Source organism: Nuphar pumila, chromosome 14, assembly GCF_984573655.1.
Source record: "Nuphar pumila chromosome 14, dmNupPumi1.hap1.1, whole genome shotgun sequence".
Taxonomy (NCBI): domain Eukaryota; kingdom Viridiplantae; phylum Streptophyta; class Magnoliopsida; order Nymphaeales; family Nymphaeaceae; genus Nuphar; species Nuphar pumila.
In genome coordinates, this window is record NC_143262.1 from 88,394,491 (window position 1) to 88,538,669 (window position 144,179).

Consider the following 144,179-nt stretch of genomic DNA (forward strand, 5'->3'; position numbering starts at 1 on the left):
GTAGTTACTAAACCTTGTTTCACTACGCAATGTATATGCAATAATTGAATCAATTGCAACTGTAGAAGCACATATAAAGTTTTTTTACTGCCTTAGAACACATATGAGCATGATTGAATCATATATAAAGTTTTTTTACTGTCTTAAAACACATATGAGCATGATAAAATCACATATAAAGTTTTTTTACTGCCTTAGAACACATATGAGCATGATAGAATCACATATAAAGTTTTTTTACTGCCTTAGAACACATATGAGCATGATAGAATCACATATAAAGTTTTTTGACTCCCTTAGAACATATATGAGCATGATAGAATCACATATAAAGTTTTTTTATTGCCTTAGAACACATATGAGCATGATAGAATCACATATAAAGTTTTTTTACTTCTTTAGAACATATATGAGCATGATAGAATCACATATAAAGTTTTTTTGCTGCCTTAGAACACATGTGAGCATGATAGAATCACATATAAAGTATTTTTACTGCCTTAGAACACATATGAGCATGATAGAATCACATATAAAGTTTTTTTACTGCCTTAGAACACATATGAGCACGATAGAATCACATATAAAGTTTTTTTACTGCCTTAGAACACATATGAGCATGATAGAATTAATATGCAAGTTTTTGACTGTTTTATAACACATATGAGCATTTTGTTTATATTTTGTTTATAAATATTAACAGTTTGGTTCTCTTGTAGGATGCTGGAGATGATCATCGTAGAGGAGCTGATAGAGGTATGGAGGGAGGGGTAGATTGAGAAAATGAAAAGGATGATGCCTCGAATCTTGACGACGATTAGTTTCATGTATTTAATTTGTTTGGCGTACTTGTAATCAATTATAACTTGGCAAAGACTGTATTTTATTGTTTAACTTAGAACCTATGTTAATTTTGTCTCATCTGTATATGTATTTTATTTTTTATAAGCAGGTTATATGAATTGTATTACGAGAAATTTTTCTCGAGTTTCATAATTCAAAACAAAATTATTTTTTTTTAAATTAGCGACGGATTATTTTCGTCGCCAATTTCAATCAAACGATGGTTTGCGACGAACTTTAAACCGTCACTAACGTGCCGACCAAAAGTTAGTGACGGATTATATCCGGATATAATATGTCGCCAGTCTGTTGCTAATTAGCGGCGGACTGACGACAAATAAATTCCATCACAATTTAGCGACTAAGATTATGTGACAGAAGCTATCCATTGTGAATATGTCGCTAAACACGTTAGCAACAAAATTTGCGATGGATTAGCGACGAATAGCGTCCGTCGCTAATACGCATTTTTTTAATGAAAGTAAGTGCAGAACAAGGAATCTTTATGCATTTCACTATTAAGAAGAAGAAAGCCAACAAGATTAAACAGAAACAATGCAATTCAATAACCTTTTTGAAACAAAAATGTAAAGCATTTTTGAACTTATAGACTCTCTAGAAAACAACCCCAACCAAATCCTATGACCTTTATGAAACAGAAATGTAAACCCTAGAACCTTTATGAAACACCAAAATATAGAGGCACCTAAAACCAAATCATAGAGGAAAAACAAGAATAGATTCACCTAATATTCACTTTTTAACATAGATAAAATAAATTTCACCATGTATCCCTATGAAACAGAAAAAAAAGAGGAAGCATGGTACCCTCTGCTAAAAATCAGAAACAAGGGATGGGGATACGGCGAGTGACCAGCTTACGCCATTGATCTGAGTGATGAAAGGATAAAGGAGTGCAATGGTGGCTCGCAGCAGTATGTGGGGATAGGGGCAGCAAGGGGCTTCTAGCGTCCTCAAAAGCAGGGTGGGGCAAGATGGATTCCTGCGTCAATTAGCTCCATGGGACAACGAGAGGGTTTCTAACGCATCGATCATCTTCACTTCCACAGCAGAGAGAGAGAGAAAAGAACGAGAGAGAGAGGGGCTTTTGGCATCTTTGCGCGTCTCCACCTCCACAACAGACAAAGAGAGAGACTAGACGAGATGAGAGAGGGGCTTTCGGCATCTTTGCGCATCTCCACCTTCACAACAGCGAGAGAGAGAGAGGCTTTTTGGGGTCCTGTATGACTTCCTTTTTATTATTATTGTTTTTATTTTGCATTCAAAAACCAAACTTGATGCCGATAACAGAAAAAGGGAGTGAGGCATGGCCTTTATCTGCAATGGTAGCTCCGACGGCTGCGATTTTCTCATGAGCAGAAGGCTCATGTTCATCATGACCTGATCTGCTTCCGATCTTCAATGTATGGACAATTTAATTACTATTGAAATATACACAAAGATCGGTAAATTTGAAGTACTAAATTAATTGCATTAGCTGCAACTATCAGTTAATTTAAAAAAAATGTAAACAAAGAACATGTACATACAAACCCATGTGAACTTAGATGAAGACAAAATAAGACTTTTTTAGACCCATTGAATCACATAATTTTCTTTTTTTCTTTTTGCTGTCAGTGATGCATTGGTTAATGTTACCAGATGAAAAAAAATATCATTTGACAAATGACCTGATCTGAACCCCCTACCCAGGGTCGTGCCCATATTTCTGTGATATACAACAACAACAACAACAACAACTACGCCTTCATCCCAAAACAATTGGGGTCAGCGATATGAACCAAACAAGAAATTCATTTTGGGTCTTCCACATGAATCCTTTTCCTCCAATCATTTCTATCCAATGCCATGTCCTCGGTGAGGTTCAAAGCATTCATATCCTTTCCTATCATCTCCATCCAAGTCTTCCTAGGCCTACCCCGACCTCTTTTAACTAATATATTTTTCCATTTCTCCAACCTTCTAACTGGAGCATCATTAGGCCTTCGCCAAATATGTCCAAACCACCGTAAACGATTCTCTCGCATCTTATTTTCAATGGGTGCAACACCTACCTTCTTACGTATCTCCTCGTTCCGAATCTTATCTTTTATTGTATTTCCACACATCCATCTAAGCATCCGCATCTCAGCTACACTCATTTTTTGAATATGATGTCTCTTGGCAGCCCAACATTCCGTACCGTATAGTAAAGCAGGTCTAATAGTCGTCCTATAAAACTTTCCCTTCAACCGCAATGGCATTTTACGATCGCACAACACTCCAGTTGCACTTTTCTATTTCATCCACCCAACCTTTATCCTATGATTTACATCTCCATCAATTTCTCCATACTTTTGAATGATGGATCCCAAATATTTGAAATAATCATTCACCGGTATTTCTTGCTCACCAAGCTTCACTACACTCCCATCACTACTTCGTTGCTTAATAAACCGACATTCTATGTATTCAGTCTTACTCTTACTCAACTTAAAACCTCTTGCTTTCAATGTCTGTCTCCATAATTTTAACTTAGCATTAACCCCAGCTCTAGACTCATCAATCAAAACAATATCATCAGCAAACAACATACACCGCGGCACATTTTCTTGAATTGATCTCGTAAGCTCATCCATCACTATAGCAAATAGGAAAGAGCTTAAAGCATATCCTTGATGTAACCCAACCGTTATAGAAAAATTGGTTGTCACCCCTCCACAAGTGCGGACATTGGTTACTACTCCTTCATACATATCTTTAATCATACTAATGTACTTGAGAGAAACACCTTTCTTCATCATTGTTCACCAGAGAACGTCCCTAGGTACTCTATCACATGCCTTCTCCAAATCAATAAAAACCATAAGCAAATCTTTGTTCCTCTCTCTATTTCTCTCAATAAGTTGTCTAAGAAGATGTATAGCTTCCATAGTTGATCTTTCAGGCATAAAACCAAATTGATTCTCCGATATCATGACAACCTTCCTCAACCTAGACTCAATCACCCTCTCCCAAAGTTTCATAGTATTTCTGTGATATAGGTTCTCAATATTTTTCTAACAAAAAAGATACTATTTATTAGCAAAATCCAATCTCTAATACATCGAGGAGATACATGCCCAACATCAATGAACTACTTAAAGGGAGATATTCAAGTTTCAAAATCTCTTCCCTTTCCCTCCATGCACGTACAGGTTCATTAATCAGACGGGTGATGGAGAGGGAGATCTAACCACCCCACAGGCCAACTCTAATGACTTGGCGACAGTCTCAGTGGTGTTCAACACAAAGGGCAATACATCTAAGCATTCTTGTGGAAGATGAACGACGGCCTTAAGGGCCTCACAGGCCGAGTCACTTGGGGTCTTTCCCTTCTCTACAAAGTCTGAATACTCTGAGCCATATTTGCTTAAGGTCGACAGGCACGCAAATATTTGGTCTGCTTCATCGGCCGCAGGAGCACTTGCATCAAAGGAAAAGGGCCCTGGAGCCCACGGACCCGAAGCCCAGGGACCTGAAGCCTGTGCCTGCAGCGGGCTCACCAATGCACCCAGCACCAACACCAACAAAAACAACATCTGAGCGCTCTTCATATTGATATATATGATGATATATTGCTTCTGAGATGTGCTTCTTGATCGCTCCTTCAAACCACGACTGCCATCTCATAGGCTTTTTACATATTTATAGTTGGGTTTGTTGATGAAACTGCCTTGCGATGCCATTCAACATTCAATTCATTTTCCAAGTTAAATAACAACAATTAATAAAAAATTATATGGCTGGTTTGGACATGAAACGACTGCATTGAGTGCCCAGTTTTAAATGGCAAAGCCATGAGCCAGAATTCAGTGTCCCCAAGTTTAAATGGTAAAATATTGAATGACCAATTTATCAGTTTTTAGTGCTGGTAGTATTCAACACAAACCTATATCCTAAAAGCTAAGGGTATAATTGCATGGCAAAATCAATGAAAATTGGTGGAAATTAGAAAACATAACTTTTCTTGCACCCCAATAAAATCAATGAAAATGGCTACTAATTCATATTGGTAATGATTTTTCTTTCGTACCAACGTAACCACCATATATAGTGTGCGTGTGTGTGTGTGCGCGTGCACACACACACACACACACAATCATGGATTTATCCGTGAGGATGGAGCACAATCCATTTTCACCGTTTTCTTGTTAGTATTGTTTTAATTATGATCACGCTGATGTGTTCTAATGATCTAACTAGTAGGGAGGGACTTTTGTATCTTTGGATTCTGTCTTTCAATAAAAAGAATCTTTGGATTCTGACAGGTAAGTAGGTTTTTTTAGGGTTTCAAAAATCTTCTTTAAAAAAATGTTTGAAAAAACAATAACCTCTAACTTTTCAAATTTAAAATGTTTAAAATTGTGTTTTTCGTCCCAAAAAACATCAATAAAAGGCCTGTTCCTAGCAAAATGAACAAGCCAAGCATATCTGTCTAGTTGAATTGCTGGAAAAGAATGTCTAACACCAGCACACTCAGGCAAGCACACCTAAGCCGTGCATAGTTACTCTCTCTCTCTCTCTCTCTCTCTCTCTCTCTTTATATATATATATATATATATATATGTGTGTGTGTGTGTGTGCTGTACCACCATAACTTTACAGTGGTATGCACTTGATTTACATAGATCTAAGCTCCAAACGTGAAATCTAACCTTTGGATGCATTTAGCATGTCCTATTTACCATTTTCATGTGTTAAAGTAGAGTCAAATAAAATATTTTATACTATTTCTAAACAGCCCTTATTTTGAAGAATTGTGAGCAGTTGATTTTCATCATCTCAAAAATAAATCTGATGGTGTATTAGCCATGATAAAACCTTTTAACATATTAAATAAACCATACTAAACACATCGGTACAGTTAGATTTACCACTTGGCAGCTAGATCGATAAGGAAGCAAATCAGGTCATGCTGAACATGAGCCTTCGGCTCATGCGAAAATCACAGCCGTCGGAGCCACCATTGCAGATGAATGCTATGTCTCCCTCCCTTTTTCTTTTAATGGCGTCAAGTTTGGTTTTTGAATGCAAAATAAAAATAATAAAAAAAGAAAGTCGTACGGGATCACAAAAAGCGTCTCTCTCTCTCTCTCTCGGGAGGGTGGTGTATGTTCGCCCCCGATAATTCACTGAATCCCATGTCTGTGTTCGGGGGTCTGAATGAGCACCACGTATACAAGCACATGGGGCTCGTATTCCCGTGTATGTTGACATCACTTAGCATTGGAGTCTGGTGTGGTTGCAAAGACTTAAGTACCCTTTCTTGCTATTCTTCTCATAAAGCAATGGTTTGAGAAAGTGACAAAAATGCCCTTCATTCAAAAAAGAAAAAACAAACAGTTCAAAAAAAGGACAAACATGTCCTCCATCCAGAAAGTCAAGGATGATGTTGACTCTTCAAAGTCTACCCAGTGAAACGAACCTTAATCGTTTCACCGATGGTAATCCGGCGAAACGATGGTGAGCCGACGATCCGATGGTGAGCCGACGATCCGATGGTGAGCCGATGATCCGATGGTGAGCCGATGATCCGATGGTCATCCGACGAAACAAACCTGAGCCATCAAAAATGTATGTTTGAACTTTTCATCATCATCTTCTTCTTCCTTCTCTGTAAAACACTGTAAAACCCTCTCTCTCTCTAGAAAAGAAATCAAGAGAGGTAAAGAGTTCCCCCTGGCGAAGGCCATGAACATCAACCCTCTCACTCTCTCTCTCTCTTCTCTCTCTACTTCTGTGCACATCCAACAGACGATCCTACATTGCTCCATCAAACACCGACTGACCTGCACATTGACTGTAGCATTGTTCAACTTGATGAGTTGTGGAGCCTGATTCATAGTTTTTGCCCTTACAGGAGGGGGTTCGGGGGCGATTTGTAGTATTTTCGGGTCTTCAACGAGCCCCACAACGATTTATAGTGTTATCCGGCTTTTCAACAACGATTTGTAGTGTCTTCTGCAAATCACTATAGCGATTTATAGTATTTTTTGGTCACCAACGAGCCCCACAGTGATTTATAGTGTTGTTGGATCTCACTATAGTGATTTGTAGTGTCTTCCGCAAATCACTATAGCGATTTGTAGTGTCTTCCGCAAATCACTATAGCGATTTGTAGTATTATCGCAAATCACTATAGTGATTTGTAGTGTCTTCCGCAAATCACTATAGCGATTTGCAGTGTCTTCCACAAATCACTATAGCGATTTGTAGTGTCTTCCGCAAATCACTATAGCGATTCGTAGTGTCATCCGCAAATCACTATAGCGATTTGTAGTGTCTTCTGCAAATCGCTGCAAATCACTATAGCGATTTGTAGTGTTATTCAGTAAGCAAATCGCTGTAAATCGTTACCTGAATTAGGACCAACTTGTCAGGGCCATATCTCCCTAACCGAAGGTCATATTCCAAATACGTAAAAAGTGGTGTCTTTGTTATTGAGTCTAGTTTATTTCTGTAAATTTTCAGCGATTTCTATTGTCATTTTATTCCCCATTTTAACTAAAAACCAGACTCTTATTATTCTGTGCTATTTGAGTTGCACAACACCATTCTCGCTTGACATACACATCTTGATTCTGGCATGCTCCTTGTTGGATTTTCCATTGATTTCTTCCAACCTTGCTTGGAACAAAAATATGTCTTTCTTACCACGATACCCTGTGCATTTTTTTACCACGACACCCGGGACCCATGCTGGGGGGAGCCCCCGGACCCCCCTCCTGTAAGGGCAAAAACTCTAAATCAGGCTCCACAATGAATCAAGTTGAACGATGCTACCCATGCTCGGAGGAGCCCCCAAACCCTCCTTCTATAAGGGCAAAAACTCTAAATCAAGTTCCATAACGAATCAAGTTGAACAATGCTATCCACGCTGGGAGGAGCCCCCAAACCCTCCTCCTATAAGGACAAAAACTCTGAATCAGACTCCACAACTCATCAAGTTGAATGATGCTACCCACGCTGGGAGGAGCCCTCAGACCCCCCTTCTGTAAGGGTAAAAACTCTGAATCAGACTCCACAACTCTTCAAGTTGAATGATGCTACCCACGCTGGGAGGAGCCCTCAGACCCCCCTTCTGTAAGGGTAAAAACTCTGAATTAGACTCGACAACTCTTCAAATTGAATGATGCTACCCACGCTGGGAGGAGTCCTCAGACCCCCCTTTCTGTAAGGGTAAAAACTCTGAATCAGACTCCACAACTCTTCAAGTTGAATGATGCTACCCACATTGGGAGGAGCCCCCAGACCCCTCTCCTATAAGGGTAAAAACTCTGAATCATGATCCATAACTCATTTAGTTGAATGATGCTACCAACGCTGGGAGAAGCCCCCAAACCCTCCTCCTGTAAGGGTAAAAACTCTGAATCAGGCTCCACAACAGTCAATGTGCAGGTCAGTCGGTGTTTGATGGAGCAATGTAGGATCTTCTGATGGATGTACACAGAAGCAGAAAGAGAAGGGAGAGAGAGAGTGAGAGGGTTGATGTTCATGGCCTCCTCCAGGGGAGATTTCTTTCTCGGATAATCCTACAGTGCAGAGACTGGGTCTTAAATAATCATCTTCGGGGCACTTAAGTTTTTACAACCACTCCTTTTCAAGAATCGTCATTTTTTTTTGCACCAATGGAGGAGAGGGTACTTAAGTCTTTGCAATCGCATCAAACTCCAACGCTAATTAATGCTGACAAACATGGGGATACGAGACACACATGCTTACATACGTGGTGCTCTTTGGGACCCCCGAACATGAGATGTAGCTAACTCCCCTGTTCGTGGGGGGGGGGGGGAACATATAACCTGCTTCGCTCTCTCTCGCCGTTGTGGAGGTGGAGATGTCGAAAGCCTCTATCTCGTCTCGTCTAGTCTCTCTCTCTTGCTGTTGTGAAGGTGGAGACGCTGAAATCCCCTCTTTCATCTCTCTCTCTCTCTCGTTAGCATGGAGGTGGAGATGCACAGAGACGTTGGAAGCCCTCTCTCTCTCTCTCTCTCTCTCTCTCTCTCTCTCTCTCTCTCTCTCTCTCTCTCTCTCTCTCTCTCTCTCTACTGTGGAGGTGAAGATGATCAATGCGTCAGAAGCCCGCTCGTTGTCCCATGGAGCTAATTGACACCAGAATCCATCTTGCTCTACCCTACTTCTGTGCTTGCCAGAAGCCCCTTGCTGCCTCTACCTCCACGTGCAGCTGCGAGCCAGAATTGTGCTCATTTATCCTTTCATCACTGTTGAGGAGCGGATTGACGGTGTAAGCCGGTCACTCGCCCTATCCCTATCCAGTGTTTCTGATTTCTAGCAGAGGATACCCTCCTTTTTTTCTGTTTCATAGGGATACATGGTGAAATTTATTTTATCTCTGTATAAAAGTGAATATTAGGTTAATCTAATATTCTTTTTCCTCTATGATTTGGTTTTAAGTCCTTACAATATAAATCACAGCACTTGCATCATTGTTTCTTGCTTTAGATTAGAAAAATCATATGATAACTATACTCAACTGGCTCTATATATAAGTCTAAATTTTCCAATTTCTCACTCGATATTTTTACTCTAAATTCACGAGTTACAAGTTACGACCAACCTACTCCACTGGCACTATAAGGCTGAATTTTCAAATTTATAATTGATGAGGTGCAACTAGCAACACCCCTTTTTTTGGCGATATTTTGAAAATATCACCCGTATTTTCTCAATTTGGTCAAGACTCGAGAATGTTCGTACTTGGCTGAATCAATATAGACTATTTATCATAATTTTGGGAAGGTTCTCACACTAAGACTGAAACAGGTTATCAATAAGCTGATTGATGATTCCTAAAGGGCGTTCATTCCAGGCCGCCAAATCCAAGAGGGATCCATCTTGGTCGGATAATTGGTATATAGTTTCTCTTGTTCAAATGCCCAGTTGTTCAAGCTAAAGGTGGACTTTGCAAAGGTGCTTGATTCAGTGTCTCACCACTTATTATATGATACTCTTCATCAAATAGTCTTGGGAAGGAGATGGATTTCATGGATCAAGAAACTTGGTGTAGGATTTTAAAGATCAAGGATTGCGCAGTGAGGGAGAAGAACCACAGATACAGAGGAGAGAAGTATGGGAGAGTGAGGCATCAAGAGGGATCAGTGCTTAGATTTTGTGTATTCTGTGATAAGGTGTTGGGCTCTTAAAGCCTCCTTTGGTGTAGTCATTCTCAACCCAACCTAATTGTTCCCTTGGATTCTCAAACATGTTGAGAATTCAATGATATGCGGGTCCACCACTTTAGTTGTGACTCACATTTCAAGGGCCCACTTCAGTTAGTCATTGCATTTTCTTGTGAGATCCAATGGTTGACTATGAATCAAATATATGAATTCATACTTTAGATCCAATACTTAAATCCAACATACGTACAAATTATGAGTTTCATTTATAAGACCCTATGACCACACTCGATCTAATACCATGATCCAACATTTCTCACTTGGCCATATGAGGGCGAACACTCACGATATATCATAAATAGTGCATCATGTGTTTCATATAATATTTTGTGACAAAAAACATGCACCAAATAAACCTGAACAATTTCTTGGGTTATATCAATATCTAAGTATGGTGTTTTTCTCATATGTTATGGGTTATTTTTACATAATTATGTAAACTTTTTTATCATTCATTTTCAAGTAAGAGGTTTTCATATTCTCACATAGCTATGTACATTTTACTTCATTTTCAAGTAAAGTATGATGTTTCTCACATATCCATATAGTCTTTTCATTATCGTATGAATCATGATTCTTTTCACACATAGTATGAATTTAGCCATGAAATCATCTTTTTATGCACTTATTTCACATAACCATATGAGTTTTTCATCGTGTCATTTAAATTGTAACCTTATTGTACAATATAATATTTTAACAAATACATCATATTATGGGTTTAACTTTCATAGTTAGTCGTGGGGTTCTTATGGCTCTTCTATGACCATACCATCGGATATAATCATGTCCACATGCATACTAGTAGAGTAGTATAGATTTTCACCAAACTATAAATCTATGATAAAATATTATTTGTTAAAAATAATAAATACTCTCACTTTTCAAAACTTTTACCATAGTTAATATTCTCACTATCCATATGCATCATCATCACATGCAACATGCTTTAACTATCATCAGGTGTTCCATCATCTAATTTGGATATATATATATATATATATATATATATATATATATATATATATATATATATTCATATCTAAATAATCATAAGTATTACTAAAAATATAAATAACATCATGTTGCATGTTATGCATAAGTTTCTAACGCATGAAAAATATTTCTTCATGCATTCATACAATAAACTATAAGAAGCATGACTTGTGATGATTATTTATCATCATATGCAAATAAAAATCTATATGCATGTATAAATAATAATTCAACTCAAACTTTTTCAATGTATTAAAATTAAACAATATGTGCATTAAGACATATCAAACTAGAAGCAATATGCATTAAAAGTAAAGCATAAAGCCTCGTATCCATATTTAATTTGGACATGCATCAGATCCATGTTCAATAAGAGTTATCTCAGTATCATATATACCAAACATGATAAACCCATTCATTTTTAGATATAATAATAATAAGCACTCAAACCAGAATCATGTCAACATATAAATTTAGATCTATTAATATATCCAAACAAAACAACTATATCCAAATCTATTTGATTTAATGAGTTTATATCTAAAACTGATTTGAGATGTAATCATCAAGTCCAACATGATTCATAGAAAAAAATAGATTTCATGCACGTTTAAATAACTCATGCAAAATCATGCATCACAAGATATTTGAATATTATCCAAATCTATATCCATATGTTCTAAATTCAAATGAATATACACCATGCATCTAATATTATACTTTGGATATATTTGGGTCAAATCAGAACCCATAAAGAATATATTATTAGGTCTAAATATTTGACTTGATACTATCTCGATTCGTCATAAACTCTTGATCAAATATAGACTTCAGGGTTGCACATATGACCTTGGGCCTAATCCCGCAGTTTGAGTCCACGTGTGAGCACTATTTGAATTCATCAATCAGGCTGACATGACCAAATATTAAACCCATTTAATAGGTTAATACATGATCAGTTTGCCATGATGACCGGATGAGTTTTTTATTTTTTTTTATTGTCATTTAACTTGGCACTGAATGCTAGGTCATTGCTTTGCCATTTAAGTTGGGTGTTTGCCATCACAAGGCACTATGGCAGTTTCATTTCCAAACAATCAAGAAGCACATTTTCCGGATCTTGCAGAGAAAATGTCAACTTGTATCACGAACTTATTTGAACACATGACTGAGTATTCAGACTTTGTAGGGAAAGAAAAGACCCCAAGTGAGTCAGCCTGTAAGGCCCTTAGGTCCCTCGTTGATCTCCCATGAGAATGCTTAGATGGGTTGCCCCATTTCCTCTATGCTGCCAAGTCACTGGAGTCGGCCAGTGGGGTGGTTAGATCCCCATCCCCATCACCTATCTGATCAGTGAATCTGTACGTGGAGGGACAGGGGAGACTCTCTCTCTCTCTCTCTCTCTCTCTCTGTGTGTGTGTGTGTGTGTGTGACAGATCGGATCTTGCTGAATAAATGGTGCCTTTTTTTGAAAAACATGTTAACCTGTCACAAAGATATGAGAACGACCCAAGTCGCAACGTGGGTTCAATTCAGTTCTTTTAATTTCTTTGTTATTGCTATAAATATTCCTTGTAGAGAGGAAAGAAGGAGCCAGATGAATGATTATTGACAGTTTTAGTTAATTTTCTTTCAATTTTTTGTTTTTTTATTTTCCATAATTGCTTAATTTTGTGGTTGTAGTAGGATATCGAATTTTGCAGGGTTCGGGAGTGATTTCCTACATGGTTTGGTTTTGATCATCAATTTAATGTAACTGCAGTCAATGAGATCAGAATGGCAGAAAGATCTTATATACACTAGCATCAGCAATGTTGAAAGTGAAAACTGAACCTTTTTAATGTGAGCCAATGTTGAAACTTGAAAGTGAAACTGAACCTTTTAATGTGAGCCAATGTTGAGGAACCGACAGAGTGAATGAAAGTATCAGCCTGCAGAACAGGCTGAGAGTAGGGGAAAAAAATGCCATATTTACTGTAACTTATGTCACATGGATACTGCTGTGTATACGGGGATACGGCCATCTTTATGAACTTTTTAATATAACTAACATATAAGAGGATACAGAACATGAGTCAAGATGGAGTACCTACCTGTGTGACATTTACTGTAACCATTTTGAATTTAGAAACAGCAACACAATATGTAAACATTATTGGTAGTATGTCTTTTCTCACTTTTCATTAAAAGAATATATTGCAAGAAAATCCAGTGGAATCAGTATATATATATATATATATATATATAGAGAGAGAGAGAGAGAGAGAGAGAGAGAACTACAAACAAAGAAAATGATAAAAGAAAATAAAAAGGCAAAAAGTAAGCAGAAAAAATTAAAACAAAATAAAAAGCTATTCTCCATTTTGCAACAAAAATCGCAGAACAGGTCTGGCACAACAAATCCCTTAGGAGGTCTTGCTAACAGTTGAAGTAAGCTCTTCAGATGCTGTATCAACCTGGAGTTGAGAAGTTCCTCCTGAAGTGTTTTCTTCAACTATTGCAGTTGGAGCACTCTGAGGTTCTGTTGGTATTGATGCCTCAACAATTTGTGGTTGTTTAAATTTGTTGACATAGTAACTCAGAGATGGTCCTGAGTAACCGGTGGTTTGAATATCAGGGGTGCTCTTCCCAACCTGTAAAAGTATTGACGAAGCTGCAGCCACGGAGATTAGGGCCAGTCCTGCCACAATGGCGGCTGTGTTCTCTGATCCATCAGCTGAACTTCCTGGACTTCCTGAGCTGACCACACTCTCAGCAATATAGACTGTAGGCTGTATCAAAATAAACACTAAAATATTTTACAAAAGCTATAAATACACATCGTCATGTATCTAGTAGCAGCTATCTCTACCATATATGAACCATATGAAATTCGATCCAAACCATTGGATTTGAAAAATATGGTCTAAAACTGCATTGACATAGCCATCTGCATTTTTTAATGACATCTTCACATAACAGAACTAGGATAGGAAGCAGGCCAGCCAGCAAACACTGGATCTTTCTGCTGAATATGACAAAGGATAACAGTCCTAGCCATATTATTGAAGCAATTAACAAGTAACAATATAGTAGTCAAGAAGTATGATTATTTTCCTTGCTCAAACTTGGCAGTTGTTAGATCTAGAAACTAAAATTTGCATACCTTGAATTAAAGCCCTCAAACCAAGTAGGCCTGGAACAGATCAAGCACAAAAGTGTAAACATGTTACACTGCAACTTTCACAACCTAGTGCATTGAAACTAGATGGCCTAGATGCATTGACTAAACCAATAGAGAAGCTATACTGCTATTTCCTCAGTTTAATTCAACTAAGACAACATGATCTCTTTTTTGCACTGGATCTATTCAAATTATGCAAGAGGCAAGCTTTTGTGCTTATGCATATGTTTGTGTGTTCATGGAGAAAACATGAAATGGCTTCCATCAAGCTGGCAAGGACATCATCTACTGGCCAATTTAAGGGGTCCCTTCTTCCGAAATTGCACCATTTGCAACCTCAACAACGTAATCCATAACTTAAGGCAGTGTTTTAACTCTAGATAATTTGCTATGAAATAGTTGTTGTGGATTATATATTATAAATTCATAACAAATGCTAACACTGCTCTGATGTAGTTCTTGCAAAAATTTTACTATGAATTTATACGTCTCTGGGAGATGGTGGATGGGGGCATTGCAGTTCTACATGTTTCAAAAAAAAAATTTGATATAGAACAAGCTTTTTTTTCAGTCTTACCAACCTCAACAGAGTAGATGTTTGTCTGCCCGGCAGTATCCTTCTCAACATAGCCAGTCCAACCTCTCTTGCGAAGTGGTGGATATGTCCCTACGACCATGGTCTTCTCGCTGGCTACCCATTCCATGCTCACCTTGCCGACCTACAGTTCATAATCAGTCTTTCATGGAATCAATTGATAAGAAATCAGCTGATCAGTTAGAGCATATAAAGCACGCATGAAGAACGGGATAAGAACAGCAAATGCAAAACCGAAGATGAAAAGTTAGTTGCTCATCCAAAAATAAATAAAAAATAAAAAAGATGAAAAGTTAGATTATGTCACTAAGCTACTGTAATTGTTTAAATGGATTCTCAACTCATAAATTAGCATCCCTATTTTCTTGCACTTGATCAGTTAGAGCATATAAAGCATGCCTGAAGAAAATAATATGTACTATAATTACAAAAATAAAGATGAAAAGTTTGGTTGTCACTAAGATAGTAATTGCTTAAAGGGGTTCTCAACTGATCACTTAGCACCCTTTCTTCTTGCACTTAAGAACAGATTCCCCTCGTTATTTGGAAAACCCAAAACAGGTGTGCTAGTATTCTACAACAGAAACACAACCATATACTACTGATTTAAGAGTGTGGTTATTACGCCAATGAATTGTGTTAGGTAGACCTACTCTTGTTTTCATTAGCAGCCAATTATTATAGACAGGACTAGATGGCTTAGGCTGTATTCAAGATGCCTGAGTTCTAGCTTTGTTCCAAGAATCTCGAGTTCAGGCATTGACCATGTGACAGATGGCTATAAAATCAAAACCCGTTTCTGATTTGATTTGAAGATTGCATCCAAACTTAATCTTTTGATGTTAAGTACATGCAACTGCCAAATGAGCAGCAAGTAAACTAATGCTCAACACAGAACCAATTACACAATATTGATGGCCGTTAAGTTGAAACAATGTTTATGTGAATCCAACATGACCAATACCGTATATTTCAAACTAAAATTTTGGTATTCTTAATTAAGGTTATGCAGAAGCACAACAGAGCGCAACTTGTACTTTTTAGAAATTTCACAATAACTTCAACAATCCAAAAAAAAAAACACAATAAGAACATTTCCAGATTTCCTTAAGCACTGCATAACTGTAACCAATATTTGCTATCAGAATATAAACATTTGACAGCAAGGACAAGGTGTCATAAAGAACATGATGAGAAGACAACCAAACAGGGGGAATAAAAAAAAGGAAAATCTAAGTATAACGGCATACCTTGACCACAATTAAAAAAAAGGATAATTAAGACGACTTAAATTTACAAGTTGTATATAGAAAAACTACCAATGAGTACTTATGGAAGCAATGATTATAATCTAACATAATAATTTACTCAAATATAGAAAATGATGTCTAGATTACCACCAAAAGAAGTACTTACTGCAGTCTACAGTCAACCATCATAATCTAACATGGGATTTTGTTAAACTATACAGAAAAAATGAGTAACCACAAATGCCAAAATCCTTAAAATTCTTTAAGTAAACAGCTAACAGGGAAAAATGAAAAGGAAAAAATCAAATATTAGGCTCAGAGACACAAAAACTGATAAACAATATGATCAAAATAAGTAAAACCAGGAAAATACAGATTACCAAGATAAATATAAGATAAAAGGACACCTATAAACCAAATGGGACATACAAAAGAGTGAACGTGAACATAGAACAAGAGAAACCCATCAAGGTATCTAAATCAGAATCTCTGTCTTACCTCTTTCTCTGGTGCACATTCTTCTGTATTGCAATCAGGTTCTTGGTCAGAGGTAGCCTTCACAGAACAGTAAAAGCCGTTGCCCCTCAGTTTTTGGGCTCTCCTGAGGATTCCATAGGAGGGTAGGGATGAGATGCTTGCAGAAACCATGGATTGTGAACAAGAAGCCATGGAAACCATGAAAAATTAGAAGCCAGAAGAAAAGAAGAACAAATTCCTTGTGCGGCGTGGTTGGTTCATATACAAACAGAGGCAATAAGTGAGAGGAGAGGAGGAGAGAAGCCACGAGTGGCAGTCTTCTTTGAGAATGATGTGGGAACGATCGATGGTCGTGGACGGATTTGAATGGATCCTGTGTCTTCCACGTGTACGCTGCAGAGTTGTGTTTGAAGATTGTATGGTGATTGGTGGGCGTTGATCTCATAAACTCTTTCAGTAATTATAAATATGTTCGCTTGTCAACGTAGGGGCATTTGGTCTAGTGGTATGATTCTCGCTTAGGGTGCGAGAGGTCCCGAGTTCAATTCTCGGAATGCCCCTAATTTTATCGTTACCCTTTTTAACCAACTTTATCACCCATTTATCTCCACTTTAATTTGAAAATCAACAAACTTAAATGCCAAAATAGCTCTTTTAGTTTCCAAGTTACTCTTTTACAGTATGGCTCCAATTTAACATTGTAGTAGAAGGATTTTTAAAACTTTGAAAATAAATACTTTCATATCCAGATATCTTATGCTCAGCCAAGTTAAAGGTTTGGTATCTGAATTGTTCAAAGGCTCATGAATTCTAAGCTATAAATCTGGATATGGATCCAATTTTAAGTTAGATCCGAATAAGGGGACAATACAGGCCTAAACATGGTTTGTTCAAATCCAGTCCAAATATTAAGCAATGAGTCTTAATCCAAACCCAGATTCGAACATAGATCTGATGAAATATTTGATGAGCTACAGTAAACAGGATATTACATTATAAACATAAATGGATCCGGTCTGATCTGAATATAAACGTAGAACCCTCAGAAAATTGTTCTGAATCCAATAAAGAAGTTTTAACTGTTGAGCCCAAATCCAAATCCAATCTGCATACACATGCAGATCTTATTTTGAGACCTGTGCCTAAGAACAAGAATGTACCCAATCCAAATCGAGGTCCAACTGAATCTGATCCTTCTGCACACTTTGATCGATGAAGCAGAGCTGAATTTTTTATCCGGATTTTATATGGGTAATAGTGGATTCTATAAAAAAAATAGTATTACATATAAGACACGTTTCATATTGCTGCACCAATCTGGCAAAAAATCGATTTCAGTATGATGCCATATTTGTAAAAGATCCGATAAGTCCTACCCAATAAAATTAATGTTTTGTTTTTTTGAGAGGTCTGTAATTAATGTTTCAAATCCTATTTTAAAATCCATATTCAAGAACAAATTGTTAGCCCAACAGGGGTTGGCGTAGTGGGGTGGGAGCCTTGCTGCTAGATGAGCAATCATTGTTTGATTCTCATAGGTGTCACCCCTTTGCGCAAGCTAACGTGTAGCTAAGGCCCCGGGGGCAATGGTCCTAACCTCAGAGTTTTACGCTGCTGGCACGTCGATCATAGGTAGGGGTGGCAAAATCTGACCCGACCTGCCAACCCGCTTCTTAGCCGGGTTAGGGTTTGGCTTAAACGGGTTCGTGTCATAAACGGGTCGCGTTCGTGTTAGGGGCATGCCAACCCGTTAGGCGGGAGCAGGGGCGTAGCTAGGATTCATGTGAGGGGGGGGGGGCAAACAGGGGTGTAGAAAAATAAAATTATTTGTGTGATAGTCGGGGGTTCGGGGGCAGCGCCCCGGAAAAAAAAAATTTTGAGATAAAATAAAAAATGGCTACAATTATTAATAAAAATCTATTTCATATGGACAAATCAAACTATTTGCTGCAGTAAGGATTGGGCTAGGAGTGGGCTGGGCTAAAAAATGGATAAAAATCTATTTCATATGGAATCAGGGCAGGGCTAGGACTGGGCTTTAAACAAAAAAAAAATTAACTGTTTGGGGAGGCAGGACTGGGCTACAACCCAGTCCTGCCCCCCCTAGCTACCCCCTGGGCGGGAGGGTCAACCCATTTACACGAACCCGTCAACCCGCAACCCGTTTATATATATATATATATATATATAACCCTAACTCTATATATATTAACTTATCTAACCACCAACCCGCCAACCGGAAATCGTCTATGTTATCGGGTTGACCCATTTAATAAACGGGTCACCGTGTCGTGTAATCGTGTCGTGTCGACCGGGCCCTTTTATTAAACGGGTTAACAGTGTTGTGCCGCGTTACCCATTTAATAAATGGGTCGTGTTCGTGTTTGCCACATCCGACCCGTTTAATAAACATGTCGTGTTCATGTTGAGGTATTCTGACCCACCGACCCGACCCGATTGCCACCCCTAATTATAGGTATGGCAGGCTGAGCCAGTGCGGCCAGGTCTTCGGGTGAAGTTTCTTCAGGTTATAAATTAAAAAAAAAACAAATTATTAGATTCGGATAAGGGGTACGACAAAACCCGATCCATTTGCACCATACTGGTGGGCTGGTAGCCATAGCATAGACTTTGGTAATGGGGAAATCAACTGATTGTGTTTGCACTAGGGCATGTTTGTAACACCTTGTGATTCTTAGATTTTCTCAAGATCTTTGTGATTGCACTACTTTCTCAAGTTTACTGAAACATTAAGAAAAAAAGTGCACATTGTGATTGTGATTGACCTTGTGAGTTGTGACCAACAAACACGGGTTTTACTTTCTCAGTTGTGATTATTCATCCCCGCCTGTGACCAAAGCAAACGTGCCCTAAATATCTAGAAATAACCCATGGTTTATCCGGATATCGTAAGCTAATTCTAAAACAAACTTGCTAATTAATTGGCTTGTGGTTACACCTTTTGCTTTATCATGTATACTAGGAAGATTGAAGTAGATTAGCCAATATATAATTTTCGAGATGCTCCAGTTTGGCAAGATTTAGTTTGGCGGGTTTCCTACTTTAATCCAAAAAAAAGTTTGTGATATTTATAATACTAGAATTTATTACAATTTAAACCCCATTTAATGGGGATTCAAATGGCTCGGATTTTAGGTGACGGATCTGGCCGGATGTTCTCAAAATGGATTCGTCACGTAGTTTAGAAAGAAAGAATCAAATAATTAAGTACCAAATGTCTTTCAAAGACGGGCATTTGGTCTAGTGGTATGATTCTCGCTTTGGGTGCGAGAGGTCCCGAGTTCGATTTTCGGAATGCCCCCGCCAATGTGTGTTCACTTTCTTTTTTAAACTTTTTGTATTATTAATTTGTTTATTATTTTAAGCTCCTTGCCCGTAAGGGCGTCCGACTGATCATAATACCATGGTGGATCCTGATCAGTATTCAACATTAGCCGATACTTGGAGGCCTTTGGATGCAAACCCAGAAATTCTGGTTTTACGTTTGATCAGATTTTTCAATTGCTAGTTTTCCAGGGAAAATCTTCTTGTCCGCGGATTTATTCAGGAATATCCGTTCAGCTAATTAATGTGGGTATTTTCGTCTAAAGAGTAGGATCCATTGCAAAATTCAGATCTCGACATTAATGGAGGAGAAGCTATGGGAACGACAAAACCTATGATTGCGGAGGATTCGATTGAAAATGAATCATAATTCATTGGATGGGATGGTGGAACGCAACGAGATCCTGCTCTTTGTCTCTCCCTCTTCGCAGAAGGTGGAGAGATGAATCAATCTTATCACCACCACTCAACAATAAAAAAAGAAAAGAAAAAAATAAATAAGGAGATAATGAAAACCGCATACAATAAACCTAAAACTTGAGCACAAATCAAACTTGACTATCCAATCAAAACCCTAATCCCCAATCTCAAAACAAGTCACACCAGATACAATTGTGGTGGAAAATAACCGCAAAGGGATGCAAATAGTGCAAGGTGATGCAATTGCATAGAGAGAGGGACGATGAGGGCACACGGTTGGACAAGGAGGGAGATTGAGTTTTAGGATAAATAATTTGAAAAAAAAAAAAGAGAATTGTAAAAATTACACTAAAAAGAGTTGTCCTAATTCTGTTTATCTCCACTCACTAACCAAACATTGTGGATTTTCTTCTTTCCAATATCTTGTTTATCCAGATAAAGAGATCTATCCAAAACCTATTTGTTAGAAATTCTTTCTACCTCTAACATTAGCTAAGAAAGATACTGCAAATTCTAAGTGAATACTTGCATGGGAAAAGAGGTGGTTCTATTAGAAACTTTGGGACTAACAGGAATATGAATAATTTTATAATGAAAGATTTTCCTGTGGAACAGGCAAGTAAATGTTTCCTGTGGAACTTTTCCCCATCCATCTTTAGGGCCAATTGTGACCATGGGAAAGCTGCAAACACGAGATAAATATGAAAAACATAGCTGCAGCGTAGACGGCACCTCAGATAGTCATGCGCTCATGAACATGCACATTTGAACACAAATGCAGATGCAAATTTCTATAGAAACAAATATCACCTCAAGAATTTGAAGAATCTGCTGATCATTGGGTCAATGCAAAATTTTCCTATTTCTTAATATCATTAGCCGGTTTTGTTGGTTCATTCTTTACAATGCTCAGGTGCTTATTCTCCATACATTATCATAAAATTTTCTTTTTGATGACGAAGTTCTCCACTGAACAGAATTTCTCATAAGTGACAATCAGGCTTTCGTATGTAATCATTGGATTCCAATGATGCAGCCAGTGCTTGGCAATGGGCATCCAGAGAGAGAGAGTTTGGACACAATGGCAACTGAAGCTAAGTTCATATACCAATGACTACGATATTATAAGACAAAATGTTCACATAGTTCAGGACTACAAAGAGATGTAGGCATCAGCAATGTTGGTTCCCCATTTTTCTCTTTTTAATCACATAGCACGAGCATTGTATTTATTTGATTCTTGAACTGCCAGGCAGTCCACTCACATGTTACAGTACACCAATTGAGCACGTTACAGCGTGGGGACGAATATAATTAGACAAGATTCTATGAAACACCAGGCTGAATGCAGCTACCATAAAAAATGCAACGTCTGTGACTTCTATCAAGGTCAATGATACTCAACTTGACATTCTCGTTTTTGAATAAAAGGTACACCATCTTCCCTCCAAACAATACGCTCTTCACACAAAGCTGTAACTACCTCACATATAGTTTATGTTCCTGCATTGATACAACGAGTTTTAGTAAAAGTAGCAAGTGCAATAATTAATGGTCATGACTCATGACCACAATAATTTTGGTGAATAAATAAGGATTAAGAGCCAAAAAATAAAATAGGTACACACTAAATCACAATTGCATTTTCAAATGTATAATAGTATGAGAATCACTGTTAATAGATAAAAAGACCAAAAGATCTGAGTTAAGTAATGCTTGACTGAGCCAAACCCATACATTTGAGTGGTTTAACAACTCGGTTCTGCAAAACAAAATGTTTGCAAAACCATGAAAATGACTATTTTACAGTAGAACAGATTTTGTTCTCATAAAATTGGAGATACATGAAAATGGTGCATGAGCACTTCTTGATCAATCATTAAGAGATGGATGAAAGTACAAGACACTTAAGGCATATATTTGTCCTACCAGTTTCTGGCAGCACTGACTCGATCTGCAAAAACAGGGAAGGCAGAAGAAAAATATATTGACTGCAGGGTATCTCCTTTGATGGTGGTTGCATGAATGCACTTAAAACCAAAGCTGTATTGTTAGATTTCACTAGGATCTGTCACACGTGAAAAGAGAGATGAAAGAGAAAGGAGAAGTTGTGACTGTCACGATTTCAAATAATGAAACCGTGACTTAAAATGTGTATATATATTCTTTGTTTACAGTATGGATCAGGTCTGATATATCATCCAGACCCGAAATACAAAATAACAAATACAAGTAAAGAATACACAGACAGACAAATAGACTTTTTCACCCCCCCACCCCCCCCCTCAAGTTGATCATGGTTTTGAACCATGAACAACTTGCCTTTAAGTGTCCAAAAACGATCCTTGGTCAAGCTTTTTGTGAATATGTTTGCAACTTGTCTTTCAGTGTTAACAAATTCGGGTTCGATCTCCTTTTCTTCAACTTTTTGTCTCACAAAATATTGATCTATCTCAATATGCTTGGCACGACTGTGATGAATCAGATTGAATGACATGTTGAGAGCACTTTGATTGTCGCACAGCAAGATAGACCGAGATATCACTTCTCCTACTTCAGTTAGCAAATATCGGACCCATGTGACTTCAGCAGTAGCGGCAGCCATGGATTTGTACTCGGCCTCAGTACTTGATCTAGCAATGGTCTTTTGTTTTCTACTGCTCTAGGATACTAAGTTTCTTCCAATGAAGATGCAATATCCCAATGTAGACCTTTGTTTATCGGGATCCCCTGCCCAATCTGTATCACAATATACAGTAATCTTGCGCAAGTCCTTGCCAGATGATTTTTTAGAGTATATCAATTCATCCCCAATTGTGCCTTTCAGATATCTGAGTATCCTTTTAACAACCTCCATATGCCCAGTACGTGGTTCATGCATGAACTAGGACACCTAATTGACTGGATAAACAATATCAGGTTGAGTGAATGTGAGATATTGTAACATCCCTAGTAGGCTGCGGTATTTGGCAGGATCCCCACACAAGTCTCCATCATGGGCAGTCAATTTTTGGTAAAGAATACTTGGAGTCCCTAGAGGTTTACAATCCTTCATACCTGCTTTGGTTAGAACATCCATCGTATACTTGTGTTGGGTGAGAGTCAACCCATCAACTCGGTAATCAACTTCAACTCCAAGAAAATAACGCAAGGCTCCAAGGTCTTTCATTTTGAATCTCTAACTCAGTAGTTTCTTTACTTCTTTGATATGATCCTTAGAGTTTCCTGTGATAACAATGTCATCAACATAAATTAACAATAAGGTGATCACATTTTGCCCTCTAAAGATGAACAATAAGTGATCTATAGGGAGTGAGCAAAGTCATGCTTCTAAATCTCAAGAGAGAAGCTGTCAAACCAAGAGCGAAATGTTTGCTTTAGATCATAGATAGCCTTTTTTAGTCTGCATACATTTGTCTTACAATCTTCCTTATAATATCCAGGTGGTTGTTCCATGTAAACTTCCTCCTTCAAATCTCCATGGAAAAATGCATTCTTAACATCAAGCTGACTTAGTGTCCATCCATGTTCAACAACTAAGGAAATAATGATTTGAATGGTTCTCATTCTCACCACTAAACTAAAAGTCTCATCATAGTCTTGTCTTGCTTCTTGTGTAAAATCCTTTGCTACGAGTCTTGCCTTGTATCGTTTAATGGTCCCATCTGGTTTATATTTTATTTTGTAGACCCATTTTCATCCTACCACATTTCTGTTAGGCGGTTTGAGAACAATTTCCCAGGTTTCACATTCATGCAAGGCTCGCATTTCATCATTCATGGCTTCTACCCATTTCTTAGAAGTGGTTGCCTGGTAGTACATAATAGGTTCATCTTCCTTGTTGAGAGCAGTAAAAAATAGTTGAAAATCCATGGAGAAATTGTTGTAGCTAACCCACCTATCAATAGGATGTCGCATGCGACTGGACCTCCTGACGTTAAGGATATGTGAAGAGGTAGGTGCAGCCTCTTGAGCCCGATTTAAGAGTCCTGGAGCAACCATTCTCTGTCTGGTGCAGGAAATGCCCTTATACCTTCCCAATTCCAATGGTGGTGTTGCTTCACAGCTCTTTGATTCCGATGTACCAACGATCTTGGGACTCACTTCTTCGTGTTGCACACAGTTCGAATGACATTCTTCATTCGAACTATCAAAGAGCTCTGAATTCAACCAAGGATAATAAACTTCAACTGAGGTAGAGGACACGTCACCTGTGTCAATTTTGTGATCAAAGTTCAGCTCATCAAAAAGAACATTTCTCAATATTTTGATGTGTCTGCTAATGGGATCATAACATATGTATCCTTTGTAGTCATCCGCAAATCCCACAAATCTATACTTTTGAACCTTATCCTGAAACTTGTTTTTCAATGACTGGTCAATATGCACATAACAAACACATCCAAAAACACGTAAGTCATGATAATCTGGATGAATTCCAAAAAAGCAGTGATAAGGAGATTTGTTTTCTAAAACAACCATGGGTAGTCTATTTATCACATGTACAGCAGAATAAAAAGCTTATGCCCACAGATTGATGAGAAGCTAATTGTCATGAAGCATACTCATCGCACTTTCAACAATATGCCTATGTTTGCGCTCAACAATCTCATTCTCTTATGGCATGTATAGGCATGACACTCTTTTTCCTATCCCATTATTTTGAAAAAAAGAAATAAAGTCACTGGATGTGAACTTCCCTCCTCCATCACATTGGAAAAATTGAATGGACTCAAAGAATTGATTTTTTACTAAAGAGAGGAAGTTCTGAAACAAAAGGAAAACTTCAGCCTTATTTTTTATGAAGTATATATACAGGTGTATCGAGAGTAACTGTCAACAAAAATTAGATAGTACTTGCTTCCAGATCCAGAGATGACTGGAGCAGGCCCCCATACATCAGAACATATTATCTCAAAAGGCTTTGAAGCTCTCTTATTAATAGAATGGAAAGATAACACATGACTCTTGCATAAAAGACAACTCGAACACTTTTGACTTCTCTCTTCCACATTGAGACTTTCTTTTGGAATGAGATTATTAGAAACAAGTTTCTCAACAAAATGACTCCCACAATGTCCTAAACGATTGTTCCATAGAGAAAGCTTATTACATTCAGAAATACTAAGAACATTTTCAGAAAGACATAACTCTAATGGCGACTTCAAATTCGAGTGAGCAGGACATGCCGAATGACATGGATCTTCTTGAAAGACATACATATTGCCTTGTTTCTTTCCTTCAATGAATATTTCTCTCGTGCAAAGGTCCTTGACCTGCACAGAGAAGGGAGTAAATTCGATTGAAGCATGATTATCATCAACAAGTTTAGAAACATAGACAATATTTTTCTTGATCTTGGGAGCATGAAGGACATTGAAGAGTTCAAGAGTAGAATGTGACATGGGGATGATAGACTTTCCAATGTGAGTAATAGGGTGGGAAGATCCATCTCCAGTGACAATCTTACTTTTTCCAAAATAAGGAATAGGTTTGAAAAGTTTACCTGCATCACCTGTCACGTGAGTTGTTGCCCAAGAGTCAACAAACCAAGTTCCTTGTTCATTTTGCTTTAGATTCAATCCCGACAAGGCAGATATTAACAACTCTTTAATCTCTCCACTGTCTTTGGTGTTGCTGGACTGCTTTTTGGATGTTGCCTGATAGGACTTTCCTTTATTTTCAGGATTATGCCAACAATTTACCTTGATATGCCCCCTTTTGTTGCAAAAGGAGCATGTGAGATTGAGTCTTGATCCCTGAGTAACGGTGGGTGTAGGAAGTAATCCACGTCCCTCGTGTCCATTTTGCCCTTGTCCTCCTCGCCCTCAACCATAAGTCATTTCTGTAGCAAAAACCTCTTGGGTATTCGTATGAGTGTGATTATCCTCAACAAAGCCTTTCAGGGTCATTTCATACTGAATTACTTTAGCCCGAAGCTCATTAAAGGTGGAAATAGCAGGCAAACACAGTAATGAAGTAACAATCATGTTATATTCTGATCCCAATCCACTTAAGGTTTGTTACACTATATCACTGTCGCTCACAGCACATCCTATAACCGCAAGTTGATATGTGATGGTCTTTATCTTGTTTAGATATTCCATGATAGTCATGGAGTCTTTTCTCAGTGGCTGAAATTCTCTCTTGAGAAAATGCATTCTTGCTTGAGAAACTTGTGACTATGTCTGAACGAGTCTCTCCCAAAGTTGCATGGTTGTGCAATTGTCAGGAATTGCAATAAGTACCTCTTGAGAGAGTGTAGAGGTACTGTACACGACCACTGACTGATCTTTCTTTTCCCAGTTGAGGTATTCTGCATTTTTGACATACACAATTGAGATTACCCCTTTATCATCCTTCTTTTCTCGCGCAACGAATTTCAGTGGAGCTGAAGCAGTTCTATCCAGATGACCTAAGAGACCTTGACTCCTTATAAAAGGAATGATCTGTCTTTTCCAAATAAAAAAGTTTGAGGTAGTCAATTTTTCAGAAACAAGTTGATTAAGAAAACTCAAAGAGAGACCAGAGTGGGAAGAATCGGAGGAGTCCATAGCTTAAAAGTTAACAAGGTATTCATGAGATGCACAGTCCACTGCTTGAGAAACTTGATGGTCGTCCCTTCTTGCTTTTTTTCTTTTATGGCTGTGATAGATGCAGGGAAGAGAGCAGAACAGCTCACGCTGAACAGACTTTAATAAATCGCAGATGGAAACTATGTTGGTTTAAGAACAAAGAGTTTTGTGAATATGGAGTTTGACAACAGGTGTATTTCATGCACAACGATTTGCAAGCACAACGATTTTCAGGCACAATGATTTATAGGCACAATGATTGCAAGTACAACGATTTATAGGCACAACGATTTGAAGGCACAACGATTTGTAGGCACAATGATTTGTGGACACAATGATTTGTAGGCATAACGATTTGTAGACACAACGATTTGTAGGCCCAACGATTTGCATGATTCAACAATAAAGAAATATGGTATTTCAGATCGGATACTAATGGATGATCAGATATGATTGTTTCGGACAAGGTTTGGTAGAAATATAAATTGCGAGACAAAGAGTATTCACCATCAGATATGAGTATTTCAGATCTGACAGAATGAGAAAGTGTGAGACAGAGAATATGCACTATCAAGAAAATTTGGGATCTGACGCAAGAATTGAATATTTTAGATCTGACGCATGTACACAATCAGATCTGAATATTCAAGACAAACCGTGAAACGAGAATAGAAAGAAGAATTGGGAGAAAAAAGAAATGGAGCCTTTCAGGTCTAACGCAGATTCGCGTCAAATATGAATACTCAAGCATGAAAAATAGTAGAGAAGGAGTAAATGAAAGAAATAAGAAGAAGATGAAAGTAAAGTGTGGAAGAAGAAAACCTCTTGATTGGATGCAGGTCGATCTCTCAGATCAGACCTTATAGAAGCAGCTTCGAAGCCCCAGATGGATTTCTGCCTTGATACCATGTTAGATTTCACTAGGATCTGTCACACGTGAAAAGAAAGATGAAAGAGAAAAGAGGAGTTGCGGCTGTCACGATTTTCAATAATGAAATCATGACCTAAAACATGTATATATATTCTTTGTTTATAGTATGGATCAGGTCTGATATATTATCTAGACTCGAAATACAAAATAACAAATACAAGTAAAGAATACACAGACAAATAGACTTTTTCAAGATTAACTGCGACAAATGCAGCACTCTAGTGCCCATTTCTTTGGCACACTAGTTCTCCAACCCCCAACCTCCCACCCCACCGTTTCTTTTTTCATCATTTTTCTAGACAAAAAAGTACTCGCTGGAAAACCATGCTCTGATTACAAGCTGCATGCATAAAGCTCATTAATGTCTTCCTGTGTACCATCTATATATTAATCTGGTCCAAAACACCATCACCATCTCCTTGAAAGTATAGCTCCAGTCCCACGGTACCAAAAACTAAAAGTATTGAACACTGAATAAAAACAAAGGTATGTTATATGTAAACCACGAAGAAATTTCCAATACCTCATGGAGAACCCTAGCTGCCAACTCCTCTGCAGTATCAGTCATCAACACTGGTACAACCCTCTGAGCAAGGATGTGTCTTGTATCATAGTGCTCATCCACAAAATGGATTGTTGGACTAGAATACCTGCATTGACTCCAAGATATTCAGTTGAATAACTAAATGTAGGAAATAGAAGAGCATATATGGAAATAAAATCTTATAACAATCAACTTTGAGCCTATAATCATAAAGATGAAGGTTTGATATTCATGAAATTGTTTATTGATACTCTAAAGTTGAAATCTAGATCACAGCTTACATCAAATGAACTAACCTGTAAAATGTTCATATCTCAATAATGATTTGCAGCACAATAGCCGAAGCAACCTTATTTCATGATTCTAGAGGTTGCCATGTATAATTTTGCTAAAACAAAATTGTGACTGAAATATTACAAAATTATATAGATCATTGTTCCATCACTTGTTTGAAACATATGCAGAAACATAAACCAGAAACAGGTAGAGCTGGTGAGGGAGCTGAAATTACCGTTCAGAGGGTGTTCAAGCTCGACTCGTTCTTGTGGTGAACAGAGACAAGCTCAGGCTGGCTCGTTTACTAAAAAAATACATTTTTCAAAGTTAAAAATCATAGAATTTAGACTCTAAACCTAAGCTCAAACTGATTCATTTACAAAATAAATACACTGTTTCAAAACTGTAAGCTATAGGACTTGAACTCTATACTTATTGCTTGCAAGCCAAATACTTCATCTATCTGTGCTCTATGATATAAAATGCATGTAAAAGATGTTTATTACTACTTAACAAGCTTATAAGAGCCAATCCGAACACCCATTGTTCATGTTTGGCTTGCCATGCCACAAGTTCGAACAAGCTCTTTACAAGCTGAGCCATGATCGGATAGCTCATTTCCCATCCCTATAAACAGGTCTTAAACAAATTCTAAATCCAAAACAATCCAAAGATCAAGCTGCTATATGCAGATGCTCTGTACATCGAGAAAGCGAAGTTGAGTGACAACATTTCTGCTTTTTTAGCACATATTTTGTATCAGCAGACTAACATATAATGCCAAAGAATTTTTTTCACAAATAACGATATCTACCTATCACCTAAACAATAAAAGGGTATTAATTAAGGTTGCTACATAGTGTGTGTTGGATCATCATTCGGATCACACAGTTTCACAATCAACATCATGATATAAAACAACATATAAATCATGATTAACAATAGATCAAAACAAGAACAGGGAGCAAGCATGGCATTTTCTGCATCAGACCAATATCCAGACATGTGCAAATGAACAAACAGATGCAAAGAGCATAAAGAAAACAACGAAAACATGTTTAGATTATGTAACAAGCTAAGGCGTACGAAAGTACTCCCCTTAGAGAAGATTCGCCCCCACATACAGTGCAAATCAGGGTCTGACGTCCTTCCCCCAGGATACAATAGCCACGACGAACCGAACGGTGCACTCCGGCGGATCGTCCTTCGAAAACAACCTTCATGAACCAAATGTTGCAGAACACTCCTTTCGGGATAACTCAGGAAAGAGAGAGAGAAAGAGCAACAACGGAGATGGGAAATCGCAGAGCTCTTCTCCAGAAATGTGTCTGTCTCAGCCTTTTCATAATCCCAACCCTTACCATGCTTTTATAATCCACGAACGGTTATGAAACGTGGAAGGACCCGTTACGGATTCTGAGGAGACGTGATCCGTTAACGGACTTCGAAAGATTGAGATCCGTTACAGAATCCGAAGAGCCATAACGGGCACAGAATCCAAATATCCAAAGAAACTTTGGGTAAAAAGGTACTTTGTCTTGATTGGATATGGCCCTAAAGGGCCAATTACCCGAACCCGAACCCGAACCCGAACCCAAACCCAAACTCGAGCCCGACCCGGCTCGGCACGACACGACATGGCACGGCGGGCGGGCGGGCGCGCTCGCGCACGTGTGTGTGATGGTCATCCCACTCTCTTGTTCTCAAGAACAAGTGTATGAGTTTACATGTGGCTTATAAAGCCCACAACAAACTCATGCACAAACAATATGGGACTATTCCACCTCATCAAGACCACATTTTCCAAAACAACCTAGTTTCTTCTTTGAATTTCCTCTCCCTTCCTTCTTACACCTAACATTCCCCCACAAATTCAAAGAATGAAATGGGAGGAAACCAAGGTGCAAAATGAGACAATCTGCAATAGAACATATCATGCTTTCAACAATGGTACATTCCGATTTGAACCACTACCTTAGTTGACTAACTTTACCCCCACAAGAACGAAGTGAACTGAAGTCTTGAACTTGAACCTTTGGTGTAGGAGTGTTCATTAGCAACAACATGATAAAGGTTCTGATTGTAATCTTTAGGGGCGGCGCGTTAAAGGCCATGCGCCCGAATCTTGTTTCATGAGTGACTTCAGGAATAACCCAATTCCTTAAACTGCGGCCACACAGTCACACTCACATAGATGAGCTTCTTCAAAGATGCACTGCTAACATCTCGCCTAGAAGGCTTTGAACCCATTCAGAGTTTTAACTCTTCCTTAACTTGCAGCTACAACACCTTTTTAGAGTAAACAAGGGAATAAACACAGATACAAGGTATCATATTTAATAAGGTGCTATACAGTTCACCCTACAACTTGTTATTACCACATTGAACCTACTTTGTGGGATCTCCACTCAGATAGGTTGGGTTGCTACTACAGATGAACTACTGATGGGTTTCAGTCCCATCCCCTCTCTGGATTTCAGAACTAAAGACTTATTTAGTCCTTTCGTTAATGGATCAGTTGTGTTCTCTTTGGATCCCACATAGTCCACAACAGCCACTAACTGAGACACCAGTTCCCTTACAGATTTTATTCTGACTTGGATGTGTCTTTTCTACTTTTGGTTATATTTTGTGCTTTTAATCTTTGCAATAGTGGCCATATTGTCACAATGCATAGATATCGCAGGAATTGGCTTGCACATTAAAGGAAGTTCCTCAAGAAGTCCCTTTAACCATTCAGCTTCTAATCCTGTGACATCTAAAGTACAGAGTTCAGCCTCAAAATTAGACCGAGACAAGATGGTCTGCTTTACTGATCTTCAGGCGACTGCGCCGCCACCCAAGGTAAATACATACCCTGTCACGCCATAACTTCCAGAGTTCATGGCAATCCAGCTCGCATCACTATATCCCTCAAGAACTGCAGGGAATCTCTTGTAATGCAAACTCAAAGAAATGGTTCATTTCAGGTACCTAAGTACTCTGTCCAATGCCTTCCAATGAGTGCGATTTGAACAACTTGTGTATCTACTTAATTTTGTCACGAAGAATGAAATATCCGGTCTCGTGCAATTTATAAGATACATCAAACTTCCAATAATCTAGGAATACCTCAATTGAGACACAGGAACACCAGTCGTATTCTTATGAAGAGGGATAGAAGGGTCATATGGAGTTGCTACAGATCTCCCTTGGTTATAGCCAAATTTCACAAGTACTTTCTCAACAAAGTGAGACCGAGAAATTGATATTCCCTCAGCTGAACGAGTCAGCTTTAAGCCTAAGATCACATTTGCAACACCCATATCCTTCATATCAAACTTACTACTAAGAAACGACTTTGTCTCATTCACAATTCCCTTATTGGAATCAAACAATAGAATGCCATCTACATACAGGCATAAAATAATACAACCATCACTTTTAACTTTGCAATAAACACACTTATCAGATTCATTGACAACAAAGCCAAATGATAAAATAATATTATCAAACTTCTCATGCCATTGTTTAGAGGCTTGTTTTAGTACATATAATGACTTAACAAGTCTACAAACTTTATCTTCATTACCAGAAGTCACATAACCCTCAAATTGATCCATATAGATTTCTTCTTCAAGATCGTCATGCAAGAAAGCAGTCTTCACGTCCATTTGATGGACCAAGAGATCATAAATGGAAGTCAGTGCAATAAGCACCCTAATAGTGGTCATCCGGGTAACCGGAGAATAGGTATCAAAATAGTCTATTCCTTCCTTTTGTTTGAACCCCTTGGCAACCAGTCTCGCCTTGTACTTGTCAATGGATCCATCCGGTTTCAACTTCTTCTTAAAGATCCATTTGCACCCAATTGTGGAACTACCACGAGGGAGGTCAACCAGTTCCCAAGTACCATTAGAGACAATGGAGTCCATTTCACTCTTTATGGCGTCTTTCCAATGCATTGCTTCAGGTGAGGCCATTGCATCTCGGAAAGTGGGAGGATCATCCTCGATAAAGTAAGTGATAAAATCACTTCCCAAATCCTTGGTAATCCGTGGTCTCTTGCTCCTTCTAGGTTCAACCACTTTCTCAGACTCAATGGGTCTAGGATGAGAACAAGATGGTTCTACCCCCACATCTGTCATCCTTTCCACATGTTCGGGAATGAAACCAGAAGTTGAAGGTATATCTAAAGAAGAAATATTCTGAGGTACACCAACTTTCATGGGAAATACATCTTAAAAAAATGTAGCTTCTCGAAGCTCAATAGAGTTAATATCTACGCCAGATATCTCAAACTTGATTACTAAGAACTTGTAGGCATAACTGTTCTCTACATAACCCAAAAAGATAACATCTACTGTTTTAGGACCCAGCTTCTTCCTATTGTGCTCTGAGACAAGTACCTTAGCAAGGCACCCCCACACTTTAAGGTATTTCAAGCTAGCTTTCCTATTTCTCCAGAGTTCAAAATGACTACTATCCTTATGCTTCTGAGGAACTCTATTCAGAATATGATAAGCCGTATTTAGAGCATCCCCCCACATATAGGTAGGTAATCCAGAACTCCCAAGTAGAGTATTTATTATGTCAGTTAGGGTTCTATTCTTTCTTTCTCCAATCCCATTGGATTGAGGAGAATATGGAGCAGTAAACTCATGAACTATTTCAACAGACTTGCAATATTCATCGAGTTTATTAGAGGTATATTCTCCCCCTCTATCAGACCTCAAGCTTTTAATTTTCTACCAGATTGTGTTTATGCTTCATTCTTAAAAATAAGAAACTTATCAAAAGCTTCATCTTTTGATTTTAGCAAATACACATAACAATATTTAGTGCCATCATCTATAAAAGTGATAAAATACTTTTTATGATTTCTGGTTAATACTCCATTAAACTCACAGATATCTGTATGCACCAGATCCAATATTTCAGAATCTCTAACAATCGTATGGAATGGTTTCCTACATTGTTTTGCTTGCACACAAATTTCACATTTTTTAGTTTTATCAATGGAATGCTCAGGAATCATTTTCAAGTTCATCATGCGTTTCACAGAATTGAAATTCACATGACCTAATCTATTATGCCACAAATCAGATGATTCTATGTTATATGCAACATTAGATAATGAATCAAAAGAAACATCATTTTCTAATTTATCACTGCAAACATGTTCAACCCGAAGTTTAAACAAATCATCATCTAAATACCCCTTGCCAATAAAAGTTCCAGAATGTAAAACAATAACTTTATTACATTTAAAGTTAAATTCATAACCCTCTCTAACAAGACATGAACCACTTAGAATGTTTCTTCTAACTACAGGCACATGATGCACTCTGTGTAAAGATAGAACTCGTCCTAAAGGAAACTTCAGATCCACGCGTCCAATCCCTAACACCTTTGCAGTCGTTGAATTGCCCATAGTCACGAATCTGCCTTCAGCAGCCTGGTATGAGACAAAGACAGACTTATCAGCACAAACGTGCACATTAGCCCTAGTGTCAACCAGCCACTTAGTTGGCTTATAGACGTGATAGATTTATGGGTTAACAGAAACATACCCAATCCTGGTCCCAACGACCTCTGTCACCATGTTGACTTGAGGCATTCCGTCTGTGGTCCCATGAGCTTTGGCCTTCTTGGAAGGACATTCCTTAGCCCAGTGCTCAACCTGCTCACAGTTCCACCACGGTTTGTTCTTTGCCTTTTTTTAGATTTTGGCCTTAAGTTTAAACTACTTTTTCATTGCAGATTTCGATTTTTGTCCATTGCCCTTAAAAGATCCGGTCATCATGTTCACCTTAGGCGGTTCAGTTGGCATTACGATCTGTTTCTGGCTCCTATGCTCCTCTTCAATAGCAATGACTACCATAAGATCATCTAAGGAAATCTTCCCTCTACGATGCTTGAGACATATCAAAGTCTACCCAAGACTTAGGAAATTTCTCCACGATGGTCATAACCTGAAATTTCTCAAGAAGTTTCATTTCAGCCTCAGCCAAACTATGGAGCAATAGCAGAAACTCGTGTGCTTGCTCAGTGACCGACTTGCATTCTACCATCTGATATTTCAGAAACTTGGCAACAGAGTACTTTTCAAGACCTTAGTCTTCAGTATTGTACTACTTGTCAAGCTGATCCCATAGACCCTTAGCAGTTGTAGACGAAGAACAATACACATCGAACAATGTGTTGGACAGAGCCAACAGTATGTAGCCACGACATATACTGTCCTTTTCTTTCCATTGGACTGCCGCAGTGACTGCAGCAGGGTCAGGGTCAGTATCAGAAACCAAAGGGCAGTCGATTTCTAGAACCGACAACAACCCTATCATAGTGAACCAGATCTTCATGCGTTGCTGCCAACGCTTGAAGTTCTGACCGGCAAACTTTTCTGGCATACCAGACATGTCTACTTTTGGTACAAACGCAGAAGAAGACGACATGCTTAGAATCTTCTCTAAGACTGTTGGATCATCATTCGGATCACACAGTTTCGCAATCAACATCATGATATAAAACAACATATAAATAATGATTAACAGTAGATTGAAACAAGAACAGAGAGCAAGCATGGCATTTTCCGCGTCAGACCAATATCCAGACATGTGCAAATAAACAAACAGATGCAAAGAATATAAAGAAAACAACAAAAACATGTTTAGATTATTTAACAGGCTAAGGCGTACGAAAGTACTCCCCTTAGAGTAGATTCGCCTCCACATACAATGCAAATCAAGGTTCGGCGTTCTTCCCCCAGGATACAATAGCCACGACGAACCGAACGGTGCACTTCGGCGGATCGTCCTTCGAAAACAACCTCCACAAACCAAATGTTGCAGAACACCCCTTTCGGGATAACTCAGGAAAGAGAGAGAGAGAGAGAGCAACAACGAAGATGGGAAATCGCAGAGCGCTTCTCCAGAAATGCGTCTGTCTCAACCTCTTCGTAACCCCAACCCTTAGCATGCTTTTATAACCCACGAACGGTTATGAAATGTGAAAGGACCCGTTACGGATTCTGAGGAGACGTGATCCGTTAACGGACTTCGAAAGATCGAGATCCGTTACAGAATTCGAAGAGTCATAACGGGCATGGAATACGAGGAGTCGTGACCCGTTATCCTTTTCCATAACCCATTACAGAATCCAAATATCCAAAGAAACTTTGGGTAAAAAGGTACTTTGTCTTGATTGGATATGGCCCTAAAGGGCCAATTACCTGAACCTGAACCGGTCCGGCTCGGCATGACATGACACGACACGGCACGGCGGGCGCGCGCGCGCGCGTGTGTGTGTGGTGGTCATCCCACTCTCTTGTTCTCAAGAACAAGTGTATGAGTTTACATGTGGCTTATAAAGCCCACAACAAACTCATGCACAAACAATATGGGACTATTCCACCTCATCAAGACCACCTTTTCCAAAACAATCTAGTTTCTTCTTTGAATTTTCTCTCCCTTCCTTTTTACACCTAACATTCCCCCACAAATTCAAAGAATGAAATGGGAGGAAACCAAGGTGCAAAATCAGACAATCTGCAACAGAACATATCATGCTTTCAGCAATGGTACATTCCGGTTTGAACCACTACCTTAGTTGACTAACTTTACCCCCACAAGAACGAAGTGAACTGAAGTCTTGAACTTGAACCTTTGGTGTAGGAGTGTTCATTAGCAACAACATGATAAAGGTTCTGATTGTAATCTTTAGGGTCGGCGCGTTAAAGGCCATGCGCCCGAATCTTGTTTCATGAGTGATTTCAGGAATAACCCAATTCCTTAAATTGCGGCCACACAGTCACACTCACATAGGTGAGCTTCTCCAAAGATGCACTGCTAACATCTCGCCTAGAAGGCTTTGAATCCATTCAGAGTTTTAACTCTTCATTAACTTGCAGCTACAACACCTTTTCAGAGTAAACAAGGGAACACGCCCGAGCCCGGCCCGGCACGACACGGCACGGCGGGCGCGCGCGCGCGCGCACGTGTGTATGGTGGTCATCCTACTCTCTTGTTCTCAAGAACAAGTGTATGAGTTTACATGTGGCTTATAAAGCCCACAACAAACTCATGCACAAACAATATGGGACTATTCCACCTCATCAAGACCACCTTTTCCAAAACAACCTAGTTTCTTCTTTGAATTTCCTCTCTCTTCCTTCTTACACCTACCAGTGTGCACCATAAACAGGTTTCCAAGGAAAGCCAGATAGGACCAAAAGTAGGAAATCAGGGTGGATACACCAAGAGAGTTCAACCTTCCAAATCACTTTGTTTAATGATAAGCACAAAACCATTTTAAAACAGTATTTTGGCTATGAATAATAAGAATTTATGATACGAGAAATCTTCTTGTCAGGCTGGAGAAATGTAAAACTAGATTTAGCTATGATATGTACAGTCTTCATTGTCCTTTTGGAATGTATTGTTTTGTGAGAAAAATGAAAAAAAACACAAATGATAAAGATCACTATAACTTGTGATTTAAATTTGAATATTCAAACCTTCAGTAACTATGAAAAGTAGGAACTGATGATCAAGATGGGTACAACACCATAAACAGCCTCACATTATGGACATAGATTGAGAGATTGGAGAAGCATAGCTGCAACAATTTAAGACCCGGATACATAGACACACGAATGTGCCTGGACACACATGCACATATATGCATGCACAAAAGCAAATCATGTTTTCCACCAAATGAGAAAGGCTACAAATGCTAAAAGTTCAAATCTTATATTCAATAACATGCTTGGGGAGGGTCAGCATTAAACCTCAACCATAATCCAGATGTATTTGCTAAGCAAATTGAAACAGTAGAACCAATTTTTGACGCATGATCTGGATGTTGAATATTAAATCCTGACTTGAACAAGCAGTTCATAAATATTGGATGATATTTCTGGCATTTCAAGAAGTGGAGGACTATTTGGAGAGTTTGGTTATTTACAGTGTGGTGGTTCATATGGATGGCCAGAAATGATGCTACTTTTCGGGATGCCTCGTTCAACCTTAACTGTTTGACTCATAGGGTCTTCGCTGATGTGTATGCTATCTTATGCATATATCTCAAAGACCTATCTCTGCCTCCAACCGATCTTCATCTAGATGTGGTCCTTGATGAGTTTTCTGTTTTGTGTTCAGGTTTTTCTGTTTTTGTGTAAATGGTGTTTTCATGTTTTGCTGTTGTGTTTGTGATTGTGGGACTCAACGTTTTGTTTAGTCACTTTTAAGTAATGTTGATAGCTTTTCAGCTCTCTCTCTCTCTCTCTCAAAAGTGAGAGAGTCCAAAGAGAGTCAACCACGAAGCAGAGAGACTTGGGGAGGGATAGGGGGTGGTGGTTAATGGATCGGGCGTGGGCCGAGTACATTGGATCCGAATTTGGTCCTGGACACTGAAAAAAAAGTTTGAAACGGTGAGATTTTCAAAATTCTTATATTTTTCTCGAATTTTTATCGGTAAATATAATCAAATAATGTGTTGAAAAATCTCAAAAGGGTTTAAAAAATAAATAATAAATAAACTAATTGCGTGCAAAAAATGTATATAAAGTCTGCCTTCGATTTCAACAATCATATCCAGAGACTAGTAAGTATCAACTATCAACCTAGAAAAACTAAACACATGGTGAGATCAAAATGAAAAAGGATGTACCACCGAGGTGGTATCCCATGAGTTACGCAGGGTCCTGTACCAAGCTGAAGGCCCAGGTTCGAATCCCTCTGCCACGTGGGGCTTAAGAAACATCTGGTAGGGTCCGGACTAACCCCAGCTTGCCTATAAAAAAAATTGAGAAAGGATGCTCTTTCAGAATTAAGAGCAAGCCAACGTCCAGCATAGGCCCTATGAGTGAGGGTCTAAGCCTTGGAGTTTTAAAGTTTCTAGGCGACGTAGGTATTGCAAGCTCAGCCAGTACGACGAGCAGGTCTTCGAGTTCATACCAGTTTATTTCAGTATTAAATAAAGAAATAATATATATAAATAATCATATTATTCTTGTAAAATGGCAAGCTTTCCAAAATGCCTACTAATATGCTGAAATCCCCCGGATGTTCGAAAGTTTCATTCCTGGTCTTTTTTTTTAATATTTTTGTTCCTCGCAAATATAACACCAAACAGGCTCCGCGTGGTTGGTAGGAGCTGTCAGTGCATGTCTCCTTGGGGTGGGACGTTGCATGTTCAAATCCCAGTGGTACGTTGCATAATAACTGATAGGGGTCTGACTAACTTCAGCTTACCTTTCACAAAAATATATAGCACCAAAATTCTAATTGACATTATTTATCAATTTAACTAAATAATAACGTTATTTCGCCATTGATATCGTCATTAACATTATCCTCCTCCTCATCATCCTCATCATAATAATAGCTTACCTTTCGCAAAAATATATACATAGCACCAAAATTCGAATTGACAGTATTCAACAATTTAACCAAATAATAACGTTATTTTTCCATTGATATAAAGAGAGAATAACCAGTATGTGCGAAATGATAAGTGCTAAATGAGTTTTTTAGGTTTTTTTTTTTGTTTTGTTTTTAAATGTTGACCATACAAATGTGATCTGTGTACTTGATTTTATAGGGATCAGCTCTTGAAGTGTTGGGTTCAGATAAATGGGTACATTTTTACAAGGTTCGAAAAATCAAAGGTTCAAATTTTTTGTAAATTTTTTAAGCTCTAAATATCATTTTTTCGTCAAAAATACATGATTCAAGTGTTGATTCCTCGTAAATTGACCATGCCCAACACATTTATGGGGTCAAAATTGCAAAAAAAAATATTGAAAGTTCAGAAAAAACCATTAGCACATATCAATTTTGCACCTACCCATTTCTCTCTCTATATATTAAGTGTAATATATAAAAAAAACGAATGCATAAAACATTTATATAAAAGAAGGATACATAGAAAATATGTACATAAATTATAATATATAAAACATATATAGTTTTAAGTGTAATATATAAAACTAATATATTTCATGTATAAATAACATAGAATGTTTTTACACAAGCCAACTTGTATTACCTGACCATGACAGACCTGAACTTTTTCAAAAAAGCGTTTGGTTTTTAGTGGCGCACTAAAAATGACAGAAAAGGTCTCATATCCTTTCATGACACTTTTAGTGCGCCAGTAAAGATTAAAAATGTGTTTTTTACATTTTTTGCACCTTCATTGTCCATCGCAGTACCAATGCGGTTTAGCGCAGACTCATCACTCAGCAAATTAAATATCCTTAAATTAAATATTTTTACATTGCCACTGTGGGGCTCACACGTATGACCAGTGTGGTGGTCATGAAGGCGTTGAGATGAAAAATGCAGGTCATGGCGTTTGAATTTTTTTACTGGCGCTTTTAGTGCGCCATTAAAGGTAAAAAAATGCCACTTTTATGTTTTTTTGGGTGTTGATCGAGACGATTTGGACGGAGCCCATTGTGTTTGAACTTTGGAAAGAGCTCAAGTGGGGCCTATCTACTAGTCAAGTCTGGCCGGGCCTGACTTTGATGGACCTTAGGATGAAAATAGCAGCTGATGTAGGGTTGCAAACAGACCGGATCCAGTATGTGACTTTTATGATTTTTTGTTGTTCCAATCTGATTTGGATTTGACTTTCCTATGTATTTAACTGATCCAAATCCGATCCGTTTGCATCTCTAGCCTGATCCTCGGCCATCTCTGACAGGGTACTCCAAAGCCCGTCAGCTACCCGGCCCAATGTCCATCTTGTTGCTTATTTGATTCGGATCGGATCAATCATGATTCCACCCGTATCCGATCCATTTGCAAAGTGCAGAAATGGGCCCACCATTTATTCTACTGGATGAGTCCAACCCTTGCAGTTTGCATGGGGACAGATCAGGTGATTTGACAAAACACAATTTTTTTCTGGGTTTGAAACCACACCGTCCATCGCTTCATTCATCGTGCAAGCGGTGGGGCCCACAAAGTGCTGATTGTCATCGTCTCTCAATGGTAATTGAAATGATGGACGGTAGAGATTTAAAAATACAAAAATGTGTGTTTGTCAAATAATCACCTGATCTTTCCTCACTCTATAATCTCCGATTTTCTTTGCGTTATAATATAAAATGTCAGAGAGGCGTCTTCTTTTGCTTCTCTGTGCTACGATCAACGATGGCGCTCTTCTCCCGCACCCGCGCGCTCGTGAGCAGGCTCTCCGGCCGTCCGATCGCCGGCCGGAGGTTTGTGTCCGGCGATGCTGCGAAGGGGGCCGGCGGGATCGATCCGAGCGGATACCATTTGAACGACGGCCCTTCCTTCATGCGCGGTACGGTCTTCTGGGAGCCCGGGAAGCCGCTCACCATCGAGGAGTTTCGAATGCCTCGCCCCAAAGCGGGAGAGGTTCTCATCAAAACGAAAGGTAGTGGGTAGCGTCCGTTCTTGCTTTCCTTGACGCTTTACAGCGTTTTAGAGAATACCCATTTTGACAATTCTTTGTAGATTTTTCGAATGGTGGCCGATTTGTTAATAGTGGTTTATGTTTCGAGTTTTGTTTCCTTAATTTTTCCTTTTCCATATTTTTGGTTGTTTTAATTCGGAAGGGAGTGCGAAATGGTGAACATTTTTGCTTCTGTTGTTGTTGTTGTTGTTGTTGCATTTCAGAGGATGCGCATATGACGTTTCTTTAAAAAAATGATTTTTTCAAATGGTACTGGTAATGGTATATCGTATTTTCTCTTTTCCTTTTTTATTACATTCTTTTTATATATATATATTTATTTATATATTAAATTTTCTCTTTGGTTTGCACATCATGATCATCAAATTTGAAGTTAGTTTTCGTTAGCTTAAGAATTTGAGAAGATGGGTTCCTTGATTATATGTTCAATTTGGTCTCTACTTTGTGGTTGATTGTTGAATTATCCATGTTATGAGTGAGTGGACGAATAACAAACAACTTTTTAAGATGCGTGTGTGCGTCGTGTATGTTTGTGTAGATTGTCTGTGTGAGCCCATTGCGATACGTTTGTGTAGTGTAAGCCTATCGCCGTAACGAACCACTGTACGTTATCAAGGTGCAATCGTGGTTTGAGTAGATCTGATATCTAATCCAGAACTGATCTTTGTATCATGCTTAGCACGGTTTATTTACTTCTTTTTGTATTCTAAAATTGATCCCCATATAATGCTTTGAGCTACTTTTAAGTTATGCTTACCTTTATGAAATAAGTCATTGGCCTTTTACCATCCTGAAACATGAATCTTATTACTGGCAATTATTAAGGCCTTTCGGGGTAGTGAATAAGTTACGCTAAATGCGTCATAAAGGTCTGATCTAGCCTTTGCTGGTTTGATCTATCCTAACAGAAGAGTTCACACCAATATGGTATTGTGGTTTAGAGCCATAGTGCAGTCGCAGGTGCTGGTTTCTCGTGATCTTATGTTTCCAATTTCCACCATGTTCTGTTTATATTTATCAAATAATTTCATATGAATTGAGTTCTTTTCCATTACCATGTAATATCTTGCAAATTGACCCAATAATTCTGCCGCATGCTTATTCTACTCATTGGTAGAAGGTAGGGGTGGCCATCGGGCTGGGTGCCCAATGGGTTGCCCTGTACCCAGCCCATTTGAGGTTGGGCCTGGCCCAGCCCAATTGCTTAATTAGGTCCAAAATGGGCCATGCCATGTGAAAAATGCACAGTGCTTGATAGGCCTGGCCCATTAACTATGTTGGGCCTAAAGGGCCCGGCCCGAGCCCGCGCCTGATTATAAGTTTATAACTGGGCTGGTCCAGCTTGATGGCCACCGCTAGTAGGTGTGTCCATGACATGCTAGACTTTGCTGTATTATATTTCTTTCAGCCATGTCAATATGCACCACTGACATTACTCTTTCTTCTTTTCAAATGTTAGATGCCATTGCCTGTTCATGCTGCACGTGAATTCCAAAAACTGTAAAATGCGTTTGGACAACTCATGTAGGTATTCCTCAGAACTAAAAATGATATCTAATTTCAAGTTTGTGTTTGCAGCTTGTGGAGTGTGCCACTCTGATCTGCATGTGATCAAGGGTGAACTTCCTTTTGTGACGCCTTGTGTTGTGGGCCATGAAATAACTGGAGAAATTGTTGAGCATGGAGTACATACAGATGCTGGTATAATAAAAAGGTAAATGGTGTACTTGATATTTTATCGGAGAAACATGGTTTAAGTTGCAGCTCATTTGCAGCAGTAGTAACCAGGAAATGGTTTGTTTTGCAGATTTCCTGTTGGTGCTCATGTGGTTGGAGCATTCATAATGCCTTGTGGTAGTTGTCACTTTTGTGTGAAGGTAGCATCACAGGCCTTGCGTTCTCATAGTATCAGGTGTTCATTTTGTTTTAGTAGTAATTGTACTGTTTGAATATTACCAGGGTCAAGAGGATATATGTGAGACATTCTTTACTTACAACCGATCCAGAGGGACACTATATGATGGTGAAACTCGGCTGTTTCTCCGCAGCAATGGTATCCTTTTTTTCATCTTTTTTTTTTCATGTTGATGGGCAAAGTAAACCATAATTTCTTAACATCTTGGTCATATTTTGAATCCCAAGTGTGACAATTCATCACAAATACCTGTTTTCCAGAGTCTGTTACTGTGTTACATGTATCTGGCTCTCCTACGACAGTTTAACTACATGCATGAAAATACAGCATGGACAGGCTGTAGATAAATAGGTTCCATTTATTCTGGGTTATATGGCTTTTCACTATGCTTCATGTCCAGTATTAAGATGAATATACAGCAAATTCTCTATTTTTTAATCTGACCCTGTAGATGTGATCTAGATGGTTCATCTTGTGGGAATCAGCATTTGGATCGCCAGATTCTGGTGTGTGAGCAGGTTTTTCTGGTGATCCAAAAATTTATGGTGCATAACTATGTCACATGGGTGCGGGGTGTTAGAACATCAGTTTCCTCCTGGGCTGATCTGCAAAAGAGGGAAAGGTGAGAAGAAAAAGGTAGAAAGAAGATGAGACGCTGAGTTGATTTTATTGCACACAGGCTGACAATATTTTTCAATCTGTTATCGTGGCCTGGTTTAATGTATTTAAGCATTAGATATTAGGTTACAACTTAACAAGTTACAATATTACATGCGTGCCCCAGTAAACACGTCAATAGGATTTCCCAGTTTGGGTCTGGGTCAGACCCAAACTGGATCCAGGCCCAAACTGCCAAACTGGGTCCAACATACGACACTTAATACTCTCCCTCAAGTTGTGCATGGTCTTGAACCATGGACAACTTGTTCTTCCAGGAACCAAAATCTGTTTTTCGTCAAACCCTTTGTAAACAAATCCGCCACTTGGTCTTTTGTAGGAATGAAATGAGGTTCAATCTCTTTGTCTTCAACCTTCTGTCGAATGAAATGCTGATCTATCTCAATGTGCTTTGTCTTACTGTGGAAAATAGGATTAAAGGATATGTTAATGGCACTTTGATTGTCACACAATAAAATAGACTTGGAAATCTGTTCTTCCAATTCATTCAACAAATGCCTCGTCCAAGTAGCTTCAGCAGTTGCAGCAGCCATTAATCGATATTCAGCCTCAGTACTTGATCTAGCTACTGCTTTTTGTTTTCTACTGCTCCAAGATACTAGGTTCTCCCCGAGAAAGATGCAATATCCGGAAACCGACCTCCTTTCATCCGGATCTCCTGCACAGTCTGCATCACTGTAGACCATGACATCATGCATGCTTCCTTTTTTTCAACTTTTTTGATACACCAACCCATCTCCAATAGTACCTTTTAAGTATCTCAACACCCTTTTGACTGCATCCATATGCCCTGTTCGTGGCTCATGCATGAACTGCGACACTTGATTGACAGAATAAACAATGTCAGGGCGAGTAAAGGTAAGATATTAAAGCATGCCAACTACACTTCGATATCTTGTAGGATCCGGGTACAAATCTTCATCCTGTGAACTGAGCTTTTGATGTAAGACACTCGGTGTAGACAAAGGCTTGCAGTCTTGCGTACCAAATTTCTTCAATAAATCTAATGTGTATTTATGTTGTGTCAAGGTCAGGTAACCATCGTTCCTGTCTACCTCGACCCCCAAGGAAATAACGCAAATCTCCCAAATCTTTCATCTTAAACCTTTGACTTAATAGTCCTTTTATTTCTTCAATGTGATTCATGGAATTCCCTGTAACTATAATATCATCAACGTATATCAACAACAAGGTGGTTATGCCTTTATCCTTGAAGATGAATAAGGAATGGTCTAAGAGAGATTTAGAGAACCCATGCCTCTGTATTTCTAAGGAGAAACTCTCAAACCACGAGTGTGAGGCCTGCTTCAAACCATATATGGCTCTTTTTAGTTTGCATACATATGTGCTCGGGTCTCCCTCAGTATATCCTGGAGGTTGTTCCATATAAACTTCTTCCTTCAAGTCTCCATGAAGAAACGCATTTTTGACATCTAACTGACTCAATGTCCATCCATGTTTGACGGCTAAAGACAATATAATTCTTATTGTCCCCATTTTGACCACGGGACTGAAAGTCTCATCATAGTTCTGGCCATATTCCTGTGTAAACCCCTTTGCAACAAGTCTTGCTTTATATCGTTCTATAGTGTCATCGGGTCTGTATTTGATTTTATAAACCCACTTGGAATCAACAACATTTCTGTTAGGAGGTCTGGCAACAATTTCCCATGTCTGACATTCATGAAGCGCTTTCACTTCTTCATTCATGGCCTCAATCCATTTGTTTGATTTCACAGCATGATGAAACCCTATAGGTTCATCATGCTTATCAACCTGAGACAGAAAAAGTTGAAGATCCATAGAAAAATTATTGTAGCTGACCCATCTATCAATAGGATGTCTATTCGAACTCCTCAGGTTTCCAACAGGCATATAAGTATCTGATCCAATCTGAGGAGCAGGGGGAGTACCTTTTTCTCTTCGCACATACACATACCCTTTAAATTTGTCAATAGGATGCGATTGTGGGTCTGCCCCTTCTTCAGTGTATGAAGCTCCACCGACCTGATCCCCAGATTGAGGTAAGCATGCTTGGCCTGAGTCAATATTATTTTGGTCAGCCAAGTTTGTTTCTTGAGTACACTGAGGTGAGCAATCACCATAATTATCTGCAAATAATTCTGCATTCATCCACGGATGATAAACTTCTTCTCTGGGAATCCTTTGACTAGTATTAAATGATACATCTTCAAGATTATTCTCGTCAAACACAACATTCTTGGAAATCTTAATACGCTTAGTCATGGGCTCATAGCACTGATAACCTTTATAATCATCAGCATATCCCACAAATCTACACTTGGAAGCCTTTGGTTGGAATTTGTTCCTGAGAGAATCATCAATATGAACATAACAAATGCATCCAAACACCCGAGAGCATTATAATCGGGTTGAATGCCGAAAAGAGAACAGAATGGTGAACTATTTTGCAAAATTGTCATAGGCAGATGATTTATAATATAGACAGTTGAATGGAATGCTTCTGTCCACAAACTAATGGGAAGATTACTATCGTGCATCATGCTCATGGCCGTTTCAACAATATGCCTGTGCTTTCTCTCAGCGACCCCATTTTGTTGTGGCGTGTGTGGACAAGACACTCTACGCTTTATTCCATTACTTTGGAGAAAATCAGTAAAATCCTTCGATGTATACTCACCACCTCCATCACAATGAAAATGCAAAATATTGGTAGAGAAATGGTTTCGAACAAAGGCATGAAAGTTGCGAAATATGGAAAAGGTTTCAGACTTATGCTTCATAAAGAATATCCAAGTATAACGAGAGTAGCTGTCAATAAAGATGAGATAATATCTGTTGTCAGAAGAAGAGCATACGGGCGCAGGACCCCAAACATCTGAATAAACAATTTCAAAGGATCTTGAAGCTCTTTTATTTATAGAATCAAAAGGAAGTACATGTCTCTTACGCATCTGACAACTGGGACACTTTTTATTACTGATCTCAAGGGTTAAGCTTGATTTAGGAATTAATTTGCTTGATACAATTTTCTCAAGAAAAGAATAACTGCAATGACCAAGACGATCATGCCAAAGACTTGCCTTATTACATTTGGAAAGACTAAAAACAGACTCAGGACCTGACTTAGATAACTCAGACTAAAAAGACTTAGACTTCAATAAGGGCTTAAAGACGGGACTGATACGCGCAAATGGATCTTCCTTGAAGATGTACATATTTCCTTTTCGCTCCCCTTCAGCGAATGTCTCCCTCGTTTGAAGATCCTTGACATACACTGAAGAGGGAGTGAATTCAACATAAGAATGTGTATCATCAACAAGTTTAGACATAGAGATGATGTTCTTTTTTATGTTAGGAGCATGAACAACATTTGACAAATTAAGAGATGATCTTGACAAAGGAATGATTGCATTACCAATGTGAGAAATGTGATGGTGAGATCCATCTCCAGTAACAATACTATTTTTACCAAAGTAAGAAACCTAGTTCGAGAGCTTACCAACATCGCCTGTAACATGGGTCGCTGCTCCTAAATCAACATACCATGATCCTTGATCATTCTGTTTCAAGTGTAACCCAGACAGTGCGGCCAGCAAAAGTTGTTTCACCTCCCCATCAGACTTTGTAACATTATCTTCCTTCTTGCTTTCAGTGTTTTGCAATTTGCCTTTATTTTGAGGATTAAACCAATAATTTGCCTTAATATGTCCCTTTTTATTGCACAGGTAACATGTCGGGACAACTCTTTGAGTTTGGTTCTTCGCATTAGAGTTGAACGACATATTGGGTGTGGGAAGCAAACCTGGACCTGCAAATCTGCCACGACCTCTTCCTCCTCTGAAGCCATTTCCTCCACGTCCATGACCAAAAGAGAACCCAGTGGCTAAGACATCTTGGGAGTCAGATTGAGCACTAGAATCTTCAGCGATGCCTTTCAATGACATTTCGTATTGTAGAAGTTTTGCTCGGAGGTCTTCAAATGTGGGAAGCATGGGCAAGCACAATAATGATGTCACCAATACATGATAATCTGGGCCTAAACCATTCAATGTCTGTTGCACTTTATCCTTGTCCGGCACTTCACATCCAATAATGGCTAATTGATCTGCAATGGTCTTCATCTTATTCAAGTAATCCATGATAGATAGACCACCTTTCTTAAGAAGCTGAAATTCTCGCTTGAGGAATAAAACTCTTGCCTCAGATATCTGAGAGTATGTCTGTGTCAACTTGTTCCACAATTCCATTGTTGTGCAGTCGTCGGGGATAGCAACTAGTACTTCCTGATACAAGGTAGAGGTGATGTAGGCAATTAATACCTGATCTTTTCTCATCCAAGAGACATAATCCGGGTTGCGAACAAGGTGAGTAGATGCAGCCTCATGAGCGTCTGTTTCCTCATTTGCAATGAACTCTGGTGGGACTGAAATTGATCCATCTAGATGACCAAAGAGATCTTGGCTCCTGATAAAAGGAACTATTTGCCTCTTCCAAGTCAGGAAATTGGAGTTATTTAATTTTTCAGAAACAAGTTGACTAAGGAAGTTTGATGACAAACCAGACTGGGATGGAAAAGAATCCATGGTTACGAGACACGAGAATATAAAATGGAAAGCACTCTAAGAAAAAAGCAATCAAATGATTACTTAAAACTCAAGATAATGTAACTGTTTAAAATCAGTCCAGAAGAGAACTCGCTATAACAGAACTCGGATCTGTTTTTTTTATCAGATCACGAGAATACTCAAATTATCAACTCAATATTTATGAATCAAGCCAAAGCACAACTAATCAACGTTGTGCATATTCAAGGTATCGGATCACGTGAACAAGGGCCATATCACGTTGATTAACTGAGTTTTCAGATTAATCAACTATGAATATTCAGATAAAGGAATGGGAAAACAGATCCAACAGAAAAAGAAGAAAAGAAAGCACGAGCAACGATTCAAGAGATATTGATTAATCGTATTTTCAGATTAATCAGCAATAAAGGAATGAGAAAACAAATTTTAGAGAAGTAAGAAAGAAGAAATCGTGTTTTCAGATGAAGGAAGAAAGAGGAAATCACGAGTTTCAAGATAGGGTTTCAGATGAAAAACACGACAGTGCTTTCAAGAAAAAAAATGGATGAGAAGAAGAGATCGTGGTTTGAGAGAGAATACGATAACCCAGATTGGGAAGAGGGAAAGTTTCCTGCCTGAAATCAGATGATCTCTAAGGTCATACCTTTTGGAATCAACACCGAGCCCTAGGTCCAACCACGCTCTGATACCATGTTAGAACATCAGTTTCCTCCTGGGCTGATCTGCAAAAGAGGGAAAGGTGAGAAGAAAAAGGTAGAAAGAAGATGAGACGCTGAGTCGATTTTACTGCACACAGGTTGACGATATTTTTCAATCTGTTATCGTGGCCTGGTTTAATGTATTTAAGCATTAGATATTAGGTTACAACTTAACAAGTTACAATATTACATGTGTGCCCCAGTAAACACGTCAATAGGATTTCCCAGTTTGGGTCTGGGTCAGACCCAAACTGGATCCAGGCCCAAACTGCCAACCTGGGTCCAGCATACGACACTTAATACGGGGGTGCGGCACTTTAAAAAAACTTGGGTGCGGGGGTGCGGCAAAAATATAAAAAGTTATATATATATATATATAATTTTTAAGTTTTAACAATTAACAACAGTAACACTAATGAAATAAAAAACAATTATCATAATATCATCAAATCAATTCATCATCATGCATGCAATAAATACATTTCGGCTGCCACTCAGGCCGGCTGCAAGAGACAGAGAGATTGAGAGTGAGAGAAGAGATAGGGATTTGCAAGTTTCACCAAAACCCAGTACTTCAAAGAACAAACCAACGCATGGAAAACCACCTGCAAACCAACAAGATGATTCTTCTGTTGAAAATTCAGGCGAATCTCAAGGTGAAAGAAGCCCTGTTAGGGTCCAAAAGAAGCCTCTTTCCAGTCCAGATAGTAATACAGCTAAACCACCTACTGATACTATGAATTCTGTGAAGATACGGAGACCTTCATCTGTAACATCAGGCAAGTCACAAGGCGCAACCGACGATCCTTCAGAAGCCAATCTAGATAACCCTCACCTGGGACATTTCCTGCTTAAGATGGCAAGGGAATTGATCTCGTCTGGTGACAACCCTCAAAAGGCTTTGGAACTTGCTACAAGGGCTGCAAAATCATTTGAGAAATGTGCAAATGGGAAACCGAGTTTGGATCTGGTTATGAGTTGGTATGTTCTAGCTGCAATCCATTGTAGTTTGGGACAATATGTTAAGGCTATCCCTATTCTTGTGCATTCAATCGAGATCTCAGTCCTGGAAGAAGGCCAAGATCATGCCCTTGATGTTTTTTCTGGGTATATGCAATTGGGGGACACTTTCGCAATGCTAGGTCAACTTGAACAGTCCATTGAGTGCTACACTATGGGTTTTGAGATTCAGAAATGTGTTCTGGGAGGAACCGATCCAAGAGTTGGAGAAACTTGCAGGTACTTGGCTAAAGCCCATATGCAGACTTTGCAATTTGATGAAGCCACAAACTTTGCCAGCAAGCTCTTGACCTCCATAAAGAACGTGGAGTGTCTGCTTCTCTTGAAGAAGCTGCCGACAGGAGGCTCATGGGTCTTATCTGTGATGCAAGGGGAGATTATGAAGCAGCTCTTGAGCATCTGGTCTTGGCCAGCATGGCCATGGTATCTAATGGCCAGGAAAATGAGGTGGCCTCTGTAGATTGCAGCATTGGGGACATCTATTTTTCAATATCTTGGTATGATGAGGCAGTTTTTGCATATCAAAAAGCCATTATTGTTTTCAAATCCACAAAAGGTGAGAACCATCCAGCAGCTGCTTCAGTGTTTGTCCGTCTTGCTAATTGGTATAATAGGACGGGAAGACTCAGAGAATCAAAATCATATTGCGAGAATGCTCTTCGCATCTATAGCAAGCCTATTCCTGGAAGCCCAATGGAAGAAATTGCTAGTGGATTCACTGAGGTGTCGGCTGCCACTTAGGCCGACTGCGAGAGACAAAGAGATTGAGAGTGAGAGAAGAAATAGAGATAGAGACAGAGACAGAGGGATAAGAGAAATGGAGAGATAGAGAGAACGAGTGAGAGTAAGTGAGAGATGGAGAGAGTGAGAGAAGAGAGAGCGATAGTGAGAGAGAAAGAGAGTGAGAGACACGGAAAGACAGAGCGAGTGAGAGAGAGTACCTGAGGAGGAGAGGTCGTCGCCGGCTTCGGCTTCAAGAGGAGAGGAAGGGAGAATTAGGGCAAAATTTTTTTGCCCTAATCCTCCTCTACGCAGTCCATTTCATCGGGCGTATTTTTTTTAAGGTCTAAAAAATGGACAAAAATGACCCTGAGTGCATTGACCGCACCCAGGGTCGGGTTGACCACACCGGGTTCCTCACCCGCGTCGCGTCAACGCGGGTGCAGCACCTGGTTGGCCGAATCCCTGTGACTTAGGTGCATAAATGCTTCAGAATTTATTGATCAGAAAAACATATTTTTCCATAAAAAAAAATAATCCAAGGGTCGGTTGCTAATAAAGAAATTGATGTTCATCAAATATCAGGAAGCATTGATAAGACCCAGAAAACTTTCATATACTTGATTCTGCATGCCTTACTCTTCTAGGTAACAACTACTGAGGGATGAAGATGGATTTCAACCATTGGAACCTAACCCTTCTATGTGATTATGCAGGCCATATAAATGTTTTAGGCAATTTCTATGAAATTGTTGACCTGGCTGCTGCTACAAGCTCTTGCTTACTGTATTTTAATGCCACAATTTTGTATTAAAGATGTTAGCTGGATATAATTCTAATCTTGCATTTGTTCCAATAGATGATGTGATGTTTTGATGTTTCTAATAGAATGTGTAAATTCTCTCTGCCATGCAACACATTTTTTGTTTCTTGTCTACACTTCCTGTCAGAAAACGATGAGGGAGGAGAGAGAGGCTCTGATGGCTGCAGAGGAAAACCCCAATAGGGCCTGCGATTCTTGCATTTCATTAAGTATACACATGTACATAAATTCGGGTACGAAAATACCCATTACATAAAATATTAAAATTACAACATGCCATTAATGAGCATGTGTTTAAATAAAATAAAACGTATTGGGTAGTCGTGAGTGACGACATCTTTTCACCCTCCCTCAAGTTGTACATGGTTTTGAACCATGAACAACTTGCCCTTTAACATAAAAAATTTATCCTTGATAAGTCATTTTGTAAACAAGTCAGCAACTTGATCAGCAGTTTGAACGTATTCTGGTTCAATTTTCTTTTCTTCGACCTTCTGTCTTACAAAATGTTGATCAATTTCAATATGCTTAGCACGACTGTGGTAGATAAGATTGAATGACATGTTGATAGCACTTTGATTGTCACACAAGAGAACGCTTTTAGAAATCGATTCTCCTACTTCTGTAAGCAGGTGTTTGATCCATGTTACTTCGGCTGTAGCAGCTGCCATTGATCTATATTCAGCTTCTGTGCTTGACCTGACTATGGCCTTTTGTTTCTTACTACTCCAGGAGACAAGATTTAAGCCAATGAAAACAAAGTATCCTGAGACTGACCTACGCTCATCTGGATTTCCTGCCCAATCTGCATATGTGTAAGTAAGAAGTTCATGCATGTGATGGCCATGAATACTCTTTTTGTACAGAGGACCATCTCCAATAGTTCCCTTCAAATATCGAAGAATGCGTTTAACAGCTTCTATATGCTCAATATGTGGTTCATGCATGAACTGAGATACCTGATTGACGGAATAGACAATGTCAGGTCGAGTGAAGGTGAGATACTGAAGCATTCCTACTATCCGGCGATATCGTGTAGGGTCTGTTAGAAAGTGAGTTGGAATACATTGGGTTCAATAATGAACCCATACATATGCACGTGAAGTGCAAATATACCCATTAAAGGGAAACAACACAAGCACATAATGTGCTAACCCATAAAACCCATAAAAAGGGAAAAATATGACATAAAGTCATAAGTTGCATATCATTGAAGAAACAATGGACAAGGGGTAAAAACCCCATTACAAATGGAGCATAAGCTCCCTCAAGAAGTAAGAAATACAAAGGGGGAGACCCCTATTTATAACACAAAAAAGGAGCCACCTAGGGGGCTCCCAAAGGAGTCGTTGGGAGTCCCCAACGGTCACATTTGTGACCGTTGGGGGCTCCCCAACGACTCTTTGGGGAGCCACCCAAGGTTGCGCAAACCACGAAAAAGGAAAAAATAAAAAATAAATTTAAAAGGAAAACTACAAACATATTCCCAATAGAATATGCGTAAAATAGTGAAATGTCTAAACTACCCCTATGCCTATAAATAGAAAAATATATATTTTATATATATAATTAGGATAATACATATGCATATATACCATATATGAATATGTATTATGCTTTATATATATAAAATATATATATATATATATATATATATATATTACAAATGTTGAATGATACATTTTAACACCCCCCCTCAAGCTTTGCGTGGGGGAACAAAAAGATTGAAGACGGCAAGAAGGAGAATCTCAAAGCTTCAAGAGCCTTCAGTACGAATGTCATTGTAAATGTCTTCCTCCAATGTCTTTATCGATGAGCACCTTCTATCCAAGGTACTTCTTTTCCTCTTATCTTCAGGATCCTGAGAAAAAACAACAAAAGAACAAGTAAACAATATCTTTGTACTTTACTCAAAAAAGAACATTCCTAACAAGGTGCAAAAATTTATGCATAATAAGATGGTTACTTTAGCATGAACCGAAGAAATTTAGAAAACCAAAAGTTTCTAAATCATACATCATGTTAAAACAAAATGAGCGGAAGCAAAAAATATGTAAAAGTAAATTGCAAGAATGCATAATGCATTCATAAGGTCCACCATTGGACAAATATAACCCCATAATGGGGAATAACAAAATGGTCCACTAAGGGACACCACAATAAGCCTACGAAGATGCATGATATACATAAACATTATTGAATGAGGGCCCAAAAAAGCCATAAAGAGCAAATTAATGATCATGCTTCAAACATGTAATGAAGTGCCAAACAAGAGAAACAAAGTCTCCAAGCATACTTTAGGCAAAATAAACCCAAGAGTTCACAAGGTTTTAAAATCATTTATGAAAGACATACTTAATACACATTTTGCATATAAGGATGGCAAAAAACAATAAGCACTTAATATATAGATTAAATGCTAAGAAATCAACTTGATATGCATATCAAAAATATGATTTGCTTGAAAAACACAAGTCATGAATGAAATTTTGCAAATTTCAACAATAGTTTATCCATTACAAACATCTTCCTCATTAGTCCTCCAAAACCCATAAATCAAGTGTATAAGCTACTAGATCAAGAATATAAAGCCATTAAAGGCCAAAGACACACACAAATGTGTGTAAAAGAACCTCTTGTCTACATATAATAATACTTGAAATAAGTGCATCTACGACAAGAGCAAGAGAATACATGCCAACATGGACTAAAAAGTATCTCTTGTCTACGTAAAAATACACTTAAAACCAAGTATGTTCAGCTACTAGAACAAGAGTAATAAGTCAACCATGGGCTAAAACACAATGCATATCTTGTCTACATAAGATGGCACTTGAAATGAGTGAAATAAGCCAACCATGGGCATACATCTAAGCGACTAGAACAAGGACACAAACGCCAACATAGGCTAAAAATCACACACTATGGTGTGAATCAACGTGCCTTGTCTACATATAAAAACACTCAAGTCAAATGTGTTCAGCTACTAGACCAAGAGAGCAAAAAGCCAACAAAGGGCTAAAAACACACGAAGATGTAATAAAATTCTTGTCTACATATGATGACACTTAGATAATGGGCATAAAAGGAAAAGACTTTTGAGGCAATAAACTTGTAATGAAAATAAACCTCGAATGAAACAATATTCCTTTTTAAAAAAGAATACTCATAATAACATTTTGGAATAGATGCAAGTAAAACGTATCTTCAACAAGATACTACAACCGATAAAATAATATTCTTTAGAACAAATGTGTGAACATACACACCAAGAACACTTGTGAAAAAACACAAGAACACATGTGCACAACGAGCACAACATACGGAATCACAAATGTGCAAATGCACTAATAAGATTCATAAACAAATAAAAGGTTGGGCTATAATCCCAAAACATCTTGATTTTAAAAGTACCTTAAAACATTTAAGGTTTCAAATACCATATGTCCATCACATTTACATAGAAGCATCCATAATATCAATGGCACAAGAGAAAAAATGAGTGACACACTCATAATTAGAGATCAAATAACAAATCATTTTAGAGTCCCAAGGTGCCCATAACTCACCTTAACAACCATCTATAATATGGAAGGTGGACAATCTAAAAATGATACAACACAAGGTGCCCATAACTCACCTCGACAAACATCTCTAATATAACAATACTAAGGCCAAATAAATGATGCATTAAATAACATGTGATGGACAAACATAAATGCCACAAAAGGGCAATAAACACATAAGGAATCATTTTCCAAATAAAATTTTTTTACAAAGAGGACCGATTAACAAATTGAATCAAAGGTCCAATATAATCCATCAAAACAATTTTGCATAACCACGAATTATGCTTAATCTTCAAAAGAAGTCTTGTACATCAAAAAAGGCTTACTATGCAACATAACATGAAATATTAAGCAACATCATGTGTATGAACCGATTTGGAACAAACAAGCCTTAACTATGAAAGACATAAGGTGCAATTAAACGGTGAAGTTGGTGAAGTTCAAAAATAACAAACTTAGGCCAATATAGGCATTCATAAAGATGGTGAATTTCGAAAAACTTATGAAATCTACTATTTCAACTTAAAAATGATAAACAATCATGAAATCTTCATAAAAGAGTATATACTCACAAGAAGATTATAAGGACCGAAAGGCTCCTTAAGGAGAGTTTGAACAAACAAACATATATAACTCCCAAAGAAGGAGAAAACTCCATTAAAGTGGAAGAAATCCCAACAAAATAGATTCATTAACAAAACCTTATGATAAATAAGATTGTACTATGGCTTAAATAAAAAGTAAACATTTATTGAGGAAAAATTTAACACTCTTAAGTTTTATCGAAAAACATGACTTAATAGATTATTACCTATTCCTAATGAAATAAGTACACAATAAACATTAGTGAAGACCATAACTTTTGTAATGAAATATGCGGAAAAGCAAAAGAGTGCATTAAGCACTTACAACATTCACTAATGAACAAACAAAAGGGCAAACACCAAAACCCACAAGAGACAATCACAACATAAAAATATAAATGTTTCTTATTGAAAAGAGAGAGAACTCTCTAAATGTTGAAAACATCCTTAAGAGCGTAAAGATGGAAAGAAAATCACCATATTCCATAAGACCATTTTAAAACTTAATTCAACCGGTATTAAAAAAAAACTTTCTTAATTAAATGTTGCTCATATAAAACGGACACATAATATGGAATTTTTCATATATGCCAAACATTTTTCAAAAAACTATATTTCACAAGCATTTTAATCTTAACATACCTTTCTTTAAAGACTAAATATTCATATAAAGGTATTTTCATAAACAAGGTTAGGTTTAAAATGTAAATTCAAAGTTCCAACGGTCATAAATTTTTACCGACCCATTAAAGCAAGTTTTGAGCAATCATATATCTAATTTTTCGCCAAACAAGTTATCATTTAAAGTTTTTCAAAGAAAAACATACGAAAACGATTCAATGGAGTAGCAAGAAACTCAAAAAAGACATAATGACAAAAATCACACATAAAGAAAAGAACATATTCCATTCTTCATACAATACTCAAAGAAATAGAATGCATACCGAATAACTATAAGAAAGACAATATAGAGAAATGAATACTTCACCATTTTTCTTTAACAAATTCTTGAATACCACGCTTCCCGATGCACCAAAGAGCAACTCGATCTCAACCTTGCTCTGATACCATGTTAGAAAGTGAGTTGGAATACATTGGGTTCAATAATGAACCCATACATATGCACGTGAAGTGCAAATATACCCATTAAAGGGAAACAACACAAGCACATAATGTGCTAACCCATAAAACCCATAAAAAGGGAAAAATATGACATAAAGTCATAAGTTGCATATCATTGAAGAAACAATGGACAAGGGGTAAAAACCCCATTACAAATGGAGCATAAGCTCCCTCAAGAAGTAAGAAATACAAAGGGGGAGACCCTTATTTATAACACAAAAAAGGAGCCACCTAGGGGGCTCCCAAAGGAGTCGTTGGGAGCCCCCAACGGTCACATTTGTGACCGTTGGGGGCTCCCCAACGACTCTTTGGGGAGCCACCCAAGGTTGCGCAAACCACAAAAAAGGAAAAAATAAAAAATAAATTTAAAAGGAAAATTACAAACATATTCCCAATAGAATATGCGTAAAATAGTGAAATGTCTAAACTACCCCTATGCCTATAAATAGAAAAATATATATTTTATATATATAATTAGGATAATACATATGCATATATACCATATATGAATATGTATTATGCTTTATATATATAAAATATATATATATATTACAAATGTTGAATGATACATTTTAACAGGGTCCTCATACAAATCTCCATCTTGGGAACTGAGTTTCTGATGAAGTACACTGGGTGTGCTTAGAGGCTTGCAATCGGTCATACCTGCCTTGCTAAGAACATCAACGGTATACTTATGTTGAGTAAGTGTCATGCCTTCAGGAGTCCTTTCAACTTCTACTCCAAGAAAGTATCACAACTTACCAAGATCCTTCATCTTGAATCTATAGTTCAGAAGTTGTTTAACCTGTTCAATATATTCGTTAGAGTTACCTGTAATGATAATGTCATCAACATATATCAATAACAGGGTAACTATATCTTTGCATTTGAATATGAAAAGAGACTGGTCAAGAAGAGACCGACTAAAGCCATATTTTTTCACTTCAAGTAAAAAACTATCAAACCAAGATCGAGATGCCTGCTTCAAACCATATATAGCTCTTTTTAACCTGCACACATATTCTTTAGAGTTCCCTTCTGCATACCCAGTGGGCTGCTCCATGTATACTTCCTCCTTTAGAGTTCTATGTAGAAACGCATTTTTCACATCTAGTTAGCTGAGAGTCCACTGATGCTAAACAACCAATAATAGTATGATGCGGATAGTGCCCATTTTCATGACTGGACTGAAGGTCTCATCATAGTCTTGTCCTTGCTTTTGTGTGAAGCCTTTGGCAACCAGCCTAGCTTTGTATCGCTCGATAGTGTCATCTGGCTTATACTTTATCTTATACACACACTTTGACCCAACCACATTTCGATTGTGTGGTCTGGGAACAATATCTCAAGTGCCACATTCATGAAGAGCATCCATTTCATTTCATTAATAAAAGAGCTTCAAGACCTTTTGAAATTATATGTTCTGATGTTTGGGGTCTGGCTCCAGTTCCTTCAACGTCTGGTACTAGATATTATCTCATTTTTGTTGACAGAAAATTTTGCAGAATACGTTGGCTTAGATGGCTTAGAGATTCAAGAAAAAGAAGAGTAAGAAAAATACCTTGGAACCGCAGACCTTGGAGAGGATCACTGCTCTGATACCATGTCAGAAAACGATGAGGGGGGAGAGAGAGGCTCTGATGGCTGCAGAGGAAAACCCCAATAGGGCCTGCGATTCTTGTATTTCATTAAGTATACACATGTACAGAAATTAGGGCACAAAAATACCCATTACATAAAATATTAAAATTACAACATGCCATTAATGAGCATGTGTTTAAATAAAATAAAATGTATTCAGTCTGGACCAGTCGTGAATGACGACGTCTTTTCACTTCCAACAGTTTGTTTACCATAAGCTCTGCATATCTAGTTTCTTATGCTGCCATTTTGGTTCTGTTTCTTCCTGTGATCACTTTGGTGAAGTTTTATTGTATTATGCAGGAAAACCAGTGTACATGTACAGTATGGGTGGACTTGCAGAATACTGTGTAGTTCCTGCTAATGCATTAGCAGTTCTCCCAGATTCATTGCCATATACAGAATCAGCCATTCTAGGATGTGCTGTCTTTACAGCCTATGGCGCTATGCGACATGCAGCTGATATGCGTGCAGGGGATGCTGTTGCTATCATTGGTATTGGTGGAGTTGGAACAAGGTGAAGAACATTTAATTTTAACTGCTGTTAGCTGAGACTTGGGGGCATGATACATGTTATAGGCCTCTTATTTTGGTAACTGCTGTGTTATCACCTGTCTGAACATGGAATTGCATGACCAGTCTCACAACCATAATTCCTGATACACCAGGTTCATAGTATTCATCCGTTGAAACTTGAAACCACCAAACTTGAGATGCCTAAGATACATGTTTCTGTTTTGAACTCATGATCAAGATGTTACAGATTGTGAGCCTTAAATGATCCAAATTAGATACTTCTTTTTCCCTTTCATAGCCAAGAGAACCAGTTCCTTGATCCATTCTTTGGATGAACTCTTCTAGTTGATGATGGACATTGCAGATAAGGGCATTAATGCTACCATCACAGGAATTTCGTGGATGCAGCATCTATTAGCAGGTCTTGGATTGGAAATTTTTTTGTCCATTCTATACTGCAACAACCAAGAGGCTAACCTCCAGTTCCGCAAAACCCATTTGATGTGGATGCATTGAACTTGTTGAAGCCTACTTAAGGTTACTGATATTTTTACAAGAAGCTTCTAAACAAATGTCATGAGTAGCTTAAAAGCAAGCTATCCTCAAGTGTATCCATGCACAACTTTGGGTGGTGCAGGATAACTTCTATGTTGTACATAAGTTGACCTTGATTGGTAAAATTTTCTAGCCATGGTGGCATAGGTGGAATGGCAAATGGTGCTTTTTATTCTATTAAAACTGTGTCATGTGGATACGGCTGCAGATATGGGGATATGGCCATTTTTTGTAATGATTCCAATATAACTAAGCATACAAGGGGATACATAATGGGAGGCAAAATGGAGTATCCATGTAACATTAAATTAAAAAGGAAGACGGAGCTGACAAGTTGTATGGCACTGCAATTTGCGGAATAAATAATTATGGATGAGGCTATGAACAGTTCTTGTTGTAGATTACTGCAGTTTTAAGTCACCTGAATATTGGTGGTAACGGCAATGGGTAGCTCCTACGAGGAGTACATTTTGCTTCCATAATTTGGGGAACAATGTTGTAGCCAATAGGACTCATAAAGCCAACCCATGTAATTCGAACAAGACAATGATGATGATGAATTTGGGGAACAATCTTAAATGATACTATACTATTAGGCGATGTGTAGCATGTCCGAGTTAAATCATGCCATAATTGTTGGAATGATAGATAGGGGGATGTTAACCTGTAACCCTCTATACTTGGCTTTAGAAGAAACAAAGAGAAGTCTTTGCATATACATTTTGGTTTTGGTTAATATCATATGATGCTGCACTAATTTATACCTGCAACCAGTCCCTGTATTTCAAAGTCCTTGTGTGAAATACTGCTTAAAATTTTCCATCATATTTCACAGAAGCAAAATGAATTTCTTCTGAGAAAGATGTTTCAATTTATTTGTTTGTATGATTTGACTTGATTGTTGTCTCAGTTGTTTGCAGATTGCAAGGGCCTTTGGGGCTATTGAGATTATTGCCGTTGATGTTCAGGATGATAAACTGCAAAATGCAAAGAAGCTTGGGGCAACTCACACTGTTAATGCAGTGAAGGAAAATGTTGCTGAAAAGATAAAGGTATTCCGCTAGACTCTCAATAATGTTTACAAGAAATAATAATTATTTTACTTTGATATCTACATAAGGCCAATGGTTCTGGGCTCATTAATTATATGGTTATTGAGACATAAAATTCTAGTGGTTCAGTTATACCAATTTATCAGCATTAGGAATAGGTGTTGCAATAACTGGTCAATAAAATGCTGCTGTTCTAATTTGGGAGTTATGTTGGATAAGATGAATGTTTTGAGACCAATATACACCATGTTCTATGACTTAAAGCACACTGACGACTGTCTTTAGTGTTTGAAATTGATAACCACGGTTCTCATAGCTATGCAAAGAAGTCATGTATGTAATTCAATGTTCAAAAGTGAACTCCATGCAACATGGACCAAGAAAAAATCTATGGCACCCATTGCCGCCACCACCATGATAACAGATACTGATTAAGACAGTATGGTTAGACCAGCCCTTCTGTATGCCACACCACTCTGCACAGCTGCCTTGATGCTCTTGCTACTCTGCGGGTAGGCCCTTCCAACTAAATTTGAAGTGGAAAATGGACTCCAATCTCTGAAACCAGGTAAGTTGAAAGTTTAGCAGCAAATAATTTGTGAAGAACAGATGACAACAAGGGACAGTTTCACAGGAAATAGAAGTTCCTTTCTGTGTCTATAACATACAGGTACAGGTGCAAATGCATCTCTCTCTACTCTACTGTAATGTACTTTAGCCAAAACTCATAAAACCAAATCTGACCCATCGATGCATTCACCATGCTTCATTTATCAGGGGTAGCATTTTGGATCGAACAGTTTAATATGAAAATGTGATTTTTTCAGTGCATTGAACTGTGAGTTTTTTGAATTTCCTAAAAGGCCTCCATGAATAACATGATTAGATGGTCCAAAAAACCTTTTTTTTTATGATGAGGAATCTGTCCGGGAACAGGGATCGCTTATGGGGCCCCCTTTTCCCAGACCGTAAACCCTGGGTGAGTGCCTAGTGTAATGAAGTATGCGAAAATATAGAGAATGCTTGATGCATTCACAATGTCCTACAATGGACAAATAAAAGAGAGAGAAATAAGAGAAAGGTCCACTATGGGACAATACAAATAAGCCTTAAAGAAGGCAACAATAAAAATAACAAATGCCCTTACTGAAGAGGAGCTCAAAAGCTTTAAGAATACAAGGGGAGAGACCCATATTTATACACAAGGCAAAAAGGAAAAGCCATTGGGGGCTCCCCATAGAGTCGTTGGGAGCCCCCAATGGTCATAAATATGACTGTTGTGGGTCCCAACGATCTTATGTGGAACCCCCCAATGTGAAACAAAAAAAGTTTTTAAGAAAAAGAAAAACAAAAAGAAAAAATGAAAAACAAAAAAGGATATTTAAACAAATAGTTGTTTCTATAAACAACTATGTGAAATAACGAAAATACTCTTATCGGGTATTTCACACACACACACACACACACATATATATATATACACACACACCCTCAAACTTTACGGGGAGATGACCGAAAGTTTGCTAGGTAGGAAAATAAAACGGGGAGCAAGAAGAGTTTTAGTGAAGAAGTCTGTCAGTTGATATTCTGATGTGACATATGGCAAGTTAACTGTTCCTCTCAGATACTCATCACGAACATAGTGACAGTCCATCTTAATGTGTTTGGTACGTTCATGGAAGGTGTGATTGCTGGTAATATAAATTGCAATTTTGTTGTTGCAACACAGCTTCGAAGGTCTAGAGATGTTTACACCCATATTATTGAGAAGACTTCGTATCCATACGAGTTTTATTGTGGTAGTTGTCATAGCCCTGTATTCAGCTTCAATAGAGGACGACGAGACCTTTTGTTGCTTCTTACATCTCCAGGCAATTAAGGAATTGCTTAAGAAGACACAAAAAGTAATTGAGATTCTATCATTAGGGTTACCTCCCCAATCAGCATCAATATAAGCAAGTAAATTTAATGAAGATGATGAAGATATAAATAGCCCTTTAGTGATGATATTTTTGATGTATCTGACGATTCGTAAAATAACACTCATATGCACGGTTGTAGGAGCATGCTGAAACTGGTTAACAGAGTGAACAACATGCGCAATATCTGGTCTGGTAATAGACAGATACATGAGAGAACGAATGAGCTGCCTGTAGGGTGTGAGATCTTCTAAGAGAACCCCATCCTCCAGTCTTAATTTAGCATTGATCATTTTAGGAGTCTCCACCTTCTTGTCATCTGAAATCCCAGATTTAGTACATATATTTGTAGCAAGTTTTATTTGATAAAGTATATATCCCCATAGAGAATATGCAAATTCAATTCCTAAGAAGTATCTTAAGAATCCTAAGTCAGACATATCAAAGTTACTTTTTAACATATGTTTAATATTGCAAATACCAACTTGATCATTTCTTGTAATAATCATATCATTAACATAAAGTAAAAGAACAACAATACTAGATCCTGCATTTTTTACAAAGAGAGCAGTGTTAGTATAGCATGAGCGAAAACCCAAATTAAGCATGACATTACTGAATCTATCATACCAAGCTTTGGGAGTTTGCTTAAGACCATATAATGCTTTTAAAAGTTTAAGAGTTTGACCATGTCCAATATTAAACCACGACGGGGGATCCATATAAACATCTTTGTTTAGTTTTCTATTAAGAAAAATATTTTTAACATCTAATTGATATATAGGTCATTTATTAGTTGATGCTACTGCTATTAAGGTTCTAACACTAGTCATTCTTGCTAAAGGGGTAAAGGTTTTCTCATAATTAATACCATATTCTTGTGAATATCCTTTAGCAACTAGTTTTGTTTTGTATCGTTCTAAAGATCCATAACTCTTAGTCTTAACTTTAAAAACCCACTGGCATCCAATAGGTTTTTTGTCTAGAGAAATTGTAACTATTTCCCAAGTGTTAGCCTTTTTTAGAGCATCTAGTTTAATTTTCATGGCTTCAATCCAAGGAGGTATATTTTTTGCTTGATGATAATGTGCAGGCTCATGATATGAATGCAAAGTTATTAGATAAGCCCTATACTTCGGTGTAAGCGATTCATATGACACAAACCTATTTGGTAGAATGGATTCTCTAGAAGATCGTCTAAGGGAGGTTTCTTCTATAGATTCATTATTTTGAGAATATTTTTCTAGAGCACTAATAGGTTTATCATGTTCACACTGGGTATAAACATGGAGATTTTTATCAATGATGCCATCACTACTTGGTGATGTTTCAATATTAGATACTTCATGATGTTTATCATCTATAATTTCAAAATGATTCTAAAAATCATAATACATATCTTCCACTGGGGAAAGATCATTAAAGAACATATAGTCAATTTCATCTTTCTTATCAAGTTTTTCAAAACCATTTTCATCTTCTAAGAAGGTCACATCTTTTGAAACATAAAGTTTATTATTTTTGTAATCAAAACATCTATATCCTTTTTTATTTTCACCATATCCGAGAAAAACACATTCAATCACCTTTATAGACAAATTATCTCTTTTATGCAAGAGGACAAAGCACTTGCAACAAAAAATACGAAGGCGATTAAAATCAGGTGTAAATTTAAAAAGTTTTTCATAAGGAGAGATATTTTTCAAATTCGATGATGGCATACAATTTAATAAATATGTGGAAGCTAAAATAACTTTGGCCAAAAAATTATTAGGAATATTTTTGGAAATAAGCAAAGTTCTAGCGGTTTTTATGATATGTCTATGTTTTTTTTCGTTAGTCTGTTTTGTTGAGGAGCTCTAGGACATGATCTTTGATGACAAATTCTATTTTGCTTTAAGTAATCTTGAAAATCATTGAATAGGTATTCTCCACCTGAATCGGATCTAAGAATGAATATGCTACTTTGAAATTTGTTTTGAACTTTCATGCAAAATTCTTTAAAAAAAGAAAAAACTTTCGATTTAAGATTAAGGAAATAAATCCACACATGTCTAGTAAAGTAATCAATGAATATTACGTAATATGAATAACCACCTTTAGATATAACCGGAGATGGACCCCAACATCTGAGTGCACCAATTCAAAAGGTCTTGTTGAGATAAAAGTTCTAGTTGAAAATGGAATAGATTTCATTTTTCCCAAAATACAATCTTTGCAATTTATATTTTTTTCTTTATAAAATTTGTTTTCAAAAGAAAAAATATACATTTTAGAGTAACTTGGATGTACAAGTCTTTTATGACAAGTTTCAATACTTTTATCTTGAGCATAAGTACAAAAAAAGTTTGTAGGAAGAGTCAAATGATCCATACAGTAGAGGTCTCCCTTCTTATGGTTTTGCCCAATCCGCTTCTCGGACTGGAGATCTTGCACAAAGCAACCCTCAGATAAGAAGGATATTTCACATCCATGGTCGGCAATTTCGGAGACCGAAAAAAAAATTAGGTTTAATTTTGGAACTACTCTTACTTTTGGAATAAAAAAGTTTTGAGAATTTTTATAATCTAGTGTTCTTGTACTTTTTATTTTTAAAAAGGTTCCATCGGCCGTAGAGACATGAGACATTTTTGAATTGGTGCATACATTGGTTAAAGCATTTTCATGAGGGGTCATATGAAAAGATGCTCTAGAATCAAGAATCCAAGAATACGTACCGGGTGGTGATGTAGAGGCAATGGCGACACCCGATGTAGAGGAGGTAGACTTGAGTATTTGTTGAATAGCCATGGATATTTGTCCAAGTGTTTCTTTGAGATCCCCGCTCTTGCCTTCATCTTCCTTTTTAGTGATTGATTCTTCAACGAAAGTCACCTTAGGCTTGAAAGTTCCACTTAATTTTGAGCAAGCGGGTTTAATATGACCCGGCTCATAGCAATAATGACACACAATCATCTTTCTACCTCCATTATAGTTTTTTTGTTTTACAAAATGTGACGGTTTGTATGTTTTAACATTGTTGCCGAGTTTAGACACGACAAGAACTTCATCTACACTTTTACTCATGCTAAGCCTTGTTTCTTGAGTAATTTCGGCAATGACATCTTCCAAAAGAGAAAGAGTGGATATATGAATAAGGATCTTATTTGTTCAAATTCGGGTCTAAGCCTAAATAAAAATTGACACAATCTTTCTTGTTCCATTTGTTTTTTGTCGTTCAACATCCTTCGTAGCCACCCACTTAGGCTCCAAAAGAGCCAATTTATCCCATAAAAGATTTAGAGCACTATAATAGTCTTGAATGCTCAAATCCCTTTGCTTAGTGGTTCTTACTTTTTCTTGCAAGAAGTAGGCTCTTGCAAGGTCTTTTTAGTTTTACATGCCCTTCATAAAAAACCTAGTCTCATTGGCTCTACTAAATTTAGAATATTTGCAGATACCTTGAGCTCTATATTATTCATGAACCATGCAAGAATCTTTGCATGATTGCTCTCCCAATCCTTCACCTTTCTTTAGTTTTCTTCAATGGCCTTGAGGCGAGCATCTCCCTCAAGAGCCTTCTCTTGACTTCCTTCCATCTTGATGAGCTTTAATTGAGGTTCCGAAATAGAACCCATTACATAACCCCAAAGTTTTTTTCCTTTGAAGTTATTCTTCATTACGGATGCCCACATCGTGTAGTTCTTTCCATTTAGCTTGAACGATAGGTTGATCTTTGATTCTATTGTGGATGAGATATAAATGGAAGATGAAAGAGAGATGTCAGGACTTTAGCTTTAAGAATCGTATGAATACCATGTCATGAAGTATGCGAAAATATAGAGAATGCTTAATGCATTCACAATGTCCTACAATGGACAAATACAGGAAAGAGAAATAAGAGAGAGAGAGGTCCACTATAGGACAATACAAACAAGCCTTAAAGAAGGCAACAATAAAAATAACAAATGCTCTTATTGAAGAGGAGCTCAAAAGCTTTAAGAATACAAGGGGAGAGACCCATATTTATACACAAGGAAAAGGCAAAAAGGAGAAGCCATTGGGAGCTCCCCATAGAGACCGTTGGGGGTCCCAACGATCTTATGTGGGACCCCCCAATGTGAAACAAAAAAAAAGGTTTTTAAGAAAAAGAAAAATAGAAGATGAAAAACAAAAAAGGATATTTAAAGTTTTAAACAAATAGTTGTTTCTATAAACAACTATGTGAAATGACAAAAATACTTCTATCGGGTATTTCACATATATATATATATATATATATATGTGTGTGTGTGTGTGTGTGTACATATATTTTAACACCTAACCCGCAAAGGGCACCCACCAGGCAAGCTGCTGTTATGATCAAAATACATTTTTTTACTAAATAAACCGTGTAAATCATATCTATAGGTGTTGATCCACAAAAAAGATCAAGAAAGTATTGAAATAATTTTTAGACGTTCATACATGTGGATTGTCTTGCAACCTTAAACCATCTTTCTGCAAAGTGCTTTTTGTGGTTTTATTAGCTGCATGCTTTTTTGTCGAGAGTAGATCAGGTGATCTGCCGAATCACTTTAAGAAAAGTGATTTGGCATCCTCACCATCCACAAACTGCATAAAGACCGTGGGGTCATCGTGGAATGAAGCAATGGACGGTGAAGATGTCAAATCACTTTCTTAAAGTGATTTGACAGATCATCTGATCTGCTCTCTTTTGTCTTACAGTTTTTCCTTCTACTGATCTTGGGCATATTTCTGGTGCCCAACTTTTTTCAGGAAATAACTGGAGGGATGGGTGTGGATATTGCTGTTGAAGCATTGGGAAAACCGGTGACATTCAATCAAACTGTGCAAAGTGTAAGGGATGGGGGAAAAGCTGTAATGATCGGACTTGCTGCAGCTGGATCAATTGGGGAGGTAGATATAAATCGCCTTGTGCGTCGACAGGTAAGAGCTAATCTCTATAAGCTTATGGAGCAATGTGTTTACTGATACGCGAGGGCTTACGCTTCCATGCAATGGGGTTTATGAATTACTTTGGAACGCGTGCTCATGCATACACATGCATGTGTCTGCCTGTGCATGCGTAAGTGCTTGTGTGTGTGCTGAGTTTGAAACTAACTGCTGCTTTTTGAAGCAGATCAAGATTGTTGGTTCATATGGTGCCAAGGCAAGACAAGATCTTCCAAAGCTGGTTAAACTTGCTGAAACTGGGATTTTCAATCTAGAAGCTGCAGTCTCAAAGAAGTGCAAATTTGAGGAAGCTGCAGCTGCGTATGATGACCTCAGCAGTGGAAAGATCATAGGCAGGGCTGTTGTTGAGATAATGTAGTTCCACGAATGCTATTTAGTTTAGGTTTTTATTATCTGAAATAAGGTATTTTTGATCGTCTTGGAAAAGGAACTCTTCTTGAATCCTTCTTTACTAGCCAAAAATTATCTTCCTTCAGCTGCCCCAATTGTTTGCAACTACTTGGATTTAAACAGAAAAACAAGGTTAACTCTATATCACAGAGATACAGGTATGAACGACTCGCCAGTTTGATTTTTTTTTTTTTTTTGAAAATAGGACATGAGGACATAAACTTTTTAAAATGTTTGAATCAATAAAGGACTATCTTTTGATTTTTAATATTTAAAAATGCATTTTTGGTTAAAATGTTATTTTAAAATGTTAAAATGTATTAGAAAAAATTAACATAACATTGGTACGTGTCTGTGTCTGTGTCGGCATGTCTGGTTATGTCACTGTTGCAGCGCTGCCAAAATGTTGTTTCCCTGTGACCATGCTAATCAACTTGGCTGTGATGAAGCTATGGTTATGAACCAAGGTCCTATTATTCTCACTGACTGACTGACAAACTTTTTTTTTTGGGGGTTTACCACCCGAAGAAACCATGTCTGGGCTTGAAGGCCTGTCGCCCAGGCTCATCCTGCCATACCTACGGTCGTTGACCTATAGGCGTAAAACTTTGAGGCTATGACCCTCACCCCCAGGGCTTATGTTGGACATTGGCTTGTGCAAGAAAAAGTGACGCTTGCAGTGATCAAACCTTAACCGGCTGTCTAACAGCCTAGACCCCACCCCACTATGCCGAACCCCCTCGGGATGGCTGACCTACAAACTTGCCTAAGCTTTGGGCTAAATGAGATTTGGGTCTGAAAAGAACTTGTATGGTTCCTTTTGAACATGAGTCTGCTGCTCCCTGTCAATAGATGTTATGGTTATAACGAGAGATTGAGGCCCCACATTTTCATCGGGGCTTGCCCAAAGGGCTTTCTCGCTGGCCTCTGTGAAACAAACGACCCATTTGTTGCTCGAGAAAATACCTGATTTTCATGAGAAACACTCCCCGTAGGAAAATGGTCATCCCATGCTGCACAGCTATGGACCCCATGTTTTCCCGTGGGGAGAAGCCTTTTCCTATGAATAGGCTTCTCCAAAGGGAAGGGTGGGGAAGCCCTTTCATGGAAAAAGGCATGCAGCATGCCTCCATGTGGTGTTTTTCCTCAAAGGTTGTGCTCTTTCCCACAACATACGGGGCCTTAATAGAGATTAGCCGTCAAGCTAGTACTACCAAAAACCTATCATCCATCATAATAGCTCTCTTTGGAAAATGTCGCTTGAGGTTGTGTTCCATAAAATTGGAGGACCCACATTAGTCCATGGCAGGTTTAGAGAGAGAGAGAGAGTTCCTTAGTAAAAAGTGCTCATAATGGACCTGCTGAGAGCATAACAGTACAGTTGGTGCATCTCCCTTGTAATTTATGGGAAGGGGGCCAACCTGTCACGGGCTTATCCCGTGTGGCACCTGGTAGTTCCAACCAGGTCAACCTTTCGAGTTGAGAAAGCAACACAAACACCTCGCACAAGGGTGCACAATCGTAACAGAGCGCGCACAAACTTAAAGAGAGCAACCGAGAGAGCAGCAGAGAGAGATAGAGAGAAAGTAACTCATTCATAAGTTGCAAGATTACAAAAATAGAGTAAGAGGGGGGGAGGGACTCGTAACAATTGTTGTTCACGGGGGATCTTAGGCCAAAGGCCATTTATGTATACTACGAAGGATCAAAGAGGTATTTAAATCAAGAAACAAAGGTATCAACATGGCGGTCTGTAACACTCTCCCCCGCCTAAACTGGCATCGTCCTCGATGTAATCTGTTGTTGGTAGTCTTCAATGGCTTGCTGAAATTGACAAATATTTCTTGGAGTCTCCCAACTGGCTTCACTCTCTGGCAATCCTTTCCATTTCACAAGATATTTCTTCACTTCTCCTAGATAATTGTTGGCGTGATCTATGATGAAGTCAATTTCCCTAAAGGTCGATGTTGAGGTTGTTGTTGGGGGTCGCTGAGGAATGGGAGCCCGCTGAAGTAGACTACGACTGAAATCCTCTTTATCTTCGTTGAAGGGCTTTAGATTACACACATGAAAGACAGGGTGGACCTAAAAACTATTAGGAAGGTCTAGCTTATATGCTAACTTGCCAATCCTCTGGATGACAGAAAAGGGTCCATCATATTTTTGAATGAGCCATCGATGATGTCCCCAAAAGATAGTCGTTCTTTCGGGGTATAGTTTGACCAGTACTTTATTTTCGACTTGGAACTCGACATGCAGACGATCTTGATCTGCCCATTTATTCATTTGTTTCGCTGCTTTCTATAGAAATGCTTTTGCTAATTCTGGCTGATCATGTCAGTTCTTGACAAAGTTATACGCAAAGGGCGCTTTTCCTTGACCTTGGGCAGCGATAGAGTATGGTGTCTAAGGCTGTTGTCTTGTCACAATCTCGAATGGACCGTGTCCCGATGATTCACTCTTTTGAATATTATAACAGAATTGAGCGAAATCCAATAAATTCATCCAGTTTTTCTTATTTGCACTTACAAAGTGCCTCAAATATTCTTCCAGCATCCCATTAATACGTTCAATCTGGCCGTCTGTCTGTGGGTGAAAACTGGTAGAAAAGTGTAATTCTGATCCCAGTAACCAAATGACTTCTTTCCAAAATTTACCTGTGAACCTCGCTGATAATACTCTCCAGGATGCCCCAATATTTTACGACATGCTTCACAAAGAGTCAAGTTGTATCTTCTGTCGAACAATTGTTAGGACCAGGTACAAAGGTCGCATATTTTGAGAATCTATCAACTACAATGAAGATGATATTGTTCCCCTCAACTTTTGGCAGACTGACGACAAAATCCATAGAAATGCTCTCCCAAGGTCGGCTTGGGACGGGAAGAGGCTCTAATAGACCTGCAGTCTTCTGATTAATGGCCTTATCCTGTTGACAAATCAAACAGGTACGTGCGTAACCATCTGTATCGTTACGCATTTGAGGCCAGTAATAAACTCGCTCCATCAATGCCAATGTCTTTTCTTGCCCCAGATGTCCTGCCCAGGGAGAGTCGTGACACTCCTTCAATATCTTCCGATGCAAGGATCCCCATTGGGGTACATATACTCGATTCTCAGTTGTTATCAGCAATCCTTCTTGTTCCCCAAATCATCTTGTCTTTCCTTCTTTTACCAGAGAGAAAATGTGTTGTGCCATGGGGTCTTCTCTTAAGCTCTCTCATTCTGTCGAGAAGGTCGCTTCGAGGTTTAGTACTCCCACTTTTATCTTCAATCAAAGCCGCAAATCTGGCCTTCCTGCTCAATGCATCCGCTATTACATTGGACCTTCCCGGCTTGTACTCTAGAATCATATCAAATTCAGCTAAGAACTCTTGCCATCGAGCTTGTTTAGGACTAAGCTTTTTTTGTGTTTGAAAATAGCTCGTGGCAACATTGTCAGTGTAGACAACAAATGTCGACCCCAATAAGTAATGCCTCCACATGCGTAAGCAATGCACAATGGCAGTCATTTCTCTTTCGTGGATTGTGTATCGTCGTTCAACACTATTTAGCTTCCGACTCTCGAAGGAGATAGGATGACCCTCTTGCATCAATACACCTCCAATAGAAAAGTCTAACACATATGCATATACTTTATACGGTTTCTTGGTTCGACAGTTGTAAGACCGGTTCTTTGGCCATGGCATTCTTAAGAGTCTCGAATGCCTTTTGGCATTCCTTTTGCCAATCTCAACTTTTGTCCTTCCTCAACAACTCTGTTAGAGGCACCATAATGGTTGAATATCCCTCAATAAACTGACGGTAGTAATTTGCTAGGCCCAAAAAGGACCGTAGCTCAGAAACCTTAGTTGGGATTTTCCAATCCTGAATAACTCTTACATTCTGACTATCCATCCTTAGACAACCCTTTCCAACCACATGACCCAAAAAATTGATTTCTTTATGGCCGAACATACACTTCTCTCTTTTTATGTACAACTCATTGTCCTTTAAAATTTGCACAGATGTTGCATATGTTCCTCCATGTTTCAATTATAAACAACAATATCATCCAAATACACGACCACAAAACAATCAAGATATGGATAGAATATCTGGTTCATCAAAGTAGAGAAAGTTGCAGAGACATTCGTTAAACCAAAGTGCATCACTAAAAATTCGAAAGCACGATATCGAGTAACGCATGTCGTCTTGGCCTCGTTTCCTTCCACCACTCTAACCTGCCAATATCCTGATCGCAGATCTAATTTTGAGAAAACTTGAACTTCCCTTAACTGGTCAAACAAATCAGCAAATAGGGGCAAGGGATACTTATTCTTGACAGTCAGTTTATTGAGTACCCTATAATCCACACACAACCTCTTGGACCCATCATGTTTGGTCTGAAAGAGCACGAGAGCTCCGAAAGGAGCCTTTGATGGTCGGATAATACCAGCAGCCAACATATCATTCAACTGTCTTCTAAGCTCTAACAGTTCGGGCGAGGCCATTTGGTATGGTACCATTACGGGAGGTATGCACCCGGTACCAACTCTATCTGATGGTCTACTTCCCTTCGCGGTGGCAATTTTCTTGGCAACACCTGAGACAAAATTTCTTGGAACTCTTTTAATATTGCAACAATAGGAGACAATATATCTTCGGGGGGGGGGGGGGATTCTCCTTTGTTTCTTCTCGCACAGCTAATAGAAATGTTCGATCACCTCGTTAGAGGCCCCGTTTTATCTACAATGCAGAGACCATGTGGATGTTTGATGTCGAGGCAGGGATCATGCAAGGAGACTCTTCACTCATGAAGCTGACAACATCCAAGTGGGGCATGGGCACAACCTTACTCGCCCGTAGGAACTTCATCCTCAAGATCACTTTGAAATCGTCCAATAAAGCAATAGAGAAATCATTTCTATCAGTCCATTGTCCAGCCCCAACTTGTACGTTTTGGGCTACTCCGAAGATGGGTTACGCCTCTAAGTTCACGGTCTTCATACGACTAGCTTTTTTATCCCATTGCAAACTCAATCTCCGAGCTTCCTCTTGGGCCATGAAGTTATGCATGGCCCCCGTATCAACCATCGCATTAGTAGTCCTCCTATTGATAGTCACCGTCAAGTACATTAGTTCCTTCTTAACCACGGGCACTGCAGAGGTGGACCCCTCTAGTGCATTTACCCTTTGTAAGGCTCCCATTTTGACTTCCTCTTCCGCGGGGCTCTCTTCAATCTTGATGGCATTAGCTACTCTTCGTCCCACATTTCCTTGATTTTGGTTGGGGCAATCCCTCGCAAAGTGATTTCCACTACAATACCAACACCGAAGGTTCAGATGTACCGGTCTGTTTCCCAAAAGTCCCTCATATCGTGCTTGGGGCTGATTTCTCTAGTCTCAGGGGGGTGGTCGATACTGATTTTCTCCTTGGCCTCCTGCAGCATTCCCTCGATCCTCCTTGTGGGGAGGCCTTGCTTGAGGTCCCCCTCGATTAGGGAACTTGACTATTTGCTCAGTTATCGTCATCGCGCTTGCAAGGTCCGTCAGTTTCATCTGAGTCAATTCTTGTTGAGCCCAAACTTTAGGCCTCTTTTGAAGAAGTAAATGTGATCCAATTCTGACATGTCCTCTATATCGAGCATCATTGCTGAAAATGCCGACACATATTTCTGAATGTTTCCTGTATGTCTTAGGGTCATCAACTTGTCATAGGCAAGTTCTTCATCATTGTGTGGAAGAAAATATCCCCTCATTTCTTTTTTGAAGCCATCCCACGATTCAATCATAACTCCTCCACGTTCCATGCTCAATACTGCGTTCTCCACCATATGGCGGCCACCTCAACAAAGTATCTAGTTGTCGTACGTATTCGATCAACATCAATGTCAATCTTCGCTTGATCAAAGAATTGTTTCACATCCCATAGCCAATTTTCGACGATCCTGGCATCTCTTTTCCCTTTATATTTCGACGGTTCAACTGGTTTCAACTTAGGGCGTTCACGATGAACCATCATCGCATTTCTCGCATATGGGTTGTTTCCAAGATTTTCGGCATTGGCCATACCACCAATCATGTTTTTCAATAGCCTTTCTAAGACTCCATATTTTTCCCGAAGTTCTTTCATTTCAACTTCTTGCGTACCCAACTGATGTGATAACTCTTGGACCGTAGCCCATAGTTCATCGGTATCTGTCCTCGCATCACCATCTAACTTTCCGAAGTCATCTTGTGCACTTTCAATAGTAGTGGCACAGGCAAGAACGTCAACTATCAAATTCGTCATTCTTTTCTCGACTTTCGTCACCCGTCTCTCTATAGGACCGACCATTTCTTCAAAGCGAGACATTTCTGTTGACTTCACGATAGATTTCTCCTTTTCTGCCTTTTTCCCTTTATGAACTTTTTCAAGGAGTTCTCCCAACTCCGAATCCATTATCGAACTCAACTCACGAAGGTTTCAGCAAATACCTCTATTTTCTTCCCCCAGTTCTCGAGTAGGCTCTGGTACCAGTTGTCACGGGCTTATCTGAAAGTTACGTGTGGCACCTGGTAGTTTCAACCAGATCAACCTTTCGAGTCGAGAAAGCAACACAAACACCTCGCACAAGGGTGCACAATCGCAACAGACCGTGCACAATCTTAAAGAGAGCAATCGAGAGAGCAACAACGAGAGATAGAGAGAAAGTAACTCATATTCATAAGTTGTAAGATTACAAAAAAGAGAGTAAGAGGGGGAGGGGGAGGAACCCGTAACAATTGTTGTTCACGGATGATCTTAGGCCAAAGAGGTATTTACATCAAGAAACAAAGGTATCAACAGTTGGTGCATCTCCCTTGTAATTTATGGGAAGGGGGCCAACCAATGTACTACTAAATACCCAAAAAGTATTTTGCATTTATTATAAGTATTTACAAGTTGGAGGACTAAGTGCCCTCCTAAAATGCCCCCAAAGGGGTTTGGGTTAGTGGGATGACTGATAAGGCCTAGGCTGTTATGCGACGGTCTAAGTTCAAATCTCATGGGCATCACTCTTTGTGAAAGCCGTAGCATGATGACTTTTTAGGGATAAGGGGTAAGCCCACAAAGTTTTACGCTGTTCTAATAGATGGAGCCAATGCAGCTAAGCCTCTGATCCTGAGGGCGATTTTTCCATATAAATATACAAAAGGTGCCCTGTTAAATAAGTTCAGATCTACTTTTAAGTATACACATAGATAGGTTTTTGCTTATTTTACAACCTATTGTTGTAAATCCCTTGTTGGTGGGTTTGGACTTTGGACTGCATTCTGGGTAGAGTTGAAAATGGGTTGGATAAGTGTTGGATCAAGGTAGACCCCAAATTGAACCTTAAGTAACAAATCTGAGTTTGGATCTAGAACCAATGTAATAAAGTCAAATCTGTGTTTTGAATTTGCATTGCAATATTGAAGACTGTGAAAAATAAATGGTTGGAAACAAGAGTTTTGCATGTACAGCAGATCTGACTAGGTCCGGATTCAAGCGCAGATTCATCGAAAGTTCAGTTGTACAAGTCTGAATCCAATCCTAGCATTTGGATCTTATTTTAAGATCCATGTTCAATAATGATAATGTATTGGACGCAGATATCTTTCAATCAGAGATTTGACTTGATCCGATCCACTTGCACCTGGGGTTTGATGGGACCAGACATGGTTAGATCTTATAAACCCTTTGGTTAATGGGCTCAAGTCCTGATGCCTAACCGAATTGGGTAGGTCCTGAATTTCCGGGCCCTTAAGGAGCCCATGTTTTCCATGAGAAAACGCATTCCCAGAGGGTCCCACAAAAAAAGGGCAGAGCCCACATGAGGGGTGGACAACAGGTAACCAGTCCGACGGGCTTTTGGGCACATATGAGCCAGGCTTGGGCTGCAGGTTGTAGGCCTGACCTGATAATAGTTGGGCCCAGACCGACCCACGACTAATAGGGCCACCCAAATATAAATTGAATGGACACCGCCCATCATGAACCGGGTAACCCGAGCCCGGTCTGGCCCTGTAATAATCAGACTAAGCTTATATAGAGCCAGGATTCATTTCAGATCTATCGCCCTTACTGGGCATTATTCGGGCCAACCCGATGTCCAGTCCTAGCCATACAGTCGCCATTGTAAACCACGGTTTTTTTAGGCTGCAATTGTTTCTTGCCCATGTGATTTTTTTTAGGGGTCGTTTGTTTCATTCCCACCAATAAGAAAAAGATTCTGTGGGAAAAAGACATCCCATGTGTGAAAAAAATGCATATGTAAATCCCTTCATAAGGGAAGGGGTGGTGTGTATGGATTTACATAGTAAACGCATTGTCAACGTGAAATGAAACCATGATGACTGTGGGCTCTACAGAAGAATGGAGTTGTCATGTTTGTTTCACCTGCATACTAAAAGGAAGGGTTTCATATGTAAACCCCCATTTTTATGTGTGAATTGGGTGAAACAAACAACCCCTTATGCAATAATGGTTGTTTTCTGCGGAAACAAACGGGCACCAAAAAGTTCTGCCATCACGGCTTTCCCATGAAAATTTATTACTCGCACTAACCCACACTTTGTTTCATGGGAAAGGCCACAATTTTCTAAAAAGTTCTGACATCACGGCTTTCCCATGAAATTTTTTCACATGGCGAGAGGTATGAAGTGGGAACATAAAATGAGGAAGGTGGGAAATGCTGAGGCCGAGTTTGGCACTTTTCCATGAAAATCACCTAAAACCAAATGAGCAATAAGCAACCGCCTCATAAATCTTAACCGAGGGATCTCTGGTGCCATTCTTTGCTAGAAAGTGGCTGTTAAATGTTAAGTAAAATTTCTAAAGATGGTAGCCCACAAGAGCTCAGCTCATCTGTTAGGATTGACTTGTGAATGTCACCAAGCTGAGGGGATGTCATAAGTTCGAAACCCAAGTTGACCAGTCACCCTAGCAAAAAACAAATCGCATTTTTTTTTAAAGGAGTTAAAAATTCAATGGCCCAGAATGTGCCAAACTTCATAACCTAAAAAAATCGCATTTTTATGTAAGAAAAGCACGATCCAAAGGTCAAGAGATCAAGATCAAGAATGATTACTGTTTTATTGTTAGCTATTTATCCTAATTGTTTATAGGCTTGAACATAAACAGGTTCAGATCTAGTTGGATCCAGATTTGGTTCTAAAGTTAGCTGTAAAATCACAAAAATCAAATCTGAGCTATTTAACCACTTGGATCTGAAACAATTTACTATATCTGATGCAAACCTAGGGCTGTCAATGGGTCGGATTTGTCTCAGGTACCCAAGTCAAACAGGCGTGAAACAGGTTATCTGGGTACGAACATGAAGATACCGACTTAACCTGGCTGACCGCTGACCTGAATTCGACCCGAGTAACATGTGGGTCGTTGGGTTGGGTTTGGGCTATGATATTTTTGCGGGATATCTGTCCTGACTCACTGACTCAAACTGACCGCACATTTTTTTATGTATTTATGTTTGTTCTGATTCTAAATACCCTTTAAATTATGCTGGGTTTGGGATACCATTTTCTTGACCTGGCATAACCTGAACATAAATCTGAGCCCGAGTGCTTAGGGCCGGGTGTCAACGGGTCGGCCTTAGTTCGGACTCAGGTGGAATCAGACTCAGACCTGATTTGAGATGCTGGTACTGGGTCAAGATTTGGGTTCAATCAGACCTACCATAAGAAAAACTTTCAGATCTTAGTTGAAACTCCTGTTGGGCTGGATCTGATACGAAAGTTCACAAACCATACCAGACTCCATGTATTAATCAGATCTTTTGGATCTGATCCGAACTTTATTACAACCTTCTTATTTATCACCAAATCGACCCTATAAGGTTTGGTATGGGTCGAGTCTCGATCAATCCCGACCCATTGACACCCCTACTTGGGGTGCATCCATCACCGCTCCAACACTCTATGGAGCAGGGGTGTTGACACCCCTTAAAAGACAAAAAAAAAAGGAGGGGGGGGGGGGGGGGTGTTAGCAGAAATTTAGGGTTAGGCTTTGCTAAATCCGGTTTTTTTATATGTTTTAGATTTTAGGGGTTTTGTATTTGAATTCTTATTTTTGTAATTTATTAAGTGAATAATGCTAAAACGAATTTTGTTTTTCTGATATACTTTAGACTTTAAAGTTTTTATATTTTAATCTCTATTTTTGCAATTTATCGAGTGAATGACTATAAATCCTATTTTCTTGGATATGCTTTAGATTTTAAAGATTTTTTATTTTGATCCCTATTTTTGCATTTTATTGAGTGAATGATGCTAAATCCGATTTTTTTTATATATAGTTTAGATTTTTGAGGTTTTTTATTTTTTAATATACTTTAGATTTTCAAATTGTATGCTAAATCCATTTTTTTTAATGCTTAGAATATGAATTTACTTTTTCTTATAAAAAAAAACACAAATTTTAAACATTTGTGTTCAAGTTATCCAAGATGATTAATCAAACATGGGACACATGGACAGTAGTGTTCTAACGTGTTTGATGCAAATACTAGACAAAGACACCATGAAACAGCCCTAGACAGCGTCATAACTGAACAGAACATAATGTCCTTATCCAGCATTGTCCATGAATCAAACACCACCTTACTGTTTGGGTGGGTTCATGTGCATTACCCAGCATGTGGACTGCCAGTGTTGTTGCTAATCGGCTTGCCTAAATTGGCTTATTTTTGAAAAATGGTCAAAAATAGTTTTTTTATATATTTCAATATTTTATTTACACATGTTAGCTGTTGATTAAAAGTTGTCCGAGTCAGTTTGATTCAGCTCAGAATCTATATCAGCCAATTCACCTGAATCATTTAGAAAAACGATTCATGGTCTCTTATGATTCACTGGAAGACTTGGAAGGAGGCAGTGAGAGATTTGAAAAAAGTTATGTTCGTTCTTTTTCTTTTGTTTGGGATTCTTCTGAGTTGAAACATGGAAAAGACTGATTATTGAGAAGATAATTATATTGCAAAAGATTAGGGGTGGAACGATTAAGAGGCCTTTCGGAGCCTGTCTTTTTTGTGTTGTGCCAACGGATCTCAGCTTTTTCTTGGGGGGTTCTTTCTATCTTTTCCTTCATAGACATGTAAATCTAATTTCAATGCCATTAGATGTTTGTCTTTCAAATAAAGGGGTTTTTTGATATTTAGTTTGAATATTTCTGTGGTGTAAATATTTATATATTTAAAATTGTTAAAGCGATGTTCTTGGCAGAATTTTCAATGTTTTTGTTTAATTTTGTAGTGAGGTTTAATAAAATTAACTAGATAGTACCGGATCGAGAATGGAGCATGTGCAGTGCGAAGCTCTACTGAGTAGTGAAAAATGCATCAAATGGAAGGTCTGTATAAGCTTTGATAAGTTTAGTTTCCTTCTTCTGCTTGTTATATTTGTTTTTGGGGAATTTAGATCATCAAAACCGTGAAATGCAAGCTGCTCACTTTGCGTTGTAAGTTGGTCCATAGACAAGAATATATATTTTGAGATGGATGGCTCCAAGATGCTTTACTATTCATTTATCAGTTTAATTTTTTTTTTCTATTTGGAAATTGCCGAAAAGGATGTGTATTTTGGAATGCATAAGTATAATATTATTTTAAATTTTTATTCTTTGGTTTTTATTTTTCGGATTTCAAAATGTCATATCTAATTTAAGTATTTTATACTTTCGATACGAGAATGAAGTTGTTAGTTTATGACATTCTTTTCTTGGGAGCAGGTTACGAGGAGTGTGAGGAGATATTTGTGATGTCATTTGGTACTATCGTTTGGCTCTATGTCACATAGGTGCGGGTGTGGATGCGACAATGGTATATATATATATATATATATATATATATATATATATATATATATATATATATATAGTTTTTAACAGTTTTAAATTAACACTACGTATATGTGTGTGCATTTATGTATTTATATATATAATATAGATAAAATTGTTTCACATCAAAATGGTCCTTCAAAGTGTTTATATATATATATATATATAGTTTTTAACAGTTTTAAATTAACACTACGTATATGTGTGTGCATTTATGTATATAGATAAAATTGTTTCAGATCAAAATGGTCCTTCAAAGTGTTTTCCTGATCACCTCAATCCTTCAGTTGGCATACAAAAGCTCCTCTACAACACCATCGACAATCGACCTCAGTATCAAGGGATACAACAACAAAAGAGGTCAACCTTTTTTTATTTTAGATTCAAAAGAAAAGGTTGCCAGATTCCGGTGACCTCTGCTTCCGTTAATATTTCTCAGACGAACATAGACCCAGTACAGGGTCTGTTGGTCCCCAATTGCAGACGTCTTCCACAAAGGAGAGGTTTTTCTTTTTGGGTCACCAATAATCGGTGAACCCTTTTTTTTGTGGTTTTCTTCCACATCTTAGAGGGTTGCCAGTATCAGGCAGACTTAAATAAAAAAAACAAAGGAAAACATGGCATAATATATATATATATATATATATATATATATATATATATATATATATATATATATATATATATATGATGAGTTTTTTTAGAAATCATATTTTTTTTCAGCTACCCATCTGGCATAGTGAACCAGATGGTTTATAATAGAAAGAGGAATCGAACCGGATAAGGAAGATATTTCTTTCTTATAAATAAATAATAATAGTAAAGATAAATAAAAGAAAGGGGAGGAGTGGAAGAAATCACTGAGTGGAAGATTTTTTTATATTTGCCCGGCGATCCCTCCGGCTAAGTGATTAAACCAGATGGTTTATTGCACAAAGGAGTACACAGTTTTTTAACAAACAATTTTTTTTTACATCGATCGATCTCCATCTGAGAATTCGATCATCATCTCGTCCCCTTCAGTAAAGGGGAGTATCACAATATACCAAAATAAGAAGGGGCGAAAGAATTACCTTTTATTTTATTTTTTCTTATCGAAAAAGCAGGCATTTAGAGACGTTGACCTCTATTTTTTTCAGACGTCGGCCTTTGCACAAGTATCTCTGCATATTTTTTGATCTCGGTGACCACCCCAGTGAAACATTGCATAACTGGTGGTTGTCTGCCTAGCCCCAACAAGATCAAACCGCAAATCTGGAAAAAGAGAGAAAAACAAAACAAAAATCGTAGGAAGAAAACAAAAAGGAAAATCAACAAGGGGTTAATCATCGCATTTTTTTTCGGCGACCAAATCAGATCTAGCATGCTTGTTTCCTCCCAAAACTTCCAATGAACATCGGCATTTCTTTTGCCGATTGAGGAAAAAAAAAACATAGAAAACACAGGAGAACACAGCCGAACACAGGTATATCACCGATCGCCTGCTATTTTTTTTTTTTGGTGAACATAGGCAGAGCATAATCCGGCTCTGCATCTAATTTTTTTTTTTTTTGCAAAAGCAGGCAAAAAAACACATGCAGAGAATACACGCGAACACAAGCAGAGAACCTACAGAGCGCCAACCACATCTAACTTTTTTTCCATGAACAAAAAAAGAACAAATCGACATTTTTTTTGCCGACTTAGAAACAAAAAAAAAAGGAGAAAAACTGATGGAAGCTTTGTTCAGAAGCTTTCAATTTTCTTGAGAACAAGGTATTTATACCTGTTTACAGATAAAAATACTATTTTAACTCTATTCTTTATTGGAAATTTCAGTCATGTGCCCAGACAGGTGAATTTACTTGTTGCTCATGATCTTTTCAAAAATTTATAGTTATATCCCATACTATTTATTTACTGATTTACCCCTGCTTTTAATTTGATTACCTGTTCTCTTTGAGTATTATAAAATTATTGTAGTTCCCTTAATATTTGTTGAAACTTACTTTTGTATCCCTCAATTTTAGTGGCAGTCCCTGTTTATTCTGGTAATTCTAGAAAAGGACCTGCATCTGGAATTTATTTTGAAATAGGGTCAGTTTTATGTTTTTTTACAGAAAACCCCCTATTTCCTTTAAAATTCAGTTTACATGCTGAAATTACAAAAGAGATTACCACATTTATTCTGAAATTAAGTATTTTATTGACATATTAGCTTTGACACTTATTGTCTTATAGTTTTAAATTGTGAAAGTCATATTTCATGTATTTTTTGGCTAATGTTTTTTAGATTATTTACTTGTTGAATGTGAATCTACTCTTATTATATCTTACCATTTTAAAATAATCAAAAACAAAAAAATGACAAGTAGGGTGTGTGCCACCGAATTAGCCAAAATCGACAAACTTAATGGCACAAACTTTCACATTTGGAAGATGAGTATTCCTCTTATTATAACATTAGAGGGCATCAATAATGCCCTCACTACTAAAATAAGAGATCTTGGTACTACAGCCTCTAACGAGGACAAAGCGTCCTATACAAAATACAAAATGGACAATATGGTGGCAAAAACCATCATGTTAACTTATATGGATGATGATCTTATTAAGGTATTTGAAGATTACTCTATAGCTAAGTCCATGTTTGAAGCTATTTCTAGAAAATATGACATCACTTCTGAAACCCACATTCAACTTCTGTTAGAACAATACAATACATATCGTATGCAAGAAAATGATAATGTTGTTGATCATGTCTACAAAATGCTAGTTATGACCAATGATCTGATAATTGTTGGGAATGTGATTCCTGACCAGATGCAGATATCTACCATTATGCATAGTCTACCATCCTCCGAAAAAATGATAAAAACAACTCTTAGGTTAAATTCTAAAAACATGATCTTGGAGGAACTTCCTACTCAATTGAAAATTGAGTAGCAATACATGCAACAAGAACGGAAAAGTGAATTACACTTCACTAAAGATGGTCCCTCTTGAAGCTATAGATCTTCTAGACGCTCACAATTTAAGAAAAAATACTTTAAAGGCAATGGAAAATTTGATAAAAAAAAGATATCAAACATTCCACAAGCCGCAGGCAGCCACCTCACAAGTGAAGTGCTTCAAGTATGAAAAAACTGAATACTTCAAGAAAGATTGCAGAAGTTGATCAAATAACAACAATGGCAGAAACAACAAAAATAACCAGCAAAAGGAGAGGCAAGATATAATTTGTGTAATATTAGAATGCTCGTATGCAGACCATGCTCTTTCTGTTTGGTGGGTGGACTCTGAGGCAATACGACATATAACAATGACTAATGAGGGAATGATAAACATGGTCGAGTACCAGCCTGGTGAACATCGGGTATACATGGCCAACAACACTTACTCGAATGTTATGGTTATTGTAACCTATAGGATTGAAACTTACATAAATAATGTATTATTGCCCAATGTTCTATTTGTATCATCCATGAGGCAAATTTTAGTTTTTGTCCCGACGCTAGTTGCCAAAGGTTTTGAGGTTAGATTTTACTTAAGAAAAGTCACCATGGGAAAACATTGACGAGTTCTATTTGATGATATTTTTGACAAAAATCATGGGTTGTTTAAAATCAATGATTTTGATATAAATAAAGACTCATCACTTTTTGCTTATATTGATAGTGTCTTTTATGTGGATGTAAATGTCTGGCATCAAAGACTTAGACACATTAACTTAAAAAAGATGAAGAAACTTATTGATTTAAAATTAATCCTTGAATTTAATGAGTCTTTCATTTCATATATGTGAACCTTGTATCTATGAACAAATAACAAGAAAATCATTTCCACAAAATGTTACTAAATTATCAGAATTATTAGAAATTATACACACTGACATTTGTGGTTTTTTCAAGACTCTAACTCATAAAGGAATGCAATATTTTATATCATTTATTAATGACTTTTCTATATACATTTACATATATCTTATAACTTATAAATATGAAGCATTAGATAAATTTAAGAAATATTGTCAAGAAGTTGAAAACCAACTTGGTAGGAAGATTAAAGTTTTACGGTTTGATTGGAGAGGAGAACATACTTCAAATGAATTCTCTAAATATTGCAAAGCCAATGAGATCAGACCACAAACTATTACTCCAGGCATACCTCAACAAAATGGAGTGGCTGAAAGATTTAATAGGACTCTTCTTGATATGGTTAAATGTATGTTATCTAATGCTTCATTACCCAAAGTATTTTGGGGAGATGCTATACATAGAGTAACGTATGTTCTAAATAAAGTTCCATGTAAAGCTATTGTTTCTGCACCTTATGAATTATTGATAGTAAGAAAACCTAATTTAAGTCACCTTTGCAGATGGGGTTTTATAGCTCATATAAAGGTTATAGAGCGGTCGAGAGATAAACTTGATACCAGATCTATAAGTTATATATTTATTAGATATCCCAAAGGATCTAAAGGCTATAGATTTTACCATCTAGATAAGGGTTTAATCGAAAGTAGAGACATAATCTTTTTGAAAGATCAAAATATAGAACAAGTTATTCAATAAATAAATAGAAACGATGCGCTTGGTCTGCATTATGATTCTGATGATATGCAAGGACCTATAAGTAACAACAAATCTCATGAAATCTTTCTTTTTACATCATCTCAATAGTCTCAGGTTGGGCAAAAAAGGTCTAGAGCTCCTGTCTTACTTAGATAACTATTATGTCTATCTATCAGAGGAACTTTGTTATGCTTTAAACATGGATGACATAGTAGATAACCTGTCATATGATGAAACAATAAACTCCCGTGAGTCAACAGACTGGGTAAAAGTCATGAATGAAGAAATTGAGCCTATTGAGAAAAACCAAGTCTGAGAATTGATCGAGTTACCTGAAAAAAGAAAAGTTATTAAATATAAATGGATATTAAAGAAGAAATTAAAGTTCGATGGTAGCATTGACAAATTCAAAGCAGGATTAATTGCTAAGAGTTTTTTTTCAAAAAGAATAATTAGATTATGTTGACACATATTCACCTGTTGCAAAATTTGCCTTGATAGGAATAATTCTTGCAATTGTAGCTCACTACGACTTAGATCTATATCAAATGGATGCTAAAACTATTTTTCTTAATAGAGCTGATTGAAATAATATTTATGAAACAACCTGAATGATACATAATTAAAGGCAAAGAAGATAAAGTATATAGGTTGAAAAAAGCTTTAACGAAATCAAATAATTACCACGTCAGTGGTACTTAAAGTTTTATAAGGCTATCACATCTTTAGGCTGTGTGGCGAATAAATTTGACTATTGTGTTTATATCTGAAAAAGTAAAAGTAAATTTGTTATTCTCTCACTATATGTAGATGACATTGTTTTGATTGAAAACGACAATGATATGCCTATCAAAACTAAGTCATGATTAAATTCTCAGCTCAAAATAAAAGATATGAGAAAAACATCCTATGTTATTAGAATTAAAATCACTCGAGATAAAAACTCTAGACTTTTAAGCCTGAGCTAAGAATGATATTTAAATCAGATACTCAAAAAATTTAAAATGAGTGATTGTAAGTTAGTTAGAACACCTGTGGTAAAAGGTATCAAGTTGAATAAGAATGATAGTCCAGATAATGAACATGAAAGGCTAAATGTCTCTTATATAAAAAGTATTGGAAGCTTAATGTATATTATGCTATGCATAAGGCGTGATATCAGTTTTATTGTTGGCCTCGTTAGACGCTACCAAAGTCATCTTGGTTGGCCACACTGGTAAGTAGTAAAAAAAATATTTTGATATTTAAAAGAGATTATAAACTTAAAACTATGTTTACAAGTTGATTCCTTAGAATTAACATGATATTCTGATGTTAACTTTGTTGGTAGCAGAGATAATAATAAATCAACCTCTGGATATGTTTTCCTTATTGGAGAAGCAATTTCTTGATTTTGTAAGAAATAAAGTTGCGTAGCACAGTATACTCAGAAAGCCAAATATATTGCATGCAATGCCGTTGTAACATTTATCATTTAGATAAGTCAATTAATTAATAATTTGAAGCAAAAAATAACCACCAAACCAGTCTAGATTTATTGTGACAATCAGGTTGCCATCTCTCTTATGAAGAGTGAAGCTGATAATTCAAAAAGTAAATATATAATGATAAAGTATCATTATATTCATAATATGATTGGAATGAATGAAATCAAAGTCAAATATTTACCTACATCTGATATGATTGTTGATCCTTTAATAAAGAATATATCAAAAACATCTTCTTGAAACATATATCCTATATAAGATTAAGATATGTTTAACAAAAACATATGTCTGGATGAGAAATTAAAAATATAACTCATTCTACAAATATTGATACAAGAGAAATATTTCAATTATAAAGGCTAAATCATGCATCTTGATTTGTTTTCACGTGGCCAACTAGGAGATGTTGATTTGATAAAAATCTTCGTAGCCATGTTTCATGAAGGGTCTCACTTGTTGAAGAGAGAAGTGATCTCATTAACGGGTGAAACCACCCAAGTTGAGGGCCTTATCCAGAATGAAGCTCTTCATTCTAAATAAACCCTAGGTAAAACAACATAATAACCTTGTGTTGGGATAACAAATACCCAAGGGGAGTAAACCTCACATCAGATAACTCTCTCTCTCTTTTGCTATAAATAAGGTCATAAACACCATCCTTATATCTCGATCATTCAATCGATTCCTCAATCTCAATCCTTCATAAAATTTCACTAGTACTCTCCTTGGCCCACCAGGGATGGTTTCTCATTGGCTTTGGCTTTGCAGCAAGGATGCACACCCCGATTATCGAACTAGCGACATCCTTTAACTTGAATGCCTTAAGCTTACCCACCTAGCCAGGTGTGCAACTTTGTGATGGCTTTATGCAGCAAGTGAATCAAACTGACCCTACCCACAAAAACTTAAAAAGGCTTTGCAGATCTAAGAGGAAACTGAACCAGGAGCACCATGATATTTCCCTTCTCTACCAACTGAGAGATAGTTTCTAACAAACAAGAAAAAGAAAAGTTTCTCAATGCAATCAGTGAAATAGAAAAAACAACCCTCTTGAACTACGAATAGGCAAAACAACTATAAGTTTCTCAAATTATCAGCTGGTCATGAAGAACGGACACGCTTATTCCTCCTGCGTGAATGATTACCATATGCTCTTAGCTTAGCAAGAACCTTGCGTTCACTTATTCGTAGCGATAATGAATCATACAACTTTGGTTGTTTCAAATAGCAGCATCTACTCAATGCCTCTAGGTCGTCCGCCAATGAACTTGAACCATACAGGCTTTCACGGATATTCGCAAGAGAAATAAGCGCATCACACACGTGACCTGTGAGCATCCAATCCTTTGTTTCTGTGGTTTTTCTGGAAAACACTTTGTCCATGGTCTCACCAAACGACTGAAATTTCACAGAATCATCCATGTCTTCAATGGGTGACACAATCCAACTGAGCTTCGTGTATGCTTTCTCGTGTAAGCACATGATATACAGCAGAGCTAGAAGCTCCGACTGAGGTTGCCCAGATGAAGAAATTTCAAAATATTCTGATTTCTCACTAACACAGCCAGAAAAGCCCATCTTCCTCCATGTCAACAACCGTGATCGAGTAAAGCGGCCAGAAAAGGATGACGAGCTCCAGTCCCATACAAGGCCAAGATCAATATTCACAATGTCAAATGGATTATCGGGCTCAGTGAAGCCATATCTGTGCAGCAAAGCAGCATTGCCCATGTTACCATAAGTATTGAATACCTGAAAAAATATAAGAACAAGATAAGAGTATATAAACCAAAAACAAATTATAGCCCGAATATATCTTGCAATTCAAAGCTATGTCTGTTGATCACACGAAAATACAATCAAGATCTTTATCTTCTCTTTTTTGTTACTTGGTCTGCATGTTTGAGTGGGTGAATTGAACCAAGTTCAATACTCTTCATGAACCACTTGACTTACTTACGGACTCCAAGTTATGATGTTTGCAGAACATGAAAAAGGTGTTTGGACAATACCCATGAAATGCTAGATAGTGCATTACATATTGACATCCAGACTAGAGAACCTGTGTCTATTCATAGAAGTAGTAGTAGTAGTTTCTAAAGAAGAATTTACGTCAAGACTAGCCAAGAGTGAGTATTGGAGACAGTCTGGGCCTATCAATAGAAAACTTGCTAACTGAAGGCATTCTTATGCTTCTCCAGAATATTTCTGCCAAATTAAAAATAAGATGGATTGTAGTCTGCATTTTTTAAGGTTAGAACATGTCATCAAAATACATTCTTCTTGGTCATCATCATAGATAAACGAAAATGATAACCATATGCTTCTGAATTGCCACAAAAGCTCGCAAATATAAGCCAATGTAATAAGAACCTATACATGTAAACAGGTGCCAAATGCAAACATAAAGTTGTCAAAAAGGCATACAAGGCAAAACCAAAGGCTAACCTCATGTCCTGCCTTCACATCTCGCACCATGATCATTTCAAGAACTTGTGGGAACTCTTCCAAACTTGAAGATTTAGGATCCTTAACATGATTGATGATGTGTCCATTTGCATTGGGCTCTGGAGGTCTGCTCTCAGACGGACTATCAGAGAGTGAAGCAGATGCTTTGTTGTCAACATCAGCTATTGATTCTTTCTCCTCCTCATCAGAACTATAAGAAGTGACTGTAAAGTGAACATCCTCTGCCCCAGTCTTGTGGTTAAAGCTGCATTACAGCACATAGTGATCTCTTGTTGTTAAAGGCTTAAAGCAGCAGATGTTTTATTGAACCAATGGTTCTGTCACACGAACTCAATAAACATGGTAACCCAAAAATATTCACTTTTAAAATCTTCAAGTACCAAAACAAAATATAATTCACTAGGGAAATAGATGGAAATACTGAACATCATATGGGAGCTCCCCTGCCATAGAGAGCGCTAATTTAGTACTTATTTTACCACACAGAACCTTAAAGGTCATAGCGTTACACTTGCAAGCCTTTGTTGGAATGCAGAGATAAGACAATTGTTCAAGTTCGCTAACAAATTGATGTTACATTTCAGATTTAAAGGGGTAATCAAGCACACTGTAAAAGAAAGTCTTTCCCTTCATTTTGGATGTACAGTAACAACAACAATCTTCAGGTTAAACATATGATAAACCACAAGACTCCCAGCTTCACGATAGCTTAGAACCTTAAATTAAACATAGAGTGGCTGAATAGGCCTATTCATTTTCCAACTTGGATAGTACCTAGACGTTCAAACTTTACTGATCAACCAACTTAGTATAGCCATTTAGTAGCAGTTGTAGCTAAATGCCAAACAAAGAATTATCCCAGAAACACCATTTTGATGAATGTAAGGCGTCACTCATAGGTCCAACGTAAAACCAGCAGAAGTTACTTACAGATCAGCTAAAGGAACCATTCCAAAACCATGATACTCATCAACATCGAACGATCGAGATGCAATGAGACTTTTAGCAGCAAAGTACTGCTCTACACCAAAATTGCATGGATTGAGCTTCAAATCTTTATCATCCAGAAGCGGCCCAATGCACTCCTTCCAGTCCTCGCAGAGAAGTTTCTTGTCCTCTTTTATTATCTGCCTAGAGATGTATGGCAATGATACAGTAGAGATCAAGAATAACAGAAAATTAGTTCAGATTTTCAACAATGGCAATGACCATCTTCCTGAAATCTTCAAAAGCAAAAAGGGTAAATGTGAAATTGCATTGAGTCACCTTGTGGAGTTCAGTCCCAGCAAGAAGAGCATCAATTTCCTCTGAACTCCATAGCATAGGAACACATTCCCTCTCAGGCAGAAACTGAAGATAGCCATTCCACAAAGACTTCTCCCCTATGCTTTTCTCATACATCAGAGCCACAGCCAGGCCCAGTGCACCATCCAACTTCATTTCTTCGATCAAATCACGTGCCGCAGACGTCTTGATAGTAAGGCAAGCCATCTTGGGGATGCAAGCGATCAATTCTCCCTCCTCCAAATCGAAGAGCGTCTTCACCCCGAATCCTCGTTCGCCATCAGTGAACACAAGAGCGTCGCTGTACTCAATTCCTTGAGACCTCATCCATCGCTTGAATGCACGTAAGCTCCTACATTTCAAGCAGAGGTAAACATCACCAAAATGATGAAATAAAGGAAAATCGACGCTTACAAATCGAAAAGAAGTTCTTTTAAGTAAATTTTACCCCTTTTGGCAATGAAACCAGGAAAAATGTGAATGTAGGATTGTTAGAAAAAACTGAAATTTGTGGTTTTCTGAAGGAGAACACAAGGTGGTGCACCTTTTTTGTTTAGAAGATGGTGGTGCACATTTTTATCAATCAAAATTTGGATTTTCGAAGAGAAGTAGGTAAACTCAATAAATATCAAAATTGAAAAGAAATCAACTCTATTTTATTGGGATACAGGCTGATAAGCTCCGCAATTGAACAGAATAAAAAATGAACATCATGAAAAAAAATGAGATTTTGCAAATCCGACGATATGGGTTGTTTCCGATTACGACATTGTTCGAGAAAATGAGAATTAGAGATCTGGAAAAGAAGGGTTTTTTCACAAAAAAGGAGAAGAAAATCCCTAAAGGCTCGAATACACAAAATGCGAGAGAAGGATGTCTCAGGATTTGCCAAAATCCTGAACCCCACATTTCTTTCTCAAATTCCCCAATTCCATTGTAGGATATGGAGAATTCGAGATTTCTCTCTTTTGTTTCGGAGATTTGCAGAAAATCGGGAGAAATGAGGAGGTTTGATAGGTGAGGTCGCCTTTTTCGACCGTTTGACCATCGGAAGCAAACGGAGTTCTTCTCCGGAAATCGTTTTGTAGAACACAATGAGGGAATTGGAATGAAGCTCCCTACCTCGTCATTGAGAAGGTGTAACGGCTCGCCCTCTCTCTCTCTCTCTCTCTCTCGTTTTACAGTTTTAGGGTTTTAAGGGATTGAGGGTTTTTAGGGCTATGTCACATGGGTGCGTCAGATGAACCTGCGAACCCGACGGATTTGAATTGGGTCGTATTCTAAACCCAAATTCGTACGCCATATTTATATAATAGATGAGTTGGATCTTAGTTGAATCCAAGCCCTCGTGTATAGGGGTGTCAACGAGTCGGGTTTGGTTCTGGTAAAACCAGACTTGGACCAGATGTTTGGGTATAGTATCGGGTTCGAACTTAAGTCTAATCGGCTTTACAGTAAGCGAAAGCATACTCGGACCCGATAAAAAATGCATGAACTCGACCTGGTAAAATAATATTTTTTATCATTTTACATTGAAAATTTGTGGGTCTTAATTAAAACTCGGGTCAGGCCCGAGTTTGGTATAAAATTTCACAAACTATACCTGGGTTAATGTATTAATCGGGCTTTCAGGTCCCAACCTGGTCTTTTCATTAATTTGTTGTCTTACCTGAACCCTATAAGGTTTGGTTTGGGTAGGTAAACCGGACCCGGACACCCTTTTATATATATATATAAAGAGAGAGGACCGTTCAATCAAAAGAAGGTTAAAACTTTTCAATCAACTATGATTGGACGACTCTCCTTTTCAATGCCTGAGCATCTTATTGATCAGAATTTATATATTTGTTTTTTATAATATAATTTATTTAGTAAGAAATATGCTTTACAACATATAGATATGTTTTTAAAAACTTGAAAAATCGACTGATCACAATGCGTTTAAAACGATAAAGTATTCTGGGCCGTTGATTTATATATATATATATATATATATATGACGACTCTCCTTTTCAATGCCTGAGCATTTTATTGATCAGAATTTATATATTTGTTTTTTATAATATAATTTATTTAGTAAGAAATATGCTTTACAACATATAGATATGTTTTTAAAAACTTGAAAATTCGACTGGTCACAATGCGTTTAAAACGATAAAGTATTTTGGGCCGTTGATTTTTGGCACTTCCAAAAATGCATCTAAACATCGAAAATTAATAATCCAAAACATGTCATTCAGTAAATGAAATAAAAATCCAATATGCAAAGTCTGATCAATAAAAAAACTCAATCATTAGAGAAGGATGAAAAATGTGTGCAGGTGTGTGTTAAAGGAGAAAATGCGCTTTAGCGGTGGTTGAGACCGCCGCTAAGGGGTATTTTTTCACCCATCTTATCCGCCGCGGTCAAAGACCAAATGCACCCAGATCAACTTTGGGGTGCCCGTTCAATGCTTTGGGGTCCAATATTACTCTCATCCTTATATATATACACCTCTCCGGGTTGGATCCAGATCAGGTGAAGTCTTGGCTCCTGATCTGTTCACCGTAGGTCAGGCTGACAGAGAAGCAAGTGAATTGGTTTGGATCATGTTTTCAAACTACATTTGTCAAATCTATGCCGACATATCTAATTTGGATTCTGGTTGACTCTATTTCATTGGATCTAGTTTGTATTCATATGCAAAATTGGACTTTTGTCCAAAATTGGACTTTTGTCCAAAATTGGATTAAAGTTTGGATCAATAGGATTCACAATCCGTTTGTATTCCTATGTTTCGTCTGTGCAACTCATATTCAGAAGAACCTGAATGGTTTACGCCTGGTCCGATCCGGCTGGCCCACAAGGCAAATGGGATGGGATTTGGTTCAGAATCTCTCAACCAGAATCCAGATCCGAATTCTGAACCAATGACAAGAGAACTCTTCTGTTCTGGATCCAAACAAATCCGGTCCTTTTCACATTCTATGGCCGAGTTTGAGAAGCTGGGTGGCTTTAAACGCAGCTGATAGTATGCAATCTTGTGTGTCCAGGTCTTAACCATATGGTTCAAAATATTGATATCAATTTGTTTGGATATGGCACCCGTAACACTTAAATAAGGAGGAGCCAGATAAATTCAAATGGGTCGTGTTAGATTCAGTGTTGATCCAGATCCAATCATATTTGTTGAATTTTGGGGTGTCAACAGGTTTGGCTCTGACCCAGGTAGAACCAGACTTGGGACCGATTTTTGGGTATGGTATCGGGTTCGGGTCCAAGTCTAATCGAGTCCATTATAAGAGAAACCATACCCGAACCTGATAAGAACTACATGAACCAGACCCAGACAATACCTGATAAAATAAATTTTTTTTATCATTTCTACATTAAAAAGTTGTGGGTCTTAATCAGAACTCAGGTCGGGACAGGGTCTGGTATAAAATTTCACAAGCTATACTCGGATCCATGTATTAATGGGACCTTCAGGTCTGAACCTAGACCCTATAGAGTTAGGTTCGAGTCGGATCTGGATAAACCCGACCCGTTGTCACCCCTAGGGGCAATGAAAAAAAAAACACAAGAAAGATTAATAGAAAAAAAAATCCAACAAAATCAAAATAGTTGACCCATTACACCCACAATATTGAAAAAAAAAACAAAAATGAAAATAGGGGAGCAGATAATGGTGCGAATATGAGGCCCCCCAACACCCCACCCTCGGTGGTGCAATGAATTTTACGACTGCTGCAATCCAATCTCTTGAGTGTTAGCATGAAATTGATCGTAGAAGAGCCACTTACCGAATGCGGCCTTGGACGATCCAAACTACGCTTTGGTGAATGCGGATGGTCGGTATTCTCCTCAGCCAATCGGCACCCTCAATGAGCCCAAGTCAGAATGTTGAAAGGTTAGCAAGACCCTTTAAACCCAGAGAGAGAAATCACACACGTATGTGCCATTCATCACACCACTATGAGTCTCCTATTTATAGGGAGATTTGGTGGAGGTCTATAATAGGTCCATAATGGGCACCAGTGGAGGTCCCTAATGAGCATGAATGGACAATTATAAGACCTCATAATTGTCCTTTGACCCCCTAAAGCCCAAGAGCCCCCTTAACCCAAAAGCTTTCAGAGAAGACCCTATGTCTTTCCTTGGTGGACCCTTGTCAATATGGGTCACCTCCGGTTTGACCCGCTTCATAAGTCTAACATTCTCTTACAAGACCCATTGATACAAAAAAACACATATTTGAGATTCTTTACTGTTATCTGAATTTAATTTTCATGTGGGTTCACATGCTATCCTGTATCCCAAGAATGAATTATACAAGTCATGGAGATGAACACCTCTATATGAGATGTCATATTTTCATGTATTACATTATTATTCATTTTCATTGTTTAGCATGTTGGTCTTTAACTCATTCTATTGATCATTTTTAATATTATTATTATGATATTCTCTCTTCCCAAATGAGAGATACTTTATACATAATCAACAATGCACAAAACTATAGAGAATCAATTTAGTTTAAAAAATATGATCATATATAGCCATAATGTATTGTCATACATCAGAAGGAATCAAATAGACACATCCTCATAATATGTTCAAAATATAATCTCGGTGTTAGCCCTTTAGTAAGAGGATCCACAGTTATTTCCTCCGTATCGATTGTATTGATACACATTAAATGATTCTCAGTCATTTCTTTAACAACAAAGTATTTTAACTTTATGTGTCGACATAAGGTAGAGCTCATGTTGTTATTTGAGAATAACATCACAGCTTTATTATCACACAAGCTCTTCAGTGAGCTTTTAATAGAGTCCACAATACCAAGACCCGAAATGAAACTTTTAATCCTTATGGCATGAGATAAAATCTCATTTAAATCAATAATTTTTGCACCAATGGCTTTCAGAAATTTCTTTACTGGCATGCAATGAAAAATGACGCCTCTAATATTCTTAGTCACTCGTGATTACAAAAAAAACAAGCTAAGACTATTTAAGCGCTCTCACTTTCCATAGAGAGTCTTCTGAGTGCTCTCACTTCTCATAGACAGCCTTTTGATCAGCTGTGTTATTCTTTGTATGAGTGAGAGATTAATCACTCTACATGATATTTATATAAAAAAGGTAAACATGAAACCCTTTATTATTTACTTTTTCTAAGGCAAGCATAATATAGTCATTATCATTCCACTTTGGTGAAAACAATAATATTCAAACTTGCTTCGCCTTCTCAATTCTTAAGGAATTGACTTCAATTTGTGAAACTAGTAGATCATGTAACCAAAGACAATTCAATATTGTACCTTTGTGTACGAACATACTTCATGGGATGGTGTATATATATACTATTACATCTTGTGTGAATTTAGAATACAATGACCTACATTTGGGTAGAATCTTTATTTTATAAAGTCACACACAATCTCAATATCGAATTTCAATTTCAACACGGTCCAAGAAACCCTCAATCAAGAAAACTCGAATCACTTTGGTGATAACCAGAGTGAGTTGATCGAAATCTTTTACCGCAAGTTCATGTAAAGCATGTTATAACACAAATATGGTGCATACATTCATAATCTCATGCTTAAATAATCATGGATAACTAAAAAAATAACATGAAACACACCTTATATCATGTTCAAGTTATCAAAAAGTATGAGATCAATGACAAAAATATGCATTTATGAGTCATATCTGGGATTGAGGTCTTAAAACTTCCTAAGGGTCCTTAAAGACCCTAAACCGGACTAGAAAACCATTGAACTGGTCAGAAAAATCCTTGTACCGATCACAAGAGGCCTGAACTGATCTCATAAACCATTGAACCAGTCCCTAAAAAGCCAGAACTGGTCCCAAAATGCATGAAGCGGTCTTAAAAACTACTGAACTGATTTCCAAGATGCCTGAATCAGTTTCAGAAATCCTAGAATTGGTCTCAGGAACCCCCTACACTGGTCCCCAAAAGACCGTATTGGTTTATGTACCGGTTCTATCCTTAATGGGTTAAAGGGTCCAATTTTGGACCTAATTTGACCAATGGTTACTACAAGAAAAATGTTAATTAGTGACATAAATTTACGATGAAAATAATCCATTGCAAATTTATGACGGATTAGCTAGAGAAAACTAGTCATCTCTAAAATTGGAATTAGTTGCATAATTAACAATGAATTTTTTTTGTCTCAAAATTCATCATTAATTAAAGACGGATTAGCGATGAAAACATTATGTCTCAAACTTCATCGCAACTTCACGATGGATGACCGACAAAATTTTGTCGTCGCTATTTAGCAACGGATTTTTAGACAGATTTTTTTTGTCGCTAATCCGTCACTAATTTTTGATGTAAAATGGCCCATCTAGGGCATGAAATAAACTCCTCTGCCTGCTCTCTCTCTCTCTCTCCCCTCTTCCGCCGACCGCTCGTGCGTTGCTTGCCTTCTCCGCCCCCGCTCTTTGGCGACCCACCATCCGACAACTCCCTCTGGAGACCTCACCGACCACCTCTCGTTCTCCATCCTCGGTCGTTCCCCCTCCGTTGCCCTTTTCCCTCGAGTGAGACCTCTCTCCCGCTCGTCGTATTTCAGCCACCCAACACCGGTGACCCCCACTCCGTCTGTCTCTCTCAGGTGATCTCTTTCTCCCTCTTTGTTGTCTTCTTCTTCTTCTTCTTCTTCTTTCTTCTCGTCTCTCATCTCTCTTCTCCACCCTTTATCCCATGCAGCTCACCGACAACCCCACCCTGCGTCCGGCCACCTACCGCCGATGACGACCTTAGCCAGAGCACCTCCCGACCTCCTGTCCCCACTACCATCTTCCTCTCTCCACTTTTGGTTCGCTGGGCACCCAATCGCCTCCCTCTCCGGCAGCCTCGTCGGGCATCTGACCCCGGCCAACACACTTTGTTCCCACTCTCTCTTTCTTTCCTCGCTCGTCCTTTCTCCCTTCTTACCTTCCACGATCTCGCCTTCTGGTTATGACGCCGGTAGACCCTTTACCAACCCCGCTCAGATGACTCTCTCTCTCTCTCTCTGACATCGCGGGAGGGGCACAAACCCCTCCCCACCTTCTTCTTTGTAGACAGGCTGGGTCTGCCGACACTTCCTTTTTTGCTGGTAGGTTGACCCTGTCGACTCTCCATTTCGGATAGGCAGGGGCTTGCCGCCTCTACCTTCCCGACAAAGGGCTTTGCCTCTGCTTGTTGTGTCTTTCCCGGCAGGTAGGGGCAAGGCTCCTGTCGCCTTTGGTTTTGTCGGTAGGGGCGATGCCCCTGCCCCTCTTAGTCTCCCTCTTTTGTTTCGGCTGGCAGGGGTGATGCCCCTGCCGTCATTGGGGTTCCTTCGATAGGAGCTTTGCCCTTGCCCCTCTTTTTCCCTCAGCAGACAGGGGTGCACCCCCTGTCTCTGCCCCTTTTCCCCTCTTTGGACCTCGTCAGTCAGGGGCTTCACCCTTGCCATTTGAGTCATCTGACATGAAGGACAGTCTCCTTGCCTCTCTGTTCGTGCCAGGCAAGGTGGTCATCCTGCCTCTCAGTTATCATTTGAAATCTTTGTTGTATGATAGGAATTTAAATGTTAAAAATTACATTGTATTGCCTATATAAATGTGCATTGCAGGTGCGCAGCCGAGTAATATGCACGGTGCTTAATGCTAGGCATCACATGCGGCTTAAAATGTCATGCGAAAAAAAAAAACAAAAAAAATGCAAATGTAAATGCAAAAGCATGCAAATCGGGTAAATACCCATGGCGAGTAAGTGATGCAAGCGCATCACATGTTATTTACTTTCTTGGATGCAACACTTTCCTGTTCACACAGTCACTTAGTTGTAGATATCTAAGACTGTTTTGTTGGAGTTTGGAGATCATGTTGAGCATGATTTGAATATATGATTATAGAAGTGCTCTTATTTTTATAGTTCGGATTTCATGTTAGCCATGATAGTAGTTAGCGGGATATTAAAGTGTGTTTGTTGCAGGTACATGTTTGATATTGTTGTGATATGAATGATTGAATGTATTGTAATATTTGACATGACTATCCATGATTGAATGAAGTTATTTTCGATTTGATTATGCATTTCATGTAAAATTGTATCATGAAAATATGTTTAAATTGAATGTATCGTGTTTGTGAATGTGATTTCATCTTTCTAATTATCCTTGTGATATGTGTAAATATGATGTGAAGGTATTACACATAAAAATATTGAATTATCAATACATGCATAATAGTTCATGGAATTGCATTTTATGTTAAGCATGTTTGTGGTAGAGAGGGAAAGAAAATTTACGCATTAACTGAAATAAAAAAATTGCTCACCAACAATCACCAAATAAGAATTTTTAACAGATTTGTAAACCACAACAAAGTGTTAACCAACTCAACACAAGCAACAAGCAAAATGAAGACTTTATGACCTACAATATGCAAATTATAGCAAACCAACAAGGTGAAATCAATCATTATATATATATATATATCAAATCATTACATCTACCATCAATGCATGATAAATTAGATATTTTCTTCATCATAGCATTATTATGATTCTCTTTTAACTGGTGAAGATAATATCTGTAACATTATAGGACAAAATGATTGCAAATCGTGAATGGATGTACCGTAGGATAGTTGATAATGAGGTGTCACTTGAATATATGAATGGTGTTGACAGTTTTATTGAATTTGCAATAGCAAGTGTCAGTACAGTGGATCTCACCGATCGGATCAGGTGCCCTTGCACGATGTGTAAGAACAATCGATTTATAGAACCTTATGGCGTTTGAAATCACTTATACAGAAAGGGTTTTGTGAGTAGTTATCAGAATTAGACGCTTCATGGTGAAAAATTTTAGAACAATTTTGATGCACGGGTGGATGTGGTGCACGATAATCCATATGTGGATTTGATATTTGATGTCGCAGGACCAGAACTGGGTTCTGCTATGGGTCCTAATGATGTACCAACTGGAGTAGAGGAAAAAGCAACAAACGATGCAGCTAGTACATTTTATGACTTATAGATACTGATGAGCCATTGTGGAATGGTTGCGAGAACCACACTATCTTGTTTGCAGTTCTTCAACTATTGAATTTGAAGTCAGAGTATAATTTGAGTTAATCATGTTTTGACCGTTTGTGCTCTATTGTGAAGAGTATGTTGCCCAAAGATGAGAAATCGCCATAAAATTTTTACTGTGCGAAGGTTATGGTCAACACTCTAGGTATGGGGTATCAAAAGATAGATGCTTGTTCAAATCACTACATGTTGTATTTTAAAGATCAAGATAAGAGCAGATCATGTCTGTCATATGAGCATCCTCGGTTCAAGCTAAAGACAAGAGGCAATGCTAGCACGATGTCAAAAGAAGTGCCATACAAGTCATTCCGCTACTTCCCTCTCACCCTTAGATTGCAACGATTGTATATGCCTTTGAGGACAACTAAACACATGAGATGGCATGCCAATAAAGTTCGATATGATGAAGATAAGATCACGCATCCTGTTGATGGAGAAGCTTGGAAGCACTTTGATCGTACTCATCAGACCTTCGTAATAGAAGGGGGAAATGTTAGGCTTGGTTTATGTACATATGGATTTAATCCATTTGGGGGTAGATTAACCCCATACTCGTGTTGACCGGTATTTGTCACCCCATACAACCTTCCTCAAAGCTTGTATATGAAACGTCAAAATCTTTTATTGTCTCTATTGATCTCTAGTCTGACGTCTTCGGACCAAAATCTTGATGTATATTTAAGACCATTGATTGATGAACTGAAAATACTGTGGGATAACGGTGTTCTCACGTATGATGCCCACAAAAAATAAAACTTCAATATGAAGGTTGTTGTTCTATGGATAATTAGTGACTTCCATGCATATGTTATGTTATCTGGTTAGAGCACACATAAGATGTTGGCATGTTCGTACTGAATGAAAGATACAAAATCTTTTAGATTGACGCATGGAAGGAAGCCGTGTTGGTCTGATTGTCACCGTCGTTTTTTACCCAGTGGCCATCCGTTCTGACGATAAAGGAAAGCGTTCCGAGTAAGCACAAGTGAAATAGAAGGTCCACCTATACGGTTGTTTGGCACAGAGATCTTAAGATGATTGTGATACTTTCCATATGGACTGACAGATGCCCGTAGTGCGATGCCCTTCCTTGGATTTGGGAAGGATCACAATTGGGCAAAAAATCTATATTTCGAGAACTACTATATTGGCCGACCTTATTGATACAACATAATTTGGATGTGATGCATGTGGAGAAAAATATGTTTGATAATGTGTTCAATACAATAATGAATGTCAAAGAAAAAATGAAGGATAATCTAAAGGCCCGTATCGCTTTAAAAGTAATATGTAAAAGACCAGAATTGGAACTCCAAGAGTATAATGACAAAGTACTGAAACCTAAGGCAAGGTACGTGCTTGGACTAGATCAAGTAAAGCAAGTATGTCAGTGGTTAAGACAGTTGAGATTTTTAGATGAATACATCTCCAACATTGCTCGGGCTATGAAGATAGACGAGAGACAATTATATAGGTTGAAGAGCCACGATTGTCATGTCATCATGCAACAGTTGATTCCCCTAGCATTCCATGATATGTTAGACAAACCTATATGGGGGGTATTATGCGAGTTAAGTTAATTTTTTAGAACATTGTGTGCATCAGAAGTTGTAGTAACTGAGGTAAAAAATTTCAAGGATTTCGTCGTCACTACTATTTATCTGCTAGAGAAGATATTTCTGCCAGCATTTTTCGATGTTATGAAACATGTGATCATACACTTGACATATGAACTTAAAGTTGGTGGTCATGTGCAATATCGATGGATGTACTCATTTGAAAGATATATATTTATTTATATTTTTCTCTCTAATGTTATTAGGAATTTATTGTATTACGAGATATATATTATTGACAGATGCATATTTGACCTCAAAAAAAAGGTTCCGAATAAATAAAGAATAGAAGGTTTAATTTGTGAGGCGTAGACTTAAGAACAGATTTCAAATTTCATATCTATGTACTTTGAGTCTCACATTCTAACACGTTACACTTGTGATGCAACGAGGGAGAATCGAAGCTATCGCGTTAATATTTTAAACAATTTTTTTTTACTTTGTATATGTTCACTTGTAACTAATTAGAATTTGTCGAGGATTATACTGGGTTGTTAAATTTGTTTTATATAAATTGTATAACGAGAATTTTTTTCTCGATATTTATATTTTAAATAATTTTTTTAAATTTTATGACGGATTAGCGATGGATATTATCCGTCGCTAATATCCATCACCAATTTAGTGACAGATTAAGGACGGATGTTTATCTGTCTCAAAAACTGAATTAGCCGATGTTTTGCGACAGAATGTATTCCATCGCTAAATTGACGACGGATATTAGAGACGGATACATATTCATCATTAAATTTTAGCGATGAATTATCGACATATATGTATCTATTGCAAAACCAAATCAGTGCTTATTTAGCAATGGATTAGCAACAAATCATAAAATTTGCTAATCGGTCATGAATTAGCGACAGAACTAGTGACAAATCAATTCTGTCGCTAATTAGCGACCAAGAAATTACGATGGATGCTATCTATCACTGATCTGTCGCTAAACAGTTCGGTGCTGGATTTGCAATGGATTAGCGTCAGATAGTGTCCGTCGATAATCCATAGAATTTTTTCGTTGCTAATTCTGCAACTAATTCCAATTTTAGGGATGACTAGTTTTCTCTAGCTAATCCATCGCAAATTTGTGATAGATTATTTTCGTCACAAATTTCTATCACTAATTAATGTTTTTCTTGTAGTGTCATACTCGGTCCACCTAGAACCCTCAACGAGTTCGGGTCTCAGACCAGGTCGAACTTAGACCCGATCTACACAGAATCCCCAATGGGTCTGGGATGGACTCAAACCAATCCACCTGGAACCCACAACAGGTCTGGATCCTAGACTAAGTTCGATCGGGTCAAATTTAGAACCAGACCACCTGGAACCCCAATGGGTCCGGGTCTCATATCAGGTCCGATTGGGCCGAACTTAGACCCGGAACCCACAACGGGTTCGGGTTCCAGTCTAGGTCCAACGACATCAGATTGGGTCAGACTGGGTTAGGCTCAGACCCAGTCTATCCAAAACCCTAATGGGTCTGAGTTCCAGACCAGGTCTGACCGTGTTTTAGTTCAGATCCACCTGGAACCCACTTATTGGGTCTGGGTTCGGATTGGGTGCCCGGGCAGGGTCAAACCCAGTCCACCCGAAAACTTTGAAATGGGTCCGGGTCCGATCCACCTGAAACCCCTAACGGGTTCGGGTCACGAATCAAATCTTATCGGGGCGGGAGAAAACCTGATCCACCCAAAACCCCCAACGGGTTTGGGTCCTTGAGCGGATCAGACCGGATCAGACATATACCCAATTCACCCAAGCTTCCCACAACCCCAAATCTTTACAACCATCCTCTCTCTCTCTCTATATATATATATATTTCAGCTTACTAAGGCGATTTGTATTTTTTGTTGTTTTTCTTTTGTTTTATTTGTTGCATTGGATAAGAGTGTTTCACACCAGAAGAGCAAAAGCTCCAGCCTTAGAATTTCCAGGTATCACAGTGTTGGACTTATGGAGTGGGTCCAATCGAAGGTGACCCTTATTAACATGGGTCCATCAAGGGAAGATCTAGGGTCTTCTTTGGAGGCTTTTGGGTTACAGGAGGTTCTTTGAAACTATTCATTCATGCCCATTAGGGTATGTTTGATCGCTTGTCTAGGGTTGGACGAAATAAACAAAAAAAATGGAACAGAACCAATGTTTTGTTCATTCTGTACTTTTTGTTCCAAGTCCAACAAATGTCCTTTATTTGATTGGGGAAGCCTTTATTTGATTGGGGAAGAATGAAGAAGAAAAAACTCGAATTCGATCCGAGGGGAGGAGTTTCACTCTCCTTCGTGAATGCACTCTGTAAGAGAAGAAACTTGAATTCGATGTGAGATCAAGCTCGCGGGGTACCCAGAATCGAAATTTGAGGGCGCTCTCAGATGGGGAATACATGCGTCGGCCCCAACTTTGTGAAAAACGGCTTCTTTATGTCTGGAGGGCAAAAACACCAGAGCAGATTCTTCCGCCAAATGGTGCCGAAGTACGAGCAGAGGCGTCGGTGGAATCGAAGCCGGCAGAGCGGCCTCCCGTTCAGGATAAGCCTCCCTCGTCGGTGAAAATAGCAGAGGCGGCGCCAAAACCAGAGGGAGAAGCCTAAGAGGTCCCCCCCCCCCGCCCAAACCGACGTTGACGTCTTCCTCTCCGCCCTCAACTCCGCCGCCCCCAAGGTCATCGAGCCCGCCCTGGACTGCGCCTTCCGCCTCACCTCCACCGCCCTCCTCCACCGCCCTCCTCCACTGCCACGCTGACCAAATCGACAACGATCCTGCCTCCAGAACCTCCCCTCCTTCCCGGACTTCCCCGACTCCTCCATCCCGAGCTTACCCCCAACCGACGTCGACAACGCCATCGAACTCGTCGTGCTCCGAACCCTTCTCGCCTCCATCGGATCGAACAACAAACTGTACGAGGGAGAGAGAGACGCATTGATGGGCGAGGCGCGCCCGTTGATGCTTTTTTTTTTATAATAGTTTCGCCCGTCCTGTTATTTTTGTAACAGGAGTGTACGTGAAACAAAAAGAACGATGAATAATTTCACCGCGTCCCACGTTTATTAGAAAATGTGATATTTTTGTGCTTTTTGTTCCATACAATGCACGAGACGTGCCGTCAAACATACCTTACATACCTTGGGACCTCCACTAGTACCCATTATGAGCCGAATTCTTTGAGTTCAAAGGGTCTTGCTCACCTGGCTTGGGCTCACGAGAGTTGGTTGAGGATAACGCCGACCACCTGCATCCACCAAAGCATCACTCAGATCGTTCAAGGCCACATCCATTAAGCGGCTCTTACGCGACCCATTTTATGCTAACATTAGGTTATGATCTCACATCTTGCTTCTACTACGTGCATATTTAGGGTGTAGGTGTGCCAGCGTTCATTTTTTATATCCAGGAGGTTGTATTTCAGGAAGAGCATTCCTAGACCCATTAGGGGGTTCTGCTGGTCCATGTCCGACTCAGTTCAGGACACGAATCTGTTGGGGTCCGTCAACCTTGCTGCTCTTTTGCGTTACTCAGCCACTTCCAAGTTGCAGGATGGTTGAAAAAAATTGAGGCTGGTGAGAGAAAGAATAACCATTGCGATAGAGAGGAGAGGGAACCTCCCCTCTTGTCGTTTATGGCAGACGAGAGAAAAACAGCAAACAACACAAAAATCCTCAAATATGCAGAAAATGGGAAAACCTAAAAAAGAAAAAAAAAATAAAGAAAATCTTACCTCTTTTTTCTTTTCGATCCAACCGACCGTAGAAATCCGAAACTCCGAGCTTCTCTAAGTAGAGAGAGAGAGAGAGAGACGAGATACGGACTCCGAAATGCCTTTCAGGGTCCGTACTGATTTTTTTTTATTTGCTATTTTACAATTCAAAAACACGAATGAACGGCCACAGATGACTTTTAAGGTCATTTTCAAAATAACCTAATCTGCTTCCTCAACTTGCTTGCAAGACAAGCGTGAGAGCCCCCCTTGACCAACCCTACAGGGGCGTAGCTAGGATTCATGTGTGTGTGTGTGTGGGGGGGGGGGGCAAACATGGGTGTAGCAAAAAAATAATTTTTTTTTGAGATAAAATAAAAAATAGCTACAATTATTAATAAAAATCTATTTCATATGGACAAATCAAACCATTTGCTGCAGTCAGGGCTGGGTTAGGACTGGACTGAGCTACAAAAATGGATAAAAATCTATTTCATATGGAATCAGGGCTGGGCTAGGACGGGGCTTTTAAAAAAAAAATTAACTGTTTCCCCCCCCCTAGCTACGCCCTTGCCTACACTAATATTTGTGCTTCTAGATTGCCTCCCAAATCCAAACTGCACCCTTAGTATATATATATATATATATATATAGAGAGAGAGAGAGAGATGAGTCACTGCTAAATAGGTTTTTTGGATTTATTTTATTTTATTTTTAAATTCTGACCTTAATGTGATCTATGTAAATCAACTCTTGAAGCGTTTGATCCAAACACATGGGTGGGTTTTTATAAAGTCCAAAAAATCAAGGGTCCAAAATCTTTGTAATTTTTCAAGGCTCCAAACATTATATTTTTCATCCAAAACACATAATCCAATTGTCGATTCTTAATAAATCGACCACCGCAACATATTTATAGAGCCGAAACCGAATAAAAAGCACCGAAAAAGCTGAAAACCCTATTTAACATAGGGTTTAACACCACCAAATGGGTTTAGCAGTGACCCATATATATATATATATAATGTTACGTACTAAGGGTGCAGTTTGGATTTGGGAGACAATCTAGAAGCACAAATATTAGTGTAGGGTTGGTCAAGGGGGGCTATCACACTTGTCTTGCAAGCAAGTTGGGGAAGCAGATTAGGTTATTTTGAAAATGACCTTAGAAGTCATCCTGGCCGTTCATTGGGTGTTTCCGATGAATGCCGATTATCTTTTTTGAAGGAAGGAAAAAAAATATATTTACCAATGACGGGCTCTGTGAGGTTGGTAGGAGCTGTCAGTGAACGTCTCCCTGTGGTGGACACGTTGCAGGTTCAAAACCCCAGCTTGCCTTTCAAAAAAAAAAACGATATTTGAAGCTTTCAAAATTTATTAAGATTTTAGACCCTTGATTTTTCAAATCTTATAAAACCTACCCATGTAATGAAATCGACGTTCCAAGAGCTGATCCCTATAATCAAGCATGTAGATCACATATATGGTTGAAATTTAAAATTAAATGAAAGAAAAAGAACCCCAAAACTCATTTTGCATGTCTTATTTGGCATATTTCATTTAACACGTTTACATACTTCTCTCTCTATATACAGGTGGTTAGTGAAGTCAAGAAACCTTCACAATTTTTAAATATAAATGTAATAATAGTATTAAAATATGTTTGAATCATAGTTACTCTTGCTTTAGAAGCAAGAAATTCCTTGCTTCCTGGAAAGGAGGGGAAGCGTTGAGAAACTCGCTTCCGAAATATAAAAAACTTGATTCCTTTTAGCAAGTAGCTCACTTTCTCCTTGTTTCTCAAATCGATTCCTTTTAGCTTTGTTAATGTTTCCTTCTCGCATTTCACTGGCTTCCCCCTCATTTCCTACGTTTTTATATTATAAAATTGTAATTTTTTCGTAACCAGCTTGCATGTTGGTTTGGTATCCATTTATATTTATGCTTAGGATATTTCTTATTGGCTTTTCCACGTGCTTGATACTGCTTTTTATGGGTCTTTTCTTTTTTTCCATGCATTTGCATACTCGCTTCACAACGCTTCCAACTTCATACTATTTTTTAACACTCACTTCCCCGCTTCGCTTCACCCATCGCGCTTCTCGTATAGAATTCATTTTCTGGTAACTATGGTTCGATGAAAACAACTTGCATCAGTAAGGTTTAGAGGGTTATGAAGATGGGGAATGGCAGGTGATGAATGCAGCCTAACTCAACTTTTGTCAGGTTGTGCTTGCCCTAGGTCTTGTTTGTTTGTTTGTTAATTGGATGCTTATCAATATAGGGTTGGGCATGTTTCAGTCTTGTAATTTGTCCGACCCATCAACTTGGCTCTGTACAGATGTACACGTCTCGGATTCCAATTAGATGTAGCCAATAGTACCATTCGTCTTGTCGTGCATGCAAGTCGTGTTTGTCTCGTATGCAAGTTGCTTATTATGGATGGCGGTGGACCGGGGGGACAAGGTCTCCACCTCCGCCCCCATCTCAAAATCCTGCCTTCCATCTTTGCCTTCATTCTTGCACGGGTTTTGATTTTAACTTTCATCCCCAATTCATGTCCTCCAATATCCCCGGTCCAAACGGGGTGAGGCGGGGCGGGACTCTGTTTACCTGCAGTCCACTGCCATCCTTAAAGAAGGATCAAAGACGGGGCAAGGCGTGGATCGAGACGGGGTGGGGTTGGGGAAAGCGTAAGTCCATCCCCGCCTCCATCCCCGCACAAGTTTTGCTTTTAACCTCCATCCCTGCCTCCATTCCCATTTTATGTCCTCTATCCACGGTCCAAATGGGGCGAGGTGGGGCGGGGCTCCATTTCCCCCAAGTCCACTGCCATCCCTATATAAGTGACATACTCGCCCCTGTACAGAGCAATAAGAACAAGGTGTGCTCCTATCAACTTGTGTCATAACAATGTCTAGTCTCACACTCCTCTTGCTCATCGCCCTACTAGTGAGTGTCACATCTTCTCCTTCTCTCTTTATTAAAATGGTACTGCAGTATCTGCAGTCTTTCAATGCCCCTTATGTGACCTTCAACCTCCTTATTGTCTTTTTGTTTGCAGCTTTTGGGGACAAGCATGGGATCCCTCACTCCCATGAGCTACTGGGACAGGGTATTGCCTAATGCTTCTATGCCAGATACCCTCAAGGCTTTCTTACCTTCAGGTTAGTTGGAAAATTCACATGGGATTAAGAGTTCCTGGTTCTCGTCAATTGTTATAAGATAAAACATGAAGCGTGCCCGCAAGGGCTCTGCTCATCTGTTAGGAGCAACTTGTAAATGTCATCAAGTTGACAGGATGTCACAAGTTTGAAACCCACGGGCAGCGTCCCTTGTCGCAAGGTCGAAACCTGGTGTACTCTCCAATGGGCAGGGGAGACCCCACAAGGGTTTTATCAACCGGAGACCAGCCAATGTGCAGTCAAAGAAGGCCTAACAAAAAATAAATTAAACCCTTTCTATTTTTATTGATTGGATGTAAATAACCTCCTCAATGGCTCTGTCCAACCTTATTCAGAAAAGGGATGCCTATATCCCATGTGCATGTTTGGGTGTATTTGAGAGTTGGGTTTAATATTAATAATTAATAAAATTATTTGAAAAGTGAAAATAAATGGACTGTAGAAGCTTAATAATGGAATGAGATTGAATTCTTTGTGGGGTTAAGGTTGCATGTAAGAAACAATTATTTATGTATTATTTGTAGTGAGTACTATGACAAAGTTGCTAATCAAAATTGATCCTCCCATTAACTTATATGTGGCAGGTTCTAGTCTGAAGTATGGATACTGGAGACCCACATTTTCTGAGCCAGACGTTTTTTGCAAAAGTGTAACCTTAACATATAGGTTTCAGAGGTCTTGCACACACGCACCCAAGGGCCTCTTCTTCTTAGAGAATGACCTGAAACCAGGCAGCAAGATGGACCTAACATTTCTCAAGACCATGAAGGCTGATGATATGCCAACCTTCTTGCCGCGCCAAACAGCAAAAGCCATACCATTTTCAACATCTTCTTTCACCAGCATTCTTGGACGATTCTCGATAAGGCCGGACTCTGGCAAAGCTTCTCTTATGAGAGAAACACTTGAGCAGTGCGAGACGCCCGCCATTAAAGGAGAGACAAGGTATTGTGCTACTTCATTGGAGTCCATGATCGACTTCACCACGTCCCAACTTGAGACTAACAAAGTTAGTGTCTTGGCCACCTTGGTTCGTAATGAGAACAAACAATTTAACCAACTATATGCAGTAGATTCTGGTTTGGTGAAATTGGACTCCTCTGTTGCAGTGGCATGCCACAGTATGCCATATCCTTATGCAGTGTTCTACTGTCACAAAGCTATTAACATCCAGCCTTATTTAGTTCCACTAGTTGCATATGATGGTAGCAGAATAGATGCAGTGGTGGTATGTCATGTTGATACTTCACTATGGGACACTAAACATCCTAGCTTTGAGGCGTTGGGTGTGAAGCCTGGCACTGTGCCCATTTGTCATTTTGTTCCACTGAATCATTTTGTATGGGTTCCCAAATAAGTAGTTGCATGGTATCCTCTTAATGCAAGCATAACTATGAAGGTTGTAGTTCTCATGCTTTCTATGCGTAAGTTGCTTAGTTTTGTTACAGTTTAGGAGTATGTATGCTGTGTGTATGTATCATTAGCAAAGCTAGTGGATAAGTGCTTATGGATGAATAAATATAATATGAAAAGTTTCTACATATATAAACTATGTATGGATCTTCATTGGCTTTTCTTTTTCCTGCATACTCCATCTAAACTCAAAAAATCCCACTAGTGAATGGGAGCTAGCTGCCGTTGCTTTATAATGGTTGGAGCACGTAAGGCTGGGTGGTCCTGTCGTCAATCCGGAGTTTTACTTCATAGGGAGATGGGATCATTAAGTGACCCGATTTTCAGTGAGGGTTCCTTCATCATAAAAAAAAAGTAAAAAAGCTAAAATATATATATATATATATATATATTAAATGTTACTGTTACAGAATTCTGCTCCAAATCCTAAGGAAGAGCTCCTTGTTTTATAGAAAAATGAATGTTGCAGAAAATAACAAAGAGAAAGGCTACGGCCAACCCCTTTGGCTTGGAACTATGTGGGAAGCCTTTATTGGTAAAATCGACGCAACCCGTAGAAGCAATCAGTGTTGTGAGAGGCGTACGCCTCAGTACCTGAAGTGTACGCCTCAAAGGCGAGGCACACACTCAAGGTACTGAGGCGTTGCTGTGATGCGCAAATTGCCCCTCATCAACCTCCGACCAGTTGTGACCACCGACCACCGGAGTTGCTGTGCTGCTCAGTCTTCTCCGACCACTGGACGACCGGCATATCCCTCGCTTCCGTACCAGCCGGGCGCGTGGTCCTTCTCCTACTGCCTCCCCTCCCATCGCTTCACTTCCATACCAGTTGTGAGAGGCGTACGCCTCAGAGGTGAAGCGCAGGCTCAATGCCGGGCTTCGCCTCATCGCATTTAACAACCTTGGAGGCCATCTCTCTCTCTCTCTCTGTAATACGAACCTTTGCCTTGTTTTTTCCATTTTTCTCTTTAACACAATAATATTCTCTTTATATGACCCAGTCCTGCCCCCCCCCCCCCTAGCTACGCCTTTGCAGGTGTGGATTCCTCGTAAATCGACTATGCCCAACACATTTATGGAGTCAGAACTGCAAAAAAATATCAAAAGAGCAGAAAGACCATTTATCAAGTTTCATTTAGCATATTTCATTAGCGAGTTTCATTTAGCATGTATCCAAAGGCGCCATCTTCAGCATTTCCTTACAAAAGATGGATTTGGACCAAAACAAATGCATCCTGAATTGAGAATCCTGCTGGCACATTAAACGTCTATTTGCTAGATGATAATTGGGCCTTCTAAGTGGAGAAGATGGAAAAGGATCCGTCGTCACTCGAACAGATCCAATTTGTTGGCCCCAGTACAATATAGTTGCAGCGGATTGGTAGTGCACACAGAGATAAAGGGAGATTGAGAGAGAAAGAAGTTGAACACTTTGCATATACGTTTCCACATGAAAGAAACTTCTCCATTGGAGCAGGATATCACCCAAATTATACTTTGATTTGATGCAAGGGCACCAAGGGGCTTTGCCTAAAGCAAGTCTCCACCACCATTTACTTAAGATAGCCTTATTCATTGTTGCAGGGAAGTGTACCAAAACTATGAATTATTTATGAATTTCTAAGATTATCTAAGAAAAAACTGAAAATAACTGAAAATGCAAGGAATTAATTGAATCAAATGAAAAAGGAAATTATCTCATAATCCAACTCCAATCTAACTACCGATTCTCTCGTTCACTTATAGAAACAAAATGCCTACTCTAATAACTTTCCCAAACCAACCAAGCTTTTCTTAATATCCAAATACAAAAGAAAGATCCAAATAACAAAAACAAACTCAAAATACAAAATAGATCTCTCGGATTCACTTCTAAATAATTTCCCTTGGGTTGGAGAATATTCACCCTTGAATCCAAATTCATTTGTGTTTCTTCCAATTCTGCTGCAACCTATGGTTTGGACCCACAATATGGAATTGGGTCTTTCTAGCACTCCAAAAGTTACATGAACCACACACGATCTGCTCCAAAGTGCATATGGAAACCCGAAACACACATTTTGAACTAGGCATAACCCTCCTCCGTGTCTTTATCCAGATATACATCAAATGCATTAAAGAGATCCAATACTAGTATGGGCTAGTCAATAAAGATATGGACTGGATCTCCTACTCTAGAATCACTTTCACTCTGTCTTCCACATATTGGTGTTGACCCATTGCAAGCAAGTTCATGATCCTGTATGGGTTTAGTTTAGGTAAGATGGGTATTGGTGGGGTTTGGATCTAGATAGGAAGTAGGGCATGAAAAGGGTCATTTTGGATTGTATCCAGCATACTATGATTTAAATCCAAAATAGGGTTTAGGAGAATCCAATAAAATGGATTTAGATTCATCACATAGTTCTAGATCCAAATCTTCTTTAACTGGATCTGGGGATTTACTAGGTTCAGAGAAAAGTTTTGGATTGGGCTTCAAATGGGTCTGAGTAATTTCAGAAATATAAAAGGAGATTGTTGGGCAAACATCTTAGCATCTCTTCAACATTTAATACCACTAGAACCGTGTTCGCCAAAGATGTAATTTTAGAATTGTCCAAATTAATATCTAAGTGAAACTGTAGCACAAAAATATACCTAGTAATTTGTTTATCTTCTGTCTCTTAAATCTAAGCTTGAGATCTGAGATGGAAAATTTCTTTAGCGTGCACCTTAACGGCTTTAGAGCCTTGAGAAACCAAACAGTATTCCTATGCTAGACCAACTTCAGCATCTCTGTCAGCCTCATGCAGATCAGGTCTTATTATAGATGTGTTTGGCATAGTTGATTCACTAGGAACTGACACCTGAATCATGTTTTTTAAAAGGAAGAAAAAAAAAAAGATATTTGAAGCCTTGAAAATTTATGAGATTTTTCAAATCTTATAAACTCTACCCAGGTGTTGAAATCGACATTCCAAGAGCTGATCCTTATAATCAAGCACGTAGATCATATCTATATGGTTGAAATTTAAAATTAAATGAAACAAAAAGAACCACAAAACTCATTTTGCATGTTTTATTTGGCATCTTTCATTTACCATGTTTACATCTCTCTCTCTCTCTCTCTCTCTCTATCTATCTATCTATATATATATATATATATATATATATATATATATATATATATATATATATAATTTATTCAAAGGTACAATGAAGTCAAGAAACTTTCAAAAATTTTAAATATAACTGTAATAATAGTATTAAAATATGATTGAACCATAGTTACTGGAAGTTTCTTGCTGCATGGGAAGCTTGCTTGGGAAGCGGGAAACTCCTCACTTCCTCGAAAGGAGGAGAAACTTTGAAAAACTCTCTTCCAAAATATGGGAAACTTTATTCTTTTAGCGAGAAGCCCGCTTCCTCCCTTTTTTTCAAACCGATTCTCTTTTGCTTCCTTAATGTTTCCTTCTAGCTTCCCACTCACTTCTCTCTCATTTCCTACGTTCTTCATATTAGAAAAATGTATTTTTTTCATAACAAGCTTGCATATTGGTCTTCTTTTCATTTTTTTCATGCATTTGCGTAATTGCTTCACAACCGGATCCCGCTTTCGACTTCATACTATTTTGTAACACTCACTTCCCTGCTTCCGCTTCATGTATCGCTTTGTGTATCCAGTTCATTTTTTGGTAACTATGTGTAACACCCCGATCTGGGTCCTCGGGAGTCCGAGTTCGGTTGATATTACTTTTTAGAAGAAAAGCATACAGAGTTCACACATAGAAAACATGGCTAACAATTTTTCCCATTTTTTTGCCAATAACTCACTTTCTTTCACAATGTTCATCATTCATAACATGAGAAAATAATAAGTACATATATGTTCAATGACAAAAAAAAATAAAAACTACTAAGTGCTTTACCGAAGAAGTAGTCGATCACGTCATGCCTATGCTAGTATGTTTGAAACCAACAATTGTAATTATACAAAGACTGAGTCTACAACTCAGTAAGAAATAATTACAAGTAAATAAATACTTTAACTTACAACTGTAGTGGGCTCTAAGCCCCTAGTCTGAGTTTAGTTTTTGACACACCACATAAGTTTGTATATTTTAATTATCTCTCATTAACTCTTTCAAACACTCTGTGACACCAAATTAACACTAGGTCAGCTATACCGGTCATAGTTGTCTATGGATGTAGCAACCTACTTAAAACACCTCAATTCTACATGTTGGCCGAACAATGAACCATACACTCTCAGTGATCCCTGGACCACCAGGCACTACAGTGAAAAAAAAGGAGACCCCACCAATAGCTAGCCGAAAGGTCAGGCTCAATCTCAATCTCGATATGATTCATGTTACATTCTAAGCATGATGGTTATCAATCATCCATGGCCGTCTAGAGTCCACAACACTGTTTGAGTATAACCCTAAGTCATAAGCTAAGTTTAACATATTGAACCACATTCTCAACTTGTATTTCACTCATTCTCTCATCAGTGATATCGTGAAATGATCACGATGAATCTAACCCTTTAATCTTAGGATGACATTAGGGTTCACACTTATTTCATACTAAGCATGCAACGATGTAGAGTCTTCATATCGTTAAATCATTGGCGGACCACTCTCCGTGGTAGCTGCACAATGATCGTGAACCAGGTAGTCCTTACCACATGTCATTACTTTTTGGATTTAAGGGGTTATGTATCCCCAATTGAGAAACCGTCTTTTTGTTTTTTTTAATATGCCTTCCGATGATTTTGTCGGAGGGGGTTGTACAATTCTACCCCTCTTAAAAGAAGATTCATCCTAAATCTTACCTGAAAATAATTGTAAAAATTGTGCACGGATGTCTGATTCGTGCTCCCATGTAGCCTCATTTTTGTTGTGATGACCCTATCTCACTAATACCAAAGATATTTCTTTGTTTCTTAGCTTTTGTAGTTTGCATCCTAGATTTTTATAGGCTTTTTACTCATGCTTAATCATCTTATATTTTCAAAACTAACTCAACTGTATCTAGTATTTGGGAGGAATCAGGCATATATTTCTACAACATAGAAACGCAAAATATGTTGTGAATTCTGAATAAGGAATGTGGCAAAGCTAATCGGTATGTTGTCCGATTGACTCTCGTGAGTATCTCAAAGGGTCTAATATATCTTGGACTCAATTTTTTTCTTCGACCAAAATGCATCACTCCCTTAAAGCGAGATATCTTCAAAAATATATTATCACCTTGGTCAAATTCTAACTCGCATTTTCTTTGGCCTGCATAACTTTTTTGTCAACTTTGAGCTGCCAGAAGACACTCTCGAATAAATCTCACTTGATCTGTCATACGCTGCACCAAATCAGACCCTAACAATCTTATTTCTCTGATCTCATCTCAACACAAGGGTATTCGGCACCGTCGATCATACAATGTCTTAAATGGAGTCATGCCTATGTTTGCCTGAAAGCTATTGTTATAGACAAACTCCATCATAGGTAGGATGTCATTCCATGAGTTACTATACTCTAAAGTACATGCCCGTAACATATCTTCCAGGGTCTGAATGGTTCGCTCTAACTTCTGTTTGATTGAGTGTGAAATATCAAGCTTATTTTTAATTGTGTCTCTATTGCCTCTTGAAAACTCTGCCAGAATCACAACATAAACTTAGAGTCTCTATCCAAAATAATTGAATCGAGTATTCCATGAAGTTTGACTATCTCCCTGATGAACAGTTGAGACAACTGGTCACAAGAGTGAGTCGTCTTACAGGCCAAGAAGTGAGCTTACTTAGTTAGCCTGTCTACAATCACCCATATTGAATCCATCACATTCTTGGTCTTTTGAAGTCCAGAAATGAAGTTCATAGTGACATCTGCCAATTTTCATTCAGGTATGAAGAGTGGTTGTAGTAGTCCACTGGGTCGTTGGTGTTCAATCTTCACTTGTTGGCACACCAGACACTTGCTTATAAACTCAGAAATGTCTCTCTTTATTTTACTCCACCAAAACATATCATTCAGATCTCGATACATTTTGCTACTGCTAGAGTGAATGGCATATCTAGAGTGGTATGCCTCACTCAACAACTGATTCTTGAGCGTGTCGGCCTTAAGAATGCACACTCTATGATGAAATCTGAGAAGTCCTTGATCATCAACTTTAAAGTCTGACTCCTCACTTTCTGAAATTATCTTTCACTTGGGTCAACTCTGGATCTAAGAGTTGCTTTTCCTTAATTTGCTCCCACAATTCTGACATCAACGTGGTTTGCATACACAATAACTGACCTAGTAAGCATCGAGCTTCTGCTTTCTGATGGGCGACTGAAGAAAATAAATCTCATTCTGCGAGTCTGGCTAATGCTCTTGACTTTCTGCTAAGAGCATCAACGACTGTATTCGCCTTTTCAGGGTGATATTTTAGCTTAAAGTCATAATCTTTTAAAAATTTCAATAATCTTTTATGCCTCAAGTTCAAGTCTCTCTGCAAAAATAGATATTTAAGGCTTTGGTAGTCAGTAAAGACTTCAAATTGTTCGTTGTATATGTAGTGTCTCCATATCTTGAGGACGAATACAACCACTGCTAGTTTCAAGTTATACATCAAATGGTTGACTTCATGTGTTTTGAGTTGGCGAGATACATAAGTTATCACCTTACCATGCTGTATCAGAACACAACTCAGTCTCTTATGAGAAGTATCACTATAAATAGTGAAACCTCCGGATCTAGAAGGTAAGACCAATACTAAGGCAGTGTTCAAACACTACTTTATTTCTTGAAAACTCTGCTCACACTTGTCATTCCACTCGAACTTCACGTCTTTCTTAGTGAGCATTGTCATTGGAGCTGCCAACATAGAAAATCCTTTTACAAATCACCGGTAGTATTCAACCAATCCTAAGAAACTACGAATCTCTATAGGATTCTTCGCAGGGTCTACCATAATTCCATCTTTAGATACAATATGACCAAGAAATGACACATGCTCTAACTAAAACACATACTTAGAGAATTTGGCATAGAGTTGATGTTCTTCGAGTGTCTGCAGAACTATCCTCAGGTGTTCCTCTTGTTTCTTTTTGAAGTTGATTGAACAAATCATTAATCTGCAGCAATGAATATTTATTTTTGATAGTCACTGCATTCAATTGTTGGTAATCTATACACATTTGCAGTGATCCATCCTTCTTAATGAATAGAATTGGAGCACCCAAATGAGATACTAACGGTCGTATAAAACCTTTTTCCAATAATTTATGCAGTTGTTTCTTGAGTTCTTTAAGTTATGTAGGTTTCATTCGATAAGAAGCCTTTGAAATGGATGATGTTCCCGAAACAAGATCAATTTGGAACTCAATCTCTTGATCAAGAGATAGACTTGGTAGTTCTCCCGAAAAAAATATCAGCATATTCTCAAACTATATCAACATCTGATATAGTGAGGTCCACTCTCCCTTCAGTCTTCATGTAAGCCAAAAATCCAATGCATCATTCTTGAATGTATTTATTGACCTTCAGGCATAATATGATCATTGGTCTCGGTAATTTCTTAATACTTTGATATGTGAAAGTTAAAGTCTAAGGGATTTGAAAACTAACACACTTCTTTCTGCAATCAATGGTGGCATAGTGATCCGACAACCAGTCTATATCTTTGAAATCAAGTTGCAACAAGTTCATAGGCAACTCACGGTTTTCTATTTTTACTATACAATTGTTATACACAGTGTCCACTACAGTGGACTCGCCTATAGGTGTTTCTATCAAGTAAGAAACATACAATCGTGAAGGTGCAACTAGCAACTGTTTCTCAAAAGTTGAAGTAGTGAAACTATATATAGCTCTAGAGTCAAACAACACATGTGCTAGAATACCAGAAACATGGAGTGTACCTTCAACCACTTCAGGGCTGGCAAGAGATTCTTAAAGAGCCACCACGTAAGCGCGACCTGGTATTGCGAACTTCTACTTCAGATGTGCATTGTTTCTTCGATTAGGTTATGGGCAATCGTTGACATAGTGACCCATCTGCTGACGGTTGAATCATCTGACATTCCTTAGGTCACACTTGCCCTCGTGCCTTTGAAAACCACAAGTCCTGCATGCACTATACGACTAGACTGACTTTTAAATCTTTTGCCTCTTAGTTTGTTAGTCTCTCACATTCTTGATTTGCCTACCTTAGGTTTGGCCACTGGTCTGGCCTCCATATTGCCTCTTATGCTTTCGCTAGAATATTCTTTTATACTAAAACTTCGAGAGGACTCTGCCACATCACCACCGTTGTGCTTGGCCTTATCTTCTATCTTTGACTTTTCTTTCTTCTGAGGCTTCTCTTTTATCCTCAACTCCTAAAATTCGTACCTTGAGGCCTAGTCCATGAGCCGGCTATATTTTTTTTATCTATTGTGGTCCTACCAACTTTAGAATATTGGGTCTCAAGCCCCTCTCAAATCGTCTGTACTTCTCTTTTTTATTTACCACCAAGGACTTGGCAAAATGAGAAAAAGAGTTAAATCAAGATGTGTATTGGGCTACAATCGTGTCACTCTGCTTGAGTTTCCTGAATTCTTCTTCTTTCTTCACCCTCTAACACTTTGAAAAGAATTGCCTGTAAAACTTCTTCACAAAGGTAGATCAAGGCAAATATGTGTCATACTCAAGGGTGTCTTGGATGAACCTCCACCAATTCTCTGCATTGTTGGTCAAATTTGACACTGTTATCCATACCCTCTGATCCTCTAGATACTTGATGTTATCTAAAGCATTTTCCACTTTCGTTCGCTTCTACAACATGCCATGCAACTTCTATAACCTGAATTGTCGCCCTCTTGGTTTCTTCAAAAAGGAGCTCCCTAGCCGGATTTAAAACTCCATGATTGTCTCCACTCATGGCAGTCACATAGCTAGCTTATCCCTGTATATTGGTCATATGAGATCCCCTCTAAGACGTAAAGTTTGTGTTAGGGGATGCTCTCCTTGCAACTCCTCCTCGAGCCGTCATTTAATCTCTCGTCATTCATTTGCGCACACATCAAGCTCTTTGATGGTGGGACTAGTGAGTCCCTCGCTCATAGAAATGTGGTTATCACTCGTAAGTAGTGTCAGGATAGTATTGTCGATATATGTCTTTTTCTTCGACTATGATATAAATCAACAGGGGTTGTGGTGTCAACTTTCTAATTATTTGCACTATGCTTGCCATGACTCTAGTATCCATCACCATTACAGCAACAAACTCTTCTCTTTTTACGATCGATGGTTAATAAAGGTCTTATGCCTAGGGTCTTAGTGAATATTGTACTCGCTAGCCATTCCTAATCATAAAACAACCTAATCACTGACATATCTTTATTGAGTAGAGACTTATATCATATTCTATGTCATTTAACTTGTTATAAATGATGAATATTTTTGTCTAAACCTAGCTCTGATACCACTTTGTAATACCCTGATCTGAGACATCGGCAGTCTGAGTTTGATTGGTATTACTTTCTAGAGAAAAAACATATAAAGTTCACACAGAGAAAACATGGCTAAAATTGTTTTCCATTCTTTTGCCAATAACTCACTTTCTTTTACAATGTTTATCATTTATAACATGAGAAAATAATAAGTACATAAATGTTCATTGACAAGAAAAATAAAAACTATCAAGTGTTTTGCCGAAGAAGTAGTCGATCATGTCCTGCTTGTGCTAGTGTGTTTGAAACCTACAGTTATAATTATACATGGGAGTGAGTCTACAATCCAGTAAGAAATAATTATAAGTAAATAAATACTTTAACTTACAATTGTAGTATGCTCTAAGCCCATAGTCTGAGTTTAGTTTTTGATATACCACACAAGTTTGTATATTTTTATTATTCTTCATTAACTCTCTCAAATACTCTATGACACCAAACTAACACTAGGTCAGTTATACCAATCATATCTATCTATGAGCACAACAACCCGCGTAGAATACCCTAAATTCTACATGTTGGCTAGACAATGAACCATACAGTCTCAGTGATCCTCGGACCACCAGGCACTGCAATGAAATAAAAAAGAGGACACCACCGAAAGGTCAGACTCAATCTCAATCTCGATATGATTCATGCTACATTCTAACTATGATGGTTATCAATCATCCATGGTTGTCTAGAGTCTCCAACACTGTGTGAGTATAACCCTAAGTCATAAGCTAAGTTCAACATATTGAACCACATTCTCAACTCGTATTTCACTCGTTCTCTCATGAGTGATATTGTGAAATGATCATGATGGATCTCACTCTTTAATCTCATGATGACATTAGGGTTCACACTTATCACATACTAAGCACACAACGATGTAAAGTCTCCACATTGTTAAATCATCGACAGCACACTCTACATGGTGGTTGCACTCTCGCTGGGAACAAGGTAACCCTTACCATAGGTCATAATTTTTGAGATTTAAGGGATTATATATGCTAGTCTCAATATATTCATTCACATAACATGAATAAAATAAAAGAGACTCAAGTCTAAACACAATCTCATCATAATGCATGTTAGTAGTAATTTATCACACATATATGCTATTACAAAATAATTTCTTTCTAATATGCATGACATAACACAACTAACATATGTATGAAATCATCTCATAATATCATGCATAGTTATTTTATATACATCATGTCACACTTAAAAGCTATCATGCTAATTATGCTAACATTACAATAACATGCAACACAAAAAGGTTCATTTATATCTAAAATTACTTATAATATCTCTTACCTTGAATTTGAATCTTGTGTTCTAATTGCAATCAAGTCTCAAGCGGTTCTAAAAGTAGGATCTGACCATTACACATGCATATTTGTATTAATACACATCACCTCTTATATTTTAACTAAATTACCTAAATACTTTTTCTCGAATTGACTCGTAAGACCTTAATTTTTATGTCTTTGATTTGACCAAAACCAGAAGACACAAAGATTTTTCTCTACGATACGAGTCTAACACACCAAACCTTACTCAATTCCGAGTTCGGAGTGCAAAGTTATGCCCATTTTATCAAAATGGATCTTAGGTACACACAAAGGTACTTTTGTCATTTCGAAATTAAATCACAACTCGATCTAAATCAATTTCTTATCTAGATCCAAAATTGTGTGACAGGATCTAGACTCATTACTGATCTAGATCCAGATCCAGTTCTGATCTGGATTAAGAACTGTTCCATTAAGTTGGATCTAGATCCAGTACTAATCTGAATTAGATTCAGTTCTATTTTAGATTCAGAATAGTCAATTCGAATCCAGAACCAAATCTCCTTAAATCCAGTTCTATTTGGATCAGTCTAGATTAACTGGATCCAGAATTGGTCTAATCCAGATCATCTGAATTGAGACCCGAGACCTAGTTAGACCCGACTCAGTTTGATTTAAACTCAAACCGGTTCAGTTTGACAGGATCTAGACCCATTATTGATCTGGATCCTGAATTATCTGACTAGATTCAGACCCAGTTCTAATATGAATTCAGAACTGGTCTATTCAGTTGGATCACAATCTAATTCTAATCTAAATCCAATATTGATCTGAACCAGATTCAGTTCGGATCTTAATCCAGTACTGATCTGAACTAGATCCAATTATGTTCTAGATCCAGAACAATCAATCCGAATCTAAATCCAAATATCTCTACATCTAGTTCTATTTAAATAAGTACATATTAACTGGATCCAGAATCGGTCTAATCTCGATAATCCGAATTGAGACCCAAGATCCAGTCAGAATCGACTGAGATTTAAACCCAGACCGTTTGAGTCGGTCTGAACCGGTTTGGACTGGCCTGATTCAATTTCGAACTGATTCGAGTTGAACTGATTCAGTCAAAACCGTTTCAACCCGTTTTTTTAGTCATCGGTCTAGGTGCGACTCTGTTTTTTTTTTTAAAAACTGATCTAGTTCGGTCTGGGTGCCCAGACCGACCCACTTATAAAAAAAAATGAAAGGGGGCCGGCAGCCACATCCGGCCCTCCCCTTCCTCTCTGTTGCAGAAGGGCCGGCCGCTGGAGCCGGCCCTGTCTTTCTCCCTCTCTATTGCAGAGGGGCCGGCCGGCCGACCCTCTCTCTCTCTATATATATATGTCACAGTCCCGGTTTTTTCTTTTTTCGTTTCTCCCTCTGATTTTTTTTCTTTTTTCTTCTCACCCTCCCTCGCTCTCTGCCGCTCTCTCTCTTGCTCGACGGTGGTGAGGAGCGCACCATGAGGGCTAAGTGAGGATAACCTCACCCAGCCGTCGATCGTGGTGGGTGAGGTTTATCCTCATCCCCCAATCTGTTACGGGGGAGGCGGTTCCCCCATTTGGGGGAACCGTCTTTTCGTTTTTTTTAATATCCCCTCCTACGATTTCGTCGGAGGGGGGTTTTACACTATGGTTCAATCAAAACAACTTCCATCAGTAAAGTTTAGAGGGGTATGAAGATGGGGGATGTCAGGGGATGAATGCAGCCCAACTCAACTTTTGGCAGGTTGTGCATGCCCCACGTTTTGTTTGTTAATTGGATGCTTATCAATATAGGGTTGGGCATGTTTCAGTCTTGTAATTTGTCCTGACCCATCAACGTGGCTTTATAGGGATCTAAACGTTTCGGATTCCGATCGGATGTGGCCAATAACTTATCAAGTTAAAGCTCTAATTAACTTGTCCAATAACTTCACTAGGTTCCTAGTGCATTAAACTGTCTTGTTATTGCATCTCATAAATTCTTAGATCATCTGCTTGATTTGGATCCCTCTGTTGTTGTACATTAATACCTTTGCCAGCATTTCCCTGATGTTGTCCATGGGGCCAAACGGCAAAGCGTCATTCTTTCCCAATTTCCACCACTTAAACCAGGCTTTCCCTTGATAAATATTAGGGATGAAAAGAAAAAAGAATTGATGACAGATATTACTCATTTGAACACAAAACTTGCTAAAGAAAATAAGTTGTGCTATATTTGTCTTTTATTTTCATGAAAGTGTGCAATTAGATATCTTTTGGAGTACTAAATTTCTTCTTTTGGTTGTGATGATTAAGATGACCTTGATTTTTTTATAATAAGTTACATGATTTCTCCAGGTCCTAGGATATCGAGGTGAGCATGTTAGGCGCAGTGTTGCTGACCTGCATGAGGCATGTTATCAGGTAGAAGGAAAGGGCTGCTGTCTTTTTTTTTTCTATTACTTTGCTCAAGTTTTAGATTTGAAATTTCCACTTCCATTGCCTTGTTCCTATTGTTTTGACTTCTATGCCATGCCCTATGTGAAGATGTTTAATGATTTTTCAGGGTAAACATCCAAAATATTGCATCACTAACTTTTTATCCTAGACTTGATTTTTAGTTTCTGTATAAGAGGCACGGATGATTCGGAAGAAGGAAATACTTAAGAAGTAGGCGTTGCATCCATTGAAAATAAGATGAGTGAGAATAGTTTACGATGGTTTGGGCATATTCGGCGAAGGCCTAATGATGCTCCGGTTAGAAGGATGAAGAAATGGAAAAATCTATTAGCTAAAAGAGGTCGGGGTAGGCCTAAGAAGACTTGGATGGAGATGATAAGAAAAGATATGAATGCTTTGAACCTCACCGAGGACATGACATTGGATAGAAATGATTGGAGGAGAAGGATTCATGTGGAGGACCCAAAAGGATTTTCTTTTTGGTTCATATCGCCGACCCCAATTGTTTGGGATGAAGGCGTTGTTGTTGTTGTTGTTGTTGTATAAGAGGCACGGATGTCCTTTTTTGCTGGGCAGAAAAATGTTTTAAACACTTTCCTGCCTGTTTAGCCACAAAATGCTGCTTTTTTTTTTTGCTTGATGGGTCTTTCTTTTGAAAGACCTTACAGAATGTGTACACATTGCGGAGTTATCTTTTTGTGATATGATCTGGTGCTTTCTTGAAATTCTGCTTGATGATTAGCTAATTTGGTAACTTGTGTCAAAGATTGCAGAGAAGCACAATTTTCTTATCTTTGAAGATCATAAGTTTGCAGACATAGGAAATACAGTAACAATGCAATATGAAGGGTAAAAATCAGATTTGGTCATTTGTCAGTTTGTTGATGTTGACATTTTCAGGTAAAAACCAGATTTGAGCATGCAGTCATTTGAATCTCAAAATTGGAATAGGATTTGAATCTGAATTTTGAGTTTAAATTCAAAGTTGAATCAACTTTGAGATTGAATTTAAATTTGATGAAGTTTGAATTTGAATTTCAACTGTTATTCAAAAACGAAATCCATCTTTGAATTCAAATTCTAATTAAAAATCAATTATTGATTTTAAATTTGAAATCAAATTTGAATTTGTATGTGTAATTGAACTTCAGATTTTAGTTTTTAATTTGGTTTCGAATCAGAATTACTACAATATCTGAGCATGTTTCTTTTAAGTTATTGGCGAGACAACGGGAGCACCACCTGATCAGAGTGCTCATTCCATGGTCTACACATGCTGAAACTGGAAAAATGTTTATTTTCATATAACTAAAGAATTTATGGGGGGTATTAAAGGAGTTAAAATGGCTAGATGACAACTCATAAGGTGTGGACGGTCTCTCAAGCCTTGGAAACATAGCTTTCTCTTATCCTTAATCCTTATTCTTTTGTCCTTCTAGAGATTCAGGTGTGTGGTGTATGAATTACTTATAAACTCCATTTAAACTTGGAGACACTTTGGATTTCACTAAAACAAGAACAGACACTAACATGGAATTACTGACTGAATGCAGGATACATTGGAGTCCAGACCTCCACCAGAGAATTTAACGAGGAGTGCATCTTGATTATTTTCAATAAATTCTTTGATGCACTTTTGGTAAAATTACGATATTATTAATTATTCATTTCTTGAATCATTTTTGTGAGGATTTTTATAGATTGTCTGTTGTTGAAAATTTTCCAAGAAAACTCTCCTTTTCTATGTGCTAATGCATTTTTGTGCATCTTGTATGTAGCCGCTATTCCTCCTCATACATGTGTACAGATTATCTTTGAACTTATCAACTTATAGTGCTCTCTGCTTTTGGATTGTCACTATATGGTTAGATGTAGATGGATGTTCTTTTGTGCAATCTTCTTCTTGTGATCTAGGATAATATTATTTGTTGTTGACACATGGAGCTACAAACATGGCTACTTGAATGGCTTTGTGATGATCGAGCTTGAGTATTAGCATGTTTTCCAAAATCATAGGCCTCAGGGGTAATCTGCTATTCGATATGTCCTGCCTGTCGGTGCAGAAAATGGTGTAATGGTGCTTCTGTTCCCATATGGCTTCTTGCATTTCTCCCAACAAGCTTTATTTTTGTCAAATGGACATGAGTTGCCTTCTGCATCCTATCATATCAACTATTCCAAATATGTCAGCTACTTTAAATGATATATCCTCGGTTAGAGAACAATGCCCCAGAAGATTGGTTGTATGAGGATAGGAAAAATGAAACTAAAGATGTTTATATTGCCAAGTTGGAGGAGCTTAAGGAATTTATAAAATTTTAGTTTTGGATCTTATATGTCATGCCATGACAAACTGGTGTGGGTTTGTCATGTCTATGCCATGAATTGTTAATTGTTATCCAGGGGTCTGAAGATGTCCTTGCATCTCGCTTTTGAGACAACTAATTTTATAATTTTGGTTGCAGCAAGATGATCCCATTGAGCAGAGCTATAAGCAGAGTGTGGACCGAGGGACTATTATTGAACTTGTTTACTGCATCAATAGCTTCCCCAAGGATGAACTCTCAAAAGATCCAAAATTTAACAACATAGGCATCAATAATAAGCAGAAGGTATTTGTATTTTGTTTGATAGACATCAAAGATAAGCAGACGGTATTTGTATTTTTTTATATATGATAGGGAATGGTATGGGCTTGTGGAGCTTAGCTGGATTTTAGCATTATTTTTTTATTTGACTGATCTCAAATGATCTTATCACTATTGAACTTTGTGGCCAAGGTCTTGAATGTTTTGTGGTGCCATGGTCAGTCACGCTTTTGATTTTCTGTAGAGCTTGATTCCTTAGCTGCTCTTTTTCTTTGTTAAAAGCAAACCTATATTTGGTTGGGTTGTCTGTTCAAAAATTTGTCCCTAAATTGCTATTGATATTTGATTTAGACGGCTTTCTTAATTCTAAGGATCACATAAGGTTCAGAATTGCTTTTTCTAATGGGTTTTTACAGAACTACTAGGGGCACTTGGGACACTCTAGCATCTTTGGTCCAAGCTTGTCTCTTTGAGTGTACTGTGGCTTTTGTTCTAATGCTTTTTTTCGAAGGTATTTGATGGTTTTGGTTGTTGTAGGTTGTCAACGAATGTGGAGAGGTCGAAGCATGGATGAAAGAGAGAAAGGAGCAACAGGACGCTTTACCCGAGTATGCCTCACCTGTCCTGTCAGCTAATGTGAAAAGAAAAGCTGAGACAATGAACAGGTAAATCAATTATACAGAGATATATTTTTTGGCTAGTACTGTTCTCTTGCAGATTTTCTAGATTTTTGGGTAACAGCCAAGCATCTCTAACTGCAAATAGCTGTTAACCATGTTAACATAACTACAGTGTGCATTATGTTTTCAAAAGTTGAGCCGAGCTTGATCATATATTATATTGCCTGTCTTTTGAATTTCAGGGTTTTATGGATGTTCAGCTTAAACCCAAGTGCAGATGGACAATGCAGGTGTCTGGAACGATCACATCTACCCATGAGAAGTGTGTACATATGACAGCTCTGGGGATGAGCCAAAGATGGAAGTTAGAGGATTTGCACATAATAGTAGGAATATTACAGCAACTTGCTGAATTTTGCAACACTAGGTGGCTAAAATTCAAATTTCCTAAACGAATAGGAAATGCAGACATATATTGACTCATGGAATCTATATGATTTGACTCATTTTGAATAAATGCAATGAATTTATAATTCACTTCCTACAAAAAATGTTATTCTGAGGGATTATGCATGTGTGTTTATGGAGGATTTATCATCTCTATGGGATTAGATCCCGATTTCTTGCTAAGCAAAATAAAATTCAATTAATGAGATTATGGAAGTAAATATACTAGCATTTATTGCTACTGCTCTGTTCATTCTAGTTCCTACTGTTTTTTTACTTATCATAAAACAGTCAGTCAAAATGATTAATTTGACTGAAACTTATGTGTGAATGCAATTTCCTTCAGATTGAGCTGACATCCGTTACGGTCGTCCATTCCATTCCAAGGATCTCCGTTCCAGAACCGTACCTGAGATTTCCATCTCATACGTCTCCTCCCTTCTGCGGTCAGATGAACCTGTTTCAAAATCACATGTTGGAGGACTTTAGGAGCAGTCTGGAGGGAGTTGTCAGGATTTAGGGGCGGCCACCTTTGAATGGTCCTATATTTTAATAGGATCGGCCACTTGAGCTATTGGGAACGGTTGTCACTGTTCCTAATAATGGAATTAGGACCGACTGTTCCTAACCTTGTAGGAACACCATCCATAGGACCATTTACTTTGGCAAGTAGGAACACAAACATGACTTTTCCTAATACTTTTAGGAGCATGAATTTAAAGTATTTAGGAACAGTTTCGGCCATTCCTAAAAGTCAAGTTTGTCCTAATGCAAGTTGCAGACCTGTCTAGTGAAAATGAATCGGGTTCTAAACCATGCTTTTCTCCTCTCTTTTTTTTTATGATGAAGGAACCCTCACCGAGAACCGGTCACTTAATGGGCCCGCCTCCCTGCGAGGTAAAATTCTGGATTGAGGACACGACCACCCAGCATTATGTGCCCTAACCGTGATAAAGCAATGACAGCCCCATGCTCCAGCAGGATTCAATCCTGGGCCTTCAACTTGACACAAGACCCCCACTGACCACATGGTTAACCACCACCGTGGTGAGCTTTTCTCATTTGAGTTAGATATTTTATGATAAATTTATATAAACAAAGTTCACTATGAAAACCTAAAGTATTAGGTCTTAATGAAAATAATAAGCATTGCTTTTTCTATAAGAAAAACTACTGATTATATATATATATATATATATATATATATATATATATATATATATATATATATATATATATATATATATATATATATGTATTTGCCTATGCTTTTAAGATTGTTGTTCCATCGAACGATGCCAAGGCTCTTGGTTTCTATAATTTACTTTATACATTTAAGATTATCGTTACGTCGAACGATGCCAAGGCTCCTATTTTTTGTAAGTTATTTAGTTCAGTTTTCCCCACCAAATATTAAATATGCTTTTATTTACGTCACCACATTATATAGCATAGGCTCCTGCTTATATTATATATAGTTGTGCATAAATGAGCATTCAAATAGAGATCAATTCCAAATCACCGATGCAATTCATATGCCGCTACTTGATCAAGATTTTGATTGATGAAATATGCCCCTATTGAAAATGTTTTGCCCTTACACAAAACCATTTTTTCGTAAAAACCTAAGTCACTTGTGCATGACCTAGCTAAGGCCTAAGGTTTTAACGAACCTCGATAGATGCGAAGTATGCACAATGGTACGCATCCATCCCCAAGTTAAGCGTAGCGTTCCTCCATCAAATAGAGGAAGTGTTACTAAAAATTTTTAAAAGATATTCACCGAGTTTAAAAAAAATGCACACTTTCTCAGTCAAAGAGAAGAAGTGCTGCCAAAATTTCTGAAGAAGCTCAACAAAGCTCAAAAAGAATGTAGCATGTTACTCCGTCATACAGAGGAGGTGATGTCAAAATTTTGACAAATATATTCTATAAAGTAGAAAGGGTTATCGTGCTTCCTCAGTTCAACAGAGAAAGTACTACCGAAATGTTTGGCAGAGGACTTTCCTTAATGGCACAATGATGCCCTATTGTCAGAACTCTGCCAGAATGGCTCATTCCACATTCGTCTGTAAGGGCACCCTACTCGTAAGGGCCGATGTGCTAGAGTAGTTATTGTGCCTTGACAAGGCCAAGTGCTTGTTGATGCTCTATGTACCGAGCAATCGATCCGTTGAGATTGTGTCATATAAATGTTCATGTAAAATATTATTGTACAACTAGACTCGTAAGGGCCGAAGTTTGTTGTCCACCCAAAAGATGTGAAGTGCTTGTGATGGCCATAGATGTCAAGAGCAAAGTCAGTCATGCATATGAATAAAACTTAATGATAGTTTTTTTACCACACGGTTGGACCGTGCTTCAAAATACTGAATGGGGTTGAGGAACATATTTCCTTAGTGCAGAATGCATTGGTTTGCCCGAGTGGCATTCAAATATCTCATAAGTAATTGTCAGACCATAGAACCCCTTCAAAACTATTGCTCACCATGGAAGACGGTGATGGTACAACTGCGAGTGATATGTATTTATCATGAACCAAAGTATTCAAGGGACCTCCCGTTACTCAGGAGATTTGGAGGTTGGGTTATCCTTAAGATCTAAGGATTGAACCCAACTACTGCAGTAGATGATGCATTCAAAATGACCTGGTAGGGTTATCTCGGTATGAATTATACCACCCTACCATGGATAGGGTCAATATACCTTTAGGGTATCTAAAATACATAGAATAATAAATTCCCAAAACGTCGTGTTGATGTCGAAGTTCAAGCTTCTCCCGTGTACCAGGGGGTGAACGGTTAATATCGAAACAATGCATTAGTTCTAGGTTCAGTGTTGTATGAATGTATGAATGAATGTGTGTTATTTTGATAAGTCCTGCATAACCTTGTGAAATGTGTCAAGATCAGTATACTCTTGGACCGATAGGGTAAAAACCCGTGTTTTATCTGCACGACTAAGCTAAGCTCAAGGAGATCGCGCTTGGATTCATGGGATACAGATGTGCCAAGTCTTGAAGACTTGAACTCGTTGTTCCAATTATAGACCTGAAGAGGCTTACGTGATATATGCCAAGTCTTGAAAAATTGAGCGAAATATTCAAACTCGTGGCCCTAAGGAGGCTTTCACGATATACACTAAGTCATGGAGACTTGAGCATCATTATTGTGAAACGTGACACTAAGTGGTCTGTGTAATTCCATGAGTTAATATGTGATGTGATTGAATACTTTTTTACCAGACCAGCAATGGTTCTGACCCCGTTTAATGGATAATACAATTGTTGAACATGCGATGCAATATACAAAGCAAGACAACACCAGGTTTCAGAGTTTCTCCAGACAATGTTATACCGCTTTCTTTATAAAACTAATTTCATAGAATATTGCTTTTCCAAACAATGATGTTTATAATAAAAAACTTGTTTTGATAAATGAAACATATTGGTGGTCAATGAATGTTTGGCCACATACCTATGACTTGCCCAGTATTTTCTAAAATCGATGCCTCATTATCGTCCATTTCTGCTACTAAAAGCTTTTCTAAGTTCTACTGCAAAAAAAAATGTTACATGAAATTTCAACTTAGTATCATTTTGAAAATTCGGGCCTGTTACAATACCAATTGCAGATGGACTTGAATCATGCAATTTCAATGGTTTTATATTATGCTTCCTCATCTGAGCCAGGAAAGGTGCGAAGTAAAATAATATATATGTATATATATATATATATATATATATATATATATTCAGTATTCAAATAGGCATGAAATTGTCAACAATAAGAGCTTTGGTGATGTTTCTGAAAATGTCTTGTTAGTGACCATTGAGAGTGTAGAAGCTGGAGATGTCAACATAGATGTCATTCACTTAGTAAGTTGGAATGGCCAGCACATTTTATTTGGACACAAAACTAACTCCATAGGTCTTGTTTACGTTATGGTTATATATATATATATGATATGATAGTAACTCTAAATCAACTTTCGACACGTAAAAGAAGCAGTGAGAGCAAATTTGTTTTGCTCTAAACATTTTGTAGAGCAAATATTGCTTTACTTGGTCTTTGACTTCTGATTGACATATTCTACGTGGGCCAGCGTGTCCATTTTGTCATGGAGAAATCTTGGTTGTCAGACCTACTACATTGGAGAATGACATGTTTGTTTTGTTATCTCATTCTTTTAGTCATTCTACTATTAAGACTTACAACCTTGCATATTTATTTAATTTGTTTTTGTTGAACTGCCCTCCATTTACAATGCTTAATTCGATATGTAGGACCAAATCGACCTATAAGAAAGTTATTTTTAAGGTTAAATCTTTGAACTTTTTTTATCTCAGATATATCTTATTTTTTCTGTATCTATCTCATTGGCATAGAAAAGTTACACATTTATCATCCATATATATTTTCACTTAATCTATTATGTCAAGATTTCTGCTTCACCATTCGTGGTGTGTTTAGAGGCAATGTTTATCCTCCATATATTTTTTTGCTTAATCTTTTTTGCTTTTTTTTTCTTTGTTTAATGTTGTTCTGATAATGACTCATGTGCACATTTTCTATGTTTGGTCGCTTTACTGCTTTGCTTTTCTCATTTACTTGGTTTTGTTTAGAGGTAGTGTTTGTATCAAATCCCATGCATTATATTGCTTTTTTAAATGTATTGCACTATTATGATGCCTCTGGTGTTAAGATGAATGTCGTTGTCTTACCTACCAGGTGCTCTTATCTTTATCTAATATGCATCGGACACACTTGCAGTTTCTGATTATCTATTTCAACTTTCTTTGATATAAAATAAGGATATTTGGATAATGTTACATGTGTTCTATGTAATCATGCATTTGCAAAAACTTATAAGTTTTCCAAGGTTAACCAAAATCCCTATTTGACACCTTTTGAGAAACATTAGGCCTGAAATTGGGGTCTAGGGGAGGTTGGTTATTGACATGGAATATCAAGTAAAAGGTAGGTCTGAATAAGGATATTTCCCTATGTAGTTCAGGTGCCTTTGATCCATTCTCTTGCATTGTGTTTGCTTCCCAAGTAATGATTTTGCTATTGAATCAGTTTAAAATTTGAATGGCTTATGGGTTTTTGAGTTTTTTTTGCTTGCAAATCTTTATAGGAGGTATTTTAAAAGCCTTATCATCTAACATGGTAAGTTTTTCTTGTTAATTCTCTTTATATGCTATGACAATGTTTATCATTTACATGTCATCTTGTTCCAACAAAAGGGATTGTAATCATGTTCTCTTGCAGTAGTATTTTCTGTATTATCTGATAAACATCTACCTCAACCTTTTGTTACTTTTTCTCATGAGAAAAAAATCTTCATTAACTATCTAATAGCTATTTAATCCTTTTATGCTTGTCGTGCCTTCGTTACTTTTTCTCATGAGGAAAGAATCTTCATTATTTTTTATGTATTATATGATCTCAAGTGTTATTTTTATTGCCTTCAAGACAAGAAATACACAAATGGGCTTAGAACAAACAGGGTGACATCTGTTAAATTTTTTTTCACGTTTATAGCCTATGACAATGAGATCTCTGTCTCTCTATTATGACCACGAGATATATTGCCGCTATTAACCTGTATCCTTGTAGTGGATCTTGCATCATTCTCTGCCTGTTGGAAAAGACTTTCCCTCAAGTCTTGATCCAGCTTACGCTTCTTTCAATCTCGTTCCACCATGTAGGTTATGGACCCACAATATGCAGGTCCACAAAGTGAGTAGCTCGAACAATTCTAGTACACGTCTGGAAGCCCAAAATGTTTTTTATGAACCAACCGCAGTCTTATGGATCTTTCTATTGATCTAGATCAAATGGATCCAATGATTCTAAGTCAGGTTTGATCCAATCCGAAGAAGTCCAGGAGCAATTGAACTGGACCTCTCGCTGCAACTAATGTTAATGCACTCCAAACCCAAATCCGGTTATAAAAGAGTTGGTATGGGCCAGATCCGGGTTCTGGCACCTAACATCAGGATCTGGGACCGAGGAACTGAGTCCAAAGACTTGAAGATGGACCTAAACGAGGCCCAAATAGGTGTGACTCAGTTCAGGGCACTCAAAACCGACTCACCCAGATAAAATAGGGAGGAACCGTTTTGTACACAAACTGGTTCTCCCACGTGTCCATCTCATCAGGTGGGGGTTCCTCACCCCCGTTAGGGCAAATAACAGGGGGAGACCGATGAGGGGTGAAGGAGCCCACTCCCACCCTTATGTTAAAGGCAGTTGGAGTGGGGTTCCCGTTGGCCTGCCTCATTCGACGTCAAGTCGTTGGATGACATCCAGCCGATGGGAGTTCCCTCCCTCGCCCACCTGGGATGAGAAAAGGAAGACAAAGGATGGTGAGTTGCAGCCCACCACCAGTGGTTTAGGCCTTCACCAGCCAACCCCATACGGTGGGAGGTCATTGGGTGTGCTGACACTGGCAACTGGCTCAAGATCCAGAACTCCCGTTTTCAAAACATCAAATCCAGACTCTATTTTAAAACGTTTATTTCAAAATCAATTTAAAAAACTTGGGTTTTAAATTGATATTTGCCATTTGGCCAACTCCTAGGGCTTTATATTCCTTTATTTAAAATTATGCTGCTTAGAAAAATGATCTGGATTCGTTTTAAACTCGCTTTTTAAACCAATTTCTAATTTTGTCAAATTTCTTCAAGTGGGGCCCACTGTGCAGAGGCGCCAAACTCTAATTTTTTCATTTTTATTCAAATTCATTCAATTTCATGTTTTATTCATTTCAAAATACAAAAAAATTCATAGATGTAGGTGTCCTTTCAAAGCTTTTTAAAAATATCATCTTTAACCCCCTTTATTTTCAAGTTTTAAAATCATTTTTGAAAAAAATCAAATGGGGCCCACAGTAGGTGGCACCACATTTGAAGGTGTTTGGGTTAGTTTAGGTGAGTTAGTTAAATTAGATGTTTTAAAAATCAAAGATTAGTTGATTTTAAAACTCCATTTTCACTTTAGTATTTAACTTTGGTTTTTAACTTTTAATTAAGGTTTTAAAAACCAAATGTGGGCCCATATAGGTGGCACCACATTTGAGATTTTTCAAGGTTTGATTAGGATTACATTAGGGTTAATTATCTAGAGTTGTATTTAGGTTAGAAGTTCAAGGAAAATCGCCCCCCCCATTTGATTTATCTCTTAAGAACTTAAGAGATTTTCGATTAAATCGGAACTCTCTAATTAACAAGGGGTTGAAAAAATATAAAAAGGACCCATAGGGGGGGGGGGGGGGCGACCAGCCTATCCCTCTCTCATTGTCTCTTACCTCTCTCAAGTCTTCTTCCTCCTCCAGCATCCTCCATTGTTGCAGCCAAGGTAAGTCTTCGTTCTATTTATTTTATTTTTTATTGCTTTTGATTATTTTTCTTAATAAATTACCCATTGCCACCCCTCTTGCTTAGATTTATTTTTATTTTTCATTAAAAAACCATGTACATGGACCAAGATGATGATCTACTAATCATCCATGGTATTTTGCACGTTTTTGATCTGTTAGAATCATTTGCAACGTGTTTATTTTGTTAAATGCCTAGAAAAGATCGAGATTCGACCTTTCTATAGGTCGAATCCCTCTTTTAATGGCTAAATCAAAATCACAACCATGCTTCCCTAAATTGTTTATTTATTTCATCATAATCATTTTTAGTTTTTCATGCATTAAATCATCATTCATATCATTGGTTACATGTTTTTAATGTTTTTTAGCATGCTTAATCAATTTATATTGTTCTAGGGTTTTAGATTCCATATTTTGATTTTTAATCGTTTGTTAATGTAATTATTTTTCTAGTCTATATTAGTTAATTAAATCTGAATTTTTTATGATAAAATCATGCATATATCTATGGTTTTCAATAAAAAAAATCAGATTTTTTTGACTCTATAACCCCATTTTCAAAAATCAAAGTCGGAACCTGATTTCTAAGTCGGAAAAATGCTGTGAAAATTCATGAGCATCTTTTCGAGGTCATATCTCCCTCATCAAAGATCGTATCAACGATCCAAAAAAAGCAACGTACTCGTCAGAAAGTCTATTTTAATCTTTAAAATTTTTATAAATTTCTACAGTGAATTTCTATGTTTCTTTGATCCAACAACAACACCTTTGTTTCTTGAACTAACAGACTCGATTCAGGGCTAGGTTCAACTTGCCAGAGCGATTTCTCCCTCATCGGAGATCGTATCGATGAACCATAAAAAGCCACTGATCTTTCTGCATGTATATTTTCTATGGTGTGATTTTTTAAATTTTCACCATTGATTTATATTTTCTTGAAGCTCGCAATCAGAACCTGTATTTCTTGGTTGACAGTCATGATTTGAATCATGGGTCATATTGCCAGAACGATTTCTCCCTTACTAGAGATCGTATTTTCGATCCGTAAAAAGGATTTTTCTCGTTGTGATCTTTAGTTTATCTCTGTAAAAGTTTATGAATTTTGATGGTTGTTTTCTATATTTCCTTGAACATGAAACTAGATTTGTTTGTTTTATATCGTTATGCATAAACCAGAATCATGTATGTATTGCTGAAATCGTATCTCTTTAATCGAAAATCATATTCTAGATTTATAAAAAAGGTTATCTTCATTAATCTTTCTAGTTTCTCTCTGTCAAATTTTATAAATTTTTATCGTTGTTTGATATCAGATTCTGGTCTAACACCATGATAAGTACGTAACCGTATATAAAATAGTATATTTTCCATCTTTTTATTTAATATTTATATCAAAATAATTCCAAAAACATATTTTTCAATTGTATTTTTTTTTTAGAATTATTATAAGTGTCCATGTCAATTTTTATGATTTCTGAAATTCATTTGATGCATTATTTAGTTATTTCATAAAAGCAGGTTGCCCGTAGAGTTTCGATTTAACCGAAACACAAACAAATTTCATTATTTTGTATATTTTATTACTTTCATCCATTATTTTCATGACTTTAGAGTTTGATCATCTTCATAATCATATTAGGGTGCTCTCCATCTGATTTGGCATTGTTTTGAACCCGTTTGATCCCTAGATTAAGCGTATTAAAAGTTTTTTTTTCTAAAAAATCCTGTTTTTAAACATGTTTTACAATAAATGTCAATTTTCAAGGGTATTTTGGCCATTTTTCTCCAAATTATGAATTTTAAAGTTATTTATTTTTATTATTTATTTAGTTATGCATAATCCATTATGTTATTTAGTTGGTTTTATTTCAGAGAAGCATACAAAAGGCTTATATCTGGATAAATCCCTCGATTTGAGATATTATTGGATAAATCCAGAAAAGCCAACATTTGTCCATTAATGAGTTTGCTAATTTTGCAGGGAAGCTCATGATTGCATTTTCTTTATTTCCCTTTTTCTTTTCTTCAGTTTATTATTGATGTAAATTGTAATATTGGAATAAGAATTTACTTTCCTGCTTAGATTAGGCTGCATTTGCATATAGTTTATTTCATAATATTAACTGCTATGTTTGATCATTCATGCACATATTTCAAATTCATAATGGTCAACACGAATGACACATGCACCTCCTTTTAAGGAGTTGATAAACTCGATGAATTTCGTATTTATGGCCATAGTCAGAATACGAACGATACCGAGATTTATCATCTTTTTCTAAGTTACAAGCGGTCTATACTCTTGGGCTATCTTCATAAAACATTGCATATTTTCAAAGTTTTTTCAAGTATTTTTTTCCTTTTAGAATCAAATGAAATATATTCAATACATATTCGTAACCATATTCAGGGATATATGGCAGATCTATCTTATTTAAATTTTATAAGGCACAAAACCCTTTTTCAAATGATTTTCTCTCAAATTCTTCAGAAAATATTTTCATAAACCATATCCATGCATCATCTAGGTTTAGACTGCATCATGAAAAGATTTCATAGGACCACACGCTCATCTCTGTTGATTTATTTTAGAATTCCATTTTAAAAAAATCAATTTTCTCAAAACTCCATAGTTTTCAAGAAAATTACAAATCTTTTCCAAGTCTAATTCACGATTTTTCAAGCTTTTCTTTTCTTCAAAAATATTTCTCAAGTGTGAAAAATGATTTTCCAAAGTGTTTTCTTTTCCAAGAATTTTTAAGATATTCGAAGCATACATCATATTTTCGGTCAAAATCTTATAAAGTTCATAGCACATGCCTGATTCTTTGTGCATTTAGGAAATAGAACAACGATTTAGACAATTGAGTAAAGTAAAGCACATAATTGATCATTGGTTCGATTACCCCTGGTTATGGCCCCAGGAACGGTTGAACCTCGTACCGACATGCGAGTCTCTTTTTCATAAATTTTTCAAAACGGATGCGAGTTATTTTCAAAACTTTTTTAAAGGTCAGTTTAACTTGCAAAAGTAAAATTTTACAATGATAACAGTAGCCTGAATTGTTCTAGTATGCGTTTAGAAGCCCAAAATATTTTTTTCTAAACCAAGAGTAGTCTTCTGAATTTTCAGTCAATGACTAGCCAGAAAAAATGACCAACATGGTATCACCAAAGTTTTTTTTTTGAAAGGCATGCTGGGGTTAGTTATACAACAATACCATTGGGATTTGAACTTGCAACATCCCAACACAAGGTGACACACACTAACTGCTCCTACTAGACAAGCAAAGCCACCATTGGTGGTATCGTCAAAGTTGGGTGGTACCACATTAGCTATATTTTGGCTGGTCATTGGTGGAAAACGATTGGAATCCCTCACACGAACTAGGTTCTTTAAGAAAATTTAATTTATTTGTAAATGAGCCAGCTTGAGTTTGGGTCGTTTATCTTGGGCTCGCCATGATCTAGAGCTTGCCTCGCTCACCAAAATAAATGAGCAAAGCTTGAACACTCTCTGTTCGGTTCGTTCGGCTCGTTTTCCATCCCTAAACAGGGTTGAGAATTGTGATGCAAATCACGTCATATGGCATATAATGGGCCTTATCATGTGCAATCATGACCATTGATGCCCACATTTAGATCATGATAGGTGGCTCTTCACCACTTAAATTTTTTAAGAAAGCAATTACTTGGCTAGACGAGGCGCCATCTAGAGTTTGACATCAACATTTAGGATTGGTGTAGGCCTATCATACACCATATGACCCAACCTGTTTTCGCGAATGGATCCGATTTGAACCGTCTTTAGGAATCAGGATACTAAACCTACATTGACATATTTTTTGTGGACCGATTGGTTGGATCAGGTCCAAAATCTAAATCTCTGCCAGAGAATGAATTAAAATGTACTCAATTCAACCAGGAGTTGAACTCAGTTGCAGCCAAACTCGTTTGGTATGCCAACCAATTCAAACCCAGTCCAAACTCCACTCCTTTATGCACATAGTCCCAATGTTGTTAAAAATTGGTTCACTAGGTGAATCAGTTTCTTATAAAAAAAAATGTCAAAGCAGCCAATGGGGGCTCCGCTTGTCTGGTAAGAGCAGTTAGTGCACGTTACCTTGTATTGGAAGGTTGCAAGTTCAAATCCCAATGATATCGTTGTATAACCCTAGCTTGCCTTTCATTATATACGATATGCATGCTCCATTTAGTAGGAACCAACTTTTGAATCACCGAATCCGATGTTCATACATGTTTTTTTTTTTTTGCGATAAAAAAAATGTACTTACAAATACACCAAATTTTATCATCTTCAAAAACATATTTTTCTCATTGAAAAAATATGAAATGATTGTTGATTATGCTGAACGTATCTACGATATTAGATTGAGTTGAAACAACTTGCATCGGGAGATCCCAACTAGATTGTAAGTATAATTGGTTGCAGCAAATATATATCTGAAGTTGGGTTTGGCTGGATTTTGCTAGACCCAATTTTGTATCAGGTCCAAATGATACATTCGAACCAGAACTGATATGAATAGGGTCTTGGATATATTATAACATGATCACATGTGATTTGGGTTTATGTTATAGCTGGTTGTTTAAAAGCAAATCGAGCATAATTAGCCCTCAATTCAAGTAGTCTGAACTTAGACCTAAACCCCAATAATACTAATTGGATTTAGGCTTAGTATAACGTTTATCCAGTGCCCAAATGGGTTAATGGGTCGAGGAGAGCGATCCATTGAACCAATCACCCTCAAAAGGGCCAGACTTGACTTGAACCTAGGGATGTCAAAGGATTGGATATTATCTGACATCTGGCCTGAATCTGAATCCCATTAGTCAGATTTGGATCATCCAATAGCCAAAATTGGGTCCAATTAGCAATTGAATCTGAACTGGCATTGAGTTTTGCATCTGAATATGAGTCCAAATCCAACTAAGATCCAAATATGACTAAATCCCATGTAAATATCTGATTTTAACCTAATCAATATCCAGAATCAGTTTTAGCTGACCCATATGACTCCGAATCAAAATCCAAATCTGATTAGGTCAGATCTGCTTAGGTTGGACTAGGTATTCTTAGAATCCAAATCGAGTCTGACCTGTTTACGTCCCTACTTGAACCAGCACTAGCGCAATAAAACTGCACCAGACACAAACCCGGCAAGGGAGGGGGGCCAGGTTTAGGGCGGGTCACTGATTGGGTCAGGCCTGGCGGCATGGATTTGAGCCGGGTAGGGATGTAAACCGTCAGGATTCGGATAGGATGTGTCCAATACCATATTGGATTAATTGGTGGAGAGTGTAAAAATAAAATTTCTCTTGGTAGGAAACATTCCTCCACTGCCCCTCTTGGAGGAATGTTTTCTATAAAAAAAGTGTACTCTTTAGAAAAAGTCTCATTGAAAAAGTCTCTCTCGTTTGGAAGGGTACGGAATTTTCATTTTGCATCACTTTTCCTACATCTTTCTCGCTTCCAAACATGCCTTAAGGTTTTTCCTTTGGTGGGATACATGTTTGATAAAGTTTTTCTTTGTTAAAATGTTTTTTCAATCATTTTCTAATTAGTTTTTTGTTCCCGTTTCACATGCACTTGAAAAACGTAGTTTCTCATTTTGGCTTCCCAAGAGGTTTTTTATTTATGTTTCTATTTCTGACAACCTTGTTTTAACTCAATATTACCACATAACTATCAAAACTTTGGATCATGTTATTTCTATCAAAAAATATGATATTTTGAGTTGTAAAATTTGAGTGCATTGTGGACCGTTGATTTTTTAAACCATTAAAAAACCAGCTTTAACTATCACAACATGTGATTCAACACTCATTTCCCACTAAACAATCATTGTAGATCGTAAGATTTAATTTACAAAAAAAATCCAAAACCTGATTTTCAACTCAACAGTTCTACATAACTTAGTGCCCTCGATAGCACCAAATATTAACCCAAAACAAAATTAAGGCTTAAGTTAAAAGCTGTCCTATTTCCATGAAACTTCCCTCTTATTTGTGTTTATTTACAACACTACCCCTCCGACGGGCCATGAGCTCGCTCTCCCGGCCACGATATAAAGCGAGAACGTTCACTGGTTCTGTCTTTTCTCAAAGAGGTTTTTTCTTCCGACACTTCTTGTGTGAATTCGAAGAGGTAAGATCGAAGACGTGGATAGCGCTCGGAGAGCGAGGCGATGGTCTGTATGTTCTTCCACCTCGTTTCCTATTGTTTTCCCTTTCACTTCTCTCTCGTGCAAACCCTAATTTCTCCATCTCTCTCTCGCGCTCTCTCTCTTTCTCTTGATTCTTCGAGTTTTTTGCGCTTAGAACTAGAGAGATCTGATAATTTAGGACTCTTTATGTGGATTTAGTGCGATTTTGGTATTTTCATGGAGATTTCACTGTGGATTGATTCTCGTAGAGTCTAGATGAAATATTGGGTTTTAAATGATGTGATGAATTGGACTTTTTTTCTGTCGATTAGAGGTTTTAGTTCCAGATGAATCGAGTCTTGCGGTTTTATTTCTAGTTGATTATTACGTACTTTTGGTGTTTTCTCTTGGATTGGTATACGTGAAAATTCGAAGAGGAAGATATGTTGATTTATATAAACGAAGATCTTGTGTGAGTAGTTTGCCTGAATAGTCTGGAACCCTTCCTTTTCTTTTATTGGTTTTTGTTGTCTGCATCGGTGGGTGAGTTTCTGGGGCGAGGGAAGTTCAGACTATGGTATCTATGCTCTTAGGTGAAAAAGACTGCAAATGAAATTAGGGGAATCGTTTTCTGTTGATATCTGACGAATACAAGCAGCTTCGTAGCAAAATATTGTGGGGACAAGGGAAGTACAGACTATGGTATCTCGGCTTTTAGGTGAAAGAGATTGCAAAAGAATTTAAGAGAACCAATTTCTGTTAATGTTTGACGTACAAAAGCGGGTCCTTAGATTTTTGAATGTGAAATAATTCGAGGGTCATTTTTGAGGTCTGGGTCTTTAGATACCATAGAGACTGTATATTTTGTTTCAATGGAAAGATCTCTGCTATCAAAGTCATTCTTTTTTAGCACTGAAGAATTTCCTTTTTATTTTCTCCCTCTCCGTGGGTGTGAAGTTTGTGCTGTTGTTGTTTTCCAAGAAAACCTGTTATTGATATTTGTGAGAAAACCCAATTTTAACATATGTTCACTCTATTCTTGATGACAATATGGTTTTGATTAGATCGTCAAATATGAATACTCAGCACTGAAAAATCTCCATTTTTGTCTCTATGGAATTGAGGAAACATGTGCTTGATGATCCCTGAGAAAAGTCAAGACTCTGATATGTCACTTCTGATGGCAGTGTGACTTTGATTAGTTACTCAGTTATAGGGATGCACACGAGCCGAGTTGGAGCCGAGCCTGGGCTGTTCGAACTTGGCTCGGTTCAAAATGTTTCTGTACAAGCTCGGCTCGAGCTCGGAGTCGAGCTTGAATGGAATTGTCCAGACTCGGCTCGAGCCGAGAGCTCGAGCCGAGCCGAGCTTCAAGGCATTCCAAAAAAATAATCTTTTAAAAATTTTGGAGAAGGTGGGATTCTAACCCTAACCTCTCTCAAGGTTTCACAAGTGACCCACCACTAAGCCAAAGATTATATTTTGTTCATTGAAACCGAATAGTAAAAGTACTCTAGATTAACATACAGCAGAAAAAGTAAAAAACGGGATTCGAACTTGGCACCTTTTGAAAAAAAACTAACGGCCTACCCATTACAGTAACAATGACTTGTTGATTAATTTTGCAAACATATTATATATATGCTTGCATCTGAGCCTTATTGAGCTCTGTAGGCTGATCAAGCTCTGATCGTTTGCTCGTCTTAGCCTTAGAACCATGTACAATCTTGGCTCATTTAAAGCACGGACGAGCTTCGGGCTGAGCTTAACTTATCTGAGCTCGAGCTCGGCTCATTGTGCATCCCTAGTCAATTATCAATAAGATTGTTGCACCAAATTCCTTAGCTAGTTCTTTATTACTTATATGGTTGTATAGAGGGTCTTTTGTTGAAGATGGTGTCTTTTAAGTGAAATAAATGCGGTAACAGGGGAGAATGGAAATGGCCTATGAATCATGTAATTGGCTTTTTTTGCTGTGGTAACAGGTAAGCAAAAGAATATCAGATCCTTTAACTTCTATTTTCCAACATTTAGCACACTAGAATGAGTTTGTATAAAGAGAAAGTGAGGTAGGACTTTAAAGTATGTTCAGACTTTACACTAATCATAAAGTTTGAATGAAGAAAAAATAAAGATTTGGCAAGTATGTCCAGAATCTTTACTAATCATAAGTCTGAAACTGCTTATGCAATTTATCCGAATATGTGGTATTGGCATGTTGATATTAGGGAGAGATTGATGATTAAAGGTTCTATGTGAGAATCTTCCTGTAGGATAAAACACAGATTTTGTGAACTCAGTATGGTGTAACCAGAGTTACCGGAAGCACTTATACAGTAGGGGAAGCGCGCTTCCTCGATACGCGTTTCGGAAGCGCGAAACGTTGCGCTTCCGAAATGCGTGGGGGAAGCTTCCCTTTTTTGGGAAGCGTGCTTCCCATAAATGGGAAGAGCGCTTCCCCCTCGCTTCCCTCTTTTTTCATTTTTATTTATTTATTATTTATTTTTCTTCTTTTTTCGCTTCCCCCTCTTTTCTTAGGTCGCTTCCTAGGTCGCTTCAGAGACGGTTCGTGATTCGCTTCTAAGTCATCCCACGCTTCCCGCTTCCTAAAATTTTGAAAGTGCCTCGCTTCCTGCTTCCTCGACTAGCAACCATGGGTGTAACATTATAAAACAAGGTAGATTTTATCCATCCTTTCCTGGCTTCAAGTATGTTTCATTTCTAGTGTTCTGCTTCGGCGTTATGCTACTTGTAAATTGTTTTGAGCTAATTTGTGAAAATTTTGATGAATTATTGTACTGTGAAATCAAGCATGAACTAAGATATGCCAATTTTGTACTCTTATATTTTTTTTTTCTGTGTGAGAGATTGCTAAAAGTTTGATACAACAGTGAAAATTTTTCTTCACAGTGGTTGCTTGTCAAATGCCACTATCATTGAAGGTGGAGCTTGGTGATTCTTTTCTTTTGTGGGCATTGGTGTATTGTAACATTCAAGAACAGTATGAGTGGTCCTCCTAAAAGACCACATGATGATGGAAGCCATTCCACATTTACCATGAAACGGACACTTGAAGATACCACTGCATTTTCAAATCCTAGTGGCAAATCAACTCAATCTGTTATAAATGACTATCATCCACCATTTGAACCTGGGCTAGATGGGAGATTGGCAAAAGGCTCACGGTCTGAGTCTCGTGATGTTGATAAAAGATTTGGTGTTCTTCCCATTTATCGAGTACCTTCTTCCGATCCTACATTGGAACATTCAACCAGTACTGATGCTAGGCTGGACACAAGGGAATTAAAGGATAACAGAGACTCCAGGTCTGAAGTTAGAGAGGCAAAGGTAGAAGGTAGGGAGCTGTATGGGGAACCAAGGTTAGATCCCCAGTTGTTAAAAGCTGAAAAGGATACATGGTTAGAGAATAGAGGAGATGACAAGGATCTCAAATCTGAGAGAGAACCTATAACAAATTTTAAATATGAAACTAAGATGGAAAAGGATGCATATGTGGGAGGAAGTACACACTTGAGCTGGAAAGATATGAAAGATCATCATCGAAGAAGATACCCAGAACCATCATTTGATAATTATGAAACTTGGCGAGTTTCACGGAATATGTTGCATGGACCAGAAGAAATTACTAAAGGTAACACAACAAATGAAGATAAGGAGTATTTTGAAACTCGAAAAGCTGTGGGGGAGAACAAGGTTGACTGGAAGTGTGAAGAGAAGTTCAGGGATAAGGAACGAAAAAGGAAAGATGAGAAACCTAGGGATTGGGTAGAGCGGGACAAGGAGAAGAGTGATCGCCGTAAAGATCTTTTGCATGCTAGTAATAATAATGAGCGCAGAGAATCTACAAGACTGGAAAGAGAGCTTGAGAGGTCTGAGAGGGAAGGTGTGGATGGTGGAAAAGACAAGGAAAGGCTTAAAGACAAGGAAAAGGATCATATAAAGAAAGAAGTGCAAGATAATAATGAAAAAGAGAGCCTGCAGAATGATAAGGAACATGCGGAGGGAGCTGTTAAGGTGACCGAACAAGACACTGCAGCTTTTGAACCAAAGCGAACGAAAGAATTTGATATATGGAAGGCTGGTGAAAGGGATTCCAAAGACAGGATGAGGGAAAGAGATCAAGATACTGAAGGAGATAGACAAGAAAAGCGTGGCAGGTCTTGTGAGAAGGAATCAGATGATGGATTTGCTGGGGATGGGGCTACAGAAAGGGAGAGGGAATCATTTGGTTATGGGGTTCAACAATCGTAGGAGAATGCTTCGTCCAAGAGCAAATCTTCAAGCAGCAAGTAGGGATTCTCGGATGCGGTCTCGTCCAAGGGATAATGAAGGGTACTTATCTTCATTTTTTTATAATTCACATCCTAAATATTGTCCATTAGTTGTATTTGAGCATCTTTTACTGGTCTTCTCAAAATCTAAAAGTTTAATCTGTTTTCTTTGTTGTTTTGCATATGTTGAACACACTTCTCAAAACCTACAAGAGTGATATGGTACTTATATCATTGAATTGTCAATACATTTGATATTGTTAAATGGTAGACACTGCAATGCCATTATTTGTGTAATCATTGCTTCACGATACAAGCCAATTATTGTTTGCTGGGATGAAGGGGAATCTTGTCCAGGGAAAGGTACTTCTAAAGAAATTTATTGCACTCATTACTTGCATATTACTTGCAAATTTTGGGAAAAGGAGAACACCTTATGAAAAGGTTAAACATATAGGGCGTTGTTGAATAATCGTTGGACTTTGCCATAATTTTGATTGTTTGGCTGACCTGTACGTTTCAGTGTTCTTTGACCATGTTATGTACACTTTCTTTTTAGCAAACATGGTGCTCAGAACTTTCTGATATTGCTTTTATAGCTTAGATGTCTACTCCAAGAATGCCAATTACTTGCTATGGTCTTTTGCTTTGCTGAATTTGGATTCATTAATGTCATTTAAGCTAAATCTGTGCCAATGCCATGTTAAATATATAGCCCGATGGATGGGAATTTATGGTTTGATTGCGATGTCATAGCCTCATTTTTTGATGGATTTCCCTTTTTGGGTGCTTTCTACTTATCTTATCAATGATATCTGTTCTTATTTTTCTAAATACAGCTATATATCTTAATAAGATGAACATGGTTATCATGTTTAATTTAGCTACTGCATCTTCTGATTAGGACCTCAAAATTTGAAGGATCTAATGTTGCATCAGATGCAGATTTAGTTCTCAATGTATGAAAATAAACCGTTTGATGTCTACTTTCCGCCGTTAAACCCGGTGGTATTTTGTCTAGGTCAAGTTTGCATC

The 144,179-nt window shown here is 37.9% G+C and overlaps 6 protein-coding genes, 2 non-coding genes and 1 pseudogene across 12 annotated transcripts; 7 read left to right on the plus strand and 2 right to left on the minus strand.

The window, feature by feature from the left end:
- Positions 1 to 13,414: 13,414 nt before the first annotated feature.
- On the minus strand, positions 13,415 to 16,852 carry LOC149817300 (protein MAINTENANCE OF PSII UNDER HIGH LIGHT 1-like). The gene is made up of 3 exons (XM_089987563.1): positions 16,588 to 16,852; positions 14,826 to 14,963; positions 13,415 to 13,852 (listed from the first exon to the last, which is right to left on the minus strand). The coding sequence occupies exons 1-3, from the start codon at positions 16,765 to 16,767 to the stop codon at positions 13,487 to 13,489; spliced, it is 684 nt and encodes a 227-aa protein (XP_089843689.1). The 5' UTR covers positions 16,768 to 16,852; the 3' UTR covers positions 13,415 to 13,486.
- Positions 16,853 to 17,054: 202 nt separating this feature from the next.
- TRNAP-AGG (transfer RNA proline (anticodon AGG)) lies at positions 17,055 to 17,126 on the plus strand. Its single transcript has one exon. It is a non-coding gene; the product is annotated as a tRNA-Pro (tRNA).
- A 2,690-nt stretch (positions 17,127 to 19,816) lies between these two features.
- TRNAP-UGG (transfer RNA proline (anticodon UGG)) lies at positions 19,817 to 19,888 on the plus strand. Its single transcript has one exon. It is a non-coding gene; the product is annotated as a tRNA-Pro (tRNA).
- Positions 19,889 to 40,795: 20,907 nt separating this feature from the next.
- Positions 40,796 to 67,843, plus strand: LOC149817303 (GroES-like zinc-binding alcohol dehydrogenase family protein). The gene is made up of 8 exons (XM_089987751.1): positions 40,796 to 41,047; positions 42,665 to 42,800; positions 42,894 to 42,963; positions 43,046 to 43,139; positions 58,731 to 58,944; positions 60,409 to 60,550; positions 67,228 to 67,398; positions 67,592 to 67,843. The coding sequence occupies exons 1-8, from the start codon at positions 40,801 to 40,803 to the stop codon at positions 67,781 to 67,783; spliced, it is 1,266 nt and encodes a 421-aa protein (XP_089843877.1). The 5' UTR covers positions 40,796 to 40,800; the 3' UTR covers positions 67,784 to 67,843.
- LOC149817304 (protein KINESIN LIGHT CHAIN-RELATED 1 pseudogene) lies at positions 49,412 to 50,709 on the plus strand (annotated as a pseudogene).
- An 18,886-nt stretch (positions 67,844 to 86,729) lies between the features above and the next one.
- Positions 86,730 to 102,993, minus strand: LOC149817305 (SET domain-containing protein). The gene is made up of 5 exons (XM_089987061.1): positions 102,770 to 102,993; positions 89,430 to 89,799; positions 89,094 to 89,290; positions 88,143 to 88,407; positions 86,730 to 87,446 (listed from the first exon to the last, which is right to left on the minus strand). The coding sequence occupies exons 1-5, from the start codon at positions 102,991 to 102,993 to the stop codon at positions 86,796 to 86,798; spliced, it is 1,707 nt and encodes a 568-aa protein (XP_089843187.1). The 3' UTR covers positions 86,730 to 86,795.
- Positions 102,994 to 106,722: 3,729 nt separating this feature from the next.
- On the plus strand, positions 106,723 to 108,561 carry LOC149817306 (BURP domain-containing protein 5-like). Its single transcript, XM_089987820.1, has 3 exons — positions 106,723 to 106,796; positions 106,909 to 107,011; positions 107,614 to 108,561. The coding sequence occupies exons 1-3, from the start codon at positions 106,758 to 106,760 to the stop codon at positions 108,384 to 108,386; spliced, it is 915 nt and encodes a 304-aa protein (XP_089843946.1). The 5' UTR covers positions 106,723 to 106,757; the 3' UTR covers positions 108,387 to 108,561.
- Positions 108,562 to 120,539: 11,978 nt separating this feature from the next.
- Positions 120,540 to 125,403, plus strand: LOC149817307 (heat shock 70 kDa protein 15-like). Of its 4 annotated transcripts, none has more exons than XM_089987120.1 (6): positions 120,541 to 120,949; positions 121,543 to 121,608; positions 123,198 to 123,283; positions 124,110 to 124,256; positions 124,770 to 124,897; positions 125,095 to 125,403. In XM_089987120.1, exons 2-6 carry the CDS (start codon positions 121,599 to 121,601, stop codon positions 125,186 to 125,188), a joined length of 465 nt encoding a protein of 154 aa, XP_089843246.1. In that variant the 5' UTR covers positions 120,541 to 120,949; positions 121,543 to 121,598; the 3' UTR covers positions 125,189 to 125,403. The 4 variants fall into 4 exon arrangements, with proteins under 4 accessions (XP_089843248.1, XP_089843246.1, XP_089843247.1 ...); XM_089987119.1 differs by lacking the exon at positions 120,541 to 120,949 and adding an exon at positions 122,411 to 122,544 and having other exon boundaries at positions 121,593 to 121,608; XM_089987122.1 differs by lacking the exon at positions 123,198 to 123,283 and having other exon boundaries at positions 120,540 to 120,949.
- Positions 125,404 to 138,802: 13,399 nt separating this feature from the next.
- On the plus strand, positions 138,803 to 143,139 carry LOC149817308 (uncharacterized). 2 transcript variants are annotated; one of them, XM_089987768.1, is made up of 2 exons: positions 138,803 to 138,897; positions 141,763 to 143,139. In XM_089987768.1, exon 2 carries the CDS (start codon positions 141,856 to 141,858, stop codon positions 143,122 to 143,124), a length of 1,269 nt encoding a protein of 422 aa, XP_089843894.1. In that variant the 5' UTR covers positions 138,803 to 138,897; positions 141,763 to 141,855; the 3' UTR covers positions 143,125 to 143,139. The 2 variants fall into 2 exon arrangements, with proteins under 2 accessions (XP_089843894.1, XP_089843895.1); XM_089987769.1 differs by lacking the exon at positions 138,803 to 138,897 and adding an exon at positions 141,399 to 141,529.
- The last annotated feature ends 1,040 nt before the right edge of the window (positions 143,140 to 144,179 follow it).

Bases quoted from the DNA above. Each gene is read 5' to 3' on its own strand.
- LOC149817303 (XM_089987751.1), top strand. From the start codon at position 40,801: ATGGCGCTCTTCTCCCGCACCCGCGCGCTCGTGAGCAGGCTCTCCGGC. The intron at 41,048-42,664 runs GTAGTGGGTAGC...TTGTGTTTGCAG, and splicing joins GGTTCTCATCAAAACGAAAG to CTTGTGGAGTGTGCCACTCT. The intron at 43,140-58,730 runs GTATCCTTTTTT...TGTATTATGCAG, and splicing joins GCTGTTTCTCCGCAGCAATG to GAAAACCAGTGTACATGTAC.
- LOC149817305 (XM_089987061.1), bottom strand. From the start codon at position 102,993: ATGGCGTTGTCGACGTCGGTTGGGGGTAAGCTCGGGATGGAGGAGTCG. The intron at 89,291-89,429 runs GTGACTCAATGC...ATCTCTAGGCAG, and splicing joins CTGGGACTGAACTCCACAAG to ATAATAAAAGAGGACAAGAA. The intron at 87,447-88,142 runs GTTAGCCTTTGG...ATATTTTTTCAG, and splicing joins ATGTGAAGGCAGGACATGAG to GTATTCAATACTTATGGTAA.
- LOC149817307 (XM_089987119.1), top strand. From the start codon at position 122,487: ATGAAGGGTAAAAATCAGATTTGGTCATTTGTCAGTTTGTTGATGTTG. The intron at 122,545-123,197 runs GTAAAAACCAGA...GACTGAATGCAG, and splicing joins GTTGATGTTGACATTTTCAG to GATACATTGGAGTCCAGACC. The intron at 124,257-124,769 runs GTATTTGTATTT...TGGTTGTTGTAG, and splicing joins GCATCAATAATAAGCAGAAG to GTTGTCAACGAATGTGGAGA.
- LOC149817306 (XM_089987820.1), top strand. From the start codon at position 106,758: ATGTCTAGTCTCACACTCCTCTTGCTCATCGCCCTACTA. The intron at 106,797-106,908 runs GTGAGTGTCACA...TTTTGTTTGCAG, and splicing joins TCTTGCTCATCGCCCTACTA to CTTTTGGGGACAAGCATGGG. The intron at 107,012-107,613 runs GTTAGTTGGAAA...TATATGTGGCAG, and splicing joins CAAGGCTTTCTTACCTTCAG to GTTCTAGTCTGAAGTATGGA.
- LOC149817300 (XM_089987563.1), bottom strand. From the start codon at position 16,767: ATGGTTTCCATGGCTTCTTGTTCACAATCCATGGTTTCTGCAAGCATC. The intron at 14,964-16,587 runs GTAAGACAGAGA...TATGAACTGTAG, and splicing joins AATGTGCACCAGAGAAAGAG to GTCGGCAAGGTGAGCATGGA. The intron at 13,853-14,825 runs GTTGGTAAGACT...ATTTTGATACAG, and splicing joins CAAACATCTACTCTGTTGAG to CCTACAGTCTATATTGCTGA.
- LOC149817308 (XM_089987768.1), top strand. From the start codon at position 141,856: ATGAGTGGTCCTCCTAAAAGACCACATGATGATGGAAGCCATTCCACA.